The 127,575-nt window shown below is 45.9% G+C and overlaps 1 protein-coding gene, 1 long non-coding RNA gene and 1 pseudogene across 2 annotated transcripts; 1 reads left to right on the top strand and 2 right to left on the bottom strand.

The window, feature by feature from the left end:
• Positions 1 to 33,124: 33,124 nt before the first annotated feature.
• LOC138141655 (uncharacterized) lies at positions 33,125 to 38,891 on the bottom strand. The gene is made up of 2 exons (XR_011163229.1): positions 37,253 to 38,891; positions 33,125 to 35,638 (listed from the first exon to the last, which is right to left on the bottom strand). It is a non-coding gene; the product is annotated as an uncharacterized lncRNA (long non-coding RNA).
• Positions 38,892 to 40,109: 1,218 nt separating this feature from the next.
• PHKA1 (phosphorylase kinase regulatory subunit alpha 1) lies at positions 40,110 to 113,029 on the bottom strand. The gene is made up of 33 exons (XM_069062393.1): positions 112,652 to 113,029; positions 111,670 to 111,828; positions 109,269 to 109,316; positions 106,386 to 106,554; positions 103,079 to 103,161; positions 102,569 to 102,649; positions 100,056 to 100,154; positions 98,208 to 98,354; positions 97,144 to 97,197; positions 95,331 to 95,453; positions 92,871 to 92,966; positions 92,249 to 92,356; positions 80,575 to 80,653; positions 78,228 to 78,362; positions 70,225 to 70,334; positions 68,441 to 68,585; positions 66,370 to 66,448; positions 65,436 to 65,617; positions 64,146 to 64,322; positions 62,973 to 63,067; positions 62,383 to 62,522; positions 59,323 to 59,479; positions 58,524 to 58,603; positions 56,867 to 56,945; positions 56,612 to 56,741; positions 54,533 to 54,634; positions 52,749 to 52,864; positions 52,633 to 52,671; positions 47,937 to 47,987; positions 47,127 to 47,297; positions 45,020 to 45,073; positions 43,931 to 44,131; positions 40,110 to 41,501 (listed from the first exon to the last, which is right to left on the bottom strand). Exons 1-33 carry the CDS (start codon positions 112,727 to 112,729, stop codon positions 41,328 to 41,330), a joined length of 3,741 nt encoding a protein of 1,246 aa, XP_068918494.1. The 5' UTR covers positions 112,730 to 113,029; the 3' UTR covers positions 40,110 to 41,327.
• An 8,459-nt stretch (positions 113,030 to 121,488) lies between these two features.
• On the top strand, positions 121,489 to 121,974 carry LOC138177810 (large ribosomal subunit protein eL30 pseudogene; annotated as a pseudogene).
• The last annotated feature ends 5,601 nt before the right edge of the window (positions 121,975 to 127,575 follow it).

Raw genomic sequence — 127,575 nt, 5'->3', positions numbered from 1 at the left:
CTCCCTTCCTCTTTTCCTCCCTCTCTTCCTTCCTTCCTTTCATTCCCTCCCTTCCTCTTTTCCTCCCTCTCTTCCTTCCTTTCTCTCTCTCTCCTTCCTTCCTTCCTTTCATTCCCTCCCTTCCTCTTTTCCTCCCTCTCTTCCTTCCTTTCTCCCTCTCTCCTTCCTTCCTTCCTTTCACTCCCTCCCTTCCTCTTTTCCTCCCTCTCTTCCTTCCTTTCTCCCTCTCTCCTTCCTTCCTTCCTTTCATTCCCTCCCTTCCTCTTTTCATCCCTCTCTTCCTTCCTTTCTCCCTCTCTCCTTCCTTCCTTCCTTTCATTCCCTCCCTTCCTCTTTTCCTCCCTCTCTTCCTTCCTTTCTCCCTCTCTCCTTCCTTCCTTCCTTTCATTCCCTCCCTTCCTCTTTTCCTCCCTCCCTTCCTTCCTTTCTCCCTCTCTCCTTCCTTCCTTCCTTTCATTCCCTCCCTTCCTCTTTTCCTCCCTCTCTTCCTTCCTTTCTCCCTCTCTCCTTCCTTCCTTCCTTTCATTCCATCCCTTCCTCTTTTCCTCCCTCTCTTCCTTCCTTTCTCCCTCTCTCCTTCCTTCCTTCCTTTCATTCCCTCCCTTCCTCTTTTCCTCCCTCTCTTCCTTCCTTTCTCCCTCTCTCCTTCCTTCCTTCCTTTCATTCCCTCCCTTCCTCTTTTCCTCCCTCTCTTCCTTCCTTTCTCCCTCTCTCCTTCCTTCCTTCCTCTCATTCCCTCCCTTCCTCTTTTCCTCCCTCTCTTCCTTCCTTTCTCCCTCTCTCCTTCCTTCCTTCCTTTCATTCCCTCCCTTCCTCTTTTCCTCCCTCTCTTCCTTCCTTTCTCCCTCTCTCCTTCCTTCCTTCCTTCCATTCCCTCCCTTCCTCTTTTCCTCCCTCTCTTCCTTCCTTTCTCCCTCTCTCCTTCCTTCCTTCCTTTCATTCCCTCCCTTCCTCTTTTCCTCCCTCTCTTCCTTCCTTTCTCCCTCTCTCCTTCCTTCCTTCCTTTCATTCCCTCCCTTCCTCTTTTCCTCCCTCTCTTCCTTCCTTTCTCCCTTTCTCCTTCCTTCCTTCCTCCCACCCTTTCCATTTCTAAGCCTGAAATATACCCCCTCCACATCTTGACCTCATAGAAGTCTCCTTCCTCATCATATATACCAAGGGTCAATTTGTATTTGAACTCTTTTCTGCTAGTGCCCTTCCATACCAACTATTTTGCTTTTACTCGTTCCTGTTGATTCTGAGTCTGTTTATACATGACTTGAGGGCAAAGCCTTGCTCTGGCCTTTCTTTGTATCCCCAGGGCAGAGTACAGTGCCTGGCACAGCTTCGTAAATGCTTGTTGACTTGGCTTGTCTCTCATCAGAATAGAAGCTCCCTGAGAAGAGGTTTTGTTCCATTCTCCATATTTGTACCCACCCCACCCCAGTCAGCACAGTGTCCAGCATGGAGCAGGCAGGTAATCGTGCTTGTGGACTGATGTGTCTTCATTTCATACATGAGTAAAGTGAGACCTAGAAGGGTTAAGTATATGGTCACATAACCAGTAAGTGTTGGAGGAAGTTTTCAAAGTGACCTCTCTCAAAATCCAACCCTTTTCCCACGACCTATTCCAAATGCCCAGGTGGCAGTCTTGTGAGTCTATGACAGAGAGTGATGGGATAAAGTCATCTCTGCCTAACCTAAAGGGTTGATAGGTCAGAGAGCACACCTGTGGAAGTGAAAGTGGCCTCAGGAAGCCATCGAGTTTGGACTTCTCCTTTTAGAGAGGAGGCCAATGAGGTCATGTAGGGGGTAAATGGCAAAGGTGAGTCTATGAACCCAGGTGTAATATACTTCATCTAAGTGCAGCCCCCCTGCCCGCGGCACTGTCTCTCCCCCAATTCTCCATCTTAAACAACCTCCTCCTTTGTAAACTAGCTTATGTGACTGGTACCAATGATAGACCTTTCTCCCATTACAGAGAAAGTGCCTTGTGCTTGTTCCCAAAGGATTGGTGACCTATTGCTTGGGTCTCAGTTGATTTTTCTTGCCCCTGTTCCCCCATTCACAAATCAGTTCCTGCCTCTAAACCCTGAAGACCAAAAGAGGGCATTTTCCTTGCCGTCCCCTTGACCCACCACTTCTGGGGAGTTTCTGACACCCCCCCCCCCCCCCCCCCCCCCCACGTCTGCCTGTTCCTCCCCCCTGGTCATCGTAACTGTTTGGTAGTTGGTTTTCTGAGGATGCCAAATGCCTTCCTCTCACTGTCCCTTCTCTTTCCACGGCTGTACCCCTGGACAGTGCAATAAGCACCATGCTGAAGCCAGACTGGGGACCAGAACTGAATGCGGGGCAGGCTGAAGGCCGTGTAGGACAGTGAACTTCATCCCCAATGGGCTCTGCTCCTTATCATCATATGTGCAACCGGGGACCCCTAGTGATCAAAGCTGACCCTTCCAGTTCCTGGCACCTTTCCCTTCAGATCCTACACCTGCATCCCAGTGTCCAAAAGAGCGCCATCCAAGAGTTCTACCAAGTCTTAGAGTTCAGAAAGTGCTTGCTAAGCCCATGGGAAGAATCACTCGCCATCCTCCAAGTTCTAGGCTCAGAGAGACTCTCCAGCACCACACAGTAAGCGGCAAGTCCAGCCCAGATTAGAGAGACTGGTCTAAGTGGTTTTCAAAGCCCTTTATCGCCGGCTCTCTTCTCAATTTCCCAAGCCGCCTTCGTCAGTAGATTGGGAGCACTTAGCACAATGCCTGGCACACAGTAGGTACTTAGTAAATGCTAGCTGGCTGATTAACAAATACTGATGTCAAAGTCCAAAAAATCCCTCAGGACTGCTCTAGATCTACCCCTTGTCCTGACTAACGTTTTCTTCCTCTGCTTTCCTAGGAACTTTCATCCTCCATTCTTGTACAACCGGGGCTTCCCCTGGCCACTAGCATGGGAAACCCATCATATTCAGCAGTGAAAACATACCCTCACCCCAAAAATCCCATGACCTTTGGGCTGTCTTGAGGAGCTGTCCTGCTGTTGAGCTGATCAGACTCTAGCTGTCCTACACATTGAGTTGGTGAAATGCTACTGACCTTGGCCAAGATAAAGGAGCAAATTCTGAGGGCAGTCTCTCTGGGGGGTGATGAGTGGCCTCCCAACATCCTTCCTCTTTCTGCTATGTCTAGAAGGTTCTGTCTAGCTCCATAATTAGAGTCATTCACTTTTGCTTTGGCCACTCCTTGGGTAGGTTAGACATGACATAATGTTAGTGGAATAGTGTCCAGGTCCAGGGAAGTGAGTGTCCCACAGTACTCTGCCCTCATGAAATCACATCTGTAGCACTGCATTAAGTTCTGGGCACCACAGGTTTGGAAGGGCATTGGTGAGCACTAGTGAGCTTCCAAAGGAGGGCAGCCAGAATGGTGAAGAACCTGGGCAATTAGCTAAAGAGATTAGAGGGGGTGCTTGCCCTGGAGAAAAGAAGGCTTGGGTGGGATGGGGAGGGGGACACAAGCACTATCTTCAGCTAGTGGAATTATTATTGTTTGATGCATAACATGCTACCAACCCTGTCTTTCTGCTCCCTCTCCCATCCCCCTTCCCCCTCTCAGGCTTTACCCACAAAAATTATTGCCTGCACGACTTTGTTACTGCAGAGTCTCTCAATTGGATTTTCTAAAGTCTAATGCTTGGGGCTTTGTACTACTCTGTGCTTATGTGATTCCTACCACATGCAAGAGGTAGGCCTTAGACTTGGGATTATATTGTTTACATACAGGTCAGTTGCACAGAATCAGCCAGCATGGCGTGCCTGCATCAAGGAAGACACTGTGCTCTAGGAGCAATGTGTAATGGCAGTAGCTACAAAGAAATGTGAGATAAGCGAGTTCAGAGGCATATCCACCCCAAATGTTCCTAGGCACTGTTTGTTCCTGACCTGTGGTAGAACCTTCTGAGCTCATATCAATATGATCAGCCACAGTTGGATACACTGTACCTTGACCCCAACATTATGATGTTATTTCAGTCCCCTCTGAGAACAAATGACAACTTTCCTGAAAGAGTGGGCCTGCATTATGCTAAGTGTGAGAGACAAAGAGAAAGGCAAGAGACAGTCCCTGTTCTCATGGGTAAGGTGACACATGATAAAGAATAATAATCAGTAGAGGAAAGGCAATGGAATGAAGGGGGGTTGGGAAAAGCTTTCTGTAGAATGTGGAATTTTATTTGGGATTTGAAGGAAGACAGGGAAGGAAGGAGGCAGAGATGAGGAGGAAAAGCATTGCAGGCATAGAGGAGAGCCTGTAGTCATGAGATGGAACAACCAGGGGACCAGTGTCACTGGCTTGAAGAGAATGTGTCAGGGAATGAGATGGAAGACGGCTGGAGAGGGAGGAGGGGGCTAGCTTATGAAGGGCATTGAATGCCAAACAAAGCATCAGAATTTGACTCTGGAGGTGATACCAAGTCACTGGAGTTTATTGAGTGTGTGTGTGTGTGTGGGGGGGGGGGAGGTAAGGTTACATGGTTAGGCCTGCACTTTAGGTACAATCACTCTGATGGCTGGTTGTAGGCAGCTTGTGTTTACTAGAAGACCACTGTATCCACCACTCTTGGGCGAATTAGAATGGAAATCTGACTCTAGGAAACATTGCACATTATCTCATACTCCTTAGGCTAAGAGAAATGATAAAAAAGCATATTTTTCCCAACCCAACTGTTATCACTAAAGAAAGAAAGAAAACCCCCCAAACAATAAGGCACTCCCTGTAATGGTCAGTCATTTCATAAAGTCTTGTATTAATAAGGGAAAGTTGAGTGCCAGGAACATCCCTGAAGAACAGATACTTCTCAAAATCGACCTTTTCTTTTGGCGATGGGACATGAAAATATGCACATATTCTAGAGAGTTCTTTGTGTCAACAGGTGACCTCTTCCCACAGTGTCTGTAATTAGCTGAGAATTTAAAGTTGTTTGCTTTTGCAGGCCTCCGATTTTCAGAAACAAGAGTCTACTATGCTTCCAGGACAGTGCATTATTGTGATTATATTATATTGGGATTGGCATGTCTCTCAACAAAATGGTATTGAGCAGTGAAGACATGATTTTGATGAGGTGGAATGACTCAGCTCTTCCCATCAAAGAAGGGAGGGCCTGGCAGTCCTACATCATGATCTAGGATATCAGAAAATAGTGTTCTCCCTAGGATGACCCCAGTCAAGTATGTCCAGCACTGGGCTGTCCAAGCAAGGTTGGAGCCTCCTGCTTCCATTGAGAAGTGGCGATTTAGGAGGAAGTTAGAAAACATTAGGAGAAAGCAGAGAGTCAGGGTAAGAAAACTTTGATAGAAAGGAAAACCTCATGGTCCAACAAGGCATTCTCAAATCACATGGCACAGAAGTGAGATTATGAAAGCCAAAGTCTACAAAGATCTCCTGGGCTGTCATCTTGGAACATACAAGTCCACTTTCATTCAATCTCAGCACAGATCAGTGAAAAGTTAGATTGTCATCACCGAGATCTCCCAACATGAAGGCTTCTTAGCAGAAGATCAAAGGCACAATCTTTGTCCCCAGACTGCTGAAATATGATGGCATTTTGCATTTGCATAGTGCTCGGCAATTTTCAAAGTGTCTTCATGTATCTAGATGTACCCAAATTCTTAGTGTAATTTTAGACTTCAATAGCTTTAAACTTAATTGAGACTTTGGGAACATCCTGTACTATGGGATTTCACCCATATAACAACTCTGGAAAATTCAAGAAAGAAAACCTATCCCTTGGTACTGCCCCTTTCTTACCCCTGATGAAAGAAAGTTCCACTGTACTGGCTCTCTGGCCTCTCCTTGAGCATTCTCTAATTTCTCATATGAACTGTTGGGGTAGGGGCTCAGAAACTTATCACCTCTGGTGTCACTTCCATCATGCAAAACTGAGATTACTGCTTCACACTATCAGCCCATGTGCCAACAGGAAGGCCCCAAGCATCCACACGCACAGTCTCCAATTCCTTGGCAGCTGCTCCTCTCTTCTTCTCAGGCTCATTTTTTGCACCCTCATCTGAGAGCTGCTCTGTTGGGGGTCTGAACAAAATCCCTCCAGTTCCCAGTCTTACCTCAGTTTATACACAGTGCTGAGGTTCTTTGGGGCCACTTTCCCATGCTCCAGAATCCACTGTCTACAGACTCCCCTATAGGTGGTGGTCTCACTTTCTCCCCATAATACAGGGATATTACAGGGTATCTTTCATCTCATCCTCTGCACCCAGGCTATAGAGAAGGAATTCCTCAAACATAAGTGGGTCACAGTGAAAACAAGAGAGGCAGCCCTCACTAGGGTGTACTGAGGACCTTTCTACTGATGCCTTCTCTGAAAACTCAGGGCCAGTTCGATTACAGTGACATGTCCCATACCCCTAAAGGGGAAGCACTGGCATAGGCCAAAGCATGACCAATGGAAGGGACCCCAAGGGTCAACACATGGGTCAACAGTAAGGTCAGTCTGCCTACTTATACCGCTGCTGTCTGCCAAGGGGAAACATGGCCCTTACCACTGTACCCCAGGAGGTCTATAAACTGTACAGAGGCGAAGCAATAACCTGGAGATGTACTTTTTAAATAATAAAAAATAATGAAATATTTCAGGTCTTTTTGCAAACGTTTTTAGCCTAAACTCCCCACAAAGCATACTAAAACTTGTCAAAGTGACACGGGATAAATCAGACAAAACAATAGAAAATGACAACAATAAGAAAAACTGTTGTGTTGTATTTTGTACAGAAGGGGAAATGGATATTTCTGAAGGCCTTCATCATTAAAAGAGAGAAAGAACAGACAAAGAACTGGGCCTGCGTCTAAAAAAATCTGGAAGAGCAAAGTACTCTAGGAAAGGAGCATCCCAAAGACCCAAACAAGAGCCTGGGCATTGTGATCATCTCATATACACACAATGATTGGGGACCCAAAGGTTCACAAATCTCAAACTAGATTACAATAGTTACCCAGAAAACCTGCTGCCCACTTAAAAAGGAGAGACAGAGCATACACTGTGTGCTGTGGATGTTTAGTGAAATGGAAGGCCCTGGAACAAGATCTCAGGGCAGATGCTCAGCTTTTCCTCCAAAAAATGAAAAATGAAAAATTGGCCAATGGCTTTTTTTGAATAGTTTACCCCCTTTCAAATTCCCCACAAATCCAACAATACATTTCAAGGGGAGCTCACTTGACCATGCCTAGAATCAGTTTTGCGATTCCCACCAAAACAAGGGCCCTGGCTGATACCAAGCAGGTGTCCTTGAAGGCTTGGATCACATGACAGCCACAATAAAAGCCTTGTTTTCTCACCTTAACTCATGGGGAGCCACCAGCTAGAAAGGGCAGCAATCATCTACATTATGTTACTAAGTGCACCCCTGTGCCATGGAAGGCCTATCAACAGGACAACCTTCCATCAACCACTTGGACCTGTAAAAAGGAAGAAGAAATCCTTCCATTTATTTTCTAGAGTATCTCTAAGAAAGCCACCAAACCAGAGGCCTCAACAACTCACTTGTCCATTTTATCAGGCATTCGGAATGATGGAAGCCTGAGACAAACATAAAGGTCCGAGTAGTCAGCTTCTTAATACGCCACATTGCCAATAGACCTGGAAAGTCTAAATTGTAAAGTTCCTGGCTAACCAATGGTGACTGGAGCACATCTCACCTTTTTTTAAGCAATTGGGGTTAAGTAACTTGCGTAAGGTTACACGGCCAGGTGTTTCTGGGTGGGTGCTAAGTATCTGAGCCGGGATTTGATCCCCAGGTCATCCTGACTCTGGGGCTGGTGCTCTTACTTGTTGTGCTATTATTGGAAGGCTTTTGTTAGTATTATTAGCTTTTCTTCCAAAGCTCTCTCTAAAACCCCAGTAACAGAAAGGTCAGAGGGTAGAGAAGTTCATTTGTACAGTCACAGTTATGCTCAGTCTCTGGGTTTTCACCACAGCAGGAGCCCATGCAAAGTCCAAATGGGTAAATGCTAAGGACCAGCAACTTGAATGACAGGAGGCCAAGGAGATAGGGAGAGATAGAACAGGGTAAATGAGCTCATATAAAAGAGGCAAGAGAAAACTGTTACAATGGAGGGGAAGGGCAGGAAGGTGAAAGGGAATGGGACAACCTTACTATCACTGAATTCGGCTTAGGGAGGGAATGACATACACACTAAATTAGGGATCTTACCCTACAGAAAAGTACAGGGAAGGGGATAAAAGGGGGGATGACAGAAGGGAGGGCAGATTGGGGGAGAGGGTACTTAGAAGCACACACTTTTGAAAAGGGACAGGGTCAAAGTAGAAAATAGAATAAGTGGGGGGGGTGGGATAGGATGGAGGGAAATATAGTCAGTCTTTTTCAATATAGACACTATGGAAATGTTTTGCATAACTACATGTGTACAACCTATATCGAATTGCTTTTCTTCCCAGTAAGAGTGGGTGATGAGGGAAGAAGGGAAAGAATCTGGAATTCAAAAGTTTAAAATCAAATGTTAAAAATATATATATTATTATATTTTTTTACCTGCAACTGGGAAATAAGGTATACAGGCACTGGGGCATAGAGATCCACTGTGCCCTGCTGGAAAGTCAGAGGGGGAATGGGGGAGGATACAAGAGAGAGCAGATTTGATAGGACATTCAGCATAATCAATAGGATCAGTATTTTGGGGTGGGGGTAGGGAAAAGATGGGGAGAAAATTTGTAGCTCAAAATCTTGTGGAAATGAATGTTAAAAACTAAAAATAAACAAATTAAGCCAAAAAATAAAATTAGAATTGGGCAGGTGGAAACTAATGACTCCATGGGACATCAAGAATCAATCATACAAAATCAAAAAGATGAAAAAATAGAAGAAAATGTGAAATATCTCATTAGGAAAACAACTGATGTGGAAAACAGATCCAGGAGATATAATTTAAGAATTATCAGACTATTTGAAAGCTATAGTAAAAAAAAAAAAAAGGACCTGGACATCATACTTCAAGAATTTATCAAAGAGAACTGCCTGATATTCTAGAACCAGAGAGCAAAATAGGCATTGAAAGAATCCATGGATAATCTCCTGAAAGAGAACCTAAAATGAAAATTCCCAGGAACATTATAGCCAAATTCCGAATTCCTAGGTCAAGGAGAGAATACTGCAGTCAGCCAGAAAGAAACAATTCATATATCCTGTAGTCACAGTCAGGATTACATAGAATTTAATAAGTTCTACATTAAAGATTAGAGGGCTTGGAATATGATGATCTAGAAGATAAAGGAGCTACCATTACAACCAAGAATCATCTACCCAGGGGCGGCAGGTGGCTCAGTGAGGAAAGCGCTGGCCCTGGAGTCAGGAGGACCCAAGTTCGGTTCCAGTCTCAGACACTTAACACCCACACACAAAAAACTAGCTGTGTGACCTCGGGCAAGTTACTTAACCCCAATTGCCCTCCAAAAGGCAAAAAAAAAATCACCTACCCAGTGAAACTGAGCATAATCCTCCAGAGGGAAAATTGGTCATTCAATTAAATAGGGGACTTTTAAGCCATTCCTGATGAAAAAACCAGAGTTGAACAAAAAATCTGAATTTCAAATGCAAGATTCCAAAAAGGCATAAAACACTAAAAAGGAAAGAGAAGACAAAAGGGATTCAATAAGGCTAAACTGTTTGCATTCCTACATGGGAAGATGATACTTATAACTCTTAGGCACTATGTCACTATGTATCATAGTTAGAAGGTGCAGGTATAAGGTGACTTTGATGGGATGATATCCCCTAAAATTAAGGGGTGAGAAAGAGCAGAAGGAAGGTCGAGATAGAATGGGGTAAGTTATCCAACATGAAGAGGCATAAGCCTATTACAGTGGAGGGGAAGATGAGAGGTGGTGTGGGCATTGCTTGAACCTTACTCCCATCAGAACTGACTCAAAGAGGGAATAACATCCATACTCAGTTGGGTACAAAAATCTAGCTTACCCTATAGGGAAGTAGAATGAGGTGGTCAAGAAAAGGTGGGGGCAGACTGGGGGAGGCAAAATATTGGTGGGGAAGGACAGGGTGAAAGGAGAGAGAGAAGGATAAACAGGAGGCAAAATAGGATGGAGGGAAATATACAGTTAGTAAACAGAACTGTGAATGTGAATGGCATGTGCTTACCCATAAAAAGGAAGTGGATTAAAAACCAGAATCCTACAATATGTTGTTTACAAGAAACACACAGAGTAAAGGAAAGGAGCTGGGGCAGAATCTACTATGCTTCAGGTGAAGTAAAAAAAAAAAGGCGGGGGTAGCAATCCTGATCTCAGACAAAGCAAAAGCAAAAATAGACCTAATCAAAAGGGATAAGGTGGGCCGGCTAGATGGCACAGTGAATAGAGCACTGGCCCTGGAGTCAGGAGGACCTGAGTTCAAATTAGGCTTCAGACACTTGACACACTTACTAGCCATGTGACTTTGGGCAAGTCATTTAACCCCAATTGCCCTCCACTTCATCTTGCTAAAAAGGTTCCATAGGCAATGAAGTTATATCAATACTAAACATATATGCATGAAGTGGTGTAGCATCCAAACTCTTAAAGGAGAAGTTAAGTGAGTTAGAGGAGAAAATAGACAGTAAAACTATTCTGCTGGGAAACCTGGAAAACAGAATGGCAGAAACTAGGTATGGACCAACATCTTACACTATAAGGTCAAAATAGGTACATGATTTAGACATAAAGGATGATATCATAAGCAAGGAATAGTTCACCTGTCAGATCTATGGAGAACGGAAGAATTTATGACCAGACCAAAGATAGAGAGCATGATGGAATGGAAAATGGAGAATTTTGATTATATTAAATAATTTTTATACAAACAAAACCAATGTGACCAAGATTACAATGAAAACAGAAAGTTGGGAAACAATTTTTACAGCATGTGTCTTTGATAAAGGCCTCATTTCTCAAATATATAGAGAACTGAATCAAACATATAAGAATACAAGCCATTCTCCAATGGACAAATGGTCAAAGGATATGAACAAGCAGTTTTCAGATGAAGAAATAAAACTTATCTATAGTCAAATGAAAAAATGTTCTAAATCACTATTGATTAGAGAAATGCAAATTAAAACAGCTCTGAGGTACACACCTATCAGATTGGCTAATATGACAGAAAAGGAGAATGATAGATGTTGAAGGAGATGTGGGGAAATTGGGACACTAATGCACTGTTGGTTGAATAGTGAACTGATCCAACCATTCTGGAGAGCAATTTGGAACTATGCCCAAAGGGCAATCAAACTGTGCTTACCCTTTGATCCAGCAATACCACTCCTAGGTCTGTATCCCAAAGGATAAAAAAAGGAAAAAGACTTATTTGTACAAAAAATATTTCTAGCAGCCTTCTGTGGTGGCAGAGTTGGAAACTGAGGGGATGCCCATGAATTGGGGAATGACTGAAAAATCCGTGGTATATGATTGTGATGGAATACTGTAAAAATATACAAGAAATGCTATAAGAAATGCTGAGCAGATAGATTTTAGAAAATCCTGGAAATACTTAAACTGATGCAAAGTGAAGTAAGTAGAACCAGGAGAACATTGTGTATAGTAACAACAACATTATACGAGGATCAATTATGAATAACTTAGCTCTTCTCAGCCATACAATGACCCAAGACAATTCCAAAGTATTCATGAGGAAAAATGCTATGTACATCCAGAAAGAACTGACTGAGTCTGAATGTAGATCAAAGCATACTATTTACGCTTTCTTTTTAATGGTTTTTTTTTTCCTTTTGGAGGGCAGTTGGGGTTAAGTAACTTGCCCAAGGTTACACGGCTAGTTTTTTTGTGTGGGTGTTAAGTAATGTTTTTTCTTTTTGTCTGTTTCTTCTTTCACAACATGACTAACATGGAAATGTTTTACATGATCACACATATATAACTTACATTAAATTGCTTACCAATTAGGGACGGGGGAGGTGAAGGAGGGAGGGAGAAAATTCAGAACGCAAAATGAAAAAAAAATAAATGTTAAAATTTGTCTTTACATGTAATTGAAAAAAAAATCCTATTAAGGAAAAAAAGTCCAACGGCACTAAATCAGTTAAAATATGTGGCTCTTCATAATTAACATTTTAAAGGAAATAATGCATTGGCTTTTTCTTCCTCTTAAAAGTAAAAGATACTTTAGTAAGGCTATTAGTAAGAAAGAGTGACAACTGTAGACCATTAATGTCACAAGTTTCCACTTTTATACCATTGGAGTATAGCTGCCTCACACTAACTATAACAGAAATTCAGTGTTACTTAGATATCTAAAATTAACTAATTGGATAATTGAGAAAAATTAATCACAATTGAGATTCACTATATAGAATTCGAAAAGGCTTTAAGTAAATTAGAGTCAAATGAGTTTGAGGCTATAAAAGACAGCAGGAAGGGCTATAGTTTGCTTATTTTATTTTATTTTATTTTAAAGCAATCAGGGTTAAGTAACTTGCTCAAGTCTTTCTGACTCCAGGCCCTGTGCTGTATCCACTGAGCCAACTAGTTGTCCTTAATAAGCCTGGAGCCTTGTCATTAGCCTCTTGTCCCAACTGCTAATTAAGTTTCCTGGGATGCTGCCCCTCTTTCCATATTGGGTAACTCTGAAAATACCCTCATTTAAATGGTTTTGATTACCATACTACCCTTCATGTGGGACGACTGGGTAGTCTCTTACTGGCTTTTTGTCTTAATCATTATATAAATTTGAGCATAACAGGGCTTTGGGCTTTTCACTGGAGTGTGAATACCATTGTTATGTCCAAAGCTGCCCTACTATGTGCTGCCGATGGGCTGAGAGCAATCTCTATGTGGCGATGCTGCTCTTCATCTGAACCACTCCCTACTTCTTTGCACTGCAGTTAAGAAAAGGGAAACTCTACTTTACTTGCAGATCTCAGGTGTTTGATAATTTTTTTTCCTACCTCCAGTGAAAATTGTACACGAAAAATTATTAAAATAGTATCTGAAATATAAACTATCTTAAATAATTTTTCCAGTGACTTTTTTTTTAACAAAAACCAGTGTCCCATTAAAAATACACTTAAATGAATTAAACTAGAAGGTACTGCTTGCTTTCAGTTAAGCTATCTGTACCTCCTGAAATGGACAGGTCATTGCCCAAGATCCTGTGCTTGATAATTCTTGGCAATAAAATCACCTAGATGAGTCATAGCTAACCTAGGAGTTAATACAAAACATTCTTCTTAACATGGAATAATGTTAACACATTTAATTTGAAGTAAAAAATGCCCTAGAAATGATTTTAATTGATTGAACCATAGTCTGCCGGTACTTGGATGCCAGTAAGCCAAAGTTTACCCTTATAAAGTAGCATTCTTACCTTTACCCCACAGTGTTTCCACCATTAAGCTTCAGTTAGCTAGCATTAGAGTTTGGGTTTTCTTAGTTAAGCTTTAGTCTCATATTAAGTAGCTACCCTAATGAGCATAAGCAGTCTATAAGACTAAAAACAATTCTTTGTGGATCTTTTTTTTTGCAACATAGAATTGAATCACTCTCTAAAACTAAATTAGTTTTCATATAAGTAAAAATATAAAATCTAATTTAGTTTTTTATTTTTTAATCAAATACTTTATTAACTTCTAGTTTACATTATTCATTTCTGCAAGATTTTGAGTTACAAATTTTCTCCCTGTTTTTCCCCCTACCCACCACCCCAAAATAACAGTCCCACAGGATATCTCCTCCTCCAATCTGCTCTCTCCCATATCTTCTCCCATACCCCCTCCGACTTTCCAGTAGGGCATGGTGGATCTCTATGCCCCAGTGCCTGTATATCTCATTTCCCAGTTACATGTAAAATAATGTTAATAATAGTATATATATATATATATATGTATATATATTAAACATTTGATTTTAAAGCTTTGAATTCCAGATTCATTCCCTTCCTCCCTTGTCACCCACCCTTACTGGGAAGATAAGCAATTCAATATAGGTTGTACATATGTAGCTATGCAAAACATTTCCATAGTGGATATATTGTAAAAGACTGACTATATTTCCCTCCTTCCTATCCCACCTCCCACTTGTTCTATTCTCTACTTTGATCCCTTCCCTTTTCAAAAGTGGGTGCTTCCAACTTCCCTCCCCCCACCCAGCCTGCCCTCCCTTCCATCATCCCCCCTCTTATCCCCTTCCTCCCTACTCTCCTGTAGGGTGAGATACCCAATTTAGTGTGTATGTCATTCCCTCCCTAAGCAAAATTCAATGAGAATAAGGTTGACCCATTCCCTTTTGCCTTCCTGTTCTCCCCCTCCATTGTGACCATTTCCCTTTGCCTCTTCTATATGAGATAGTTTACCCCATTCTGTCTCCCCATCTCCTCTCATCATATTCCTCTCTCACCTCTTAATTTCACCTTTTAAGTATCATCCCTTCCTATTCAATTGGTCCTGTGCCCTCTATGTATACCTGTACACATATATACACACATTCACATATGTATTCATATGCCCATATACCCTCCTATATAGACATATATATATGTATATATACATTTCCATTCCCTTCAACTATTCTCATATTAAGAAAAGTTTCATAAGTTATAATTATAATTTTTCTATGTAGGAATGTAAACAGTTCAACTTTGATTAGTTCCTTATGATTTCTTTTCCCTGTTTATCTTCTCATGCTTCTCTTGCTTCTTGTATCTGAATGTCAAATTTTCTGTTCAATTCTCGTTTTTTCATCAAGAATGCTTGGAAGTCCTCTATTCCACTGAATGACCATATATTCCCCTGAAACATGATACTCAGTTTTGCTGGGTAGGTGACTCTTGGTTTTAATCCCAGCTCCTTTGACCTCTGGAATATCATATTCTAAGTCCTTCGATCCCTCAGTGTAGAAGCTTCCAGATCCTGGGTTATCCTGATTGTGTTTCCACAATATTAAAATTGTTTCTTCCTGGCTGCTTGTAATATTCTCTCCTTAATCTGGGAATTCTGGAACCTGGCTATAATATTCCTAGGAATTTTCTTTTTGGGATCTTTTTCAGGAGGTGATGGGTGGATTCTTTCAACCTCTATTTTGCCCTCTGGTTCTAAAACATCAGGGCAATTTTCTTTGACAACTTCCTGGAGGATGATTTCTAGGTTCTTACTTTGATCATGGCTTTCAGGTAATCCAATAATTTTTAAATTCTCTCCCCTACATCTATTTTGCAGGTCAGTGGCTTTCTCAATGAGATATTTCACATTGTCTTCTATTTTTTCATTTGTTTGGATCTGTTTAATAGTATCTTGTATTCTCATATAGTCACTAGCTTCCATTTACTCCAATCTAATTCTGAAGCAATGATTCTCTTCAGTGAGCTTTTGAGATTCTTTTTCCATCTGGAAAATTTGACTTTTTAAGGCATTCTTCTCCTCATTGCCTTTTTGAGCCTCTTTTGCCATTTGAGCTAGTCTATTTTTTAAGGTGTTATTTTATTCAGTCAGGTTGTTGACTCTCAATTTCATAGTTTTCTTGCATTGTTCTCATTTCTCTTCCCAATTTTTCATCCACTTCTCTTATTTGGTTTTCAAAATCCTTCTTAAGGTCCCCTATGGCCTGTAACCAGCTAGTATTTTCCTTGGAAGCTTTTGGTGCAGGAGTTCTGACTTTGCTGTCTTCCTCCTGCTCCATGCTTTGATCCTTTTTGTCCCCAAAATAGGAGTGTAAAGTTGGGTTGCTCTGTTTGCTTTGCTTCCTTTGCCTGCTCATGTTGCCACTGAATTACTTGACTTTTGGGCTTTTTTGCCACAGTTGGACTCTGCTACCAGACAGGGGAGCTTTGTCCCAAATGCTGGGGTTTTCTCAGCTGCCAGAGGTATTAGTTGGGTGCCCTCTCTGAAGCCTCCATACACTCTGGAAAGCTGGTCGCACACCCCAGGACCTCCACCCTAGACTGTAATCCAGATCCAAGAAGGTTAAAGCAAGAGCAATTACCCCACAGACTGGTTGCTTGGTTCCTCTACAATCTGTAGGCCAGGAACTGAAGCTGTCATGTGGCAGCGCCTCAGTGGCTTCTCGCCCCAGGGGCAAAGGCTGACCACACTCCCAAACTAGCGGATACCAAAGTCTACACTGCACTGACCTCTCACTTTGTCCTTATCATCTATGGGTTGATAATTCTGGAAACCACCACAGCTGCTGGTGATCTGAAGTCCCTGTAGCCGGCAGCTGGTAAGGCCCACTGTGAGGCTAAAACCTCCGGATCACTTGGGGCTGGGGTTGGCTCCCAGAGCACTGTGCTGGCCACTTCCTGCTGGCCTGCTAGGCTGTCCTCAGCGGGAGGTTAGCTTCTCTGTGTCTTTTTGTGGGTTCTGTAGCTCCAAAGTTTGTTCAGAGTCCCCTTTTACATGAATTGGAGGAGGTGAGAGCTGGAGCCCCTCGGAAGTCCTGTTTCTACTCCACTATCTTGACTCCACCCCCCCCCCCAGTTGCCCCTTTGTGGATCTTGAACTTATAAACTCATGGAAATCACTGTATCATGAAACAGTTTTATTTGAAGTCCTATGACTCATTCTGTCATAATAGCAGAAACTTGTTAACAAATATAATTCTTCTATAATAACACAAGCTCCAGTTGGGAGGCAGCATTTGTCTCTTCCATAGAAATGCTGGGTTGCTTTCTTGGCACCAACAGATCTGGAATTTGTTAAGGACTTGAGTTAACTGAAGAGTTAACAGTCCAAATGATCCCAGCTCCTACTAAAGGGTGGCTTTTTTTTGTCTTTATTAATTTGTTTACTTTTAGTTTACAAGATTCATTACCACAATTCCTTGAGTTTCAAATTTTCTCTCCCTCCCCCCTCACTCCCCCATGGCTGCATACAATCAAGTATAGTATCTGCAAATCTGCAAATCCTTTCACATTAGACATTAGTCAGGTTATAAAGAAGGATTGTAACAGATGGAATGAACAATGGGAAACAGGAAACAAAACCAAACAAGAAAAAGAAAAAGGGCAGGTAGTTTGCTTTAATCTGGATTCAAACTCAGTTCTTTCTCTGGATGTAGACATCTCTCTCCATCATGAGTCTTTTGGGATTGACTTATATCACTGCATTGCTGAGAAGAGTCCAGTCTATCAAACTTGGTCATCACACATACGTTGTGTCTGTAATTGTGTACAAATTTCTCCTGGCTCTACTCTTCTCACTCAGCATCAGTTCGTATAAGCCTCTCCAGGTAAATATGAAGTCCATAACATGCATATACTACAACTTGTTCAGCCATTCCCCAATTGATGGGCATCCCCTTAATTTCCAGTTCTTTGCCACCACAAAAAGAGCTGCTATAATCATTTTTGTACATATGGGTAAAGGGTGGCTTGTTTAAAAAATTGGGGGATTTTTTTTGCAACATAAAACACAAGCTTTTTATTGTTTATGCTTGACAAGGTTAGCAACTCTACTTCCAAAAGGACTCTTTCTAGTTACTCTTTTGTTTCTTAATTCCTAAAATTAAAGATAATACATCTCTGACATTATCAATTTCGGGTTTTATCTGTTATAGTCTAATGCAGCATTAGATGATTTGGATGTTTGTGAAGTTTGTAAATTGTGCTTCATTTTTTTTTGTTTTAATTCTCAGCCTTTACTACTAGGGAGGGAAAATGTTCACTGTATGCATGTTTAAAATCTCCTAATGATTTTGTAAAAATAAGGTATTTTTTTTATTGATATCTTCTGTTTCTTAAATTGCTATAGTATCCTTAAGTATTCTCTTCCCTCCCCCCTTCTAGGCAACCATCCCATATAACAAACAGTATTTCTTAGAGAGGAAAAAAATATCAGCATTACTGACTGATAAATTGAGAAAATCTGAAAACCTGTGTAGTGTGTAACACCTGTGGAGCTCTCCCAATCCTAAAAGGGGTTGGTTGTATATCAAACTGCTTTCCTGGCTCAGGGAAGAGGGAAAAGTGAGAGGGAGGGAGACAATTTGGAACTCAAAATTTTTTTTAAATGTTAAAAATTGTTTTTACATGCAATTGAGAAAAATATTACTATATCTATTTTTAAAATTCAAAAAGGGGGGGATAGGTTGGAGGCATTTTCTCATATCTTCATTCAAGTCATGCTTTATCTTTATAATTTTGTTACATTCCCTTTTGATTGTATTGGTGTAGAATTCTTTCCATTGTCGTTGTTGCAGTTTCTGTGTAGATTATTTTCTTGTCTTTGCCAACTTTCCTCTGCATCAGTTCATGTAGATCTTCCCAGGCTTCTCTGTATTCATCACATTGATCATTTCTTATAGCTCAGTAATATCCCATGACATTCTAGTACCACAATTTGTTTATCTATTCCCCAAATCATAGGCATCTACTTTGTTTCCAATTCTTAGCTCACCAAAAGTGCTGCTATAAATGTTTTGGAGTACATGGGGACTTTCTTCTTGTGGATGACTTCCTTGGGGGTACAAATGCGGTTAATGGAGTCTTTGTTTCAAAGGGTATGGATGTTTTAGTTACTTTATTTGAGTAATTCCAAATTTCTTTCCAAAATGGTTGTACTATTTCACAGCTCCAACAAGATATTAGTGTATTTATCGTTCCACAACCCCTCCAACATTGATTATTGCCATTTGGGGTAATTTTTGATGTGTGGTGAAACCTCAGGGTTGTTTTGATTTGTGTTTACCTTATTAGCGATGTGGAGCATTTTTTCATGTAATTGAAAATATTTTGTACTTATTTTGTTTGTTCATGTCCTTTGATGATTTACCTACTGGGAATAGCTATTAGTCATATATATTTTATATGTGTGTATGTATGAACTGTTTATATATCTTGGATACCAAACCCTTATAAGGGAATTATGATGCAAAATTGTTTTTTCCCCCATTTTTCCACTTCCCTTCTTATCCCAGATGCATTAATGTTGTCTGTGCTGGAGCTTTTCAGTTTCAAGGAATCTATTTCAGTTTCAAGTTTTCTATTTTCTCTTTGGTAATTGCCTCAGTCTCTTGTTTAGCTAAGACTACATCTCCTACCCATACACATGAGAGATATACCATCTGATTCTTTTTACATTTTTAATGGCATGATCTTTAATATTAAGGTTATCTATTTAGCATGTACTGTGGAATACAGTATAAAGTGTTGTAATACCTGCCAGACTGCTTTATTAAATAGCGAGTTTTCCCGTAGGTGATCTGTGTTCTCTACGTTATTAAACACTGGGCTAAGGAGTTCTATTATTTCTTCTTGTGCCTTCTCTAATCTGTTCCACTTCTTTATCTCTATTTTTAAACCAGATGATTTTAATGATTGCTTCTTTACAATATAGTCTGAGGTCCAGAAATGCTACTTCCTCTTTGTCCTTACTTCTTTTCATCATTTCCCTTGATATTCTAGATCTTTTGTTTTTCCAAATGAATTTTGTTATTATTTTATCAGGTTCCATAAAGTATCCTCTTGGTAATTTGGCATCACCTTGGTATAGCATTAAAAGTGTAAATTTAAAAATTTGGTTATATTGGAATGACCTAGCCACGAGTACTGAATCTATACGAGTCTTTTATGTACTCTGGTTGATTGATCCTCAGATGGTTAATGCATTTTGTAGTTATTTGGAATGAAATTTCCCTTTTGGATATTGATATATGTTCTATACATAGAAAAGGTGTTGATTTTTGAGGATTTATTTTGTAGCCTGCCACTTTACTGAAGCTACTGTCTCAATTAGTATCTTTGCTGATTCCCTTGAATTTTACAAGTAAACCATCATATCAAGTAGGGATAGTTTTATCAGTTACTTACCTATCTTTATGACTTTAATTTCTTTCTTTTGTTTTATTGCTGTTGCTAACATTCCCAGAACTATATCAAACAATAGTGGGAAGAGTGGGCATCCTTGCTTCCCTCCCATATTTATTGGAAAAGGTTCCAGTGTATGTCATTGCATAGGATGATTGATACAGAGAGAGATATCTATGTATACATATACACATATGCATTTAAAAGTCCCTCTATGCCTATGGTTTGTAGAGTGAATTGACTTGCAAATACCTGGCTTCTTGACAGGCTACTCTCCTTAGTAGGTTATCATAGAGTGTCCCACAGAGGCAGCAGGAAGGCACCACCTATGGTTTTCTTACAGTGATTCTGAAATGTTCTGACAAATTGAGCCATCTTCTGTCACCCAACAGCACCTAATGAAACAGCGCCATCTTCTGGTGAAAGGTGACAACAAAGCCCATCTCCCCCAAGACACTTCCTAGACAAGATTTTTAAAGGGTTGGTTTCAGATAAAGAAAACAACAAAAGCAAATGGAAATAGCAGCAGAGCTCCTGCATCTAGTCTAAGACCATTTAGGAGGAAGGCCAGAAACATGTAGCAGTTCTGCTCAGATACACAGCAGGAAAACCGAAGTGAGCTCAGTCTCTGGTAGATGGGGTCTGAAGCTAGTAAGATCTTAGCCCTGGCTTGAGGAGGCTGATATGGGTAGACAGGCAGTGACAGTGTGTTCCCCTCACGGACTCCAGGAGGCTTAAATCAAATGTAATCTTCAATGTGTTAGAATCACAGCAAGAGACCAAGCTAACTCTGGGTAGGCCACTGAGCAACTCATGCCAAGATAAGTCTAAAACCGGTGAGACCTTTTGAAGCTTAACAAAGACAAAATATGGGACAAAGTTACCTCCTATTTGGTGACTGAACAAGGAGATGGAGATGGAGAAAGGGTTGAGGTCAGTACCTGTGATGGGCAACCAGGAGATGGAGGGAAAGCTATGGACTGAGACAGTGGCACTTGGTTCTAGTTTCTTACTCACCAAGGCTACAGCAATCATGATTATGAGCGGGCCTCCATGGGTCATAGGGAGACAAAGGAATGTCACATACTATCAGCATGTCTCATTGATCTCTGTCTGAGAACTATATCTTTGAAACCTACTTTTATTTATTTCTCTTGCTTGTGTTGGATGAGTCATTTATCCTGCCCCGAGTTCACAACAGCTCCCAGAAAAAAATGATAAATTTAAAACTCTGAATACTCTATTACAGGAAATAATACAAGAAAACTACACAGATGCTTTGAAAACATATGATAAAGTACTGATTAGTAGCATCCACAGATCTCTGCCAGAAAAAAACCACTTCTTAAAACTTCAAGTCATGCAGTGTTTGAATTTCATAATTTCCATTAACAAGAAATGAATTTTACAGGTATCCACAAGGAAGGGAAGAAGGCTTCAACTATGGAGGAAATTTAACCTGAAAAGCTCAAAACTACTCTATTTAGCCGGTAATCAGAGATTTTGTAATTGGATATTCTAAAAGCAAATTAAGATTGAGATGTACCCTCCCCTAACAAAGTCGAGTCTAATAATCTGTGAAACTTATGGACCTTGAGCCAAAGACAAGAATTAGTAGGTACGTAATAAAAGTTTGTTGACTGATTCTTGCAAAAGAAAGCAGAGGTAATCAGGACATTCTACTCAAACTTGCTAGACAAGAGAAACATAAGGGAAGAAAAGTCATTTACCAAGAAAAGAATGAAATAAATTTATTTTCATCCTTCTCAGGCAAGACAAGGCTATTGTTTGCTTAAAATCTGGAGAAGGGTTAAAATAAAGGACAAAGGATCTAAAGGGCCAAAGATTTAGGAGGGACTTCAGGAGGCAAGGGAAGGGATGGAAGAAGACATATACTACTCTTAAGTAAGGAAAAACATAACCAGTAGTCACTCAAGAGGGGAGAGGGGGAGAAAAGACAGACAGAGAAAGGAGAGGAAAGCACAGGAACATCTTCATGCCATGCTCCCTCTGATGTCATGCAATTCACTTCAGCTATTTGGGCATCCACCCCAGCACCAACATCAGCAACTCTGAACCCAAGTGCCAGAAAAAAAATGACCAGTTCCTAGAATATGTAATACACTCAGCTCTGGTACTCTCACTCTGGCACTGGCTTTTTTTAATTGATGAGGTAAACTCAACTAAACACTCTCTATATAGCATGGTGATTGAGTGTATACACACATGCAACACACATATATAAAATCTACATATATGTATGGACATATGCACACATACAAACACATCCATATGTATATGGTCATAATTCATACTTTCAAGGAGTTTTGATCCTAGTAGGAAATAATAAGACATAGAAGCAAATATAGACATAGCCATATATAAACAGCTATGGCTGTTAGAAGAAGAAAACTTTGGATTGTGACTCAGAAGGACAGCCATCCAAGCCCACACTTCCCCATTTAAATAATAATTGAGTTTTTGTTTTCTTAGGAATAAAATGAGGATAATACAAACATACCTGTGTGAGAAAACTGTTAACACCAAATGAAATATTACTTGCCAAGTCCCTTCAATGGTCCTAGTGATGTCTAACTTTTAGTAATGCCTTAGATTCGTTCTCTTAAGATATTTACTCTGAATTAGGTTGAGTTGAACCATACCCTAAGTCCCATGCTGGGCTCTTATACTGCAAACAAAGTCAGTTTCCAAAGTAGCCGCCAATGTTCCGGCCCCCTTTCAGGGAGATTCATGGCATGAAGGGCAAAACTGGCAGAGTGAAGTGCTTTTCCTTGCTTGGATTGCTTACTGTGGCTAGCATCATGTGACCAGGTCTCACTACCTAATGTGATCTACTCTCCCTTTTCTCCTAAAAGTATAAGAACCTTTTTCATGGGTCTCCTGGTTGGGCAAATCCATTGAGCTCTGCACTCACGAAACACGACTGATGGTGGCAGGCTTGCTACCCTGTCATCTCGATTGAACATGTCTTATTCCTTCCTTCCCTTACATGTTTGATTTACTTCAGGACTTGACAGCTGCAAGCAAAGCTTTAGCAACTACACAGCTTCAGAAAAGTGAGAGCTACTGGACCAGATCCCTGATCCATCACTGAGGATCTGGGACCCTGTTACTATCTATAACACCAAGCTTACTATTCAATTAAACTGAGTAAACATTTACTAAGCCATGCATTATGCAGAGTGCTCAGTGATCATTGATTTCCCTTCCCTCCGAATAACACTTTATTTTATGATACATCGTCAATGCCACTTATGGCTTTCACGTTTACTTCCTGTGGGCCATTGGGCCATTGGCTTATACAGATCTGGAAATAACAGGCTTGGATTGGACGAACCCAGAGGTCTTCTCCAACTCTGGGGCTCTGATCATGTGTGCAGCTGTCTTGTGGAAGCTAGATTATGAGGCCCTTCCAGTCAGTGACCTTGCTTCCACTGGGCCGAGCACATAGCAGAGATTGAAAAAATCAGGTTAGAGCCAGAAAGGACCAGAGATATAATTGAGTGTAATCTCTCCATTTGAGGTCCAGAGAATGGTAGTGACATGCCTAAATGTACACATTGGGAGGTAGATCCAGGCCTTTTCCATTCCAAGGCCTGGCTCCTCACTATCCCCAGGCCAAGGACAGCTCGCTGATTTAACCCATTCCAGAGCTAGGATTCTGATTGGAGATGGACAGGTGGTGGGGAATGAGAGGAAAGCTGAGGACTCAGAGACAATTCTGGAAAGAAGGACTTGTTTCTTTTTGCCCCTGACTCTACTAATCGCTACCAATTTTTTTTCTTATATTAAAATGACGCTACTTACCATTTTAAGAAATCTGGAGGCACCTGAGCAGGACAAGAAAGACATGCAGGAATGGACTCCTCTAAATTTGGGAGAGGCCCCCAAAGTCCGGGAGAGGTGGGAGACGGGGGAGGGGATGGATACAATGTTATTTCATTCACCTGAGAAAGGTTATCTACTTTTGAGACAAGGAGTGGGGGGAAGTTGTGCTTATCTTTAGCGGGGCTAGATAACTGCATCCACTTCCTATAGGCTTTGAGCATTAGGAAGAAGTCTAGGCAGCTTTAGGCTCTGTTGAGCAGCTTTCCAAGGAAAGTCTAGGAAGATAGGTGAATATCTTGGTAACTGCTTGTTTGAAGCATTCAACACTTACTGACTTTCCTCCTCTCCTGTTCTCCTAGCTACTGCTTTCCCAAGTGATCTCTCTAGTGACTATCTCTTTCTCTCTGGTTTTATAAAATCTTATTTTCTTCAGAATAGGATCGATGAAAGGGGAAGGAAGGAGGGAATTGCTGATCTGTGCAAAAGGACCGTTTGGTAACAGAGGAAATGGCCTATGCAAGTGACAGGTTCCACCTTAAATGAAAAATCTAAGAAAGTCTAAAGACATGTACAATGGCCCTAGAAGTCTGAGCAAGGAAGAGGCAGAGAATAACTCCCAGCTAGATAATGGGCACACCCAGCCAAGGAAAATACCAGGCCAGGACCATGTCGTTTTAACTTTACTATTTGGGCACAAACATACATCAGAGTTACAGGAAAACATGACAGGAACAGAGGGGCAGCTAAGTGGCACAGTTCAGGTCAGACCTCAGACAATTCCTAGCTGGGTGACCCTCAGTGGGCCTTGGTGGGCACTGGAATTTGGCAGCTGGCAACGCTGCTGGTCAGACCCCTTCTCTAGTGACCACTAACTTCTCTATCTCCCTATCTTGCCCTGGATCAGAAACATTACTCCCCATGATTTTTCTCTTGGATTGTCTAATGAGGACTTAATCTGGCATTTTTTCAAGATCATTGTATTAAAGAACTCAGCTTTAATTCATCATGATACTCCATTTTGGTTTAGCCCACTTTATCTTTTAGTTGGGTCTTACGTACCCTGCGTTCAGGGAAACTGGGCAAAAACATCAAGGAAAAGGATTCATTGAAGAAGTGACACATGAGGTGATCCTAGAAGCAAAACAAGACTTAGAGGCTTGGTTGAGGGGGGAACAAGAAAAAAGGGAATAAATATACAATGCCTACTATGTGCAAGGCAATGTCCTAAGTGCTTTAGAAATATGATCTCATTGGATCCACACAACCACCTTTTTACATGGAAGAAAGTGACTTTGCCTAGGGTCACACAGTATCTGAGTATAGATGTGAACTCTGCACTTCCTGACTCCTGGAAGGGGCAGGATCCAATACAATGACTTCACCTTGAAACATGGGGAGGTGACACCTGGGGACACTCATGTTGTTCTGCCCTGTTCCTTCCAACACTCAACTAATAAAAAGTCTTGAAAAAGACTAAAGAAAACCCAGACTCAGCAAACATCAAGACCTGCAGTGTACAATATTGTGATCTTTTGTGGGAACCAGAGGTCTGCTAAAAGACCTCTTACTGAAAAATTAACCAGGGCAGCAATGAAGCTAGAGCTGATGCCGCGTAGTTACCTGGTGAAGGGACCATGGAGATTGGTCCTGGAACAATTTTTTTTAATGAAAAGGGACAGGGAAGCTGACTTCAATTATTTGGAAAAAACAATCATTCACTCTTTTCTTTAAAAAAATTTATATCTTATTTTTCCCCAATTACAAATTATTCATTCCTAAGAAAAGCAACTTCACTCTCTGCATTTTAAGTTCCTTACCCCTCTAGTAGCACACAAGGGGCAAATTTAGTCCTCAGACTAACAGGAACTATGGTTTCATATAGGTAAAGCTAATGTTAAGATAAACAAAAATACCTAGAGAGGGGCAAAGTGCCCTTTATTATTCATTTATCATATTATGCTAAAAGTTCAGGGGTTCAAGAGCCAGGGGCAGGCAGTGCTATCCATTTTTTCAAACTTTAATTTGGACAAATTGTTTCATTTTAAATTCTAAATAAATTTAGCTTATTTTTTTAAAAAGTGATACATTTATTCATTATTTTTTTAAGTGAACAAAAATATTGAGACCAAACATTTCTCTATTTTTCTACCCACATGTTTAAAATCTGTGCCTCCGATCACACCCAGCACAAGTGAACAAAAATCTGAAAAATATCCCATACCACCAAAGCCAAAGTAAAAACAAAACCAAAATGCCAGACCTTTCTGAACAAGGCCACAGGTCACATAGGCCAAGTCTGAAAAGTTACATACCTTCCTGAATTGTAGCAAAGTGGTACAGTTATGCTGTCTTTTGGTGATTGCCTTGTCCAACCTAAACATTACAAAAGGAACATGGAAGATGGTTGGACCATTTCTTCTCCTTTTTATTAAGCAAAGAATGATTCTGATGCCACAAGCTTGGTGGCTCAAGGTACTCAATGGTGCAGCTGCTACTACCTTTTTCCAGTCTTTCATGTGAACCAATAAACAGATTGGTCTATTTCTGGTTTTAAATGAAATAATAAGTATATCTTGCAAATACATAGATTTCTCACCACTTGGAGGCTAGGTGGCACAGTGAACAGAGCACCAGCCCTAGAGACAGGAGGACCTGAGTTCAAATCTGGACTCAGACACTTAACACTTATTAGCTGTGAGACCTTGGGCAAGTCACTTAACCCCAAATGCCCTGTCTTCTCCCCTCCAAAAAGAAAAAAAAACAAAACCCAAAACAAACAAACAAAAGATTTCTTAGCAGTCAAATAAATTCATTCATTTTTTCCAAAGCCATGCCTTTGGGTTTTTCGGTCCACATTTTTCATAATGGTGCTTCCTAGCACCTGCAGCACCATGGAAGAAAAACTGGAGACATCTCTACGTCAAAGGTTCAAATGGACTGTTTGGGGCTGGCCTGGGAAAAAGCCCTCAGAGTTTGGATGGAACAGCCGCTGATCAGCCAGTCAGACACACTCTACCTGACCCTGACATAGCGATGCCAATGGTGACCCTTCAGTCCTCTGTTCTTCGGGTTTGACTTTGCAAAACCTCAAGCGAAGGGTACAAAAATCTTTCTTTTTTTTTTCTAAAGGTAATTCCTGGGATTTTGTCAGGAATCATCTTTCATGCCAAGGAGTCAGTGGCCCACGGCTCTCAACACCAGGGGGTGTGAATCTGCCCCATTTGAAATCCTTTATTTAAGCCAATAAACAAATTTGTTTCTGATTTAAAAAAAATCATTATCAATCTGTCTTATAAACTGAAATTTATTCATTTATCTTTTCACTCTTTTTGTCAAAAAAGAAATCTTTTTTTTGTACAACTTTTACCAAATGATGCTGCCCAGCCAGCCCCATGGCACAGAATGCAGCAAAATACCCCCAAACATCCTGGTCAAACTTAAAGCCAGAGCACTATTATAAAGCAGCCCAGCCAAGAAATCACCCTTGTCACACTGTCCATGGCTAAAATCATATGATACCACATTTTAAACGAGTCACCTTCCTGATGGCAAGGAGCGAAGTTGTTCAAGATTCCGTTCTTTTGGCTCAAGGTGGTCAAAATTCTGACAGAGGCCACAAAAGTGGTAAAGCAAGATGAGGTGCCCTTTATGATCCCTGTGATTTCGCCCAGCAGGACTGGGCAGGTGGGCACAGCACCACAAGGGAAGACACTGCTACTGTTTAAACAATTTTTTATTTTTTTACCCAAAGGACCAACTAGCTTAAATCTAATTTTTAAATGGACATTTTCATTGATTTATGTTAACAAATTTATTCATTTTTTTCAGTGAATTTATTCCATTATTTTAACAAAGAAATTGATTTCCCTATTTTTTGACAAACTGTCAAAATGACGCTTTTAAAAACCTCCACCCCCATGAAACAAAAATTGGAAAACTTTCTAAAAATACATTAAAAAAAACCCTTGGAACCAAGCAGTCTGGGCAAGGAAATAGATTTGCCATATTGGCCATGTCACAAAACTCTATGGACTTCACTGCATTTTCAATGAATCTCAACCATGGCAGGAAACATATGGAAAAGTCTTAATTTTTTTTGGCTTGGCTCTCCAAAGCCTCAAAGTAAGGGACACTGAAATGCTTTATAATTTCTACGATTTGCCAAGAAGGATCCATGTCTCTCAGAGACACAAATTCAAGAACTCTACCATGATCACTGCTATACTTCAAAATCTTTCTTTTCACCAATAGCCTAACTTGCTTCTGATTTGAAATGAATACATTTAGACATTTATTTTAATAATTCAATACATTTATACAATTATTTCATTCAACAAATACATTCCCTTATTTTACATTTTTTAGAAAACTTGTTCAAAATGGTGATTTCCAGTAACCCCAACCACATGTAAGAAACGTTGGAAAAATGTCCAGAAATGCTCCCTGAGGAAAGGTCAAATCAAACCTGTATTTCAAAGCAGTGCAAGTAATTAAAAAAAAAAAAAACCCTTGCCATACTTTCCAAGCCAAAAATACGATGTAATTTGCTGCATTTTCAAATAAACTCCTTCTCAGCAGGCAAGTGGCAAGGTTACTCTCTAGTCTTCTATTCTTTTGGTTTGGTTTTGCCAAAGCTCAGATTAAAATATTAAAAAAAATACTAAAAGGGGGTGAAGTACCTATTAGAATTTCTATGACCTTGCCAAGAATCATGCATGTGCCAACAGGTTATAGACTTAAGACTCCTAACACTAGTTTCTACACTTTATTTAATCTTTTCTTTAAACAAATAAACTGTTGGTTTATTTCTGATTTGAAAAGAATAAATTTATCTAATTATTTTTTCAGAGGGGAAATTTTATTTTTCTCCCAATCACAAATTTTTTGTTCCTAAGAAAAGCAATTTCACTCTCTGCATTTTAAGCTTCTCACCTCTCTAGTAGCACTCAAGGGGCAAATTTAGTCCTCAGAATAACAGGGCTTATGGTTTCATAAGGTAAAGCTAATGTTAAGATAGATAAAAATACCTAGAGAGAGGGCAAAGTGTCCTTTGTTATTCTCCTTATCATGTGAATTAGTGTCTTTGTGCTAAAAGCTCAAAAAAAGGCCAGCAAAAGCCAGGGGCAGGCAGTCCTATCCATTTTTTCAAATTTTTATTTGAACAAATTGTTGCATTTTTAATTCTAAATAAATTTAGTTTAAGTGATACATTTATTCATTATTTTTTAAGTGAACAAATCAATTGAGACCATACATTTCTTTTTTTTTTTTTTCTAATCTGACAAATCCACTTCCCTATTTTTTGGACAACTTAGAGGAGATGGTGCTTCCCAGCAATGTAAATGCCATGGAAGAAAAACATAGGAACAATGTCCCACAATAGCCTCAACAAATGCTGAAGACAGGCAAGGAACATGTCATGTCATGATCACTGTGACCTTCTCAAGAACCAGCCTTTTGCTAAGGTGAACAAATGTGATGTTCACTTCTTATAGTAAATGAACAAATTGATCATTTTTTTTAAACTCATATTAAAAAAAAATTTTTTTTTTTAAGCAATCAGGATTAAGTAACTTGCTCAAGGTTACACGGCCAGTTATTTCTGGGTGTGGTGCTGAGTGTCTGAGCCCGGGATTCAATCTCCAGGTCGTCCCAACACTGGAGCCGGTGCTCTTACTCGCTGAGCCACCTGGCCGCCCCTAAGCAATTGGGGTTAAGTAACTTGCTCAAGGTTACACGGCCAGGTGTACAAATTGATCATTTTAATAAATATATTCATTTTATTCAGCAAAAAAAATTCTTCCTTTATTTTGACCAAGATTAGCTTTTTTGGGTGGATCTTTTTACCCTATCAGACTCCTACACCCTCTTAAAGTTCTTAAAAAGGAATACAGAACCCCAATATATCTTTCTACTTAAAATGTGTATCATTGCATAAACCAAACAAATGTGTGTATGCCTTACTCCAAAGGTGAATAGGCCAAGGAAGGCACATCTTGATCTAATTCACTATTCTAATTGGGGAGGAAAACCTTCCAAATAGTAGTCTATGTTAGCTGTGAGAACAAACCCCCGAACCTGAAATACTTTTTATCAAGAGTTTTATTAGGTAATTTGGAAAATGACAGAGCTGAAAAAAGGTGTGTGCAGCTCCCTCCCAAACCTTTGTGAAGCCAGACAAGGGCATAAGGGTAAGCTCTGCAGAGAAGGGCGCTTTGAGATGTGTATCAGTAATGAAGTATAAACATTGAAGCTTGGGGAACCCAACACAAAGCTTCGGGTGGCCCCAAAAGGAGCTTTGGATGGGATTTAAGTATTCCCTGCAATCACCCTGTTTCCCCAGAGCATCACGGAAACCAACCTGACCTCTAAGCTAAACTACTGGGTTCAAACAACAGTGATAAGGATGAACAATTAACTAGTTTCCTCATTATTTCTCTCTATTGGAGCCTTTGAAAGCTCAGCGTTGTCATGAGCAGAGAGCTGGGGGAAATTCTCAAAGGAAGTTCACTAAAATAACCCTACTCATCAGAGACAGCCTCCTCACTACCTATCTTATGTAGAGCTTGATGGAATTCCTTCTAGGAGGGGTAGGAACCAGACTGGCAGCAAACTTTTCCCAACCTCTCATAGTCAGAAGAATCAATTTGAATAGATCTCAGGAGCTGTAAATTAGGGGACTTAAATTTACACCAGGAAACAAACGCACTGTGGCCATGCATATCACAAAAAAACATAAACCCATGCTTCCTTCAATGTCTTAAAAGCTGAACAAATTTGAGTCATAATCTCACAATTCCTTAAGGAGATCTATCTCATTAAACAGACTCTATAGGTAAACTAAGGCAGATTACAGATTAAATTACATTTAGAGGGGTCACAATGGACTGATTGAGAAGGGAGATTTAAGTATTGACAAGAAAATACCTTGTCAGGGAAACTCTCCCATACACACTTAGTTAGGGGAATAACTAAATCACTTTGGGAAATTCAAACTTCCCTTTGGCTTCTATCTGAACAATTCAAAAAACCAGTTAACAGCAGGATTCCATAATTCAGGTTTGGGTTAGGTGAGGTTAATATGAACACAAGCCAGGCTTGCAGTTGCCCCAAAGTTGCAAGAGGCTGTAATCTCTGAACAAGAAAAGGAAACTGGGCATACCTCCCCTGCAAGCGAACACAAACATCCAGAGACAGTGAAATCAAAGCCATTCAATAACAAAGTCTCCTTGGTTCTGGTAATCTGCTCCAAATGGCCATTCACTCATCACATTCCTCTGAGGAGCAGCTGTCTGGCACAGCCGTGTGATCCCCAGAAACATCTTCCTTTGCACATTCTCCTGACAGCTCTGGGGGGCTCCTCCTGGCAGACTCACTTTGCTGCTTCTGTGTCACAGAAGCACAGGTTCCTTTTTCAATGTCGCTAAAATCTGCCAGTAACAAGGACGCAATACAAGTTAGTGCACCCTCTTAAATTGGGTTTTCCAGAAACTACTTTGTGTGGTACAAACCAGCCCGAACCTTATGCAGGTGACCCTATGTGTGACAGAAGCGTAAGAACATCAAATTAGGAACCTTTCATTCACCTGGAAGTTCAGAAAGAGAAGAAAAAGCACAATTACAATGGGTTTTTTATGGAAGTTTTTCCTGCCAATCTCTCCAAGAACATCATGAGAGAAGTGCGTCTGTCTGTTCACCATCTGTCAGTGGGTATAAACTAAGGACTAGGCAAGCTGCTCAATTTCACTGGACTTGAGTTCAAACCTCACTGCCAGCTTAGTAAGGGATATCACTGACCTCTAGGTGTGCCATGGAAACTTGGTAAAGATCTGCAAACTTTGTAAATATCCCCTTGAACCCATTTCTCTAATTCAAAATCCAATGAGGGGGGCAGCTAGGTGGCACAGTGAATAGAGCACCGGCCCTGGAGTCAGGAGGACCCGAGTTCAAATTCTGCCTCAGACACTTAACACTTACTGTGTGACCTTGAGCAAGTCACTTAGCTACAATTGCCCTGCTTTCCCCCCTCCAAAAAGACAAAAAAAATCCAATGACAGGGCAGTTTTTCCTCATATCTCCCCATAAACCCCCATGAACATGGAGGGTTTCAAGGTTATTTGATTACAGTTAGGCATCTATCTATCTATCCTCAATAGTTTCAGTCTCTTGGTTTCCATTAAAGAAAAAAACAAAAAACAAAAGCAAACACATTTCTCTAGTTTGCTCCAAAGAAGGTTATGCCTAAGACTGGGTAACATGATCAACTTCAGTGGTGTCAAGACCAAACTCTCCAACCCAGATTTTCTACATCATACCTTGTGGATATATTGCCACCCCCCGCCCCAGGCAGCAGTCATCCCAAGTGCCTGCTGCCAGGCTAACAAGGGTACCACTGCACTTGACATATACCATATTCAAGTCATCATCTGCACAGCTTTCAAATAATCCCCCGGAGCTATGCCAATTGTAAAAAAATGCAGTATGTCTAGTTTTCCTCCAAACATCTCCACAAAGCCCATGAATGCTTTCAAAGTGACTTTCAGGATGTGTCCATTTGTCTCTCCATCATATTTTCATCATATCATTCACCATCCTTTCCATTAACATTTTTAAAAAGAAAATCTAGACTGGCCACAAACAGGTATAAATTTAGGACTGAATCTTAAAGAATAAAGTTAAAACCTAACCTTTCTTCCTCATATTTCCAGGGCACAAGCCACGACCCGGCCCCTGTTCTCCACACTGCTGGCTGCCAGCTCAGCATGTGCCCTTGTGAAGTTTGTCATGTACAAAGCTTGCAGAGAACACCTTGGATCAAAGCTGCTTTTTCAAAGTTCAAGCTAGTCGATATATTGAAGGATATTTTTTGTCCCAATCTTTCTACATCTCTCTGATTTGGGGAGAGGCATGCATTTGGCCATCCACAGTCTTCCCACCAAATGTTTCAAAGATAGGGCCTCTTTATTTTTTCTACTGTGCTCCCAGATTGAAACGTATGGAGAATTTGCCTGTACCTCTTGGTTGCACAGTCCTTCACATTGCCCAAGGAAGCTCCCACAACTGAAAAAGTTTCAAAAAACGAGCTGAAGCTTTTCCCACTTTACTATATTCCAATGAAAAGAAATAATTTTGCTTTCTTTTTTTTCCAGGACTTTTTCATCCCAACCTTTCCACTCCCCACAGTATCCCTTTTCACAGCCATAACTGCCAAGGAACCTCATTTGTACAAGAACAGTTTTCTCAGTTTCTTGGTTCCCTTGAAACTGTGGCTCCTAATAGCTCCCAATGGGTGGGCCTTCAAGCCAGGAACCTGGATCTTCACCCACATTGGTTCAGCTGAGGCCTACTTTCTCTAATCCACAGTTTTCCATCCTGCCAACCACAGTCACATATATGGCCACTTGCAGCTGTTGTTCCTGTTTTCAAGAGTTAAAATCAAGCTCCTGAGACATAACAGGACAGCTAAGCCAATTATAATTTGATAGGAGTGTTTATTAACCGGCCGGGACTGCCTCTCAGACCGAAAGACAGCATCGAGCTTTCTGTTAGACATAATTTTATAGACAATGTGATTGCTGGCAACAGAATATGTTTCTAAGGGGTTAGCATTGTTTCCATTGAAGCGGAGCTTTCTCAGCATTATTCTTATCAAAGCAAAATATTCTCAGTATTATTCTTATTGGAACAAAGCCTTAGTATTATTTCTACTGAAGCGAAACAGACCTGAATCCGTGGGAATCTGGGGCATGTTTTAGCAACACAGGCGAAACATTTCTTTACTATTGGAGGTGGTTTCCAAGGAACCCAGTAGGGGTTCCCTCTAGCAGATTTAAGGGGGCTCTAGTGTATAATTTCTGGTGGGCACTTCATTCCCCCCTTTTTACTGGTTCATAGATGTATCTCGGATTCAACTGAGTCCAGGGGAATATAGGGGATATAGGCAGTGTGGAGGGCAAACAGCTTAACAGCTTGAATCCTTTGTCTAACATAGGTAGTTAGGCAGTTAATAAGGCAGGGAGTCAACAGCAACCCCAGTGACAACAAAGCAAATGGAAGTTACAAGGGAAGTTACAAGTGAGGTGAGCCAGGGGGACCAATTAAAAAGGGATTGGTACCAAGACATGGATTGTTGATGATGAGCCTCTCTGTCAGCCAAACATTGACGTACAGTAGCCAGAGATTCCTGAAGCACCCTGGAGTGGTTGACATAAAAACAGCAGGTTTCTCCAACGGCCATACAAAGGCCACTTTGCTTGAGAAACAGGAGGTCTAAACCTGGCGGTTTGGGAGAACCACTTCGGCCAGGGAATCTAGGGTGGTCTCCAAGTAGGAGATTTGGCTCTCCAAGTCTCGGATATCTGTATAGACTTGGGAGGTGAGGGCTTCAAAATGACCATTTCCTTGTACTAGGGCCGTGGTTCCCACTGCTGCTGAACCTGCTATGCCTAGATCAACTAAGATAGGGACTAAAATGGGGACTGTTCTTTTATAGTGGGCTTGTAGCCCAAAATGTTCACAAGCCCCTTCTCCTGAATAAATGTATATCTGTGGAAGGACATGAACTAAAATGCAGAATTTGGGGGAGTTACCAGCAAGGAGGCGTTCCTGTACACAAGCAATTAAGCCTAAGGTATAGGCAAACCAAGCATTTTGAGGGGCTAAGAAAACATTTGGTGAAAATTCCTGTTTGGGAAAAACCTCGACCACCGAAGCACAAAGGTTTTTATAAGGTGACTGCTGGAGGGTGTAGCCCTTAGATTTAATATACCAGGCTTGTCCCTGCACATCTCCTAACGTAAGCTTGGGGGAGCCAAGGTTACAGCAGGCAGGGAGATTGATGCCGGTGAGTGTGGGCTTTCAATACTGAATTTCATGATCAGTTGAACCCTTTGATGAATTTAAACCTAGCCCAACAAAATAAAGGGAGGCAGGGCTCAAGCAAAACCAGCAGTCAGAAGTTAGGCTGGGATCCAAGGAATTTAGGAAAGAGGAAACAGTATCAAGAACATGAAAAGTATAAGAGTGGGCATGTAGCCTGGGGTTTGCCAAAGTAATCCCTGGACCTGCAGGGGTAATGGTAGAGTGTGGGTTAAGGGGCCCATGCGGAGTTTGATCAGTGTCCAGGGGAGGGTTGAGGACTGGGTTGGGACCGGTGGGAGTAAGATCCCTTGGCACCAGAGTGCACTGAATAGTGAACAAGGCTCCGGGATCCCTTCCTACAACATAAAATCTAATTCCCCAGATCCTCCCCATTTTCCAAGTTTGTTTAGTCCAATTTAAAATCCTGATGACAACCGGGTTACATGATTTAGGGTGTTAAAATGAAATGAAATGTGGTGGTCATGGTTGCCACCGGAGACCCACTCAGAAATGGTGACACAATCCCAATTGACAGAGTGATATTTCCCGGTCCCCCCACAATCGGGAGACCCATCCTCAGGGTAGACATACGGCTGCGTTGACCAAAGGCTGCTTTTCTGCTCCACCAGCAGCACCATCAGCAAAATACATGCCTGTGTAGGGAAACAACATAAATCTGGGGCTAAGCAGGGTACAGAGATCAAAGAAAAGGGTGGGCTGGCCATGAGTCACATTTTTGAAATTAGAGTCCCATCAGTTGTCCTAGTAAGAGTCCAAGAGTCCAAAGTGGGAGTGTAGGGGTTAGGACCAGCAAAAGGCAAGAGCGCTAGAAGCAGGAACATCACAACAGGCTCTTGGTTTTCAGTTGTAAGTCACTGGTGGGTTCTGCCACTCACAGGTCTGGAGAGCTGGGAGGAGTCGTCACTTTAACAGCAGATGGGGTAGTCAGTATAACCTAGTATGGGCCAGTCCAACGGGGCCCAAGTGAGGAGTCTGGGGTAGTTTGCGGGTGGGCCCTCAATCTCCGATATTCACTTAGTGTGCAGGATCTTAGGGTGGCGAATGAGGAGGGGCCTGGTGCACTGCCCGAACCATGTTTTGGATGTCTCAAGGAGCCTGGAGGGACTTGAGAAGTAAATCATTAACAGTCATACATAACAGCATTCAACACCCGAAATACATTAGGAGGTGGGGTGCTGAACAGAATCTCAAAAAGAGAAGTGAATTTTACACATATGTATTCAGTTACAAATATTAACACTTGCTTAGATGATAGAATAACTACAAATTCAGATTAAAACAGCAAGTTCTTTTCTGCTTTACAATTTGTTACATCAGGGTCTCTTAGAATCACACTAGAGATTTTAAAAATTCCTTCTAAAGGTATTTTCCTTCTCCAAAACAGTTTCAATGATTACTAAACCTTTGTGAAGTAAGTTAATTGATAACTTTTAAAGGATCTTAAGCAGTTTGCATAAACTTTCTATACATATTCTAATTCTAGATGAAAAAAAATTTGACTTTCCAATATGCTAACATAACAAAGCTCACATCTTTTACTTGTTCTGAGCATAGAAACCTGTTACAGAAGGAAAAAGGCAGGGACATGTGACATTCCAAATATGCCAGGAGAAAACGTCCTTGGCTCTGTGTAAATTCAGGTACAGTTACAGATATTCCATCTCATGCAGTATCTGTTCCACCTCATAGCTAGACTCAGGAATAGGTGGGAAACATTCCTTTTCAAAGGAGCCTCATGGGTAAAGTGAGCTAGGAGGGATCCCATCCCAGACAGAGGCTAAGATTGTCCCTTCGGCCATTACCAAATGTAGACTTCCACCTGTTGACAGCACAGGATCACATTCCTCTGAGTAGCTAGTGGCATTTCCTCTGAGACGCTGATTTAATGCAGACAACTATACCCAAATTCAGACTCAAAATAAAATTTAGTTATGGTCCCTCCCAAGTGCTTTTTACCTTAAACAACAAGCCTCACCAATCACAGTTCAAAGCCAGTTATCATTACTTCTATTCTCATGGGGCTGTGATAAACAATAAAAAATGTATCAGATCTTATAATGTAAGGAATTCCTTTTCCTTCTAAAATATAAAAGCCAATTTATAAAAATCCTTTTTGATCTTTGCAACTTCTTAGCAAGTTAGGTTCATTTAAAACTTCCTTTCTCAGACTGAATGACCTTGCCTGGAAATAATTTCTAGAGGATTTAACAGTTTTACTACATAAGGAAAATTTATATGAATTATAAGCAGGAGAGACTGCTCTGAATGGGCAGAACTAGTCAAACAAATTTTCATACAATAATCAATAAACAATTTTAGGTTTTAACATTAAAACATTAGTCCCAAATAGCTTAGTTAACAGTTTTACAAGTTTTTCTGAATAGCAGATATACATATTTAAAGTAACACTACTGGGGCGGCCAGGTGGCTCAGCGAGTAAGAGCACTGGCTCCAGTGTCAGGATGACCTGGATCAAATCCGGGCTCAGATACTCAGCACCACACCCAGAAATAACTGGCCATGTAATCTTGAGTCAGTTACTTAACCCCGATTGCTTAAAAAAAATAAAAAAATAAAGTAACACTAGTGGTCTTACACAATTTTTTCCTCACTCAGGTTTTACAATATACAGTGTAGAAATACAACAATAATATAAACTACAAGATGACATTACATTAATTGCCTTTTGAAATTACATATAAGAATGATTGATCTTACCAAGTGAAGAGGCTAGTTGACTTCTGACCTCATTTTCTCCTCTCTTTTTCTCATCTCCCCACTTTATAGACGAATTAAGACTCAGGGTTAAATTCTAGGTCACACAACCAGTCAGTGCAGGGTTCAGAACACACTGTTTCTCACTGACAAGCTTTTTCTCACTTTTCTGAGCTTTCTCTGTGGTTTTTCCTTTTTGCTCTATATTCTGGGGTGTTTTCTCCCTGTTCCATTGTTTTCCAGGAGTCCTTAGCAACCTTCTGTAATTCCTTGGCACTGGAACAAGCAAAGTGATTATTTGCAGCAAGGGAGAAACCTCTTAGATGGTACTGAAGTTGGAGCTTCATGGTGCAGAGTGAACTCTGTATTTCAGGGGGAAACCCTCCATTTTCCAAACTCATCACACTCAAAGCCAAGGTGCTAGGAGGCTGGCCTGGCACTGAGGCTCCCCTTCATGGACCCTCCCCCTGGGCTGAACCCGGGAAGCCCTGCCCCACCAGCCTGACCACAGTTCTTCATGCGCCTCCTGTCCCCCCCAGCCCCGCCTAGCAGGAGGCCAACTTAAGGGCTCTCACCCAACCTGCGCTTCATCTGCCTCTTCGGATCTGTTCTCCCCCTGCTCCTGCCCCTGCCCCTGCCCCCCAGGAGGCAGCCTGTGCAGAGGAGGCCCAGGTATGCCGGGACTTGTAGTTTCCTACCAGTCCCTGGCTGGTGTATGCAGGGGTGCGCACAAAAACACCAGATACATGTACACACGCACACCTCACGTCCGCCTCCCAGGGTCAGTATCATTACCACCAGGGACAACTCCACCAGCACAGGAGCCAGGCACCCTAGGGTGGGGAAGACGGCCTAACACCCTGAGCCCTTGTGCCCTAGCCATCCTCCTGAGGCCCCAGTGACACCTTCCTGCTTTGCTAAGACCAAGAACCAGGGGGCTTTTTTTCTGACTTGCAGCTGAAACTTATCCCTCATTAGACTAGGAGCTTCCTAAGAGCAGGCTCTCTTAACTCTCTATTTGTATAGAGGTGTTTTCCACATAGTGAGCCCTTAATAAATGCTTCCTTCAAAATTTGCAGGGGGTGGCTAGGGGCACAGTGGCTAGAACTCTGGGCCTGGAGTCAGGAAGTCCTGAGTTCCAATCCAGCTCAGACAGTTAACTGTGCTAGCCGGGCCAAGTCAGTTAGTCTTAGATTTCTCAACTATAAAAAGTAGGAATAAGGATTAAATGTGAAAAAAAAACACTCCCAGCCCAAACCAGATTCAAAAATGTAACTGAGAAATATTTAACAAAATAAAATATAATAAAACACAGATAACACCTTTGGAAACTGTCGCTATAGAGCCCATACTACTCCTTAGGTATGGATTAGTGCCCCCCCCCCCGCCACTGTTTCAGTTTTATGGTGTGTTGTGGCAGCACAATCTCAAAACAATTCAGAATCAGATCAACTCTAACCCAAGTATAGGCATTTATTGGGATTGACACCCATCAGAAGCAGGCTAGGTTCCAAGAGGAACCAGTTACTTCAGAAAAAGCATGATGGATTTTCATTCGGTAAAGATGCAATTAAAAATTCACACGGCCAGGAGGCACAGTGAATAGAGCACCGGCCCTAACGTCAGAAGGACCCGAGTTCAAAGCCGACCTCAGACACTTAACGCACACACACACACACACAAACCTAGCTGTGTGACCTTGGGCAAGTCACTTAACCCCAACTGCCCCTCTAATAAACAAAAAAAAGATGCAATTACATAACAAAAATTATGAATATGAAAAAGGAAGGAGGGATTTATTAAGGGGTTAGGTAATGTGGAAGGGGCCCTTCTATGGTTTGGTGGTCAAACATCCTGGTCATACTGTTTTCTTATTGGCTAGCTATTGTGGTCCTGTCTGGTCAAGATGGATAGTTGTGTATTATGGTCCTGTCTTGGGCTAAATGGATGATGCGACTCTGGTTGAGTACAAGAACACACATGTTCAGATATAGGAATTGGATCTGGGGACAGTGGCATGCTAGGGGCATTGGCTGTATGGAGTCTGGGGCCCTATGGTGTGGTTAAAGCCAGATTATGTAGTTAAATCAGGACATGCCTGCTATTCAGTGGGGCCCATAAGGAAGTGAGAATATTGGGGCTGGACGCAGCTTTATTAGGATTCTATCACCACCACTGGCTAAGAAGACAAGTGTTTTGAAGAACCCTCAAAAACTCGATGTGCCATTTTCTGTTAAATTAAAATCAGTCTCATCTATCTATCCAAACAAGTCCCCTAAGGACTTCAACAAAGCAGTGTGAATTAACATACTTGGTCAACTGAGTCTGAAAATGTATGTACTGGAAAATAACAAGACTATATTTCTTTTTTTTTTTTTGCTTTTTGAAGAGCAACTGGAGTTCAGTGACTTGCCCAAGGTCACATGGCTAGTTTTTGTGTTAAGTATCTGAGGCTGGATTTGAACTCAGGTCCTCCTGACTCCAGGGCTGGTGCTCTATTCACTGTACCACCTAGCCACCCCAAGACTATATTTCTTGAAAAAATCTAATTCTAACTGCCAATCCACCCCCTCAAACTTGAGCCCCCACTGGTGGAACAGGAGTTTAAATGTTAAGTAGCAAGTCAGTAGGCCCTCAGAGGCCGTCTCAGCCAGCCAGTCCCTAAGCAGCAATCTTCATGTTCACATAGCCCATAAGTGGCCGAAGCCAAGCCCCTTCCTGACGAGGACACCTGTCATTGTTGGGTGAATGTCTGTCCTAAAATGTGATGCCCAGAACTGAACACAAGGCAGTAGACTGCAATCATTGAAAAAAGTGACAGTCTGACATGCTGGCGACAAAGACACAGATAAACACCGCGCACGTTTCACTTTTATTCCGTAAACTTCCAAAACATCCTCAGCGTCAAGTGCATCCAGCAGACTGTTGACATTAAGTCAGACAGTGAAATGCCACAGTGTGCGGGAGTGCCAGCAAGGATGCAGCTGGGAAACCCTGAAGTCCTACTGCTGGGCAGTGCTAGGCACATGCCAGACTGTGCTAGGCCAAATGGCAGGCCCAGGAACCAGCCACCCCTTGCCCTTGAACGGACAGTGTAGCTAATAAATTTCTCACTGAGCTGGGCATGAAGGTTCTCTTGGTAGAAAGGACTTTGGCTCAGAGTTCTTTTCAAAGCCGGAACTGATTGCTGGGGGAAGGGAGGGGAGAGGCAGCAAATGCCAGGAGAGTAGGGAAGTAAGATTTTGGTCTTCCAATCAAAAAGAAAAGTTGGGCAAGCCTTCTACAGATCAGATGAGCCACATAAAAGACCAAACTTAGGGAAGGGGCTCATGAGAAGGCCCCCCATTCAGGTGCATGTGCTCAACTGGAGCCAGATGGGTCCCACACCTCTCTAGATGCCTATGGGGAAAGTGGTGATGCCTGATGGCTGGAGGATTGGAAGACAGCGAGATGGAGCAGGACAGCTCAGAACCCTCCTTGGAGAAGAAGGATAGAGTCTGCCCCTTGACCCATCACTTTTGGATGCTGGCTTTGAGTCCAGGACAAACAAGCTAGTGAAGGGGATCAGTTGCTTCCCCAGCCTCCTTTGAAATGTCCAAGGCCCAAATTCTAGGGCAGGTGAACACTGGAAGCCGTATCGGGCTGTGAGCCCCCAGCCTTGAGCTCATTCAGTGAGTGGATGGACACAAGGAAGGGGGGGGGATGGCCATTCATGTGGTTGCCATGCAGTTCCCAGGAAGACCATGAGGCGGCTGGGAGAAAACGCTTAGACCCCACTCCACCCCCAAAAAGCTTTCAAAGTGAAACAATGGAAGACATGATCGAGGAACCCCCCTTGCACACCACAATAAAGCAACCAGAGAAGAGAGGAATAAGTTAGGATGAAAACAGGAAAAGTGAGTCAGGAACAGACTTAACAAGCCACCCTAGTGCACCTGGAGGCCACCCTGGGAAACAGTTGTTGAGGAGTGCTCTAAGCGGAGCCTCTAGAGACAGCTGGATTCTGCCCAAGCTACTGTACTAGGTGAGTTTGTCCCCCTTCTAAGCTACGGAGAAAAGGGCAGGGAGGCCAGGCATGTCACTGCATGGCACAGACACTGTGAGGCAGAAACTCCTGGACATAGGTAGCCGCAGCTTTGGAGAGGTAGGTCATAGTGCCAAACCTGCCGCTGGGGGCGCTGTCGTAGAGGAGGGTGCAGATACCAGAGGAAGGATCCTTTGCCAGCATGCTGTCGTCTGCTCCAAGGGCTTTCTGGTTTGATGGGAGAAGAAAAAATGACTACTCAGCTCCTGGTTTTGCAAAAGTGGCTCACTACCCCCCAACCTCCCACTGCCCGTCCAGATCTTGGGCTGTTACAGGATCTGAGCCCCGAGGGAGTGAGGGTAGGAACACATGTATATGTGAGAAAGACTAGGAATTTAGTGTCTAGAAGTAGATCTGTGTGATCAGGGAAGAGTAACTTCAGCTCACAGAGACTCAGTTTCCCCCTCTGTAAAATGGGGATAATGAAGCCCTTTGAGGTCCTTGTTCTCAATCAAAAGCCTGGTAGCTGTTGTCTGCAGATCCCTAGATCACTCCCCTTCCTTCCTCAATAAGTTCGGTACCTGGCTCACAAACCTTTCTCTCCTCCCCACCTCTTGCCCATATCCTAGAGGACTTCAACATGCCTAGTGACTCTCCTTCAAAACACCCTAACCACTCAGCTCTTCAGCCTTCCCATGATCCCCTCCTCCACCCCACTGTAGCCACACACAAAGATGGTCATACCCTGGGTCTTGCCATCATCCAACCATAATTAACTAGCTTTCCATCGCTTCCTCTGCCATGACCTCCAGTTGACCCCTCAATTCTCTCCCAGGCCATCTTCTTTTCCCCATCTTAAGCCCTTGGTGAGCCAATCCAACACTCCACTGATCTCTCCTGAATCCCTGGCCCCAAATCACAGCCCTGGATCACTCCCACCATTTACCAACTTCTTTTCTACATAGCATGTCAATATGTGTGATGTTGAACAAAGGTGGAGAAAATCACACAGCCACTCTAACTGGATCCATTACAAATTTCTGTACACAACATCACCAGGCCCTCACTGCTGCTAGGCAATCTTACTCTACCTCCCTTATCAGCTCACTCTCACACTCTCCATAAAAGCTCTTCTAAACTTTCCTCCCTCCTTAAACTTCCCCCCTTTATTTCAGCTAAAAACTCTGCCTCCTACTTTACAGAAAAAAATGGAGGCCATTCACCGTGAGCTGCCTCTCCTCTCCTCTCCTCTTCCTCATCTCCTATCACTCAGGTGACTTCCGCCACTGTCTCCTCCTTCACCCCATCTCATATGAAGAAGTGGCCCTACTCCTGGCCAAGGCCAATCCGTCCAGCTGCACAAGACATTCTCCTCCAGCAGATCATCCCCTCCCTCACTTATCTGTACCCCTCTCTGGCTCCTGGCTCCTTCCCTACCTCCTGCAAACATGCCCATGTCTCCTCCTATCCTGAAAACTGTCACTTGGTCCTTCCATTACCACTACCCATGGTCCTATAAATATCTCTTCAATATCTTGCTCAACTCCTCACAAAGGCTGTCTACAATAGTTGCCTTCACTTCCTCTCCTCACACATACACTCTCTCTCCTTTTTTGGCTCATTTAATCATTTGTTTATTTTTAAGTTTCCCCCCAGTTAGTTACATATAAAAACAATTTTTAACATTCATTTTTAAAACTTTGAGTTCCAAATTCTGTCCCTTCCTCTGTCACTGAGAAGATAAGCAGTTTGATATAGGTTATACATGTGTATGTATCCATAACAGTCATATTCTCACACTCTCTTCTTAAACCTTTACAATCCAGCTTCCAGCCTCATCACTGCACCAAAATTGTTCTTCCCCAAGTCATCAACAATCTCTTGCCTATGAGGCTTCCCTGTTCTTCCATATTTTCTCCTCCAACAGCCGGGCTGAGGCAAGTCACATCCCATTCATTATAATCACTTGGCCCACACCCAATCTATAAAAGGGCTAACTAGTATCATGCGAACTTAGCCAAATTCTGTTCCCTCTGACTGTAAAATGAGGAAGTTGGACCACAGACCTTTCAATCCCACATCCCATAATCCTAGGAACACTTATCAAGACCACTTAGGAAACTCCACCCTCTTTTACTAATTCAATGCAATTCAAATAGAAAAATGATATCCTAATAAGCCAGTATGATTATAAATGACCCTGTGCTGTGTCTGCTAAGCAATCTGAATGAACACTATAGACCACCAAATGTCTCCAGGGACCAGGAAGCACTCTGTCCCAAGACCAGAGCAGCCGAGCTTAGAGGAGCAGAGCAGGCTACTTAGCTGTTTGCAAGAAGCTGGATGGTGATGCCCTCTGCACCCAAACCCTTTGGCCAATATGACAGCTCAGCTCTGCAGACAGAACAATGGAAAAGGCAATGAGAAAGTGAGCTCCATCACCCAAAACAGTTATGAATTAAAGAAGCTCATTGTCAAAGCTCGGTTTTGGAAGAGGATGGGGGACACAGAACGTAGCCCCAAAAGTGAGACAGAAACTGACATCCACAGCACAATGAAGCCAACATGAGCCAGCACCCAAACTCTGGCCCAACAGCACAGGCCCAGCTGGAACTAGCCTGCCTCAATGGGTCATGGATTACCCAGACTGCACAGACCTGTTCTTGAAGGAACAGCTCGTTGGCAATGTGCACAATTTTCTCCACAGCAATGATACCACCAACACTCTGGATTTCAATGTCTGCCAGCATTGTCAGGACGAGGATGGCTTCGACCAGCAGCTGGCGGTATTCTGGCTGAGGGACGCGATTCAGGACAGACTCCACATGAACTGAGAACTTAATCTCCCCTGGAGTCATCTAAGAGAAGGAAAAAAGCACCATTCTCAAGGTACCCACCATCTGAGAGAGATGAATCATGGATTTTTTTTTTGCTTTTTGGAGGGGGGAGGGCAGGGCAATTGGGGTTAAGTGACTTGCCAAGGTCACATGGGTAGTAAGTGTTAAGTGTCCAAGGCCAGATTTGAACTCAGGTCCTCCTGACTCCAGTACTGGTGCTCTATTCACGGCACCACCTAGTCACCCTGAATCATGGATTTGTAAAGGCAGCAAAACCACTAGAGCCAGGAGCAATGTTCTGGCCCTTCAGAAAGTAACTGAGTCACTACTTGGATCTGCCTGCTGCCTGCCACTAGCACTGTACCCCACTTCGGCCTGGCCTCCATGTAGACAAGCCAAGGAAGAGGAAGGGAATAAGCATTTCTATAGTACGTACTATGTGCCAGGTACTGTGCTAAGCACGATTTTTTAAAAACAAATATCCCTCCAAATGGAGGACATGGAGAATGTTCTCTTGGGAAGAAGAGCAAAGCCCAGAATAATCACCTGGAACTCTGGTCCTCTTCAGCATACAAGAGTCTGCAATGAGTACAGTGAGATCTCCACTATTCCTCGGCCCCATTAATGATCCTGAAGCATGCGCCATTCCCACATCTCTATCATTTCTGTCTTCTCAACACTAGCAACCCTGGTAGATGGCAGGCAGAGAGGCTGTCCTGCTGGTAAGCTATGCCCAACCTGGGGCTAGCAGGCTTCCAATTGCTCAAGGACACATTTTTCCTTTTTCTCAATGTAAACCCCAGGTAAGTAGCTTAGAAACACTCTTCCCTATGTTCAAGACTTTGCCAAGTGATCAGAGCATGCATCACTCTCCATTGTCCCAGGACCAGGGAGCACCCAGACTCTTACCTCTCGAGTCGTTGAAGAAGGAAGAACGAAGCCTTCCACAGACAGGCCATGGCACTGCACAAGAGGAAAGCCAGGTGATTGGCCAGAAATGCAGATTTCATTACTCTGCCAGGCTACACTAACAACCACATGGTCTTTAGGAGACACTGAACACTGCAACACCAGGTACATAATCAAGGATCACAGGGCAGAGAAGTAGAAGCTTCTGGAAGGCCAGGGCTGGTCTCATGCTTGTCATTCTCTCTCTAGCACCTGGACCATAGGAGGCACTTGGGAAAACCTGGCTGAACTGGGAAGAAGCCCAAAAGCCCAAATACCCATGGTCCAGGAATAGAACTTTATACCCAGAAGCCACTTTGGCATCAGGACTAAGGGCACTTCTTCTGCTCTGTGTGTGGGAACCCTAACCCTAAATGCAGGGGCCAGTCTAAGCCCACAGATTAAGGGAATACGTGGTAGACTGAGCAGTTTTAGATGTCACCCATAGGGGTTGCAGGCTTTAAAGCAAGCCAGATTTTGCTCCAAACTCCCCCAATCCTTAGGGCTAAGTAGAGACTCCTGGAGTTCATCCAGGTCACTGAGGAGCATCTGAAGGTCACTGGCCCAACTCCCTCCCATATTCTGCCTCTATCCTATGGGCCTCCAGCAGGACAAAGTCAGGCCCTATGCCCACATTATGCAAAAATGTCATGCTAGGTTAAAAGCCAACATGGTCCCCCTGAAAAGGAGCTTTAGAGATCTTTGTAGACCTCAGGAGAAACCCTAGTGAGAGAGCAGCTGCCTCATAAGGGCACCCCTGCTATTGATGACAGCACAACCTTTGTTCTTCCAGCCTCCCTGGCTCAAGAATTCAAAAGCAGGGGGAAGCAGCCACCTGGTTACTAGAACAAAGCTCACTACTCCGTGCCCTATGATGGCAGAAGAAGGTTGGAATCCATTCTCTCCCACACACTCAGTGATGTTCTTTGGGGTAGCATTCAAGAGGCCCACCGAGGTTGCCAGCTGGAAATCCATGCCTTTTTAGTAAGTGTTGGCTGCCAAGCCCAATCTCCATTTGGGCTACAGAGCTGAAAGTGTTAGGGTCTGTCAAATGGTCCTGAACCAATATATTGCCAGAAACATCACTAATCTTGCACTAAAAGAACTGTTAATGAGAGGCCCATGCTTGGCTGCCTCTCCATAATGAACTGCTCTGTACTTCCTCCATAGCATAGAAGCAGCAAGGCCAGGGAACCCAGTAATTGCTGAGTCTGCTTCCATAGCCAGAACCAAGGTCTGGTTATTATTAACCATCATTAACCACCTGAAAGGGGCATCAGAGACTAGGCCTCAGCTTGCCTATCATTGGGATGGGCCTAGTGTCACTCATCAAGGTACTGTAATGCAAACACTGAAGGGCACACAGACAGCCTGGGGATCACAGGCTCCAACTGGGGTACCTGAAGCACCAGGCAAGTGCCCCCACCAGGACTTAGAAGCCTGGGAAGATGAGCATTCATGTTTTCACGATATAGGGAAGGGAACATGGAGTTGAGTCAGAGGGGCAAAGTAACTGGTGTGCAGTCCCACAGACAGTGGTAGAGCAGGGCCCTCTCCTCATTCTGCCTCTTGTGTTCCTGTTGTTGTACCATACTAAGGCCCTACTTACCTCTAGAGCCTTCTGTTTAGCATCCCCCCTCCCATCACACTTGTGTTCACCCCCAGGGCAATCTCTTGTGTCTAGGGAAGGAGGGTCATCACCCTTCAAGGAGAATGAATCAACTCCCCCAATGGACCAGGCACCTCAGGGATACAGGAGCTCCCAACTGTGAGGACTGATCAGCCTATGAGGTTCTCATTCAGGTCCTCTCAGCAGTTAGCCAGAAGCAGTCCATGTGATGTAGCATTAGAAAACAAGTGCCACATATGGAAGTTGGCTAGAGGGAAAGCCAGTACTGAGGGAGGGCCATCTGACCTGAGGGAAGACTGCCAATGTTGTTGGACGGAAAAGTCCACTTGCCCTTAGGTAGAAAAGGTAGCAGGAAAAAGCCACGCCTCTGCCTACCACAAGGACCAATGCAGGTCTGGCAGAGGGCTCAGAGGGGAAAGCCACAGCATAGATTCAAACCTTCTGCAGAACCTTCCACACTTTCTGATAAAACCCAATGGGGACCCTATTCAGTGCTCCATCGAGCCGGCGCCGGCGCTGCCACTGGCCCTGGCGAGTGTCTTTCCAGGACTGCTCTTCATGGGTACTTGCGAAGGAGCCCCCGTTCGGGCTTAATGAAGGTCCAGGTGACTGAAGAGAAAAAAGGAAAATACAGTGGAGCCAAAGGCAAAAAAAGTGGGACATATAACACAATCAAGCCCGCTGTACCAACTGGCCCGATGGTAGAAATGCACCCACTCTATTAGACCCCCAGGGGATTGGAGCCTGGCACACGCTGACTTCAGAAATGTTTGTGGGAAGTCATTGGATTAGAAAAAAGGAACTTGGAAGCTAAAAAATGAAGTGGATTGAGTTCCTGGGAATGCAAGTAACACAGCAAACAGGAGGGAAGCAGCAGTGAGTGCTGCCTCTAAGCCCAACCATGCCATCTGTCCCCTTGGAGCACTTCTTACCCTGAACAGGTCACAATTCGGCAAAATCTGTTGTGGTTTTTGGTTACACTGGCGCCCATGCTTAAGTGATTAATAATGACTTAAGTTGAATTACGTTCTTAAACTTGAAAGTAGGCAGTTAGAACTGTATGTGCTCCCACCTCTCTTAGAAGTCGTTCTAGCTTGAAATCTATAATCCTAGGATTCCCCCAAAGCTCAGCTTCTTTAGTCTGGTTGGGCCCTCAACACTGACAGGCTCGCCCATAGCTCCTCGGCCAGTGGCATACAGACACAAGAGGCTTTTGGGAGGGAAGAAAGGGAAGATGACAACAGTTACCAGAAAAGGCGGGGTCATCAGCTCAGCACTCAGCATGTGGCCACCATTGGACTAGGAAAGAAAATCAGAGAATAGCAATTTAAAATGAATGGAACACTTTAAAAAATAAAACGATTAATAAAAGCAAAGTTACTGATTCTTCAAAGAATAGGCCAGCATATTATCATTGAAAAGCCAAAAATAATAGTAGTCTAAGAGAAACCACAGAGAAGGCAGCCAGCCCACAAACATATCCAACAACTCTTTTATTAGAACAGATGTCTCTACTAAAGTCCTTGGAGGATCAGCGGCAGAAAAGCAGAAGGAATGTAGCACTGTGGGATGAGGCAGAATATGGTGGAAGAGACTGGCCCGAGTGTAAGGAGACCCAAGCACAGGGGGCAGCTTCTGTTTGCATCGGGGCTTCATTTCACAGGAGAAAAGCTGAGTGCTCTAAATAGTCTCCTGATACCTCCAGGGCGGCCAACGTGCCACGTCTGAAGGTCTTTGTTGTTCTGCATGTCCCTGCTGTGTGACACTGGACCACACTCATTCCCATCACTCTTCTCTCCTGGCTGTCTTCCTGCCTACTCAGTCATTCCTTCTCAGTCTCCTTTGCTGACTTGCCATCTACATCCTCCCCAATTCTGGCCATCTCCCAAGGATATGTCTTAGGTTCTCTCTTCTTCTCCCTCTGTACCCTCTTGAAGTAACATCATCAGCTCTCACTGCTTGAATTAGTGTCTTTGCAGACGGCCCATGAGCCTCAATCCTCTCAGCAATGGTGTGCTGGGTACTTCAAATTCACCATGTCCCCAAATGAACTCCTCATTCCCTCTAACCCTTCCATGATTTCCCTCCAAGGAGGCTGTGCCACCATCCCTCTGCTCATTGCTCTCCCTCACCACACATATCCAGTCATTTGCACCTCCCTGACATCTCCTCTCCATTCCTTAGTTCAGGCCTCCCAACTGACCTCTCTGCCTTTAGGCTCTCCCCCATCCAGTCCATTTTCCACATTGCTGCCAATGGACCTTTCCCCAAGTGCAGAGATCGGCACGTGATTCCACTACTCAGGCCATTCCAGTGGTTCTCTCTATCACCTCTAGGAGAAAGCATAAGCTGACCTGTTTAGTTTCTAAAACCCTACACAAGCTTGCCACAAGCCTATACAGCCTTCCTCAGCTCATTGAACATCACTCCCTTTCCTGCACTCTACAATCCAGCCAAAGTGGCCTTCTCTTCTTCCTTCACACACAACACTCCATCTGCCACATCCATGTCTTTAGAATTACTGTTTCCCAGTCAAGATGGAAAATGAGAAAATCAAAATACCAGGACAAGTTCTTAAAAATCCCCCAGAGAGCACCTGAAATACCCTACAAGTCTAACAGTAAACAGGTGCTTGAGTCTTGAAACCCAAGTAACAGCCACTATTTAGATAATTGTTAGCCAATTCCTCTCAATCAATACAAATTATTTCTTGCCCCACTGGTAAATGTGGCCCATCCCCATTTAAAATTGCACTCTCTCCTGATACCAGTTTTCTCCCATTTTCTTTTTCTTTTCTTTTTTTTTTAATGAGCAATCGGGGTTAAGTAACCCGCTCAAGGCTACACAGCCAAGTGTTTCTGGGTGGGTGCTAAGTGTCTGAGCCCGGATTTGATCCCCAGGTCATCCCAACACTGGGGTCGATGCTCTCACTTGCTGAGCCACCTGGCTGCCATCTCCCATTTTCTAGGATAAAGTCACTTGAGTCGTAATGAATGAGTCTATCCCCATCTCTCCTTTTCTTCCTCAATTTACTTTCTCCTCCTTCTACCACTGGATGTATGACAATTTTCTTTCAGAACTATTTGAATTCTCCCTATCCTAGAAGAAGCATCTATCTCAGCAGGCGGTTAGGAGTAAAGCATTTATCAGCAGTAAAGACTTGAGAAGAAGTGTGGTATAATGGTTGGAGCATTGACCTTCAAGTCAGGAAGACATGGGAACTAACCCTCCCTTTGACACACACCAGGTGTGTGACCTTAGGCAAGCCACCTAACTGCAGGATGTCTGCCTTCCTGAACACCCTCATTACTGTGCATGGTTCAGTACAAATCCATACTAATAAAGGCATATACTTAGGTGTATATATTTGTTGGTCTGGACCTGTGATTTCATCAGTATGGGGAAGTCCCTAAGGGGGAAACTCCTTTTACCCATACAGACTGGCAACCTATTACTTTGGGTCTTAGAAAGCTGCCTGGTGTTCTAAGGCACCTTCTCCAGCAGATTCCTCCCTGCCAGCTGTCTACTGGCTGCTTCCCTGCTGATGACAAACATGCCCACATCTGCCCTCACTCAGTCCGTCCATCCCCACTTCCTGCCATCCCATAGCTCTCCTCCCTTTGGGTCTAAATTCCTAGAGAAAGTTGCCCATAATTGGTGTCTCCACTCCTCCTCTAAGGCACTCCCAGATCAGCATGATGCCTTCTTATGCGCATAATCATTGTTTATTGATTTACTGACTGACTTCTAAATCCTCTGCCACCTGGCTCCTGACCTCAGCACCTCAAACTGTAATGCTTTTGACCTTCAGATTCAACTGAGACAGCTCTCTCCCGATTTCCCAGTGATGTCTTAGCGCCCGCACCAGTGGCCTTTCTCCGTCCTTATCCTTCTTGCCATCTCCTCGGTCTTGGACACTGTCCAGCATCCTCTTCTCCCTGGTTCTCCTCCAACTTTCCAGTCTCCTTTGCTGGATTCAATCCCAAGTCGCACCTGCGAACTGCAGGAGGCCCCCAAGGCTCTGTCCAGGACCCTCTTCTCTTTCCCCTTTGTCCCATTTTCACTTGGTGATCTCATTCATTTCTATGAGTTCTATGATGTCCATGGAAGTGATTCTCAGGTCTATCTGTCCAGCCCAAACTCTCTGCTAACCTCCAATCTTGCATATCCAAATGCCTATTCGTCTTATCAAACTGGGGGCCCTACAGACATCTTAAACTCAACACATCCAAAACTCAACTCATCTTCTTTTCTGGCCAGCCCTCCACTCTTCCACATTTGCCTACTCCAGTTGAGGGCACCACCATCCTCTTGGTCACTCAAGCTCAAAACCATGGGGTCACCTCCAACTCCACTCTATGTCTGAGCTGGAGCCGCATTCTCTCATTGCTCCTCGACAACATCTCCTCTCCCCTATATCTCCTTGTCTCCTGTCACCTCATGCCTGGACTAGTGGAAGAGCGACTGGCTGGTCTACCTGCCTCAAGTTTGCACCTCTGCTTGGCTACCAAAGGTCTGACCGGGTCACCCCACTGCTCAATATACTCCAGTGGCTACCTATTATCTCAAAGATCCAATGGAGGCCTTCTCTGTTCAGCTTTGAAGTCTTTTCTGACCTGGTCCTTTTCTACCCCATAGTCCCCTCTACGATCCATCCACACCTCCACGCTGGTCATCTTGCTGGTCATCCACACAGCACTCCATCTCTGCACTCCATGCCTCTGTCTTGGCTGTACCCCATGCCTGGAATGCTCCCCCTCCTCAACTCTGCTTTGATTTTTTTCAATACAGAATTCAAATCCCACTTTCTGAAAGAAACCTTCCCTGGCTCCCCCCACCCCAATACACACACATACACACACACACACACACACGCACACTCCTAGTACCTTCCTGAGATTACCTCTCACTTACATTGTCTGTCTGGTAGGACTTGGTTTATGTTCTTCCCTGTTTCCCCAATGCTTTGCACAGTGCCGGGCCCACAAGTCCTTGCTAAATGATTGTTGACTGACTGAAATTAGGTGATTCTAGGGTACTTTGCTATTGAATTAGAAAGCTGATCAAGTGGTCACTCATTTCTGAAACAACATTTTATGGAGAAGTTGAAATTGCATTTAGATGTCGATCTTCTATTGTCTATGATTGAACTCAGTGTTCAAATTTACATATGAAAAGAATATGTCAATCTGTACTTCCCCACCTGGGAAATTTGAAAAATGAGTACAAATTTGGCATTGATACAGCTGGAAAGTTTTATCTGAACCATGTCTTTGTTTTCACCAGACAACTCATCCCTTCCCTGCTCTATATCCATGGGTGAGTAGGCCATTGTCTAGACCTACTGGCCATCCACAATTATTCTTGAGTTAGATCTCAAGTTGTGCAGAATACAGGCTTGGGAAAGCCTGGATTTCACTGGTGCCTATTGATTGAGAGGGCAGGCCTTCCCTGTAACTTGAGCAGATGTGGCCTAAAAAATTTCCTGCATCCCTCTGGGTCAAGATCAGGGACTCTGCTCAAAGAGAGACACATCTGAACAGACCTCTTTTGGTATCTAGAGCTCTTTCTATTGCTCCCTCCTACAGGGCAGCCAAGACCTTCCCTAATGTCATCTCATGTTGAAATGACACTCCCACTCTAGCAAGAATGACTTAAGTTTGTGTCAACTTTTCCTGCCTGGAAGAGACACCATCCAATGATGGACAAGATGGCGGCCGAGATGTTTTCCCCAGCTGCTCTGAGAGCACCAGTATTTAACTTGTAGCTCTCCCTGATTTACTCATTTGTGGGCATGTTGTGTTCTCCCCAGAAGAATGGCAGCTCCTTGGGAGCAGGGCCTGTCTCCCTTGAGAATGTTCAGCTGGCGGGGGGGTCAAGAGCACATTTAACTGGGGGGGGGTGCCCCCATGGCAGAAGCTGTTCAATAGCTTAGTCACTTCACCTGACTCTCAATGGAGACAGACAGCCGGCGTAATTCCACCTGGAAAATAAATGAATCTGAGTGAGCTCCAATATGGACGGAAGGCCCTAACCAGCTTCCTCATGATGCTTCTTTACCTGCTTTATGTCGCTTTTTAGCTGCATGATTCCTGCCCGTTCAGTTCTCGTCACCCCAGTAGCGCCAATTTCATGAATGGAAATAGCGGGGCTGACATTGGAATCAGCAGGACGCACTATGGGTAAGAGTAAGAGAATGAGAATGACAGCAGAAGGAGGATGGAGGGAGCAAGGCTTGAATGGACAGATGGACAGAGGGAAGGAGGGAGGGATGGACAGATGGCAGGAACAGAGGGAGAGAGGAGAGTAGGAGAAAGAGGGAGAAGGAAGAAAGGAGGGAGGGAGGGAGAGGAGGTGAGGGAGGGGGTAGGGGAGAGGGAGACAGACACACAAAGAGAGGGAGAAAGAGGGAAGGAGCAAGAAACAGAGACCCTCAGAGGGAAAGCATGGGGCCCAGAAAGCCAGGGACCATTTGGCTTCTGCCAGTGGGTGCTTTCAGCTAACCAATCCACCCTCACTCACTTCACCAGCTCTGGGGACTTCCTCTGAGCCCCTCACTGAGAAAAGCCCAGGGGCAGCTCAAACACAACATGTGCCAAACCATCTGTCTGTGGCACCCCCTCCCATTCAGACCTCCAAGGTGGTAACCTTGACATTATCTCCACCAAGTCTCACCTGATCAGTTACCAAGTTCTAGCAACTGGACCTGTGACATTGCCTGCATACATTTCCTCCTTTCCACTCACTGGACTCCTGCCTTAGGACAGACCCTCAGCTCCATCATCCTGGCCCATGGCCTCCTCAAAGGGAGCACTAATTGTTGGGGGATTGGCAAGGCATTATATACCACGTGGTGGCTGACCTGAGGCCCAAGGGCAGCTCTGGAGGAAGCCCCGCTAAGAGAAGGGAAGGAAAAGGGTCAAGAAGGGAAGATCGAGGAGAGTTCAAGCACTGTTGGTACTGAGAGCCAACCATGAAAGCCACGTGATAACTCAGTAAGAGCATTATGGGCACACAAGGATGTTTTCCAGGACAAGGGGATTTTTACAAAATAGGATAGAAATGTGCCAATGAAAGGCAATGAGCCAACTTACAAAATAAAAAATGGACAGAATCTCCACTGGGCTCAGATCCACTAAGGAATCTGCATGCCCACTGGCATTCACTGGTGCCCGCCAGCCTCCATACTCTTGTACACACTGTTCCCCATACATGGAATGCCATCCTTTCCAACTCACTGCTTGAATTCATGCCCATCCTTAAAGGTCTAGGCAAACATCACCTCCACTGAGGAACACTGCCAGGAGGGAATCCCTGCCCACCCTCAAAACCTCACACAGCCTGTTCATCTGCAGCTCTCTGGTGCCATGTGTGCTGGTTCTGCTGCTAGACAGGAAGCTAGGGATAGCGTGTCCCCACCCAAGGATGCTTTTTGGTACACTGCCCGGCACATAGGGGCCACTTAAGAAGCACCTGCCGTCATAGAGTGTGGCTGACTGGACTGGACTGTCTTCTCTCATTCCCCCCCCCCACCTGGCACCATGGCAAAGCTGAGTAAATATTATGTTCTAATGGCCTGGAATGAGCTGCTGCCATCTTGGCTACTGCCAAAACCACAGGCACAGATGGAGAATTTGTTAAAGCCTTGAAGTCCAGGGCAAAGGTGAGAAGGCCTGCCAGCGGAGAGCCCAGAACCACTCAGTACTTGGGCCTTCTGGGGGCAGAGGTGCAGAAACACCCATCCCCCCAACTTCCTACTGTGACAGCCACAAAATAGGTCCCCAAAGCCCCACCCCAAATCCACTCTGGCCAAACTGGCCCAGACTGAAGTGCTTAAAGCTCACCGCTTCTTTCCACGCCAAACTCTTTGCCACTGAGAATGTGGTGTAAGAGATTCTTCATGGCTGAAGGACTGAGATTCATCAGACTCTCTGTGGCTTCTTCAGCTGCACGTGAGAAAACCAAAGATGGAGTGGGGGGCAGAGATCATTGAGGCTTATGGCCCCTGCTCCCTCCCCCTCTTCCCCACTTTCCTTCAGGACCCATTTCCATTTTCATGATCCACTGTATGGGAAGAATACATTCCTTGCACCACATCAATCGTTCCAGAAGCATTGTTAAAGGCGGCTGAAGAGCTGCCTCTGGTCTTCGAGTCAGAAAGAGCCAAACTCAAGCCCTGCTTCTGACACCTCCTGGCTATGTGACCCTCCATAGGACCTTAGCTTCTCAAGGATCTGGGTAGCTCTCTGAGACTCAACATTGAGGGGAAGGGCACTGACCTACATGGGATGAGGGAATTCTCATGAGCAGGGAATCATAGGCTTGGTCTTACACTCTGTGCCAGGTACCGGGGACACAGGTACCAAAAAAAACCTGTCACACATATATGAGACTCCATAAAACAGATACTGCTCTTTGGTATATGCGAATATCAGGCCCAGCTGACTCAAAGGCTTGTCATCCAGTCTGGGCATTAGATTCTTTTGCCTTTTCTCCTTAGCTACTAAATGGCCCCATTACTGCTTGTTCTTGACTTCATGGAACCAGAGATGGTGCAGAGAAGGACAAAGGAATCAATGGGATCAAGGTATCCTAGGCTTTAGGGCTGGAAGGAACCTTCGGTCACTTGTTTCAGTCATTTCCAACTCTTTGTGACCCCATCTGGGGTTTTCTTGGCAAAGATACTGGAGTGGTTTGCCATTTCCTTCTCCAGCTTATTTTACAGATGAGGAAACTGAGATAAACAGGGTGAAGTGACTTGCCTAGGGTCACACAGCTAGTAAATGTTTGAGGCGAGATTTGAACTCAGGTCTTCCTGACTCCAGGCCTGGCACTCTATCTACTGTGCCACCTAGCTCCATGAAAGGGGCCTAGACATTACCTACCGTGTTTCCCCGATAATAAGACACTGTCTTATTAATTTTTTTGGACAGAAAAACACCAGAGGGCTTATTTTCAGGGGAGGGCTTATTTTAATGAACATTGACAGCAATTTTAATAAACAGGTAAATGTGAACAAAAAAAAATGTACCTTTATTCAATAAGCAAATCACTGGGGAAGAACAGGATGACGCGCTCACTGCTGCAGCTCTGATTGGATGCAGCTCGGAGCGTGGCATGCATTTCACCCGGTGGAGGCGGGGGGGGACGGTGCATACAGAGGGTACTGTAATGTAGCGTGTAGTGCAGGGGATCACCTTCACTACAGTAGCAATCTCAATAGGGCTTATTTTTGGGGGGAGGGCTTATTTTAGAGAAATCTTACACAGTAAGGGGAGGGCTTATTTTCGGGATAGGTCTTATTATCGGGGAAACACGGTAGTACATGGACCTAGAATTTCAAGGGTCTAAAGCAGGTCTGTGACTCTTGACATCAGGAAGGACGGGCAAAGAGACCATGGCCTCCACTATCCAAACCTGCAAACTCTACAGTCAGAGCTTGGTTTTGATCTTGTAGATAGCTGGGAGCCAGGCTTTGGCTGCCCCCTTAACCTCGTCTTTCTTCCCTTTCACTTGATGGATGGAAGTTCCCAACGTTCTGTCCTTGGCCTTCTTGTCCCTCACCAGGATGTCTGACTAAGCGCCCCCGTGCCGAATTCATCCACTGCCCCTCAAAACCTTCTTCTCCCCTTTAGGTCTCTACTTTTGCTGATGAAATCACTACCTCACTAGTCATCCAGGCTCAAACCCTCCAAGTGATTGTGGAAGCCCCTCTTCCTTCACACCTTATGCCCAACCAGTCCTTTGCCAGTGTCTGACAAAGTGGTAACCAGCTGGCCTAGGAGCAAGCTTGCTGGGGCAATTTGGGAGTTGGCAGTATGGGCAGCACATGTGCCAGGCTGCTTTGTCTTCTTCTGGAAGCAAGAGGCTAAAAAACAAAAGTAAAAGCAAGTCCCTTGGGAGAGTGCTGCTCAATGAGATACCTGAGCAGTGTAGAGACTGTACCAGCTCTGTTGCCATGACCTGGATAATGAGACCAATCCGGAGCCGGAACATCTCAGCAAAAAGGCTGGGCTGAGTTCGCATGTACATGGCCAGGTACACCAGGATTTCCTGGACACGGAAGGGGAGACAAGAGCAGGGAAGTCAGGGGACTCTGGGGCTCTCAGCAACCAACAAGGAAGTCACCTCACCCTTGAAGGCGCTCGGCACCAGGCCAGGCCTGGTCACTTGCTTACCTGGGTGAGGATGGAGATGTTGACATCGTTCTCGCTGGCTTCATCGATCAGCTTGGTGAGCTCCTCGTAGGGTAGAGGACTAAGGGACAAAAGCTTCCATCATTGCAAAGCATGTTAGCCCCATCCCTGGAATTCAGCACATTCAATCTGTAGGCTCAGAAAGCGGCCCATTCTCCAAGGCTGTCTGGTCTGCCGCCAGCCATCATATCGCTTATCCCGTGTTCTCAGAATCACCTTTCACATTACAACAGCTCTTCCCCTGTCTCCTCCCCTCCCCCCAAGGGAAGGCGCTGTGCTGTCATGGAAAGATCTGTCTCTGCTACTTATTCTCTGAGTTGTGGCCTTGAGCAAGTGACAATTTCCAAGATCCCTTCAGACCCGTTAACTGTCATCCAGTCTGGGCATTAGATTCTTTTGTCTTTTCTCCTTAGCTACTAAATGGCCCCATTACTGCTTGTTCTTGACTTCATGGAACTCAGAGATGGTGCAGAGAAGGACAAAGAAATCAAAGGGCTGGAAGGAACCTTTGGTCACTTGTTTCAGTCATTTCCAACTCTTTGTGACCCCAACTGTGACTCTCAGAGAAGGCAGCCTGGCTTCAAAGCCTAGTTGTGTGCTCTTAGGCACTTCCTCTCTGTAGGTTTCAGAGCAACCCATGGGCACCAGCTGCCAGTTCAGTTTTCTCTGGCTTCACTTCATCCCACAACAGAAACCAGCCATAGTCTTCCTTCCACGAACTGTACAATGGCTCCCGACTAGAGCTTGCCCCAAGTTCCAAGTGGGAGCTTGAACACGGGGCCCCTGCCATTCTACCTCATTTTGGATACCCCTCCTCTCCTGCTGCCCCTCGTCCTCTGCGTTCCTGCTCCAGGGAGCCAGGTCAGAAGCACCATGGGGACCAGGACCCTTCTTCCCTCATACAGCAGCGCCCACTTCTTCTGTGCTCCCCAAAGCAACACTCCTGTTCTTTGGTCTTCCCACCCGCTAACATTTGGCACTACTGTCTAGCCAAGGCACGGTGAGGCGGGCTTCACGGGCGACCTGGATGGCCCTCGTCACCTTAGCTCTGTATCAGTTAATGATGACGCACCATAGGCTAGAGACAGTTCTTAGTCTGGAATTAGGAAAACTGGGTTCCAATCTTGCCTCTGCACTGTTAGGTGACCCTGGGACTTGACCTTTATGGGCCTTAGGCAATTCTACCAAATTTCAGACAGACCATGACCCTCCCCATAGTGCCACATACACGTATTGATGCCCAGGCACATATACATTTGGTTGTTGATCAGTCGTTTTCATTTGTGTTCAACTCTCCATGATCCCATTTGGGGTTTTCTTGGCAGAGATAGAGTGGTTTGCCATTTCCTTCTGTAGCTCATTTTACATATGAGGAAACTGAGGCAGACAGGCTTAAGTGACTTGCTCAGGGTCACATAGCTAGTATCTGAGGCCAGATTTGAACTCAGGGAGATGAGACAATATATATGTATGCAGGGATACAGGATAGTGACCCCAGAAAATGCCTCTGCTTTTGCATAACTAGGCTGGGCTTGCCTCATGCGCATGCACGTGCACACACACACACACACACACACACACACAAACACAAACACACAGACCCTAAGCCAGCTCTAATAAAGCAAACCAGCTGACTCACGCAGAGATAGTTTTCTCCCGAGGCTCTGGAGGGAATCCCACTGTCAAGTGCTTCTGGTGAGACAGTAGATCTGTGCAGGCCTAAAAGACAGTCAAATATGCCAGGATTTCAATGGCTACCTCCCTGGTGGGAGACAGAGGGAGGGCTAGTGAGAGCTGGCCTGGACGCCCCTCCCTCAGCCCTTCCTGAAGCATCCAGCTGCCTTCCCTGACCACAGCAGCTCTGGAAGTCAGTCTAATGCAGGCGACAGCTGCAAACCTCAAGGGAATCCACTTGTTCAGGCCCTTGTGTGAAATGGACGTAGCTCCCTAATGGAAAACTATCTTTTTGAAAAAGCCTTCACATCATTTACTTTGTTATTGTCAAAAAACGTTCCAAATTCAAAGCCACCGTCCAAAAGTTATTTAAGTGATTCTGTCCAATGAGAAGCGGGGTAGTGTCAAAATAGGCAAGCCCTGGGTTCAGATCCTGCCTCTGTCACACACTGGCTATGGGACCATGGACAGTTTTCCAAGATGATGAGTTTGAGGCAAATTGCCAATGTTCATCAGGAAAAGGAGTTCCACACTGGAAGGCCCCTACACCAATGAAGTCGCAGATCCAGACCCTCCGGTCCCCCAACAGACATCCAAAAATGAAAAGAGACATCAAGTCAGAAAGTATTTGGGAGTGATATTAGCACTGTGCCAGGCATTGTGGGCAGAATGAAGCCTAAGAGGTGGCTATTTAAACTCTGTGAGGCCACCAGAGCCTTTCCTGTGGTTTCTTTCCCACATCCCTTGTAAACAAGGGGTTCTACCTCATCCAAGGCTTCCACTTTCTTCTTTAGAATGCCAGAGATGTAGCGGATCAGGCCCCAGTGATGTGCTTCCCCAGCTTTGCCATACAGGGTGATGAGGAGCTCCCGGACCGTCCCACCCTCGTCATCAGGCATGGCAGTATTCCAGTCAGGACCCCTAAGTTGGGAGAAACAGGAGGAGAGACTGTCCAGAGCTTGCAATAAGCTGTCCCAACACAAAAATCTGTCTTTTAAAGAACAGGATCTCTCAATCGTGCCTGGCTCCAAATTATAGAACATCTTCGTTTCTGGAGAATCCAAACTGTGGGTGACCCAAAGGGCAGAGGAGAGAGATGCACCTGGTGGGAAGATGGAGGCACAGCATTCAAGGCATACATGATGCCACTGCCAGAAGGCTGCAGGCTGTACTGGGACTTGGGGCAGGCCGTGAGGATTTAGCCACAAATTACTTAGGACAAGAAGGTACCGAGGTATTGGGGTGTGCAGGGACTCCCACAGAAGAGCCAGTAGAAACCTACTGCATGCCCAGACTGGGCTAAACCATGGGACCAAACTGTCTCTGCACTCTAGCACTTTATATTCTTTCGACAGGAGAAATAAGACACTCACTTTTCCCTCTAGGGGAGGAATCTGCTGTCTGATCACCCAAAGCTCTACTCCCAGACTTCTGCCCTCTGCAGCAATGGCCCTGCCCCAGACCGCCTCCCATCCCTCCTTTCCCTACCCCCTCCTCAGGGAAAACGCCCATTCCCTTGTGGGCTAGCAGGCAGAGCAAGGAGCGACCAGATCTGAAAGGGGCACCATCCCAGAAGATCCGGAATTTGAAAACGTGATACTTTTTAACTCAAAGAAGTGAAATCCATATAAATGTAGCTTCAGAGAGCATGAAGAGTCAGCTCTGCCCTTAATGACTGCTAACCCCATCACAAGCCATTAAGCCTTCCCTGCCTGATCCAACCTACCCTCCCAGCCTCCATGGCCATTGCTCCCCCTCCCACGCACCATAATCCAGCCAAAGTGGCCTTCTCTCTGTCCATCTCTCATGGCCCGGCCTTCCCCTCAGAGAGCCGTCTCCTCCTTTAGCCACCACCTTGCGCATGAAGGCCTTTGGGTTCACAAACACAAGTCCAGCTCTCATATTATTGATACTCTCTCAAAAGCCCTCACCTGCCAGTGTCTTAATTTACTCATTTCTCATGAGCAACTTTTCCACCTGACCTCAGCTACACACATAGATTATCATCCTCTTGACCCTGCCATGACCCCTATGTGCTCCACTTCCAAGTACGTGACCTCCCCAAGTCCTCTTACCTAATCATCATCTTCAATCATTCCTTCTTTCCCTCTGTCTCATGAACCCCAACCCTGTTCTCTGTTCTCATTGTGAGCTCCAGGCTACCCCCACCCCCATCCCACCCCTCAGTTCTTTCCCAGGCCATCATGCTATAAAGGTTCCACTCCCCTTCCTTCCTCATCTTGTCCCTTTGGCGAATATGTATTATCCCCTACACTTGAGATCCTGGTACCCTTATCCTGTGGCGAATCTTACCCTGCCAAGCCCCAACCTTGGATCACTCCCAACATCCACTGCCTTGGCTCCTACTCATAAGCTGCTCAGTGGAGTTGTACAAAGTGACAACATGAATTTATGTTACACAATCTCAGCTGGGCTCTTACTTCAGCAAAGCAATCGTTTTAAACACTCCCTACTACATTCACTAACCAAGTCATCACAGTGGCTATTCCTAACCTTTTCATCCTGTCTCAAACCTCTCATGGCTCCCTTCTTTCCATCTTCTCAGGCAAGGATTTTGTTTCATACTTCCCTGAAAAAAAAAATTGGTGCTCATTCACCAAGAGCTCTAATCCCTCTTCATCTTCCTTCCCTCAAATGCCTTCTACCAGTCTCTTCTCCTTCCCTCCTGTCTCACCAGAAGGGGGGGTCCTTCTCCATGCCAGGGCAAAAACATGTAGTCTTGATTCCCTCCCATTCTTTCTAGCAGACTGCCCCTTCTGTCATCCTTACTCTGTCTCTTATCTTCAATCGCTCCCTGACTACAGGATGCTTCCCTAATGCCTGCAAACACGCACGTGTCTCCTGTGAGCCATCATCAATCTCTCCTCTCCTTCCTGGCCAAACTTCTTGACAAAGCTGGCCAGTCATTGCCTCAATTTCCTTTCCTTTCATTACCTTCGAAACTCTCAGCAATACAGCTTCTGATTTCATCATTCAGCCAAAGCAATTCTCTGCAAGGTTTCCAGTAATTTCTTAATTGCCAAATCTCACTCCTCATCCTTCTGACCTTGGCAGCCTTTGACACGAGCCCTTCTCCTGGATTCTCTCTCCTCTCTAGACTTCTCATTCTCTCCTGGTTCTCCTCATACCTGTCTGGCCATGCTGAATCTTCTTCCAGATCACACCCACTAATTCAGGTTGGAGCCTGGCCTGGGATCTCTTCCCTTCTCCCTCCATGGTATCTATATTAACCCTCAGTTGGTGATCTCATCATTTCCCATAGATTTAATGCAGTCAACTATGAGAGAAATCCATACTCAGCCCTACTGGCTCTGCTGGCCTTCAGGTCCATATCTCCAACTGCACACCCCATACGCATCTCAAACTCAAAATGTCCAAACAGAATCCATAATGTTTTCCCCCAAATTCCTATTCCTTTTCACAGCCATCCAGGTCATGACCCTGGTGTCATCTCAACTCTTTACTTGCATTCATTCCACAGAGCCAATCTTTGGCCAAATTTTGCCATTTCTACCTTCACAAAACCATTTCCACTCATTTTTCACTCAGTCCCCCCATCTCTCTGTCTCTCCCTAAGATCCATGGGTATTTATCTCAGCCATGACCACTCTAACTCTGCCTCCCTCCCACGCTGCTCTGCCCAAGTAAAGAATGAAACCAACAAGAAGGCCATTGGATTTTACACCTTACTCATGGGTAATCGAGCCCTCCCCACACTCATACGTTTCAATGTGTCATCTACAGAGTTAAACACCCAACAGGGACTTCTTAAGCTTCAAAATAACCTAGTCAGGGCTACATACTTCATGGTGTAAAGCACATAGAGGATGTCGGCTTGGTCCTGTAAGCTTTGGCACTCATGCAACTGGGCCACCAGGGCTTGGAAGTCTATTTCCCCAGATTCATCCCGGGGAAGGTGCATCTCCACATGGACAGAAGGAGCCTGTAACAACGTAATGGAGCAGGGAAGGAGAAGGAGAAGGCGAAGGAGGAAGGGAAAGGGAAGAAGGAGGGGACAGGGAAGGAGGGGAAGGGAAGGAGGGGACAGGGAAGGAGGGGAAGGGTACCCAAATGTTTTTCAGTCAATCAGGCAGAGCCCTCAGACCCAATCAATCTTTTCCCTCCAATCCCCATGTCTATCAGAGGGCTGTAGCTCTGATGGGAGTGTCAGCATCTGAGGAAAATACAAAGCCAGAAGCAGCTGGTGCCTCAGGCCTCTCATCTGCAACCAAACCAGAGAGAATACAACTAGTTGCCGTCAAATAAAAGGAAACTGGTGTTTTCCTGGCCCACTAGTTGTACAGAGGAAGCCCCAGCAGTGGCCACTCACTCGGATGCATCAGTGCCCATTTTCCAGAGGGGTACCAGTGGCTGGGGGTGCTCTGTCGGTTACCTGCTCAGCTTGGGGAGGGAGAGGCGTGGTGTCCAGGAAGCTGAATGAAGTCCGGGAGGCTGGCAGTAACTTTGTGGGAAGGTATATGTGAGCATCTGGAAGAAGTTAACGTTGGAGGATTGGAGGCATTGGGAGACAGAAAAAGCTACCCTGGGCCTCTGAAAGTGATTGGTCCCTGCTTCAGGAAGCCTGGTTCCCACTTACTGCATAGTTCTGAGGAGCACCCAAGAGAAACCAGCCCTTTGGGGTGAACAACTCCAAGGGAAGCTTCGAGTTTCGATTCAGAGGGGGAAGGAACCCCCTCATTTTACAGGTGAATAAACTGAGGATCCAAGAGGTTAATTGACTATCTCGAGGTCACACAGATTTGAACCTAGGGCCTCTGCCACCAAAGCCAGGATTTTTTTCTACCAGGTCATGTGACTCAGGTTAGCTCAGGACATACAAGACAGCCAAGGTGGCCTGGCTTACAAAGCTATCTGGTGCTTCTAGGTGAGGGCATCCCCTCTCTGTGCCCATCCTAGACCCATGAAATGGATAGGAGGCCCAGGGAGAAGGATGAAAGAAGGAAGGTGAAACAATTGCCCAAGCAGGGGGCAGCAGAGCGGGGAACCCCACTCCTCATCTGAAGGCTAATGGGTGTACTCTCCCTCTGGCTACAGGTACTGTGCTGCCTGCTTTCAGTGATGCCAATGGCAAATTCCACTGCGCCTCTGGGTGGGGAGGGGTCAATGGCTTATAGATGGCAAGGCCACACATGCTAAGTTTGCCCAGCTTGCACTCCCAGCCATGGAGCACTGCTCTCCTTGGAGCTCAGAAGACTGACAACAAGCTCCATGACAGGCCCTGCTGAAGGATGGGAGGCTGGGCGAGGCTCTAGGCACACCCTCTAGGTTCTGTTTCCCTCAGTCTTTTGTGGCTCTTGGCAATATCATGTTCCATTTCTCCTCCACTCACAAAACTATCTCTAAGGGAGCAAAAGAAAGGTCTCTCCCCTTCCCCCAGGGGCCTCCTCTCTCCCCTTCCCCCAGGGGCCTCCTCTTTCCCCCTCCCCCAGGGGCCTCCTCTCTCCCTAGATCATAGGTGGCTCCCCCTCCTCACTTCTAGGCCTTTATCTCCCTCCTCTCCCTCCTCTCCTTCTCCTCTTCCTCCAGGGAGCCATGGGCTACTCACTCTGTACATGCAGGTCCTTAGCCTTGGTCACCAAGGACACGAAGTCACAGGTTGTTTGCACCGCCGTTCGGAAACGACAGAGTCCTCCCTGCTGGGCACTAGGAGACTGTGTGGGCTTGGGTGCAGTGTGCTTCAAAAGGTGGTCCAAGTACCACAATACTTCATCACTACCACGGACTTCAGGGTTAGTGCAGGAGCAGGAAGAAAAGGGCACAGCTTAGTTCATTCCTTTACAACCCACCCCAGACAAATCAAAGACTGAGCTTGGGCTCAGCCAGCTCACCACACACAGGGGGCCACAATAGAAATTCACAGGAAGAAAATGATCGTGGAGCCACTTGGCAAACCCCAACCTTTAGATTCGTTCATTCAGGAATCATTGACCAACCACTGACCCCTTACTGATGTGCACCCACCTTGCTGGGGGAATCCAAATGAGAGATAGTCTCTGCTCTTGGTTTGTTATAATCTAGTCAGGGAGATCATTATAACATGGGGTAGGAAGGGAACCTTTTTCCTCACAGCATACATGGAAAATGCAAGAGGGACCCAGCTGCAGAGATGGGAGAGCCCTGAGAAGCAGTCTGGGTTGACCAACTCTCTCATTTGATAAAGGAGAAAACTGAGGCCCAGACAGACCAAGTCACACAGGTCATGACAAACAGAACTGGAACCTGAATGCTCTGACTCAAACAGAAGCGCTTTTCTGTCCAGAGCAATCATCAGTGGTGTCATGATGGGGGTGGCATTGAAGCTTGGGCTTAAAGCACAGCTGGGGTCTCAAGAGGGTGAGATGGATGTGGGCTGGGGGAATTCAAGGGGAGGGAACAGAAGACATATGCAAGAAAAGGGTACAGGATCATGGGCACAAGTGGCAAGGTCAGCCTCAGAAAGAGGGGAGGATACCCACATGTTGATATTCTCACCTCTTCTTCCTCGTCCTCCTCTATGGGCTCAGGGAGCCTCCTTTCGTTTTATTCTTCTGAGAGGTGACATTGCCCCCTGACCCTCCCCTTGACCCTTTGCACTCTCCGAAGATGAGAAGATAAAGGCCCTCTTCTCTACCTTAGAGTTTCTGGCCCCTTCCACCCAGCTTCTTCCTCTTCCTGTCTCCCTACAACATGCTGCCAAAGCGCCTGTCTGTCCCCAGGCCCCAGGGCCAAGGGATATGTCCAGCTGCCCAGGACGTTCACCCAGAAGCAGACCACAAGAAAGGGCAGCAATTGCAGCAGATTCAGTCAGGGTGAAGACAGGGAAGGGAGAGTGCTAGCAGCAGCGGCCGTGGCCTACCGTGTTCGGGGGAAGGGGAGTCATCCAGCCAGCTGTCTAAGGACAAGTCATCATCAGCATAGTCATCTTCATCATCGTCATTACCCCCACCGTACAGCTTCCCCTCCTGGCCGGGGTCCATGAAGCTCAGCTGTGTACAGCATGACGTTGTCAGGAACTCCGACAGTTTGCCTGCTTGGACCCTGAGAGGAGAGGGGCAAGTGGGCTGTGATGCCTCTGGAACTCCATGTTCTTCAGGGGAAGTCTGCAGATTTAGACTGGGGACCTCTGTTAGGGGCTCCCTCGGGCTATGGCAGAGCAGTATCACATCATGCCTGTGCTGATTCTGAAACTGCGCCAACAAGGCCAAGGGAAATGTCAGTAACCAAGAGGCAGCAAATACATGCTAAGCTGGCACCGTGCTGACATCCCCAAATGGAGTAACTGCTTTGTTCCAACCCCAGCCAGGCATCCAGCAAACCCATGTCTGTGGCCACAAAGGGAACCAGAAGAGAGAACAAGTCTAGGAGCATGAGCCCCAAAGAACCCCAAAGCCATCCATGCTTTGGGAGGTGACAGTCCAGAGGAATGGAAAGTGGTTCAGCTGGAGTCAGCGGGCTCCTCTCTGCCTCAGTGCCCTATAGCATATGTTTCTGTTTGTAAGCTAGAGTAGGAGTAAATAGGATCCTCTTGGACCCCCAAGGTCAGGACTCAAACTCCAGAGCTCTGCCTTTCAGTTGGGGCTGTTCTCAAAAGCATCTCGCCATCTGGTCTCTGACACTGAAGCAGTGAGAACAGCCCCCCTCATCACAGAACACCCAGATCCTTGGCCTGATCCATGAGGCAGCCAGTACCCAGCACCAAAATGGGATCCAGCTGGGGATGAAGGGATCTGTGGGCTCTCCTGAGCTGGCCAACAGTTCTGTCCCATGGGCCAGCGGGAGAGGTCACTTACCTGGCCCCACCAAAATAGCCATCCTGCATTTTTCTGAGCACAGCCAGGACAGATGCATTTATAGTGGTTCCAGATTCATCTTAATATAGAGAGAAGAAAGAAATATTGAATGCCAGAACTCTGAGGTTGTAAAAAAAAGTAGCAAGTGTTTTCAATTGCCCCATCAAAGACGATGGAGCCAATGAACTGTTTTCCCTCCCAGCCCTGAGTGGGGAGGGGGCTGTGTGGCATTTTGGAAGGGCAGCCATTAAAGATACTGACTGAAGCTTGGCATGGGAGTGCCCAAAACCACACCTCTACACCCTCAATAAGATACGGATACACTCATGGAACCTCCATGGAGTCCAGCCTTGGCCCAGAGCAGACCCCTTGGATGGACTCTGGGACTCACCCCTAGATAAGGCCAGATACCTGGAGAACAGGATGGATTCTAAGCTAGCCTTCCAGGCATTTTGGGCTATTCCAAGAGAGCCCTGACCAGGGACCTCCCTAACATATCATCCCCCAAAGCAAAGATCCCAACAAGCATTCTAAAGAGCTCTAAGTATCCTCAGGCCAGCCATGGTGGACCTGAACTTTTTCAGGGCTTACCCCCCATCTCTTCCTCCCAGCTGGAGTGCTGGGTCCAGCCCTACCTCAGATACACATGAGATGTCAGAGGTAGGTTGTGGTCTCTGTGGGGGAGAGGGGAAGGCCCCCCCCCAAAAAAAAAGCCCAGGGCCTCAGTTCCTCCTTGCTCTCCATTCTCCACCCACTCCTGACTGCTCCTGTGACATGAATCCCTACCTGCTGACACCTCCCCACTGCAAGGCCCCACTGCTCCACAGCTGCATTATGGGAATAGCTCCCAAACGGCCAATCTTGCTGCTGCTGGCCTGCCTGATCTGGCCACCATATTCCTTCCAGCATTGCCCTCCCAGCTCCCTGTGTCATAATGCATTAACGGTCAATTCTGCTAGGCCTCAAGGCACTTTAGGACCCCAGCTCCATCTTCCCAATCTCCCCTTCATTTCCCCTCCTGCTCTGGATTCTCCCCAGAACCTGCTCATTCCTGCCCCTGAGTTTTAGCCATCTGGAGCCCTGAGAAACATTTTCAAGACTACAAAGTGCTTTCCTCACAACAATCCTGGCAGGGAAGAAGGACAGGCATGAGAACCACCATGTTCCAGGTGAGGAAACCAAAGTCTGAAGTGGGTAAATGACTGGATTGGGGCCCAGAGCCAGTGACCTGGGCCTCCTCCTGGTAAGCCGAATTGCCCCCAGGAGATGCTCAGGCATTTTCTTTACAATGACTGAGGCAGAGAGAGGCAGCTGGCAAGTGTCAGGGAGTGGGAGACCCAGGCTGGAGTATGGGCTCTGCCACCAACTCACCATGTGACCTTGGGCAAGACATTGCCCTCCAGCCTCTTCTACAAGTCTGAGTGCTCAGTCCAGCCCTCCCTCCATCACTAAGCCGGCACTCTCCTCTTGGGCCATGTTACAACCTGGAGAGCCTGGCTCACTGAACGTGGCATTTATAAATTCCATTACACATTGCCTTACATTGTTTTATGGGAGTCTACCTGCTCTCCAATGACATTTTAGACTTCTCAATGGCAGGGCTTGGCACAGTCAATACTCAGTAAGGTCAAGAGGAGTATGAACGTGCTGACTGATGCTGATGCTGGCAGGCCTTCCATGCATGACCTCACCTGAGGCAGGGAGGCGGGCACCAGAGATATTGGCACCTTCACTTGTGCAATGAGAAAATGTCAAGCCAGGTTGCCTAGAGGACCACAGAGCTTAACTGGAACCAAAGGGAACCAACCTAGTGCCCTAGCCTTCACCCTGGCGGGTCACAAATGCGGCACAAGCTAGGTTGGGGCTGCCATTCTTCTTGGCCCTCCAAGAGAACTCAGATTCAAAGTACTCTGGATGTGGCGCTCCCTCGACTGGGTGGGCTTGTGTTACCAGAGAACTTTGGTTCAGCTGAATTCCACTGACCAAGCGGCTTGTCAGTGAGACCAGGAGCTGGGGGGGGCAGCATTTCCTGAGCCTTCTAGAAATCCAGGTGGCCTCCCACAACTCTTACCAAGCATGGTGTGCAGGATGGGGAAGGTGATGGTGGGGCGGCCCGGCATTCTCCAGCGGCTACACAGGTAGGAGAGGTCTGTCCGCAGCATCTCCACTATCATCTTGTTGTCAAGGGCCAAATAGAACTGTTGCTGATCTATGAACTGGTGAAAAAAGGCAGAAGACAGAGGAAATTGCCATCACTAGCATTCAATCCTGTTGAGGAAATGCCCATACACCCACAGCTACACCATGTCCCACAAAGTCACTGCTTCAAAGCTGCCAAGGTGGAGGCACCTACTGATGGGTATGGAGATGCATGTCATGGGCAAGGATGGAAGACTATTCCCCTCACCCCCTGCTCCAGCATTGGGAAACTGTGCCCCATCCCTGCCCGAGACTCAGTCAGTCAGTGAGCATTTATGGCACAGCCTCTGAGGCTTCAGTCAAATGCCTGGGGCTTGGCAGGACAAGATAAATATCAAATTGATAAAAAGAGCAAAATTGGGGGCTTAACATGTGCATTTAGGAAAAATGCTACTCTCTCCAAAGTTACCAATGGTCTCTTAGTTGCCAGATCCAATGGCCTCTTCTCAGTCTTTATTCTCCTTGACCCCTCAGCAGTCACCCTCTCACCCTTGATCCTCTCTTCCCTCTAGGTTTTCAGGACAACACCCTGCCCCTCCCCAGTTCTCCTCCTCCCTCTCCGACTACTCCTTCCCTCTCCTTTGCTGGATCCTCTTCCAGATCAAGCCCACTAACCATAGGTGACCCTCAGGGCTCTGTTTGGGGCCCTTTTTTTTCTTCTCCCTCTAGACTACTTTACTTGGTGACCTCATCAGCTCCCATGGATTTAATGACCATTTCTATGCTAATGATTCTCAGATCTACCTATCCTGTCCCAAACTCTTATCTCCCACCAACTGTCAGACATCTTGAACTGGATGGCCAGTAGACACCTTAAACTCCACATGTCCAAAACCGAGCTCCTTCTCTTTCCCCCTAAACCCTGCCCCCAACCTTCCCCATTCGACTAAGAGCAATACCCTCCTCCCAACCCCTCAGCCTCTCCCCCTAGAAGACATCCTGGATTCCTCATTCTCTTCCCCCTCCCCCCATATCCAATATGGTACCAAGGCCTGTCCGGTGAACCTGTGCTACATTTCCCAGATAGGCACCCTTCTCTCCTCTGACATTACCCCCATCCTGGTGTAGCCCCTCATCACCTCACCCCTGAACCATGGCAATAGCCTGGTGGGAGGCTCTGCCTGCGTCAGGGCTTTCCTCACTCCAGTACATTCTCTACTCAGCTATCAAAGTGATCTCCTTAAAACATAGGTCCAACCATGCCACCCCACTCCCACTCAATAAACTCCAGTGGCTCCCTATCACCTCCAGAAGCAAAGCCCTTCACAACCTAGTCCCTTCCCTTTACAGTCTTCTTATACCTTGCTTTCTGATTTTATACCTTTTATACCTTATACCTTTTCTTTGATTCAGTAACATTGGCCTCCGGGCTCTTCTACCAACAAGACACTCCATCCCTTGGCTCCAGGCATTCTCTCTGGCTGTCCCCCAGGCCAGAAACGCTTTCCCTCCTGTCTTCTGCCTTCCCTAGCTTCCTTTAAGTCCTGCTCAAATCTCACCTTCTATAGGAAGTCTTTCTTCCAGCCCTTCTTAATTCTAGTGCCTTCCTTCTGTTAATTATTGCCTATTCATCCTGGGTGTAACATATGGGACAACAAAAAGCTCATGCCTTCCTGACCAGTGAGTTCCATTCCTTCACCAGCCCATTCTACCTACCTGTGGTGTGAAAGCGAAGATGGTTTTGCGAATGTCATAGAGCTTAGACGTTCCTAGGACTCCCATGTGTCGGTATGGTCTGCCACTGAGTTTCATTCGGCTGTTGCGGCCTAAGACAGGATTGAGAAATTGTCACCATGTTGTTATTAGGCTGGAAACTTGTTTTGAGTGTCCAGTGGAGGTGGGTTACTCTGCTAGGCACCACAGTGGGACAGAAAGGAAGTCAGAAGCATAACTCTTCCCTGTTTTCAAGCTGCTTACACTCTAATTAGGAAGCCAAGATGAACATCCCAGAAAGTTACAAGATGACAAAGACACTATCTAGAAATGAATGACTTTATGAAGCACTAGCTATAAAAGCTTCAGGAAAATCCCAAAGATCTGTCTCAAGGTAGCCAACTGAATTTGAAACATGACCTTGGGGTGTTATCTTTTTTTTTTTTAATCAGCATACTGATTTTAGTCAACATTAGCCAACACCTTTGAAAAGGAATTTTGCCCTAATACATCACTGTTAGAGTTGAAAATCAGCAGAACACTTCAGGAAAGCCATTTGGAAATGTGCAAAGAAAGTAGCTAAAATACTCTTGGACCCAGTGGTTCCACTGCTAGACATATACCCCAAGGAGGCCAATGATTAAAAACAAAGGACAGGCTACATCTAAAACAAAATATTTATAATAACAATTTTTTTTGTGGCAGCAAAGCACAGGAAACAAAGCAGATGCCCACTGATTAAGGAATGGCTAAACAAACTGTGGTACATGAATATAATGTAACATTATTGTTCTAGAAGAATCAACCAATGCTGAATACAGAGAAACATGGAAAGAATTGGAAGAATTCATGCCAAGTGTTTTCCTTATATTAAACCAAACTTGCAATCTTGGTATAAATCAAACCTGATCATACAGTATAATATTTTTAAGATGTTTAAAAAAAATTTAGGGGGCAGAGCAAAGATGACGGTGTAAAACCAGGAAAATTCTGTGAGCTCCCCCCATAACCACCTCAAATACCTATAAAATACGACTCTAAACAAACTTTAAAGCTATAGAACCCACAAAGTGACAGAGAAACAAATCTCCCACTGAAAGCAGCCCACCAGGTGGACAGGAAGGGTTCATTGCAGGATGCTGGGAGCCCAGCCTAGCCCTGCGTGAGCCCCCGGTTTTAGCCCCAGGGTGGCCCTGACCAGCAGCCATTGGAGCAGACCTTGGAAGAGTGGATCACTAGCAGCTGTGGTGGTTTCCAGAAATATCAACCCATAAATGCCAAAGACAAAGTAAAAGGTCAGTGTAGAACTCTGTTAGAACTGGGGAGGATGGAGGAATGGATCTGGCCCCTACCCCCAGAGCTAGAAGTGGCAGAGGCACAGCAGCCCTGCTGCTGCCTCCACGTGGCAGCTTCAGCTCCTGGCCTGCAGATCGTAGGGGGGCCAAGCAAAAATTCAGAGGGTAATCACTCTTGCTTTAACCTGCCTGGATCTGGATCGTGGTCTTGGGTGGTGATCCTGAGGTATGTGACCTGTGAGTCAGAGTTTGTGGGGGCTGCAGGGACAGAGCTCCTAATAGCTCCAGCAACTGCAAAAATCCCAGTGATTTGGGACAAGGCTCTCCTCTCTGGAAGCAGAGTTCTACTGTGGCAAAGAGCTCAAAACTCAAGTAATTGAGTGGCAACATGAGCAAGCAGAGGAAGCAAAGCAAGCACAGCAATCTGGCTTTGGATTCCTTTTTTGGGGACAAAAAGGATCAAAGTATGGAATGGGAGGAAGACAATGAAGTCAGAACTCCTGCACCAAAAGATTCCAAGAAAAATATGAACTGTTTATAGGCCATAGAGGTGCTTAAGAAGGATTTTGAAAATCAAATAAGAGAAGTGGAGGAAAAACTGGTAAAAGAAATGAGAATGATGTAAGAAAATCATGAAAAGAGAGTCAACAACCTGACTGAAGAAAATAACACCTTAAAAAATAGATTAACTGAAATGGCAAAAGAGGCCCAAGAAGCCAATGAGGAGAAGAATGCCTTAAAAAGCCGAATTTGCCAGATGTAAAAAGAATTTCAAAAGCTCACTGAAGAGCATCATTCCTTCAGAATTAGATTGGAGCAAATGGAAGCTATTTACTTTATGGGAAATCAAGATACTATTAAACAGATCCAAACAAATAAAAAAATGGAAGGCAATGTGAAATATCTCATTGGGAAAACCACTGCCCTGGAAAATAGATCCACAAGAGATAATTTAAAAATTATTGGACCACCTGAAAGCCATGATCAAGAAAAGAACCTAGAAATCATGCTTCAAGAAATTCTCAAGGAAAATTGCCCAGATATTTTAGAACCAGAGGGCAAAGTAGGAATGAAAAGAATTTACCCATCACCTCTTGAAAAATATCCCAAAAAGAAAATTCCTAGGAATATTATAGCCAGATTGCAGAGTTCCCAGATCAAGGAGAAAATATTACAAGCAGCCAGGAAGAAATAATTTGAATACTGTGGAAACACAATCAGGATAACCCAGGATCTGGCAGCTTCTACACTGAGGGATCAAAGGGCTTGGAATATGATATTCTGGAGGGCAAAGGAGCTGGGATTAAAACCAAGAATCACCTACCCAGCAAAGCTGAGTATCATGTTTCAGAGGAAAATATGGTCATTCAATGAAACAGAAGACTTTCAAGCATTCTTGATGAAAAAACCAGAGTAGAATAGAAAATTTGACATTCAGATACAAGAAGCAAGAGAAGCATGAGAAGGTAAACAGGGAAAAGAAATCATAAGGAACTTATCAAAGTTGAACTATTTACATTCCTACATGGAAAAACAATAATTGTCACATGAAACTTTTCTCAGTATGAAAATAGTTGAAGGGAATATAAATGTACATATATGTATACATACACATATATGTCTATATAGGAGGGTATATGTGCATATGAATACATATGTGTGTATATATGTGTACAGGTATACATAGAGGGAACAGGATCAATTGAATAGGAAGGGACGATACTTAAAAGGTGAAATTAAGAGGTGAGAGAGGAATATAATGAGAGGAGATGGGGAGAGACAGAATGGGGTAAACTATCTCATATAGAAGAGGCAAGGGGAAATGGTTACAATGGAGGGGAAGAATAGGAAGGCAAAAGGGAATGGGTCCACCTTATTCCCATTGAATTTGGCTTGAGGAGGGAATGACATACACACTAAATTGGGTATCTTGCCTTATAGGAGAGTAGGGGGGAAGGGGATGAGAGGGGGGATGATAGAGAGAAGGGCAGATTGGGGGGAAGGGAAGTTAGAAGCACACACTTTTGAAAAGGGATGGGATCAAAGTAGAGAATAGAACAAGGGGTGGGGTGGGATAGGATGGAGGGAAATATAGTCAGTCTTTCACAATGTATCCACTATGGAAATGTTTTTCGTAACTACACATGCACAACCTATATTGAATTGCTTATCTTTCCAGTAAGGGTGGGTGATGACAGAGGAAGGGAAAGAATCTGGAATTCAAAGTTGTAAAATCAAATGTTTAAAAATTGTTGTTGTTGTTGTTGTTATTATTATTATTTATTATTATTTTACATGTGACTGAGAAATAAGATATATAGGCACTGGGCTATGGAGATCCATCTTGCCCTACCAGAAAGTCAGAGAGGGGATGGGGGAGGATATAGGAGAGAGCAGATTGGGGGAGGTGGTATACAATAGGATCGTTGTTTTGGGGTGGTGGGTAGGGGAAAAACGGGGAGAAAATTTGTAACTCAAAATCTTGTGGAAATGAATGATGTAAACTGAAAATAAATATAAAATTTAATTTAAAAAATTAGAAAAACAAAAAAAGATGTTATTTTAATCTATTTGCTAATATCTAATTTAATGTTTTTATGTCAATCTTTGGGTAATATACTGGTTTACCGTCTTCTTTCCCTACGTTGTCTCTTCCTACCTTTGGTATGAAGACCATATATGCATCATCAAAAGAGTTTGGAAGGGTCCTTTGTTTTTCTATTTTTGCAAACAGTTTATGAAATTTTGGAATTTATTATTCTTTAAATGTCTGATAGAATTAATTTATGAATCCTTCTGGTACAGAAGCTGTTTTCTTTGAGACTTCATTTATGTTTTATAAAATTTCTTTTTCTGATATAGAGTTGTTTATATAAGCTATTTCTTCTGTTAACCTAGGATTTTATTTTAATTTCTTAATTAAGTTATATTTTTAATCAATGAAAATCTGCCTTCTCTCTTCTATTTGAGAAAACAAGAAAACCAAAACCCCTGCTACAAACATGGATACTCAAACAAAAGAAATTCCTGCATTATCCTATTTTATTTCTGTAACATTCCATTTTATCTAAATTATTGGCGTTTTTTTTTTTTGGTATATAATATGACAAAATACTATCAAATGACCTCCTTTAAAATTTGACTTGAAAATATAAGACTTAAGAGAAGCATAAAAAGGTAAACAGGAAAAGAAAATCATAAGGGACTTAACAAGGTTAAAGTGTTTACATTCCTACATGGAAAGATGATATCTGTAACTCAGAAGACCGTTCTCATTACTGGGGCAATTCGGAGAATACAGATAGACAGAGGGCACAGGTGTGAGTTGAATATGAAGGGATGATATCTAAAAAAATAAAATTAAGGTGTGAGAGAGGAATGTATTGGGGGAAAGGGAAAGGGAGGGGGTAGAATGGGGTAAATTATCTAACATAAAAGAGACAAGAAAAAGCTTTTACACTGGAGGAGAAGATGGGGGAGTGAGTGAACCTTACTCTCACCAGAATTGGCTCAAAGAGGGAATAATGTACATACTCAATTGGGTATAGAATTCTACCTTACCTTAGAAGAAAGTAGGAGGGGAAGGGGAGAAGAGAAGAGGGTGCGGTGATAGAAGGGAGAGCAGATTGGGAGAGGGGGTAGTCAGAAGGAAAACACTTTTGAGGAGGGACAGGGTGAAAGGAGAGAAAGAATAGAATAAACTGGGGGGGGAATAGGATAGAGGGAAATATAGTTAGTAATAACAACTGAAAAAAATATTGAAGCAAGTTTTTGTGATAAAGGCCTTATTTCTCAAATATATAGAGAAGTGAGTCAAATTTATAAAAATAGGAGACTTTTCTCAATTGATAATGATCAAGAAATAGGAATAGTTTTCATATGAAGTAAGCAAAGCTATCTATAGTCATAATGATGGGGTGCTTGGGATCTATGTTTGTAATATCAATTTGTAAAAGCAGCCTGTAAAATCACATTCTTCCCCCCCCCCCCCCAGCCTCAGAGCATTAACTCTGCCCCTCCCCCCTGCCAGCACTCTGCCCAGCAACAATTCATGAACTGTGTATTTCTGCTTGGAACAATAACAAGCTACACCTATGAATCCTTCACTAAACCATCTATAAACATTTTATCTTAGGCAAATGTTATCTCCCCCTAGTATGGTGACCATCAGACTCCTTCAGTGTACAATCTGTAGGTTAACTCCTCAGCCAATTATACACATACTGAGTCTCCATTAGCCTTGGTTCCCAACATCCATCTTGTCAAACATGACACTGATGGGTGGCAGACTAGGCACTTCTCAGTCAGCCCTGACCGCTAGCTGGCTTAGTGATCTTTCAGACCTAAAACCACACCTCCAGGTAGCCCCGCCTTGGGCTATTTCCCACTGAATTATGGGTAATACACCTTCAAAGTTGACATTAAAAGTGCATGTTCCTTTAGGCACTGACCACTCCTTAACACCTCCCTAATCCCACCCTTACTCACCTAGTTAGCATAATTGACATCTGATTTACGGTCCTGACTCCTTAAAAACTATACCTATGACTTCTTTAAGTTTGCAGGTTTCCTAAGAACCCCTGCCCACTGTAAAGCGTAACAATAAACTTTTACAATCCTGACTCCAAAGATTGCTTGGGCCTAGTGAATTCCTTCCAGACTGATCACCCAGGGACTCTGGTCATTGATCGGAGTCCCTGTATAACCTATTACCCCCCTCATCAATATGAGAAGGTGCTCTAAATCGCTATTGATTGGAGGAACGCAAATTGAAACAATTCTGAGGTACGACCTCATACCTATTAGATTGGCTAGTAGGACAGAAAAGGAGAATGCCAAATATTGGAGGGGATGTGGGAAAAATGAGACATTAATGCACTGCTGGTGGAGTTGTAAACTGATTCAACCATTTTTAGAGCAATTTGGACCTATGCCCAAAGGGCTATAAAACCATGCATACACTTTGACCTAGCAATACCACTACTAGGTCTGTATCCAAAAAGAGATTAAAAACAAAAGGAGAAAGGACCTGTATGTAAAAAAAAATGTCTAGCAGCTCTTTTCTTGTGGCAGGGACTTGGAAATTAGGGGGATGCCCATCAATTGGGAAATGAACAAACACATTTTGTTGTGTGATTGTGATGGAATACTATTGTACTATAAGAGATGATGAGCAGGATGCTCTCAGAAAAACCTGGAAAGACTTACATGAGCTGATGCAAAGTAAAATGTACTGTGTATACAGTAATAGCAATATTGTCCAATGATCGACTGTGAATGAGTTAGCTCTTCTCAGCAATACAATGATCCAAGACAACTCTGAAGGACTTAGGATGAAAAATGTTATCTGTCCCCAGAGAAGGAACTGATAGAATCTGAATACAGATTGAAGCAGACTTTTTTAACTTTATTTTTCTTGAGATTTTTTTTTGGTCTGTGTTTTCTTTGACAACATGACTAACATGGAAATGACCACACATGCATAACCTCTATTGAACTGCTAAGGGCTGTAATGGGAATGTAAATTTTAAAGATCTTCCCTGCCCCTAGGCTAAAGTGCACCTGGAGCCTGGGGTGGGAGGCTTGTTTTTCAGTAGATACTTTTTGATTGCCCAGTGGGTCCAAAAGGTTGTTACATTCTCTGAGCCAGGAGAAGGCTATATAAGCCCTGATGTGTAGCTTTGTTTTGGGGGCTCACTTTGAGAAGTGTTTTGTGATTTGATCTGGATTCTGGGAAGCCGTTGTCCAGAGCCCCCCTGGCTTTGAAAAACCCAGATGTTGAAAGCCAGATGTTGATTTGGTATGGATGTAATGGTTGGACAGTTTGAAATCTGTCTACTAGATCTGTTTCTGTCTTGATAATTCTGTCTTTGTACTTTGAAGTTCGGGGTGCTGACCTTTTCCCCTGAACAAGGTAAACGATATATGTCTGACTGATTAAAATAAGCTTGTTAACCCATTTTGAGTTGCTTTCCTTTATCAAAGCAGATCCAAGAACCTGTATTGGCAGCAAACCCTGAGGACGCTTGGGGTGCTTGCTGCTACAAGGGCAGCCTCAGATATTCATCTCAAACACAAATTCAAGCCAAGATGGATCAGGAAGCAGTCATTTTTTTGGAGGTTCACACAGCCCCCCTACCCAAATCTCCAATCAATAAGTAACAACAGTAAAAGCTGCCATTTACATAGCACTTTAAAATTTGCAAACATTTGATCCTCACAATAACTGTGAAATAGATGCTATTATCATTCCCCATTTTACAATTGAGGCTGAAAGCAATTAAGTGACTTGTTTGAGGATCAAGTGTCTAAGGTGCCCAGGTCTTGCTGACTCCAGTTCCAGTACTCTATCCATTGCGCCAGCCACATAGCTGCCTATGCAAGTAAGGCATATTAATTAATTTCACTGTTGTCATTTCACTTTTTGAGCATGACTTCCAAGGATGGGTGGGGCCAATACTTTCATTAAGGAGGCTCTTGGGACAGCCACCCAACCTTGCTGGTCTCCAGTGATGCCCTGCAGCATTTGTTTACTGGAGGCACAGGAGATACTCCCCACAAGCAATGAGCTGTTTTTTGTGAAAGAGGTCTTAGGGAGAAGGCCTTCTCCCTAAGGCTATGTAGGAGGTAGAAGGGAGCTGAAGGAAGCTAAAATTCTACAGCCCCTAAATTCCAGTTCAAGGTCAGTTCTGGCCTGGCAGAGCTCCTTACCTAGGCTGGCATAGATGTGACTGAGGATTCGGGCTGGCTGTACTCTGATGGGGTACACTTCAGCAATGGTCTCCACATCAATTCCATTGTTCCTTAAGATGGCCTTGATGTCTTCTGTCTCAGCTAGAAAGGACACTATAGGGAGAGAAAATACAGACAAGAGTCTTTTCTATGTCACTGTCACTTCCCAACACCTCACAGGCCTATCCTCCCACAACTGGCATTTTCCTTGTCTGTTTGATGGGTATGAGGAGGAACCTCAGAGATGCTTGAATTTATATTTTTCTTATTGTTAGTGAGCTGGAGCACTTTTTCATATGGCTGTTGATAGCTTGTATTTCTTCTCTTGAAAACTGCCCCATTTGATCATTTATCTATTGGGGAAAGGTTCTAATTTGTCACCAGCAAAAACTGAAAAGCTCTGTATCTACATAAAGTTCTACTACTTTTGAATGATTTCCTATAAAGGGAACAAGTTCTAGTATCTACTAGGCTCTGCTTTTGGTTCAGTTGCTGAGGGCTTATGGGTAAATTACCCTGTTTACCTGAGAGCTAATTTCTAAAAGAGACGAAATCCTTTGCAGAACAATTGGCAGCTTCTATAAGAAGAGTAAAGTGGAAGAAAATATTTGTGTCAAAGATCACCAATAAAAGTCAATATCCAAAATATAAAGGGAGTTGACACAATTATCTAACACCATGAACCATTCTGTTAGAAACCAAGAAAGATGAATAGTTTTCAAAAGAAGAAATGCAAACTCTAAATGACTCATGAAAACGTAGTCTGAATCTTGAAGAATAAGAGAAATAAGAGAGATGCATGTGCAAACAAGCTGGGGGCTCTGCTCCATGCCTTGTATCAAATGTGAAAAGAGTTACTGGTAGAAGGGCTATGGGAAGACACACACGCTTGCTGTATTTCTCTTAGAGTCAGGAAGCTATCTGATCATTCTGGAAAGCAACGGGAAGTTCTTTAAGAAAAGCAAGCAAACTCTGCTCTCTGACCCAGTGATCCCATTACTGAGTGGGCTTATTCCTGAAGGAAGTCAAAGGTAGAAACACACACACAAACACGCACACACACGAGTGGGCGCACCCACGCAAACACGCACACACGCACATGCGCACACACAAACATGCACACGCACGCACACAAGCGCACACACAAACACGTACACACAAACGCACGCACACACACAAACATGCGCACACATGTATACATGCGTGTGTACACACACACACACACACACATACTCTCCCTTTGGGCAGCAGCACTCTTTGTCAAATAGAGCCAACAGTCATTCTTAGGCACTTACTGTGTGCTGGGTACTGAGCTAAGCCCTGGCTATACAAAGAAAGGTAAGAGCCTGTTCGTGCCCAGAAGGAGCTTCGAATCCAATGGAGGAGGTAAGATGCCAATGACTCTGTACCAACATGCTCTAAACAGGATTAGGTAGAAAGGATCAATAGAGGGAATACCCCAGAATAAGGAGGAATATGAAAAGGCTTTTCTGGAAGCTGGGGCTTAAGCTGGCACATGGAGGGAGGCAGGAGGCAGAGATGAGGACGGAGTGCATTCCAGGCCTTGGGGGACAGTCAGAGAAAATGCCCTAAGTTGGGAGGAGAAGGGTCCTGTTCATGAAACAGCCAGGGGGCCAGTGTCTCTGGATCAAAGAGGATACATCAGGGAGTAAGGAGAAAGAAGACTAGAAAGGGAGGAGGGAGCAGGGTATGAAGGGCTTCCGAAGCCCCAAAGAGGATTTTCTATTTGATTCTAGAGGCAATAGGGAAGCACTGGAATTTACTGATTGCAGGGGGAGGGTGGGAAGTGTTTTAGGAAGGTCATTTTGACAGCTGAGTGGAAAATGGAAGGGAATGGGGAGAGGCTTAAGGCAAGCAGAGCCGTGCCCCCCAGCAGCTACTGCAACAGTTCAGGTGTGAGGAGATGAGGACCTGTACCAGGGGGTGACAATGTCATAGGAAAGAAGGCGGTGCATCTGAGAGATGCTGTTATAAGGGTAAAGTCAATGGGTCTTGGCAACAAATGGCATATGGGGGGGATAGGAGTCCAAGACGACAGAGAGGTTGTGAGCCTAGGGGCACTGGGAGGATAGTGATGTCCTTGACAGTAATGGGACAGCAATAGGAGGGAGGAAAGAGGACTGGATGATCACCTTGGACTCTTCCCAATTGTTTTGCCTTGCTCAGCCTCCATTTCCTCATCTGTAAAATGGGAGTAATGACACAAAACAATTGGAAAACCTTGACATGCAATAGCGATATATGCTATTACTGCTACACACAACCATTCAGAAGGTCGTTAAATACACAGAAAAGACACACCTACCTTGAACTACAACATCTGGCTTGGGGACAGTTGAAAATCTACGGTTCAAAGGATCAACTTCCCCAGGTGCTAAAAAGCCCTAAGAAAAAAGCAGAAATAAACCAATTACAAAGTCTCCCCCTGCCACCGGCTGGTACCCTGCTACGAGAATACCATGTTTGTAACTGGGGAGGGAGAGCCCCTGTTCGGTGTGGCAAGTTACAACCTCCCTGTGCCTCAGTTTCTTCAGCTGGACCAGATGATTGCCAAGCTCCTATGGTGGGAGCAATATCCTCATACCCTCTTACCCTCTCCCTTCCCAGGTAAGTCAGGTTTGTTTTTCCTTAAAGATACAGAAACTTAATTAGCTTAAAGGCCTAACTCAGGTCATTGAAATCACTCCCAGAAAGTCTGCTTGGAAGGTCATAATAGGCAATTATAATGGGAGGGGATAATGGGAGAGGAACTTAATTGATATCCTTGTTGAATACCCTTCCCCAGCTAAGGTGCCATAAAGCTCCTTTAATTAGATCCCCAGGGACCTCAGATTATTTCATTTTGTCTTCATATGAAATACTACCAACTAGGGCCCTGGCCTGAGTCAGGCCCAGCCCAGAGCAGCTCCCTTCTAACTCAAAACCTATGATCTCATGACTTTGGGCCAAGTTCTTTTCTCCAGAGCTTAGTTTTGTTTCAGACTCCAGCCTTCCCTGGACAAGTCCTATCTGGTTGCAAAGCTCCCAGCGCCAACCTCCATAATTCAGCCCTTCTGTCGTGCTGATTTCTCATTTGTCTCTCTCTAGGCCGTGTCGCCTGCTCAGCAAGTCACCTTGGGTTTAGCGGTTGTGGCAACACACGTGGTGCGCTGAACTTAATCTCCCCTGAAGAACTGTGTTACTCAAAAGTTCTAGGATGTTAAGAGAAAATAACAAAAATCAAATGACAATTGAAAAAGGGAGGAATGGAGGGGGAATAACATTTCCAGACCTCAAACTAGATTCCAAAGCAGCAGTCATCCAAACCATCTGCTATTAGTTTAAAACAGAGAAGTAGATCGATGGAACAGACTAGACAAGGGAGAATTAGAAATCGCGGAAGTCAATAACCCAGAGTTTGATACTTTGGAAAGAACGCCCTATTTAATAAGAACTGTTTGGAAAACTGGAAAGCAGCGGCCAATCTCTTACACCATATTCCACAATAAATCCAAAATGGATACATGACCTGAATATTTGAGACCAAACCATTTAAAAAAGGAGAAGAGGAGCAGATCATACACTACCCACAGCAAACAAAGGCGAGAGGCCATTAGAAAAGATAAAAGAGATCAGGCCATGCTGCACAAACAAGTTAGGACATCCAGGATAAGAGCGAAGTCAATGGCAAAGAAAAAGAATACAAAGCCTTTGCATCGAATGTCTCCAACAAAGATGTGGAATCCAAAACATAGAGAAAAGGAACAGACGAAAAGTGAAGAATATGAATTAATGGGTCTTAAAAGAAGAAATGCAAAGTATTAACAACCATGGTAAAGAATGCCCCAAGTCACTTGGCAGCCAGCAAACTGGCAAAGATGACAAAAGGTGAGACCGGTCAATGTTGATGGGCTTGTGGAAAGCCATGTGGACCAATGCCCTATTGGTGAAGCCATCGGAAATTATGCTGAAAAAATGGCCCATCCCCTTTGACCCTGAGCTTCCACTGCAAGGCACATACCCCAAGGAGGTACATGACAAAAAGAAAGGTCCCCAACACACCAAAATATTTCGAGTGGCCCTTTTTTTGTGGTAGCAAAGAACTCAAAACAGACATGCCTGTCGAGTGGGGAATGGCACATGGATATAATTGAATATGTCTGTGCTATAAGAGATGATGAATGTGATGAACATGTGACCTGAGGTGCAGGGAAAAAAGCAGAGCCGAGAAGGCAACAAACACACCATGACTCCATTGCCCCTCCCCCCCACTAGGCAGAAGGCAGATGAGGATGACACGCTACATTCGATGTCTGATTTTTCAATGGAGTGATTGGTTTTGCTGACTGTCTTTTTCTCTTATTCCTCTTTAAAAAAAGAATTCTTTGTTAAACAGGATGGCTCTCTGCAGAAAGCCACGGGGAAGATTACAGGAAGAAATTTAGGTGATATAAAAACAAAAACTATCAAGGAGAATAAACTTTTTAAAAAATGTTTATATATACAAAGAAGGAAAATGAATGTCATGAAATGACAAAGAGCAGCCACTTTGCTGCCACTGCTCTGCAGAGGAGGCCCACCAGCGTGTAAACATGCACACAGGGCCAGAGATCTGCTGAATTTCTCCCTCTGCTTCCTCTTGTTTTTTACTCTTAAATTCTTTGTTATAAGGGATGACTTTCTGGGAGAGGACTGGATACAATGAAAAGATAGAAAGAAAAATCTAACTTAAAAAAGAAATGTATTCCTCCTTCCTCTTTATGTTCTGCTTGGTCCCATCTCTTTGCTCACCTGGTCCCAAAACTTGGGGTGCTGGGGCACACAGTACATGGAGGTCCTCTTAAACTATTCTGCACAGCCTTGTTGGTACATCCAAAGGAAAGGCTGAGTGAGCAAACCCCAAGCTTGATAGTTTCCTCCACCTTTAGATTGGGGGTACAGTGATAGAGTCTTGAAGGTCTGGGGAAATGCAGGGGCAGGGGCACAGCTTGGTTTTCAGTTGAATAAAAAGGCATCAGGATACAGAGAAACACGAGAAGACTTGGTAAACTAATGTAGTGAAGTAAGCAGAACCAGGAAACCAATATACTCGATGCCTACAATACTGGAGATGGGAAATGAACAACAACAAAATCAATGCTACAGAATAGATGACCTCATTTGGCCTGGCACATAGAGGGTCCTTGTTTCCTTCTCCCCTTCCAAGAAGAGCCATGAGAATGCAAAAGTGGGGGACTGAGCATGTGAAGCCCACATTCCATTAATGTGTTGCTTAGTGTGGCCAAATTGCTCTCACTATCTCTGTCTCTGTCTCACTCCCTCCCTCTCCCTTTCCTTCTCTCTTCCTCTCTCTCTCTCTTTCTTTCTCTCTCTCCCTCTCCCTCTCTCCCTCCCCCCTCGTCTGTAAACCATTAGTTCTAGGAGAAGGCTCTCTGGGTGGAGAATGCAGGGTTAGTGAAGGAGTTCCCAACCTGGAGCCCATGACCTTGTTTTGGTGAACATTTCAATAGCTATATTATCTAATATTCGATAGCTACCATGTTTCCCCGATAATAAGACACTGTCTTATTAAATTTTTTGGACAGAAAAACACCAGAGGGCTTATTTTCAGGGGAGGGCTTATTTTAATGAACACTGACAGCAATTTTAATAAACAGGTAAATGTGAACAAAAAAATGTACCTTTATTCAATAAGCAAATCACTGGGGAAGAACAGGATGACGTGCTCACTGCTGCAGCTGTGATTGGATGCAGCTCAGAGCGCGGCGTGCGTTTCGGGGGGGGAGGGGGGACGGTGCATACAGAGGGTACCGTAATGTAGCGTGTAGCGCAGGGGATCAGGGGATCACCTTCACTACAGTAGCAATTTCAATAGGGCTTATTTTCGGGGGAGGGCTTATTTTAGAGGAATCTTACACAGTAAGGGGAGGGCTTATTTTTGGGATAGGTCTTATTATCAGGGAAACACGGTATATATATCAACAGATCTGGTTTCCTTTTCATTTTTTGCTTCACTTCAACACCTTATTCTGCAGAGTTCTCAGGCTTCCCCAGGCTGCCAAAGGGGCCCAGGACACAGAGAAGGTGAAGAAGCCTCATTTTAGCAGAAAATGAAGCTGATGGGGAGTAGAAGCAGGACCTCCCCGCGGCTCCATCTTCCACCATCCCCAATTCATGTAAAAGGGGACTCTGAACAAACTCTGGAGCTACAGAACCCACAAAATGACACAGAGAAGCTAACCTCCCACTGAGGACAGCCCAGCAGGCAGGCTGGCTGGGCTCAGCCAGCACTGAGGCTTTAGCCCCAGGGTGGGCCTAACCAGCCACTGGCTAGAGAGACTCCACATCACCAGCAGCTGTGGCCATTTCCAGAATTATCAACACATAGATACTAAGGATAAAGTGAGAGGTCAATGCAGTGTGGACCGTGGGACCCAGTAGCTGGGAGTGTCAGCTTCTGCCCCTGGGGCGAGAAGCCACTAAGGGCTTCAGCTCCTGGCCTGCAGACTGTAGGGAGACCAAGCAACAAGTCTGAGGGGTAATCACTCTAGCTTTAACCTGCTTGGATCTGTATTGCAGTCTTGGGTGGAGGTCCTGGGGTGTGTGACCAGCTTGTCAGAGAGTGTGGAGGCTTCAGAGAGGGCACCCAACTAATACCTCTGGCAGCTGAGAAAACCCCAGCATTTGGGACAAAGCTCCCCTGTCTGGTAGCAGAGTCCAACTGTGGCAAAAAAGCCCAAAAGTCAAGTAATTCAGTGGCAACATGAGCAGACAAAGGAAGTAAACCAAGCAAAGCAATCCAACATTAGACTTCTATATTGGGGACAAAAAGGATCAAAGCATGGAACAGGAGGAAGACAGTGAAGTCAGAATTCCTGCACCAAAAGCTTCCAGGAGAGATAATTTAAAAATTATTGGACTACATGAAAGCCATGATCAAACAAAGAACCTAGAAATCATCTTCCAAGAAATTCTCAAGGAAAACTGCCCTGATACTTTAGAACCAGAGGGCAAAACAGAGGTTGAAAGAATCCACTGATCGCCTCCTGAAAAAGATCCCAAAAAGAAAACTCCTAGGAATATTATAGCCAGGTCCTGGAATTCACAGATTAAGGAGAGAATATTACTAGCAGCCAGGAAGAAACAATTAGAATATTGTGGAAACGCAATCAGGGTAACCCAGGATCTGGCAGCTTCTACACTGAGGGGTTGCAGGGCTTGGAATATGATATTCTGGAGGTCAAAGGAGCTGGGATTAAAACCAAGAATCACCTACCCAGCAAAATTGAGGATCATGTTTCAGGGGAAAATATGGTCATTCAGTAGAATAGAGGACTTTCAAGCATTCTTGATGAAAAAACCAGAGTTGAATAGAAAATTTGACATTCAGATACAAGAAGCAAGAGAAGCATGAGAAGGTAAACAGGGAAAAGAAATCATAAGGAACTTATCAAAGTTGAACTATTAACATTCCTACATGGAAAAACAATAATTGTAACTGATGAAAGTTTTCTCTGTATGAAAATAGTTGAAGGGAATAGAAATATATACATATATATATTTATCTATATCGGAGGGTATACGGGTATATGAATACATATATGAATGTGTGTATATGTGTTTACAGGTATACATAGATAGAGGGCACAGGACCAGACCAATTTAATGGGAAGGGATGATACTTAAAAGGTGAAATGAAGAGGTGAGAGAGGAATATAATGAGAGGAGATGGGGAGAGACAGAATGGGGTAAACTATCTCATATAGAAGAGGCAAAGGAAAACTGTTACAATGGAGGGGAAGAATAGGAAGGCAAAAGGGAATGGGTCAACCTTATTCCCATTGAATTTGGCCTGAGGAGGGAATGAAATTCACACTAAATAGGGTATCTCGCCCTCCAGGAGAGTAGGGGGAAGGGAATGAAAGGGGGGATGATGGAAGGGAGGGCAGGCTGGGGGGAGGGAAGTTGGAAGCACCCACTTTTGAAAAGGGACAGGATCAAAGTAGAGAATAGAACAAGTGGGAGGTGGGATAAGAGGGAGGGAAATTTAGTCAGTCTTTTACAATATATCTACTGTGTTAATGTTTTGCATTAGCTACACATGTACAACTTATACTGAACTTATCTTCTCAGTAAGGGTGGGTGACAAGGGAGGAAGGGAATGAATCTGGAATTCAAAGTTTTAAAATCAAATGTTTAAAAAAAATATATATATATATATACTATTATTAATACCATTTTACATGTAATTGGGAAATAAGACATACAGGCACTGGGGCATAGAGATCCACCATGCCCTACTGGAAAAGTCGAAGGGGTATGGGAGAAGATATGGGAGAGAGCAGATTGAAGGAGGGGATAATCCTGTGCAATTGCTATTTTGGGGCAATGGGTAGGGAAAAACGGGGAGAAAATTTGTAACTCAAAATCTGGCGGAAATGAATGATGTAAATCAGAAGTTAATAAAGCATTTGAAAAATGAATAAAAAAAAAGAAAATGAAGCTGATGAACAAAAGCCATCAGCAATGTTTCTAAGTCATCAAATGGGCCAGGATCCTTGACATTTTTGCTTGGGGCAATTTCAATCTTTTTTTGGTTTGCAAAGTAAGAAAAGACAAACCCTGCCTTTTAACTGGGCCTTAAAGCCTGAAGGCCAGAGATAGAGAGTACCCTCTTCCTCAGAGGACAGCAGCTTTCCCTGAAAGACCAGCCTTCTGGAGCCCTTAGCAGAAAACATCCCCAGTTGGACCATTTGCTTTTTTTCCCTTTACTTGCCATTACTGCTATTTGCTCTAGCCTAAGTACAAGGAGAAATGAAGTCAAATCTTGGGGTTCAAAGGTAAGGGATTAGGGCCATGGCACATGTCAGCATATGAATCCAGCTCTCAACTGAGATCCATCCACCATTTGTCAGGCAGCAATGCCTCAGAGATGAGCCTACAGGCCAAGCATTGTTCCCATGGCTGGACTCAAAGGGCCAGCTGGTTTTAGGGTTGGGAATGAGCAGCTCTCTAGTGTCCAGTGACTGTCCTGCAGGCTCACAGACTGCCTCATGGTGTCTGTTACAGTTGGGAGGCAGCAAGGCTGAGTGGAAAGCATAGGGCAAAGGCCACCTCTGACACTCATATTATCTCTCTGAGCCTCAGTTTCCTCATCTATAAAGCAGGCATGATGATTATAATAAGAGTTACAGCAATAATAACTAACATTTATATCACACTTTAAGATTTGCACATCACCTCACACATCCAGGGTGCCCCAAGCTTAAGAGCACATTAAGACTTTTGGGACACCCTGTATTATCAAACTGGATTTTCCCAACAACCTTATGGGGTAGGTGCCCATACTATCCCCATTTTCCAGATCAGAAAATTGAGACTGAGAGATTTTAAGTGACTTTTAAGTTCCTTGAGAGAGGGACTGTGTTTCACTCTTTTTTTGTATCCCCAGTGTAGAGCAGTGTCTGGCACACAGCAGGAGCTTAATAAATGCTTGACTGATTGTCTAGTTTGCTGGGAGTCACACAGCTAATAAGAGTCTGAGATATTCCAGATCAGGTCTTCCTAAATCCAAGAGCAGGGCTTGAGCAGGTGCGCCACCTAGCGCCCTTCACCAGTGCAAGAAGAGGCTGTCTGCAGAACCTTGATGCCCTCAGTCACTTGGTAGAAGGGACAGCGACAACCAGAGGCCTGTATGGTGAGAGGATGCCAACCCAATCAGCCACAGAATATGGGAGGCCCGTGAGCTGCATGTGGGCCCATGTGAACAGGTCTGTGCATTGGGGGAAGACCGAGAATGTGAGTTGGGGGCACAACTGAAGACAATTCGGAAGCAATATACGAGCAAAGTCGAGGTTGGGAGAGGTTGATCTGGAGGCCCCTGAGCATTCTGAGAGGACTGTCTGGGAATAGTCACTGTTTCCATGTAAGCATTAGGTGAGTGGTTTTTATTCATTCACTCGATAAAACCTTCATTAAGCACCTACTGTATGCCAGGCACTGTGCTCACCACTGAACACATATAAAAACCAAAATCCAACAATCCCTAATCTCAAGGAGCTTACATTCAACTGGAGGGAAACAAAACAAACAGTTAACTAAATATAAAACATTTAAAGTAATTTGGGGGGACTCAGAGGTAATACATGAGCATGAGGTCTTGAGGCCATCAAAGTCATGTAATGGTACTGGAGCCACCCCAAAGACTGCAATGCAGCATGCATGAGTGAGGCTTCTATTGTGTACAAGGCCCTGGGCTTTACTTCTTTAAGGTTCACTAGCATTCCTTTGGGCCTGCCTCCCCTCCTGCCCTCTCATGATTCTCTCAGCCAGCAGTCTCCCACTGCCACTCCTCCCCCACGGCCTTCATTCCTTCCAAACTCACATGGAAGGTTCACTTGCTTTAGGAAGGCCTGCCGAAGTAACCACCATGAGCACCTGGTGACTACAAGCCTTCCCGAGACACCTGGGAACTTGTCTCCACATTCATGATAGCTCCGAGGGCACCACCGCCAAGTTCATGACAAACATAAAGGGGCCAGTTCCAAAATGCCTCAGGTCCCCAAAAGCCTACGGCCAGGCTCACCTCCCTCACACTATAAGCAGTCCTCTCTAGAAGCCTTCAAGAAACAGCAGGTCGGGGGTGGAGCCAAGATGGTGGAGCAGAAGCAGGACCTCTGCTGGGCTCTGGCTTCGCCCTTCCCCAATTCATGTAAAAAGGGGACTCTAAACAAACTTTGGAGCTGCAGAACCCACAAAATGACACAGAGAAGCTAACCTCCTGCTGAGGACAGCCCAGCAGGCCAGCAGGAATAGGTCAGCGCAGTGCTCTGGGAGCCAAGCCCAGCCCCACTCCCAGGCTTTAGCCCCAGGGTGGTCCTGACCAGCCTCGGGGAGGGACTCCAGATCAGCAGCAGCTGTAGCAGTTTCCAGATTTATCAACACATAGATGTGAAGGACAACATGAGAGGTCAGTGCAGTCTGGACTTTGGGACCCAGTAAGTGGGAGTGCGTAGCTTTCACCCCTGGGGCGAGAAGCCGCTGAGACGCTGGCTCAGCCAGCCAGGGCCCGTGGCAGCTTCAGCTCCTGGCCTGCAGAGTGTAGGGAGACCAAGCACCAGTCTGAGGGGTAATCACTCTTGCTTTAACCTGCTTGGATCTGGATTGCAGTCTTGGGTGGAGGTCCTGGGGTGTGTGTCCAGCTTGCCAGAGCCTGTGGAGACCTCAGAGAGGGCACCCATCTAATACCTCCGGCAGCTGAGAAAACCCCAGCGTTTGGGACGAAAGCTCCCCTGTCTGGTGGCAGAGTCCTACTGTGGCAAAAAGCCCAGGGATCAAGTGACTGAGGGGCGACATGACCAGGCAGAGGAAACAAAGCAGACAGAAGATTCCAACATTAGACTCCTCTTTTGGGGACAAAAAGGAGCAAAGCATGGAACAGGAGGAAGACAGTGAAGTCAGAACTCCTGCACCAAAAGCTTCAAAGGAAAATATGAGCTGGTTACAGGTCATAGAGGACCTTAAGAAGCAGATAAGAGAAGCGGAGGAAAAGTTGGGGAAAAAAATGAGAACAATGCAAGAAAATTACGAAATGAGAGTCAACAGCCTGACTGAGTAAAATTACACTTTAAAAAATAGACTGACTCAAATGGCAAAAGAGGCTCAAAAAAGGCAATGAGGAGAAGAATGCCTTAAAAAGCCGAATTTGCCAGATGGAAAAAGAAACTCAAAGGCTCACTGAGGAGAATCATTGCTTCAGAATTAGATTGGAGCAAATGGAAGCTAATGACTTTATGAGAAATCAAGATGCTGTTAAACAGATCCAAAAAAATGAAAGAATAGAAGGCAATGTAAAATATCTCATGGGAAAAACCACTGACCTGGAAAATAGATCCAGGAGAGAGAATTTAAAAATTGTTGGACTACCTGAAAGCCATGATCAAAGTAAGAACCTAGAAATCATCCTCCAGGAAGTTCTGAAAGAAAACTGCCCTGATGTTTTAGAACCAGAGGGCAAAATAGAGGTTGAAAGAATCCACCGATCACCTCCTGAAAAAGATCCCAAAAGCAAAACTCCTAGGAATATTATAGCCAGGTTCTGGAATTCCCAGATTAAAGAGAGAATATTACAAGCATCCAGGAAGAAACAATTTTAATATTGTGGAAACACAATCAGGATAACCCAGGATCTGGAAGCTTCTACACTGAGGGATCGAAGGTATTGATATTCCGGAGGTCAAAGGAGCTGGGATTAAAACCCAGAGTCACCTACCCAGAAAAACTGAGTATCATGTTTCAGGGGAAAATATGGTCATTCAGTGGAATAGAGGACTTTCAAGAATTCTTGCTGAAAGTACCAGAGTTGAATAGAAAATTTGACATTCAGATCCAAGAAGCAAGAGAAGCATGAGAAGGTAAACAGGGAAAAGAAATCATAAGGAACTTATCAAAGTTGAACTATTAACATTCCTACATGGAAAAACAATAATTGTAACTGATGAAAGTTTTCTCTGTATGAAAACAGTTGAAGGGAATAGAAATATATACATATATATATATATATATATATATCGGAGGGTATATGGGCATATGAACACATATGTGAATGTGTATATATATGTTTACAGGTATACATAGATAGAGGGCACAGGACCAATTTAACAGGAAGGGATGATACTTAAAAGGTGAAATTACGAGTTGAAAGAGGAATATAATGAGAGGAGATGGGGAGAGACAGAATGGGGTAAACTACCCGGTATCTCATACAGAAGAGGCAAGGGGAAATGGTTATACTGGAGCGGAAGAATAGGAAGGCAAAAGGAAATGGGTCAACCTTATTCTCATTGAATTTGGCTTGAGGAGGGAATGAAATACACACTAAATAGGGGATCTTGCCCTCCAGGAGAGTAAGGGGGGGAAGAGGATGAGAGGGGGGATGATGGAAGGTAGGGCAGACTGGGGGGGAAGAAAGTTGGGAGCACCCACTTTTGAAAAGGGACAGGATCAAAGTAGAGAATAGAACAAGTGGGAGGTGGGATGGGGGGAGGAAAATATAGTCAGTCTTTTACAATATATCTACTATGTTAATGTTTTGCATTAGCCACCCATGTACATCCTATACTGAACTGCTTATCTTCCCAGTAAGGGTGGGAGACAAGGGAAGAAGGGAATTAATATGGAATTCAGTTTTAATATCAAATACTCAAATATATATATATATACATACATATACTATTATTAATACTATTTTCCATGTAATTGGGAGATAAGATATACAGGCACTGGGGCATAGAGATCCACTGGAAAAGTCGAAGGGGTATGGGAGAAGATATGTTAGAGAGCAGATTGGAGGAGGGGATATCCTGTGGGACTGCTATTATGGAGCAGTGGGTAGGGGAAAAACGGGGAGAAAATTTGTAACTCAAAATCTGGTGGAAATGAATGATATAAATCAGAAGTTAATAAAGCATTAAAAAAAAAGAAACAGCAGGTCACCCGCCCCCTCAGCTCAAGAATGGAGATGAGAGTAGGACCTGCCCCACAGGCTGGCTGTGAAACTCAGGGGGGAAAAGAGCTCTGGAAAGAGTTCTACAAATTCCCAGAACTATTAACATAATTATTGTGACCATTATTCCTAAGAATCATGATAGTAACTTTCCCAAGAAAGGGCCTCACTCCGAGAGCCTCAAACTAAAGCCCTGGAAAGGCAAATACCAGCATCTCTCAGCATCACAGCATTAGCAAGGGGAAGGGGCCGCCCTTCCCACTCGGGGACGAGAGTGAGAGCCCTCGTTCTGCTCCTTCAGTCTGCCCTCTGTGGCGAAGCATGACAAAGCTAATCCTTCCTTCACGAAGCTGCATACGGGCCACACATGGGTCCCTCCTCCCCCACTCCTCCTCAGGCATCTGCCCGGCTTTGCTTGTTCCACCACACACACAGTGCCCGCCTCAGACATGGCGCACCTGGGCATGAAAAGTCCTGAGAGGGGGCGGGCTCTTACCTCTGCCATCAGGTTGCCCAGGATGTACAGGGACTGGCCCCACATGTGAGGCAGCTTGCCCATGGGCACTCGGTCCACAGTGTGAGGATGCTGGTACTCTTCATCAACCTAAAAGAAGCCACATGAGCAGCAATTTCGAACGTTAGAGACAGGAGACAATCCCAGAGTTCTGGGACTCAGGGAGGCTAGCCTGGAGCTCCTTCCATACACCTCTAGGGAAATTCAAGAATGTCTCCTGAGGACTTCGAGTGCTTCAGCTGGGTTCTGTAGACAAAGGGGCCCCAGGCGTCATCTGTGTAGAACATGGATGAGTTCTCAGATAGCCCGGGCCTAGGCCACCAACCTCTGGTATAAGAGGTGGCCATCAAATATGGCAGCTTCTCAGGCCCATCATCCCAGCCCTGCCTCACTATGGATGCCCACCCCTAAAATTCAGGTCCTGAGACAGAGTCTCTGTGGCTGCCCTTAAAACCTGCGAACGATAAAAACACAGGCTCATTCCTGGGCCCTTGAAAATCAAGGCCATGCCTGCCTGAGTCCTGAGAGATCCAGGCATCCTGAGGAAGGTCAATACTGTGACATGGGGGAGGGGGGGCTTCTTCTCCTGCTGCACTCTGCTCACCTTCTCAGGGGGGACACTGTAGAGCTCAGGCAGAAGGCGAACCCCGTTCTTGCCCTTGATGAGGACCCCTTCCAGAGCTTCCCGGTACTCTTGGACCTGCAAAGGAGAGAAAGGCAGGGGGACACCTTAAGGTCCTTCCCTGGGAGGGCATGGGGCCACTGCCAAGGAGCTTTATCCTGGACTGTGGGCAGCAAGGTGAGTGGAATCAAAGGACCGGGGAGAGCCTTCTGGGGCTACGCCATGAACAAGGGAGAGCAGATGGCCTACTGACTTATGCTGGGTGGACCATCACCTAAAGCGCTCAAAGCACTGCAGTCAAAGCCCAGACCAAGGGCTGGGGAGCCAAGCACTGAGAGCAGAGTCTGTGCAGCTAGAAGGGCAGTGGGAGCATCATGGGGAAGTGGAAGGAAAGGGAGCCTGCTAGGGGCCAGCAGGAGGACAAGGAAGCAGGCACCTGGCCCACCTGGGCACTTGGAGCTTTAGGCTCCTGGCCCAAAGGAGACCACATGCCTGATTTCACACACATGGTGTAAGGACTCACGGCTGTTTGCCAAGAATGTCTGGAACTCCGACAGCACTAATTACTAGCATCAGGGAATGATCCCAGTGAGTGTTGGTGGGAAATAATCATTATTATCTCCAAATATCTGCCAAGTGTCCTCCCCTGAGCTCTGCAAGCCTTTCCTCTCCTCCAGGGCTGGACAGAGGGCACTGGGCACAGGACCTGTGGAGGTAGCTCTCCAGAGCTGAGGCAATTAGTGTGCCAGGCACAGGAAACCAGAGACACAGGAAACGGCCCTGCCCTCAAGATGCTCATGTCCAATCAGAAATGGTAATAATCCCCGCTAGCATTTAGGGAGCACTTGGAGATTTGTAGAGAATTCACATCTGCTTCTCACAACAAGCCTGGAAAGCCACTGCCCCACCTGGAGGCCGAAGACAAAGTCCCCCACACATAAATGTGGACAAAATAGGTGATTGCACAGGCAGGGCTCAAGAAGTGGTGCTTGAACTGAGCCTTGAAGGAAAATAGGAATGCGGAGAGACAGAAGTGAGAAGAGGTGATGGCATGCCAGGCATGAGGGACAGCAAGTGCAAAGGCTCCAAGGCAGGAGATAGGCACACAGTGTGGACCATGCCCCCATAGGAAGACCTGGAAAACTTAGAAGGAGCAGGGTTAGGAAAGCCTTTCAATGCCTGATCCTGAAGATAAGAGGGAGCCAGGGGAGTTGACTGAGTGTGTGGAGAAGGGAGAAGATGGAGGTTGATGAGCTCAGTCCTCCACTATCCAAGAATTGCCATGCTTTCTGAGTAGAGGATGGTTTGAAAGGAGGACAAGCTTGAGGCAGAGGGTCAACAGGCCAGGAGAGGAGTGAAGGGGGAGGATTCCAGGTATGTTGTGAAGACAGAAGTGCCAAGATTTTAACAAGAGACCGGGTATGAGGGAAGAGAGTGACAAAGCTAGTGTGACACCCAGCTTGGGAGCCAGGAGAGCTGGCACAGTGGTGGGGCCTTCGTCAGTTACAGAAAAGCTGCCAAGAGGAGAGGGCAAAACCCGTGGAGTCTGGGATTGCTACGTGACACCCAGTTTGAGAGACCCGAGAGACCCATATTGGAGATATTGGAGAGAGCAGGCCCAGCTGGATGCAGGGGTTCAAAGTGAGCGAGTGAACGATCGCAGCTTAGAACAGTATGAGTGGGGGACGGGACAAGGGGACGAGTAAGCTTTTCTTTGTAGTTCCACCACTGAGCACAGTGTTTGGCACATAGTAGGCAGTTAATATATGTTTACTGACTGACTGATGCAAGAGCAGGAGATTGTGTACAGTGGAGCTGGTGTACTAACAGGCAGAGACTAAGAGGAGAGTGTAGTCAGTGCAAGGGTGGTGGTGATGGAGGGACTGCAGGTCATGGTTGAGGATGAACTACAGGGTCAGGGATCGTGAGGCAGAGGGAGAGACTGAATGATACAAGGTTCAGACCTGATAAAAGAATTTCAGGGTTCTTGGTTGTGGGAGCAGAACACTGGGGGGTGATGAGATCAAGGCTGTGATTACCCCGGGTGTGGCCAAGGTGGAGAGGATGAGGAGGAGGTCTTGAGGTTGAAGAGCTTGTGGAGCTTAGGGTGTGGAGTTAGGGTGTCTCAGGGAACATCAGTCCCCTAGTATGAGGGCAGGGATTGGGGTGGCAAGGAAGGCAGAGCCAGGCATGCAACTCCTTCAAATCCCAAGGCCAAACAGACAGATGGACAAACACTGTCTTTGTGTTTCTGGTCTCTCAAGATTCCGTCCAGCAGGGATTGTTGGGGCCTCTGATTGCTCCCCAGACAGGTCAGTCACATCCCTGAGAACCTCCCATTGGGACAGAGACTCAGTTCAGTCACTGGCTGAAGAGGAAAGTAAGATCTCAGGACTATCTTGGAGAAGACTTCTAGCCACTTCCAACTGCAGGCTACCATACCTGTTCCATGTTGCCACTGAAGACACCATCCAGGATGAAGTAGGTCCAGAACAAAGGCCATTCACACTCAATGTTCTCAAACAGCTTCAGCTCAGCTGGCTCATAGTACAGACGATTGGGATCCTGAAAAAACCAAGGCCTGGCCTGTGTCACCACAATCAGAGGCAGCCACTGCCAACAGCCCACAGGAGGGCAGTAGCCTTTGTCCCATTCTAAGACTGCCCGGTGGCAAGCAAAAGGAGACAAAGCAAGGAGAAGGCAGCCCTCTGGGCCACCCACCACCAGATAGAAGCAGGTAGAGCCTTTTGTGGCAAGGAGTCATGTAACCGCCCCTGTGTGGTACATGTGTTCCGGGCCAAGCCCTGGGCCCTGGATTCTCCTGTTCACAGCTGCAGGTCTTAGGCACAGCATCTACCAAAGGGTTGGCTTCTGGGGGCTGCATTAGCAACTCAGGGCCATCTGTGCCCTTGCCAATACCTTCTGAGCATCTTTCTATTCCCTAGAGCACACTGGGAGCAGAGGTCATGGAATGCTGCCAATCAGTCCCCTGATCACAACAGCTTGGCCCTCACTCGGACACCAGAACTTCAGCTAAAAAAAGGGTCCTGGACACAGCCTCTGACACTCATGAGCCACTTCACCTCTCAGTTTCTCCATTTGTAAAATGGGCCTAATGTACCGCCTACCCTAGGGATCATGTCGCCTTCTGGGCCAGTCATGGATAAGAGCATGGAGGTCAAGCCACCTGTTCATGTCCCTCCTTGAAGTCTTCTAGCCCCAGGCTTGCTACCCAGGGAGTGGCAATCCTAAAGGGGTCACTGAGAATGAGCAGAAATATGGGGAGGGAAGTGAGTGTAGGTGGAATCCAAGATATGCAAGTGAAAGGCAGGACTGGAGATTGAGATTCAGTTGGAACAGCCGGTACAGAGACTAGCTGTATCGAATGACTGTGAACATTAAGGGGAGGATTCTGGGTCAGGAAAGGAGGAAGGGCTAGTACAAGAGCCAAGCAAAGGTCTCGCTGGCATGTTGGTTGGCAGAGTAAATGAGTGCAGGCTCAAAGAGTGAGGGGTAGGGGGTGGGGGATTAACTGCACAAAATGGTACATAAAGATCCCAGATGCAGAGGTGAAAGGGCCTGATGAGGAACTAAGGGTCAGAGCTGCTGACTTGCCCAGGGTCATCAAGCTAGTGGGTATCTGGGGGTGGGAGAAGCCTCAGGAAGGGCACTGAATCTGGTGATGGAGACAAGCCGGAAGGCAGCTGGCAAGGACACAGAAAAGAATGGGAATTGAGGTCGTAGAGGCAGCAGGGGGACGGCACACATTTCTAAAGAATTTGGGCCATGTCTCCAAGCCCTCTCTGACTTAAAAAAGTCAGCAGAGCTATGAGTTTGAAGACATTTGGCACTGTCAGAAAGCATGCCCTGAGCCAGCCCCTCAATGCCCTCAGCCCTTCATAAAGGGTCCCAGCTTCTCCCTAGGACTCTGCTTCAAGGCAAATGGAATAGAAATCCAGAGCCTTCATCCACAGCCAGCTGCCAGATGGCAAAGAAGAAAGCTGGCATAGCAGAGGGTTGCCTGTATCTGCCTCTTCTAGACTCCAGCCACCAATCCAGGCGGCCCTGCCACTGTTGGCAGCCAAATTCTAGAAAGGCCATAAGCAACCAAGTTTTCAGTCCTTATGAGCTCTGGAAAAAAAAAGTCCCAGGATTATCTGTAACCTAGGGGAGATAGCTCAGCTGAAACCGGTGCCCCAAGTCCTTGGCACTGAATAAACCCTGCTGGCCTCAGGACAAGCGGAAAGAAACTCACCTCTTTGGGGGTTTTATACCCATCTCGGAGGAAGCGGCAGCAGCCGTAACGACCCTGGGGGTGGGAACGAGAGGAAAAGACAGCATGAGAATCCTAGGAGGGCAGAAGAATGTGCCACGCAAGCACTGGGGAAAGCTCAAGCCACAGAAACACAGAGCTCTGAGCGTTTGCTCTGTCACTGAGCTGCTGATTTCAGGATGGCAAAGGAATGGATCATGTCTCTGAGCAGAGAACTGAAGGGGCCTGTTTTGGGCCAGAGCCCCTGCCCCTTCACCTTCTCTGTGGCTTTCAGGGCCTTCCTTCTTTTTTTTTTTGCCTTTTGGAGGGCAATTGGGGTTAAGTAACTTGCCCAAGGTTACACAGCTAGTTTTTTTGTGTTAAGTGTCTGAGGCCGGAACCAAACTCAGGTCCTCCTGACTCCAGGGCCGGCGCTTTACTCACTGTGCCACCTAGCTACCCCAAGGGCCCTTCTTCTTTGCCCATCCTGTTCAGGCTATACTCATGGAGAACAATCGGTCTCCATCCAGTCTCATCCCTAAGCCTTCAGGGTCCAGTGGTACAGACTGGTAAGCTTCATAGGACATGCATTTATTAAACACCTACTATGTACCAGGCACTGTGCTAAGTGCTTTGCAAATCTGATCTCATTTGATCCTCACAACAACCCTGGGAGGTAAGGGCAAATGGGGAAACTGAGGCAGGCAGCAGTGAAATGACTTGCCCAGGGTCCCACAACTAATCAGTGAGTCTGAAGGTGGATTTGAACTCAGATCTTCATACACTGTGCTCCTTAGCTGCCTCTCTGGGACTCTTTGAGATTCAGTCTCTTCTTCTGCTGGAGCAGATGAGCTAAATCCCTTCTGGGATTTCAGCCCATAATGCAATTGGTTGGGTTTTTTTTTCCCAGTTTTCTTGATTCCTTTTGGTTTTTATCTCTGCAGAGGCAAGCACGTCTCCTCGCTGGTCCCATTCTATAAACGAGCGGTTTATAGCATTCGCTGAATCTGAAGCAGACCAATATGAAGCCAGCCCTGAGTGAGAGGAGGGCCCAGACAGCCACTCACCTGAAGCTTGGTGACTATTTCCTGCTTTGTAATCTCCACCAACTGGCTGTCCTCTACTGCAAATGCTGGGAAGGAAATCACGGAAAGGACACTGGCATCCACCTCTTTGGACATGGAGGCCCGGGGCAGCATCGAGTGGAGGATAGACTAAGAGAGGGGAAAGGAAGGGCCCCTATCAGGCAAGTGTTTAGGACACATACAACAAGCCCCTTTGCTTTGGAAGATTCATTCTTGCAAGGCCCTCTGGGGAGACAAGCAGACAGCCAACTGAGAGCCAAGGCTTGCCTGCACTGTCTCGTCTGGTCAGACGCAGCAAACCCCGCTCCCAAACACGGAGTGTGGTCTACCCTGGGGGGTATATGGCAGACCCAAGTCTGACGACTTCAGCATGGAGGGAGAGATTTGGAGCTACACTCACTACAGAAGGTCCCCTTTGTACTCCCAGAGCTGCCCTCGCCTACTGCTAACCGGTACAGATCCCTTAAGCCTCATTAGCCCATGAGCGACTATTCAAACAGCTGGGAACACACTTAGACAAGGGAAACTGTAGCTGCTGCCAGCATCTCACATGGGCCTTTTTTTGACAATTATTTTTTTTTAATTATTTTTTACTTTCACATTATACATTAGTCAGGTTATAAAGATGGATTGAATCAGATGGAATGAAAAATGGTAAGGAGGACATAACACCAAATGAGAGAAGGAAAAAAATCAGGTATTTTGCTTCCACCTGGATATAAACTCAGTTCTTTCTAGTTCTTTCTCTGGATGCACATATTTCTCTCCATCATGAGTCTTTTGGGATTGACTTATATCACTGCATTGCTGAGAAGAGTCCAGTCTATCAAAGTTGGTCATCACACATACTTTGAGTCTGTAATTGTGTACAGATTTCTCCTGGTTCTACTCTTCTCACTCAGCATCAGTTTGTATAAGCCTCTCCAGGTAAATATGAAGACCGTCTGCTCCTCGTTTCTTATAGCACAATAGTATTCCATACCATGCATATACCACAACTTGTTCAGCCATTCCCCAATTGATGGGCACCCCCTTAATTTCCAATTCTTTGCTACCACAAAAAGAGCTGCTATAAACATTTTTGTACATATGGGTCTTTCTCCCACTTCTATGATCTCTTTGGGATATAACCTTAGGAGTGGTATTGCTGGATCAGAGGGTATAAAAGTATTTATAGCCTTTTGGGCATAATTCCAGATTGCTCTCCAGAAAGGCTGGATCAGATCACAACTCCACCAACAATACATTAGTGTTCTAATTTTTCCACATCCTCTCCAGCATTTATCATTTTCCTGTTTTGTCATCTTAGCCAATCTGACTGGTGAGATGTGGTACCTCAGAGTTGTTTTGATTTGCATTTCTTTAATCAATAGTGAATTAGAGCATTTCTTCATCACATGGGCCTTTTTTAAAATAACTTCCAAGGCCATGTATATGCCATGAGCTGCTGACTTAACCCCCAAAGCCATGTTCCACATCATGCTCTGAGGTTCTCATTAGGTGCTATCCCAAAAGTCCAAATTCCCTGTCCCAGCAGAGAGGACCCTGAAAGCTCCAAGCCCTACATTAATTCTAGCCTGACCCCAACACTTTGCCAGGATGGTCTCCTGTGACTTTGGGGAGACCACCAAAGGCAGCTCTACGAATCTAGAAAAGGAAACGCTTTGAGAGTGCCGTTCCCAGTTAGCCCAGGAGTTGAATCCCCCCTTAAAATGGTGGCAGGCACTCTGCAGGGGAACTCTGCCATAGCCCATCTCCAAGGCTCACTGGTGCAAGCACACAGCATGATTCAACTCCGGGCTGAGCAAATCGGAGCTTCTCTTCTCTTACCTGGCAGTGCTGGACCTCATCTGACAAGACATGGATTACGGACTGGGGCCCACCCTTCACACCAAACAGGTCCAACTCATCCAAAGCTTCCAGGGCTGCCTGTGGGCAGCAAGCAAAAAGACAAACACCTGAATGCCCACAGATCTGTCTCCTCCCTGCCCCAGCACACGGACAGGCACAGTGGCATCTCCAGAAGCCTCTGACCATTCTCTGTGGCTCATGCTCAGGCTGGCACCCTGCACCACGGAAGGCATTTAATGAATGGCTGCTGAATGAGTGAGCAGCACTATTAGTGTTCAGCCCTTTAAAAAGAGCAAAGGAGGATTACTGCACCAGAGCCCAGAGAATGGTCCAGATGGAGACGGAATAAGATGGAGGAGGCCCCTCTTCCTGGCAAGGTGGCATGGTCTTTGGGGGCTCTGCTGCCTGGCTGGCTTTCCCGTGTGGCTGTGCCTGTGGCTGTGGAGGAGTCTTATGGGCTAGGCTGTGCTGCAAACTGTCTGAGGTCTCTTTGTCACCATGGCAGTGACAGATGTGTCCTTGATGACACTTCTGGTGCCCTTCCCTCGGGCATGCACATGGAGGAAAGCTCAAAGAAGAGGGCTTTGGGAAGTCTCTAGAAATATACAACTCAATAAATCAATCAATCGACAAGCATTCATTAAGTGCTTACTATGTGCCAGGATGAGTGATACAAAGTGGTGTAGCCCTGCCCTCAAGGAGTTTACATTCGAATGGGAGAACATATACACTGATGAGTAAGCAGAAAATACGTGCAATGTGTAAAACCAACATCAGATTGCTTGCCATCTTGGGAAGGGGGAAAGAAAAATCTGGAACTCCAAATCTGATAAAAAAAAAATGAACGCTGAAAGCTATCTTTACATGTAATTGGAAAAAACAAAATACTATTTCCCCCAAAAAGAAAAAAAATCTATGCCAAATGAATGCACGGCACTTCTAGGAAGGAGGCCTAGCAGCTGGGGACAATGAAAATGGCTCCTGAAGAAAGTGATCCCAAGCCTTGGGGGTGAGGAGGGAGAGCATTCCAGGAAGAGGGGTCAGCCAGTGTAAAAGCTTGGAGTCAGGAAAGTGGGACATTGTATGTGAGGAACAGCAAAGAGGTCTGTGTGGCTGGAACCCAGTGTATGAGCAGGAAAGAAAGACAGGCAGGAACCAGGTTGCAAAGAGCTTTCAATGTCAAACAGATGAGGCAATATGTGATCCTGAAGGTAACTCACCGAATAATGGGGAGAAGGGTCACATGGTCATACCTGCACTTCAGGAAAATGACTTTAGCAGCTGAGTGCTGGCTGACCTGGAGGGGCCTGGAGGCCAAGCAGAGGCTACTACAGTATTCCAGACCCAAGTAGAGTGAGAGCATGAAAGGAAAGGAAGGGCAAGACACGTGGTAAGTGTGAGGAAAGAGGCAGAGGATGAGACCACAATGGAGAGCTGAAGAGGCAAGAGGTTGGCAGAAGAGTTCTGCTTTGGATGCGGCGCCCCCAGCTGGAAATGTTTAACAGGCGACCGGTGATGTGGGCCTAGAGAAAGGCTCCATGTCTATGTATATGAAGGTTGACGTGGCCAAAAGGCAGCTGGCAATTGGAGGCTAGAGCTCAGAAGAGACCAGGGAACCATTCACACAGAGATGGCAACTGAAGTCACCCCAATGGTGTGTGCATCTCCCCACCCTATGTCCATTCCCATCTGTGTGTGCCCAGGTGTCTCCTTTTCTGGGTCACCCATCTATCTCTGCTGGCCCCGCATACACCTGTGTGTCCCCACATCTGTCTGGGCAGCCCCATGCGCTTCTTCACATCTGGCCAGCTCTCCTCCTGCCACGGTGTGTGCATCCCCTCCCTCTCTCTGTAGCCACATCTGTCTGGCTCTGTGTGCCCTCTGCTTCAATGTGTTTGCTTCTCTATCTCCCTGTCCATCTACGTGGTGACTTCTCCATCTGTCTCCCTGACAATCGATGTGTCCGTCTATGTGGCCTTCTATCCATCTGGACCTACTCACTGTCTGTACATGCCCACGTGGGTCTGTTCCTGCTCCTCAGTATGGATTTGTCCCTCACACTGTCTGTGACACATCGGGGTAAGTTTGAAGACCCAAGAGGTGCTGCCACATGGGAAACCTTTAATGCCCCTTTCAGTTTGAGGTCCTATGAGGGACTTTCTATCAATTGGGGCTGCCTAGCAATGGACCAGAATCAGTGTTAGGAGGTAGCAAATTCAGAGGGTCACAGATTGAGAGCTCTGAAACCATCGAATCCAACTCCCTCATTTGACAGAGGAAGAAACTGAGGCCCAAGTGCGCTGCCTCCAAATTCAAGCAGAAGTTAGCTGCCCCTTGCCACGGATGCCACAGAGGGGCTTCTTGCTCAGTTGTGGGTCTACAGACTGTCCACCTGGGTCAGGCCACCACTCCTGGTGCACACGGTGGGCCAACAGGGCTCAGCTCCAAGGAGGACAGACTTTGTATTTTTAATTACAATTAAAGAGAATTACCTTTGCCATTCCAACAGAGCTTGCATTCAGCTCAGAGATGCCTTGGTTGGTCTTATCACCACGTTCCCATATGCCAAAATCCTGCCAGGAAAACAACAGCCTGGTCAGCAGAACCCCATTGAAGCCCCCATGATACCACCCTGGCAGCTATTAGGTGCCCAGCATAGCAAAGGAAAGAACATGTCACAGCAATACCTGCCACCAAGACTGCAATATGACCTTGCCCCAGGGGCCCCTGGCAGCCTAGAAGACATTCATGGTTGCAAAGGGCTTAGCTGCACTTGGCCAAAAGAACTGAGCTGTTTTCTGGGCTGCCATGGGAGGTGGCCATGCTATTAGCGGTGAATCTCTCAGACCCAGGCCTGAAAGCTTGCCAGTGTGGCAGGAACAGCCCTTGAGAACCCAGGGGCCCCCCTTCCTACAGCAGGTCAGCATCAAGGCAGGGAAAAGGCCACACAGGACGAAGGCCCATTACTAGGTCAAGGAACCAGCTCCCAGAGAAATACTTACAGCTGTTTTATAAGCAGATTCAATATAAAACACAAGATTCTGTATGAAATTGACCTCATCTAGGCTGTGGATGATATGGAGCCCTGAGAACAGAACAGAATATACAGGCTGGCTTAAACACTGAGCACAAACCCCTCCTCATTCCCAAGTCCCGGGCCCATGACAGACCCAGAGCTGGGAGGGACAGCAAGGCCACCGTCCCCCCCCCCTCCATCTGACAGATGAGGAGACAAAGAAAAGTCAAGTGATTTATCCGAGGTCAGAGAATGCAAATGTCCAGGACAGGATTGGAAGCCAGGTTTCCCTGACTCCAAGGACAATGCTCTACCCACTGCACCACCTACCCCCCTCGATCAATGCACATGAACTCTGGCTTTGGCCTGAGAAATGCTGAAAGACAAAGCATGGCAGCGGGGATCCACTGAGATTGTCGGCCCTATTGGATAGCCCTGTACACAGAAGGTGGCTACGTAGGGCTTTGTGTGCAAGGGTCCTTTTAGCTCTCTGCTCGGCTCGTGGCGATCTCAGCCATCAGAAACGTGGCCATCAACCAAGCCCAGGGGAGATCTATGGATGAGGACAAAAAGTGCTATCTGTCCCAAAGCCACATGCTTATGCTGCAGGCAAGATGAGACAAGTCAAAAGCCCCCAATTTCAAACTGTTCCAGACTCAACAAGCTGAAGGAGGGTTACTGCCCTCCCTGAGTCACTCAAGGGGGATGGCACATCAGGAAGAGCTTAGACATGGGGAAGGGCAAGGGGACGGAGGCTAGAGCAAACACTCTTCACTAGCCACAGGGGCCTGACCTAGAGGAACAGCAGAGACACAATGACAGAAATCCCTCCCTCAGGGGAGACAACACATACATATGGAGGTATATGCAGTAGAAATAGCAAAAGAATAAAGACCAATATCTGCCCAGTAGTTAAATAGAAGGGAAGGAGGGAGGAAGAGAGGCTGGAAAGAAGGCAAGAGGGAGTCACTGGAGTTGATGGAGTAGGGAAATCAAATGTTCACAAGGTCAAATGTGCATGTAAAGAAAATCACTGTGGCAGCAGGGAGGCCAATTAGGAGTCCGGGGCAAGGGTTCAGACCAGACGTGTTGCATGAGGGAAAAGAAGGGATCATACAGGAGACATGTGGAGGAGGAAGGAAGGGCAAGATTTAACAACTAATTATATGAAGTGAGGAGGTGAGGCTAAGGCCAAGTTGGAGATCAGCAGGATGGTGGTGCCTTGGATAGAAACTGGAAAGCTTGGGGTGGCCAGGTGGCACAGTGAATAGAGCACTAGCCCTGGAGTCAGGAGGACCTGAACTCAAATCTGGCCCCAGACACTTAACACAAAAAACTAGCCGTGTGACCTTGGGCAAGTCACTTAATCCCAATTGCCCTACCTTCCCTCCTCCAAAAAGCAAAGAAAAAAAAAAAGAAATGCGAAATCTTTAAAGGGCGTTGGGGAAACATGAGTTCAGACACGGTGAGTGTGAGATGCCCTCTGGACACCCAACCAATCTGAAATGTCCAAAATAAGTTTGTAACGTGGAACAGGGGTTCAGAAGAGAGCATGGCACTGGGGAGACAGATCTGGGAGCCATCTACAGAGAAATGCTCATTAAATACAGCATAATGATGAAATGTTATATAAGTAGTAGCACAATACAATAATTGAGGTTCATAATGCCAACCAAGAGTCATTAAGAAAAGGCCTAATCACAGACAGAAAGTCAGAGGTCCCCAGTCCAACCCCAACCTGGCACAGAATCCCAAGTGGGTCCCTAGCACCTTCAGGGAGGGGAGCCGCCACAGCTCTCACTATTAGGAAGCTGTTCCAATCCAAATGCAGTTGGCACCTCTTGCCCCGTGCCCCCACATCATTTTTGATTCTGACACCTCTTCCAAATAACAGCCCTTCGTGAAGTGCACCCTCATGTTCCTGCTCCTAAGCCTTCTCTTCCCTAGACTAATATGGACCACAAATCTCTCCCCATCCTGGCTGTCATCCTGTGCATGGATCTACATCCTTTCTGAAACGTGGTGCCCAGAACTCAAGCCTGACCAGGACAGAAGACAGTCACTTGCCTAATCTGGCCGCAAGGCCATTCCACACAGCCTACAACAGTTGCATGCTGCTAACTCATCTCCAGTTGGAGCAAGCCACCCAAACCCTCACATCATTTTCACATGAATTGTTCCCTAACCCTGCTTCACCGCATGATGCACTTAAACCCAAGTACAGAACCTTCCATTTCTCCCTGTTAAATTGCCTTCGCTTAGGCTTGGCCCGCCACTCAGCCTGTTAAGATCCCTTTGAATTCTCACTTGACCGTCTGATGTACTAGCTGCCGCATAAGCATTATATCATGTGCAGATCTCCATGCAGTCTGAGTACAGATTAAAGCAGACCATTTCCATTTGTTCTTTTTTCTTTCTCATGGCTTTTCCCTTTTGTTCTGATTCTTCTTTCACAACATGACAAATGTGGAAATAGGTTTAACACGATTACACCTGTATAATCTGTATCAGACTGCTCGCTGTCTTGGGGAGGGGGGAGTGAAGAAAAGGAGGGAGGGAGAAAAATGTGGTATTCAACATTTTACAAAAATGATGTGGAAAACTATCTTTACATGTAATTGGAAAAAATAAAATACTGTTATTATCCTATTAAGAAAAGAAAACAAAAGGATTTAAAATGAGTTCTAGATTTAATATGTGTAAAAGCTGTACCTTATATTGGACATAAGCATGACTAACTATTCAAAAAAAAGAAAAAAGAAAGAGTTCATCTCTTGTGCTCTAGTAATCCTACATGAGTCTATGGTGAATAAAGAATTTCGAATTCCATTTTCTGGCATGGGACCAGTCGAATCTGACAAAACACTCTACAACTCTCCTTTAAAATCCAGAGGGTCCATACCTCCACAGGAAGCCAGGATAGCAGAAGGCACACAGAAAAGGAATTTTAGCCCCTAGTCATAAAGCTAGGCAAAGCTGACATGAAAGTAGAAGAAGCCACTTTTCTGAATTTTCTTGACTAGTAATTCCTTTCCAATCCCCACTGACAGGCGGTCACTACAGCTTATTACTGGCCAGTGGCTGGCCCTCAGCACTGGGGGAGTGAAGGTTCTCTGATGTATTTACACCACAGAGCTCTCTGCACTCCCCCCCATACCCTGGGAGGCCAATCCCTCTTGCTGGGCCCAACCTAAACAGTGTAGCTTTTACAAGTGGAAGGCCATCTCATCTCTCTGGCCCTGGGTGAGAAAGCCTGACCAAGTGTTCTAGATGTGCCCATCCTCCTGACTCACCTGAGGCCGTCATCTGGGCCAGGAAGAGCAGGAAAACAGAGGTGGCATCCAACTGCAAGTGGCCCCACTGATCATCTCCTACCACGGTGGCACAGGTGTTGGTGTTGTACTTGGCATGGAGACTGTCCTTGGTGCTCTGACTGTATTTGAAGGACTCAACTTTGTCCACCTGGAATGGAACAAGTAGAACTAGAAAGAGCTCTAGAATCGGAGCCTTGCAGCCCCCTTTCCTCCCGCTGCCATTGATGATGGAAGAGTTTAGAAAGACCGGCATCTCCTTTCTCTTTTTCTGAGTCCCATCGACATTTACTAAGAACTGCTAAGTATCAGGCACTGTGCTAGGCACGGGGGGAGGAGGTTGGACACATGCAGATCTAGCTGTAGGTGTGGGTATATATGTGTGCCTACCTCGTATTTTATATCTGATAAATACCCAAGTTTCCGAAAAGGTGGTGAGTTCCAAGAGGGCAGGGATTTCCTCTCCACTTCTCCCTGCCCCCCCCCCCCCCACCACCTTTTCGGAAACTTGGGTATTTATCAGATATAAAATACGAGGTAGGCACACATATATACCCACACCTACAGCTAGATCTGCATGTGTCCAACCTCCTCCCACATCTGTCCACCTCAATTTGTCTCCTCAATGCCAGGCTCACATGGCCAACAGCCTTTGGCCCCCAGACGGCCTGTCATCACCTCAGACTGAGCCTCTGCACGGCCCTCCTTCAGACTTCCCTAATCTGTCCTCCCAGTGTCTCTTATCAGCTCCCACACCCAAACCTTGCCCTTTTTATGTCCTCTGTCTCTACTCATAGCTACCACCTTCAAGCAGGCCCTTGGCACGTCTCACCCGCACTCCTGCAGCAGTCTCCCAATTGATTTCCAAAGGCTTCCAGTCTCTTCCCTCTCCAATTAGTTAAGTCCAGGACCTGGAGTCAGGAAGACTCATCTTCCTGAGTTCAAGTCACTGAACCCAGTTTGCCTCAGTTTCCTCATCTGTAAAATGAGCTGGAGAAGGAAATAGCACACCACTCCAGTATCCTTGCCAAGAAAACCCCACAGTCAGCATCGGCATGCTGTGTCCACAAGGTTACCAAAAGTCAGACCCGCCTGAACAACAACAATTGAATTATCTCCAAGTACTGCCCCACCCCCCAAAGCCTTCCAAGGCGCCAGCACAGTCACGCCATCTGCTCTCTGTACGGCTGCCTCCTTCAAGCTGGCCTTGACTCCCCCAACTCCCTGTCCTCTCTTCACTACCCTGATTTAGTATCAAAGTGGGCAGGGTCCCTTTGGGTGCTGTACCTCTGTGCCCAGCCCGGCATCCCAAAGCCTGGCCCACATGACCCTAAAACAATTCTCCCAGCCCAAAATGTCACAACAATAATAAGGGAAAAGTTGGTCCAAGACATTTTTCAGCTGTTACATCGACACGTGCAGAGATGTTCAGAGTTCAGAGACAGCAGGTGCCCATCAAATGCCATTTGTTCTTGAGACTTGAGAATGTGGAGGGAGGGAAAGAAAGCTGGCAGAGTACATGCCAGGTTGACAGGCACATACATGGCTGGCCCAGAGGGAGCTTGGGGTGGATGGGAGTGATGGGACAAGCTCCAGCCTCCTGGGATCTCACCTTTGCAACCCAGCACTGACAGCCAACACCAGAGAGGATGCGGGGAGGGGGCCCTTTAACAGATTTGGAAAGTTCTGGAAGGGAAACAAGCATCTCTACTTCCTAATGCTTATATGGGACACCAAGTGGCAAGGCCAGAGCACAGGAAGACAGCAGTGGTGGATGGCCCACCCAGCATGAGGGATGCTGGTGGACAGTGAAGGGCCTTAAATACCTGCATCCCTGAATGCCAGAGGTAAAAGAGGTCTCAGGGCCAGCCCCTATTCCTTTCAATTTAGAGCCTGACCTCACCAAGCTGGGTCATGGCTTCTCCTCTTAGAGGGTGGGAAGGGGGCACCGCCTTCCTCAAAAAACACAAGGGACCCCGGCACTGAGGCCAGACTGACTCATTATAAGATGGTCAGAGGTCCCAGGAGGGGGCAAACAGGAGGAATCTGTTCATTTTCTGCCCATTTGTCTCTCCTCCTCTTCTGTCTCTGACTTTCCCTCCCACTCTCTCTTTCTGTGTCTGCCTCTCTCCCTGTCTCCCCTCTTTTTTCTGTCTCTGTAGGTCTATTTCTATCTCTCTCCACAGTCCCTGCTCCCTGTCTCTCTGCGTCTGTTTCTCTGTCTGTCTCTCTCCCCTTCTCTGTCCCTGTCTCTCCTATCTCTCCCTCTGGTTTCTGTCTGTGTGTTTTCCTCTCCTCTTTATCTCTTCCTGTGTGTTTCTGTCTCTCCCTGTCCTCTCTGTCCTTCTGTCTTTCTGTGTGTGTCCCTGTCTATTTTTCTCCATCTCTCTACCTCTCTCCTCCCTCTCTGCCCCTGTCCCTGCCTCAATCTCTCTCTCCCCCTCCTTCTCTCTTTTGCAGCCCTGACATTTGCAGCATCACATGTTGCTTCCACTCCTATTACCAACAGTAATTCCTTAATCTGCCTGTGAGGAAAGAAGTCCAAGAAACAGGGTGCCATATGGTAGAGGGTAGAGTGGACAGTAGGTAACCCGTGGGTGGGATTTCCTCCATTCTGAGTTGGGAGGCATCTCATTTGACAGAGGAGGAAAGTAAGGCCTTAAGAGGGGATGTGGTTTGCCTGAGGCCGCACAGGGGGTAGGAGACAGAGCTGGGATTTGCACCCAGTCATGCTAAGGAGCCACAGCAAACAGAGGGCTCTTCAGGCATCGTCTTCAGGGCCGGAGAGAAGAGGGAGTCCTTAGCTTTCAGGTGAACCCTGCGTTCTATGGCAGAGAAGCTGTGGGATAGCCCATGATGGCATACCTGTCTGATCATACACTGCAGCAGCCCCCTCATCAGCTTCACGACGCTCTGCAGGAAGGGTCAGAAAATCAGCCTGTTAGTCTCATGTTCCAGGACAGGAGCACCCTGAGTCAGCTAGCACAGCTGGGCCCCGACCTTTGCAAAGCATGTAACTCTATCCCCACTGAAGACTGACATGGCATTTGCTTCATGAGCACACGGGGTGCTGGGAGTATGGTGGAAAACTACTTGCCGCCTATATCTAGGCAGGCCAAAGCCTGAGCAGGCCATTCAGCCGCAGGGCGGAGGGCGCCTACTCCTTGCCCCTCTCTTCTCCCAGAGCCAGGAGTGGTAGAAAGAGCACAAAAACACCCAGCTGGATCTTTTCCAAGGAACAGGGAGCTTCAGTTCAGAGACAAGTGCAAAGGCACCAAGCCCAAAGTGAACCCCCACCCAGCCCTCCTGCCAGACACACTGAGATCTGGCTTTCCCAGCCCCCACTGGGGCCTGATTCTAGACTCTTCATGCCTGAGGATCCCCAACACTGGCTCTCTAACACCCAGGTCCCAAGTTGGGACTGCTCATACGGCACAAACCACGTGGTCCAAGCTTGGAGTCTGGCCCTACTTTGTAAGCAGCTTTTGTCCCATACTGCCAATGGAGCACAGCCAGGCAAAGAGTGCAATGAGGGCTTGGGGGGAACCAAGGACATCTGGTGTGCTACAGATGGCGTGGGGTGGGGGGCTCTCCCAAGTCCATGATTTCAAGACGCTTCCCCCTAAAAGACAGCCACCTCCCCCAAAGCAATGCCCCCCCTAAGAAGGGAAAGGGAGGAGCTAGGACTATAAAGTTGTGGGATTTGATTTCGAGTTCCGCCCTCTCTCTCCCACAAAGAACAAGAGGGGCCAACTTTTGAGTGGTCCTGTTTTACAAGGCACGTCATACAGCATTGCTCAAGTGCTCGGGGGGACTGGGAAGAGCTGGGAAAAGTCGGGGTTACCCCTATTCTGTGAGAAGCCAGATGTAATTCTGTAGCCCCACCATGGCCCACCCCATGCCCACTGCCTTAGTGGTCATGTCTACTGGCTCCTTTCTCCTCTACCCGAGCAAGTCAAATACACTGAAGCTATTGTTACACACACACACACACACACACACACACACACACACACACACACACACAGGGCTGTGTTCAAAGGAACCTATAGGCCTAAACATTCTGGATGACATCTGACCCCTCTGCTTGCTCCCCTGCCCACCTCCCCACACCCATCTCTACCACCTTAACTATACCCTCTTACCCTTTGCCAGTCAGGCCTGAATCCTACTAGCTAGGTCGTTAATGGCACAGCCAGGGAACTTCATGGCCCATGGAGGAAACCTTCCATTCCCACAGGCTCCAACCCATTTCCATGTCCTAGTCCTAACCCTGAGGTCACATTGGAGATGGCAACTGGAAGGGTCTCCTGAGCCCCCACAGGGGCTGCACTTACCTTCAATCAGCAGATGGACACAAACTAATATGTACTCTGGCAGGCCCAGGCTCCAGGAGGCAGCACTGCTTTGAGGGAAGAATGCAGGCTCTTGGGAGACCCAAAGCCTGGTTTGCAGTCCTGGCTTTCAGGACTACATGCCCTTGGTCAAGTCATGAGAACAAAGATTTCAAGCTTGTCTGGGTCATAGAAGTCACGTAATTCAAGGTCTTATTATAGAGAGGAGGTAAAGGAAGCCTGAGGAGGAGGTGTGACTTTGCCACAGTCCCAAAAGGAATAAGGGGCAGTGCTGGGTAGAATCTGCACCTGAGTCTCTGACCTCTGGATATGTGAACAGTGACCATACACCCAGAATGGGAAGTAAATGCATTTGGGGGCAGGGTGGCAGCTCATCTATCTGCTACCTCTACAGGAAGATCTCTGAGCAAACCAACAAGGCCTGCAAAGAGCGGCTAGAGCTATGAAGTCAAAACACGGTTTTTCCTTGTGTCCAGCTGCAAGGGCTGTTGGTCCTAGGCAAACACTGTCCATCAAACATGAGGCACAACGTGATGGACTTGCCCCAGTGAGTATTCTTAGAACAAATATGCCGGGCACAGTGAGACACAATTATTTACAAGGAGGAATCTGAGCTTTAGGAACCTCTCTTACTCCCCCAGGCAACTGTACAGCCCGGCTTGGGAGTAGGAGTGACTGCCCTAGCCAGGCAAGCTTACAGAAAGCAGGCTCTGAATGTCCCAGGAGTCAAAGGGAGAGAAGAGAGGAAAGAGGAGACACAAAGCAAAGTTTTCTTTGCTCCCTTCTGCCAGGGAAGTGCCAGCTGCCTCTTTTCCTCCTTCCTGTCCATCTCCTTTCAGTCCTTTGGAATGCAGTGTCCTTGAGTGGGTGTCCCCACGTGGCTGCCCCAGTACCCCAAAGGATTTGTTTACCTGCTCCAATTCATAGGCTTTTGCCTTGTCCTCATCTCGGTCTGCATTCTTGCGGTAAGCCAGGCCCAGGCCCCACACTGCCAATATGCTGTAGACATTATCCCGGACCCAAGCATCTTTCTGATCACAGCTGGCTGGAAGTAAGCCAGTCACAGGATTCTGCAGAGCCAAAAATGGAAGTCAGAAGAGGTCCAAAGACTGGAAGGGTGGGGTGACAGAAGCTACCTGGAAGGTCCCTGAGTTCCCAGGGAGCTAGAAGAAACCTAATCCAGGAAATGGGCTCATCATTCCCTTCTTTGGCTTTGCCACTTCAGCTGTGACTCTCCTCTGAAACTGCAAACCTCGCTATTATAAGGCTAGAGTCTGGCCTTTAAGTTTGAATTGCTGACACTGAACAGAACCATAGCTTGAGAACAAGTCTGGGAAGAAAGAATTATGAACGCCAACTGTGCAATAATGCCCTGAGCTGAGGGGAAGAAGCCTTCCCCTCTTTGGGCCTCAGTTTCCCTCCTGTAACATGAGAGGGCTGGGCTTAGTGCTCTCCAAGGTCATTTCTGTCTGGGTTATTCTGTGATCCTGAGTTCCATGGGCTCTAAGGGCCTTCGTTTCCCTCCCTGGAACACCAAGAGACTGCAATGTGGGCTTCCAAAGTCCCTCTCGGCTCTGACAAAGTAGGGCTAGACAAGAACGAGCAGCCTGGGAGAGCAGAGGATCCTGACACGGCTGGGTGCGCTGGTTTTCTTGGGGCAGATCAGGGCGTCTCGGGCCACGGTAACGGGCACCAGGCTCTCCCGGGGGGGCCCTAAGGCTCGGGCCCCAGGTCAGCCTGCAGCCCCCCTGCACGGGCTGGGAACCTCGGGCCAAAGTCAGCAGATCCCGAGCTTCAGCGGAGCTTAGACACCGATGCCCACGGGCGGAGAAACTGAGGCTGGCCGCCCAAGGTCAAGGCTGGCTGCCGGACAGGCCCCTCCCCCGCGCTCACCTGGTGACATAGGATGGTCTGCTGCACCAGGCGGGCATAGCCATCGAGCCTGACGCCAGAGTTGCTCCTGCTCCTCATCTCGCCTCGGTCTGAGCGGCGGCCGCGGCCGCGCGGGTGGGTTGGGGCTGCCGGAGGCGGGGCGAGGGGAGGAGCCTAGTGCTGGGCTGGGGGGGGCGCTCGCACTCACGCGCACACACCAAGCCCCCACCCTCAGCCCGGGCCACTAAGGGGCCCCCTTCCCTTCCTCCGCCCTGGGAGAAGGCCCTGGAGCGTTTTGGGAGGTGCCCGCCTCCGAAAGTTCCAAGGGACCCACAGTCATTTCCCGACTTAGAGCCAAAGCGCCAGGTGGCTTCTTAGCGTTCGCTTTAAATCTCGCGCAGGCCCAGAGTTGCGAGCTCAGCCTAGTTCCTCCCCTATCTCCCCCCCCTGCCCCCCGCCGCCGACCTCCGGGACGGAGTTGGGAGACGATCGGGGGCGGGGGAGGGCGGGGCGAGCCGCAGCGGGGGGGAGGGGGGGGCGGAGAGGGGCAGCCTGGCCGCTCCTGGGGCCACCGCTGACTGGAGGCCGCCCTGGCCCGAGTCGGCGGTCTGCGCAGGAAGCTCCCCGGCATCTCTGAGCCCCTTCTCTCTGCTTCCTTCATTTTACTAATGAGGAAACTGAGGCTAGAGCCACGGACACCACAGAGCCTCTCTTCCCCCGTCCCGCAAGAACTTTTTCTGAAGCCCCAGGGGTGGGGTCCGCTTAGCCCAGTGCCCCGAACTCGGCCGGCACCGAGGGCGGGCTGGAAAGTGGATGGACTGGTAGCACCCACTGCACCAGGTCCTGGCGTTGTTCCTCGGCCGCCATTGGCCACCTCATCTGCGCCCCTCCTCCCAGCTAGGAAGGTCAAAGGTCATCCAGGCCGGTGCCTCTGGGGACGCTCTTTAGCACGATTCTGTTATCGCTGTCGGACCGCGACCGTATAGCCCAACGGGCCCTGGAGGGCCCGCTTCCACTCGGGCTGGCCAGATTGGCCTCTGGCTGCCAGCTGCCCAAGATGGGTCCAGGAGAACAAGTCCATCCTTCCCCCGCCTGAATTCTTGTTTGCCAGTGCTACCGTTTGTGTTCATAGAATCCGAGGCCACAAACATGTAAAGGGGAAAGGAAGCTGGGAGGCCACTGGTAGAAACGCCTCATTCGCCAGATGGGAAAACTGAGAACATGCAGAGGTTCTATGACTTAATCAGAGTCACATGAGGAATAAATAGCAGAGTTGAAATTTAAACTCGGAGAGGTTGTCAGCCCACCTGAGAATATAAGAGTTCTAGGCTTCTTGGAGAACTTAAATGTAAAGGGTGCTGTGTTATTCAAACTAATACTACATAAAAAATACTACACAAGGTGAACAAATTCAGAGGCAGAAATTACACACATCACCAACGAATTCTGGGCTCAGACCAACTCCCAGAATGAAAATTCCCCAACGTGGAGCTGGGAGCTGGCCAATGTTAGCCAGCTGCTTGGGTGATGGGGCAGACACCTGTGCAGCCTCTCTGAGGTTTTGTCATCTACGTCATTTACAGCTGCTCCAGTGCAGCCTTAAAGTCTGCACCAACAACCAAACCAGAAAGCAAAGCCCCGACTTGTGGATGTTCTGGGCGGCAATACTTACCCCGAGCTTTTCTCAATCCCCCTCCAGGCCAGAGCAAAGTGAGCCCTACCATCAGCTTCACATGGGGCCACAGAGCAGCTCTTTCCAAGCCTTCCAAAGACAAGTCAGATTTATACAATAGAAATTATTTCTAACTAGAGATAGAGGGTCTATGTAGTGGCTACGGGGCTAGACCCTGAGATCTGAGTTCAAATTCTCCTTCTGATACTTAATAGTTGTATGATTCTGGAGAAGCCACTCTCTGAGCCTCAACTTCCTCCTCTGTAAAATGTGGTAATAATAGCACCTACCCCAGGGACTATCCTGATAATCAAATAAAAATCTGTATAAAGCAATTTGTAAACCCTTAAAAAACTGTACCAATGTTAGCTATGGACAGAAGGGCTTCATCTGTTCAATTAACTAGAGAAGAAAATGGCAAACCACTCCAGTGATTCTGCCAAGAAAACTCCAAACCAGGTCCTGAAGAGTCAGAGACAACTGAAAAATAATTCAGCAGCAACTACAATTGGCTACCCTGAATGGAGGCCTCAGTTTTCTCATCTGTAAAGTGAACGGAATAGACTAGCTCAGTGGTATCACACTCAAATAGAAATGGGACTATGGATCCCTGCAGGCTGTTTTTCTTTTCGTAATTAATATGTCAAGACATTCCAGAACTACATTTTAACCTAGTTCAAATCACAGCCCAGAGTGTTGCAGGCCATGTATTTGACAGCTCTGTCCAGAGGGCCTCTGAGGTTCCTTCTGGCTCTGGAGTTAGGAGTCTATTAACCTTTTCCACATAAAGTCACCAGAGTGATGTTTTCAAAAGCACAGGTCAGACCATGTTGCTTCCCTGCTTAATAACTTCCCGTGCCTCCCAATTACCTCTAAGACCAAATATAGAATCCTATGCTTTGCATTTCAAGCACTTACCCTGGTCACCTTTTGAGCTTTATTGGACTTCACTCCCCTCATGTGCTTTATGGTCCAGCCATCCTGGTCCTCTTTGCTGTTTCTCACACACAACATTCCATATCCCCCCCCCTCCCCTCATGCCTTTGCACAGGCTATCTTCCATTTCTGGAATGTCCTTCTACCTCTAGAAACTGGAATCTCTAGTTTCCTCCAAAGTACAGAAAATAAGGACACCGAGCTACATTCAGACAATTCATTTAGCAGAAATCAACTGGGTCCAAGCCTCTTGGTCAGAACAAGGACCCAGAGGTTCACAGAGCTTTAGCTTTTACATGATTTTTCATATAGCACTAGACAGGAACAAGTATGCATCAGCCTAGCTGTGATTAGATCAGGGTGTGTGCAGATGTCTGGTGAGTGGGGAGTTGTACAGAAAACATTTGAAGGCCAGGAAACTCCAAAGTCAGTGAAATGGACTCACAAAATGGAGCCCCTTTGGCCTAACAAGCACCGCCTTCTAATGGAAGTCTCTCCCCTCTTCCAATTGCCTTGGGCTTTTTCTCTTATTTCTCCTAATAAAATAAAAGGTTCTTGTCTTTGTGTCACCAGGACAGCTCCTGACACACAGCAGCTACCTCATAAGTGCCTACTGATGGATTGCCTTGCCCAGGATTGGGTATCAGAAATGACAGCTGAACCCAGGACTCTTGTGACCGTGCTGCCCTGCCTCAATATCATTCAAATGAGAAAATAAAAACCAAAAGAGATACAGAAAAATTTTTTCAACAAAATACATCTAGCAACAATCTCTCCCTCTCTCTCTCTGTCTCTGTCTCTCTCTTTCCCTCCCTCTCTGTCTCTGTCTGTCTGTCTCTCTCTGTCTCTGTCTCTCTTTGTGTCTGTCTCTCTGTCTCTATCTCTCCCTGTCTCTCTCTCTGTCTCTGTCTCTCTCTGTCTCTGTCTCTCTCTCTGTTTCTGTCTCTCTGTCTCTGTCTCTCTCTGTGTCTGTTTCTCTGTCTCTGTCTCTCTCTCTGTCTCTCTCTGTCTCTCTCTCTCTCTCTCTCTGTCTCTCTCTCTGTCTCTGTCTCTCTGTCTCTCTCTCTCTGTCTCTGTCTCTCTGTCTCTCTCTGTCTCTGTCTCTCTCTCCCTCTCTCTCTGTCTCTCTCTCCCTTTCCCTCCCTCTCTGTCTCTGTCTGTCTGTCTCTGTCTGTCTCTGTCTCTCTGTTTCTGTCTCTCTGTCTCTCTCTGTCTGTCTCTCTGTCTCTGTCTCTCTGTCTGTCTCTCTCTGTGTCTGTCTCTCTGTCTCTCTCTGTCTGTCTCTCTCTCTCTCTCTTCCTCATGTGCACATAAAATAATACACAGTTTTAAGAAGTATCTATTGGAAACCCAGAATCACAACCATTATACACAATGGAGAAACATTTGGAACATTCCTATTCAAAACAGAAATAGAACTCGGGTTCAGTGTTATCCCTCATGAATCGTTAGAAATGTGAAGAATTGCATGAAGGAGGAAATCAAAGGGAATTGGAAGGATTTGCAGAGGAAATCTGAAGGTCAAGATGCCAGGATGTGCTGATGACATGAATATTCACTTAGAAAAGCTGCCTGTCTCCATGAACAAAAGCCTGGAAGGCAATAAATGAGGGGACCAGTCCCTGGGCTTCTGCTGCTCTGCTCCTCTAGCAACAGTAATAGCTGGGCTTGCTGTGGCTGACTCTTGTTCAGGTCTGGGTTGAACTAGAGGGCTGATGAGACTCTTTCCAGCTTGGAGATTCTGGGTTTCTGTGAAGGCCCTTGGTATCCACAACCTCATCAGAGTCTCACAAGCAACTCACAACAGTCAGGTACTATTATTATTCTTACTTTATAGGTGAGGAAACTGAGACCAAGAGAGGAGAAGTCACTTGCAGATTCCACCAAACCAGATTCTAACTCCTCTCTGCCTTGGTAGATAGTCCTGAAAGGTTTTCATGCCCCCCATCCCTGGGAAACCAGTGTTCGAAACCTGGATTACATGGATGTCAGGGGCAGTGTGTGACAGGGCCTGACTGAGAGCCAGGACTGGGAACAGAACACAGCGAAATGGCCTTGAATAATGCTTTGGGGATGCAGAAAAACCAAGTCAAGCATATTCTAAATTTGTTGCGTCTGCATGTCACGTGACCATGCTTCTGAAGATGCTATTAGAGATGAGGAGAATTAGGGGTAGTGAATCTCAAAATGGAGGGTGACGTCACGTTGCAGTGAGCATGCACAGGTGTCAGCTCAAATGAATCCAGTAGAGTGAGGTTGAGTAGCTGGCACTTCAAGGGAAATCTACCCAGTTTCCAGAGTTGTGAGTGACCTGCAGAGTAGGCCCAGGGCTGTGTGGGAAGCCCCTGTGCAAATGGTTCAGAAACTTCTGCCAAAATATGGACCAAAGATACAAGGTCTGGGAATACAGAAATTAAAACTCACAAGAAGGTTTCCAAAGGAGAATACCAGGAACAGTACTGATCTCCTTGCAAAAGTCTTGGACCCAGGGATTCCCTGGGCTCCCCCTAACAAACTGACATTCATATATCATCATCTGGAGAAGGCCAAGGAGGCAGACTTGGTTTTAGTTATACCAGTGTGAGGGAATGGCCCCACACAGAATAAATGCACTCGAGAAGAACAGGGTTAGAAATGGAATTAAGGTTGGGGCCAGGGAAGGAGGTCACTGTCCCAGTACAAGAAACAACATGGGGTTGAGGAAAGATAATTTGTGGGTCTTCCATTATTATTCTTTCTATGTTCATTTGCCTTTGTTTGATGGTCATGCCTGTGACGCTATGAAGTGTGCACATGATATATCCTTCATGCTGGTTCACTGATTGATTAAATGTTGTTCCAAAATGACATCACTGTGTTGAGATCAAGGTACAGTGTGTCCAACTGTGGCTCATTAGAGCAACGTGACCTTGGAAAGCCCTACCACAGATCAGGCACAAATAGTCTATATGAATATTTGGAGTGGAGATGTCTCCAAATTTGCACATCTCACATTTCTTTTGAGCTATTGCAACTGTACTTTACTTATATAGTGCCTTCTTTGATGAGGGCATGTCATGCTGGACAGTTCTGCACCAGTGTCTCGCATGTCACACAATAGATACCAAAGTTCTTCAGAGAGAACTTGAGAGTGTCCTTTTATCACTTCTTCTGACCACCATGTGTGTAAGTTCTCCATAAAATAGTCTTTTAGGTGAACATACTTCATTCAAACAACGTCGTCTGCCCATTGGAGCTGTATTGAATACTTAGCAGTTCAACTTGAGAAAAGACCTCAGTGTCCAGTACCTTGTTCTGCCAGGTGAGCTTCAGAATTTTCCTAAGACAATCCAAATGGAAGCCATGTAATTTCCAGGCTTAGCACTGGGAGACTGTCCATGTTTCATGGGCATACAACAATGAGGTCAGCACAATGGTTCTATAGACCTTCAGTTTGGTAGTCCGTCTAATACCTCTTTTCTTCCACACTTTCCTTTAGAGCCTCCCAAACACTAAACTAGCTCTGGCAGTGTGTGCATCAACCTCATCATCTATGTGGACATCCCTGGAAAGTATACTGCCAAGGGAATTGAACTTATTCACAGCATTCAATATTTCTCCATTTGCTGTAACCAATGGTTTTACATATGGATGGTGTGGTGCTGGCTGGTAGGGAAGTATTTTCTTGGTGTTAATTGTTTGGCCAAAATTAGAACAAGCAGCTAATTGATTCATACTTTGTTACATCTCAGCTTCAAAGGCTTCACTGAGTTCACAATTCTGCATGTAATTTAGCCCTGAAGCAACCTGGCAAGTGATGGCCTATGTCATACAAAGTCTGTTTGCTCTATAGGGCATTCTGAGGTGACTTCCTGGGCTGTTAATGAACTCTGTTGTATACTAATATGTATTGGGTGATATATTGTATGAGTATAGGAGCCACGTTTGTCCCAGTTGATTTTGCAAGGCACTTTAAAATTCCCAACCCCGGGGAGAAAAATAACAGCAAAGCCCCTGAGAGTTATGTGTATTTTAAGCTCAGGAAAAGTTGGCAAAGCACTTTATATATATTATCTCATTTGATCCTTACAACAACACTGTATGCTAGCTACTATGATTATCCCTGTTTTATAGATGAGGAAACAGGCTGAGATCATTTCAGTGACTTTCTGAAGGTCATAGAGCTAGTAAGTACCTGAGGTGGGATTTGAACCTAGGTCTTCATGACTCCAGGTCCAGCACTTTATCTCCTGTACCACCTAGAGAGGAAGCTAATGGAAGATGAGGACTAGAGAGCAGGGTTTGTCCTTCCCCCATCCAGCAAGAGTTTTGAGGCAAAGAAGGTGGCACAGGAACACTGGGAATTGGTGCTGATGTCCTGTCTGCTTCTGCCTTCTTCCAAATGAAGCCTCCACTGGAGACAAATGGAAAAAGTATAGGCCTGGGTTTGCTTTGGATTTGGGGGGTTTGAATCATGGCTGGAGCAGTGAGAGAAAAAACAAACATGGAAGATGGGCAGTTCTTAACACCCTACCCATCCTGCTTCACCTCAGGTGGGTGCAATGGGCACCTATTTCTAATTGGGCCCTTCTAAAAATTTTGGTTAAAGACTGTATCTCGGGGTGGCTAGGTAGCGCAGTGAATAGAGCACTGGCTTTGGAGTACCTGAGTTCAAATACAACCTGACACTTAACACAAAAACTAGCCATGTGACCTTGGACAAGTCATGTAACCCCAATTGCCCTGCCTTCCCCCCTCCAAAACAGCAAACAAACAAACAAAAAGACTGTCTGACAAGTCGAATCAAATTTCTCATAAACTCTTGGGGTTGGCCTTGTTGGGTACATTTCCTGGCATCTCTTTGTAATATGAGGACAAGACAGCTCTGCAGGGCCGGGATCGGGGCTGCTCCTTCTCCCCTCCACCCCCACCCCATTGTTAGAGAGGTTTTGTTCTCTGACTCAGGGACATTTCATCACTATACTCCCAAGGGCAGATTAAGCACGACCTTGGACCATTTTAAAATCTGCCAATCTGTCTTATAGGATACTTTATTTCTGGTTCACCCTCTGTAAAGTGAAGGGAGTAGAGGAGGTGACCTCCCACATCTTTCTCAGCTCTTAATCTCCAAGCCTCTGACCTCCTTGGGAGTATTGCTTTGTTTAGTAAACTCTCTTGATCCACATTGGTCCATTTCAGCCTAGCACATGACAAATGATCACAAATAATCCCAAGGTATCAAAGCTGAGATTCCTGGAGATTCAGACATCTGATGTTCCCAGCTGCAGTCTGTGGTCTGCTCTTCCCCGATGGATGGGGAAGAGAAAGAGAGGCAGAGCAGGGGAGGCCCAGCTGCCTGGAAACGCTTCCTTGTTCCACCTGAACACACAATTGCTCTCACCTAGCTGAACCACCCAGCATTCACTGTGCACATTAGCCACCCACATTCTGGCCTGCATCTCTCAAGCCCAGTTTGGAACACCCTAGTGAAGCCGCCTGAGGCTGCTTTGAGTTTGGTTGGCCACCAGGTGGCAGTGGAGCCCAAGTAAAGCTAACTCTGTGGTTATCGGCTGCCCCACCCATTTCCCCTCTACCCCCACGGTTTTTTACAAGCTTGCTAAGCCATCTTCAGGCACACGGGGGCAGGGCCGAGCTTTTGTACAAGAATAGTACCACTCCCTTTAAGAAGTCCAGCCCCTGACCTTCAGGCTCACTCAGGCCCTTGCCTGGGATTTAAGGAGGCTTTGGGAGAACTGGGTTCCCCCTGAGTCTCCATTTTCTTCCCATCCCATCCTAATGCCTTTATCCAGGCTCTGCCCCTTCCCTGTCTCATTTAAGGCTTATCTGGCTCCTTGGGAAGCTCCCAGGATGTGGTTAAGTCAGGGAAGGTTTACACTGCATCCCCTTCTAGGGCCTGGGCCCTTATCAGGAGACTTCATGGCTTTAGAGGTTCACTGTGCAGTAGTGTATGTGGAGCCCGCACGAATAAGTCCAGCGAAGGCTCTAGAGGCATGTAGCCAGTGGGAAGGGATAATCAGTCATTTCTTTCTCATGTCCACGTTGTGTGCCAGTGCTGTACTTGGGAAAGGCCATCAAGGGGCTCTGGTGTCTGGATCTTGCCTGTTCTGAGGTCAGGTTAAGCATGTTCTGGAGCAAGGGTTCAGGCGAGAAACCAAGTCATCTAATCTGGGGAACCCCAATATCCCACCTTTCCAATGACAAAGGCTGCTTGGAGTAGACTGTCATATACTCCCAGATTTAGAACTGGACAGGGCTTTAAAAGTGATCAAGTCGCTTTCTCGTTTCCCGGCCATCTTGGTGGCAGGTCTCTGGCTGAGGGTCCTCCCGCACCGCAGGCAGGAAGATGGTGGCCGCAATGAAGACGAAAAAGTCACTGGAGTCCATCAACTCAAGGCTCCAGCTGGTCATGAAAAGCGGCAAATACGTGCTAGGCTACAAACAGACCCTGAAAATGATCAGACAAGGCAAAGCCAAATTGGTCATCTTAGCCAACAACTGCCCAGCCTTAAGGAAATCAGAGATCGAATATTACGCCATGTTGGCCAAAACTGGCGTACATCACTACAGTGGCAATAACATTGAATTGGGTACAGCATGTGGGAAGTATTACAGAGTATGTACACTGGCTATCATTGATCCAGGTGATTCTGATATCATTAGAAGTATGCCAGAACAGACCAGTGAAAAGTAAACTGTATAAAAGTATACTTTAATAAACCGGGCCAAAACTTGTTTTTTTTTTTTTAAAAAGAAGTGATCAAGTCCAATCTCACAACTACACAGAAGAAACCAAAGTCCCCAGAGGGGAAGGGACTTGCCCAGGGCAATACAGCTGGCCAGTGTCTGAAGTGGGATTTGTAGTTAGGTCCTACCAACTTGAAGCCCAGTGCCCCCATTCACTCTATCAGGATGCCTCTAGTACTTGGGCTTCCTAACCTGGGGTCCCCAGATCCCCAAGGGGGTGTGTGAATAGATTTCAGGAGGTTCTTCATGAACCATCTTGAACCCCATGGAAGGATGACATCTTCCCTTTTGCTAACCTCTAAATGAAATTTAACATTTCCTTCTATTCTGAATGTAGGCACATTCTGAGTATGATTCCAAGAAGGGGTCCATAAGCTTCACCAGACTGACCACCAAAGGGCTCCATAGCAGCAAAAGGGTACAGAAGAGTTCTACTCAGCTACAAGGCTGGACCTTCAAGCCATGTCACTCTGGCCAAGAACAGCCAACATGTCCAGAAGTGGCATGCTTGCCAAATTTGCAGATAATCCCAAACTAGGAAGAACAGCGAAGTGGCTGGAGGACACCATCTGCATCCAAGAAGATTTGGACAGATTAGACATTGGGCCAAAGCTAAGATGAAATCCAGTAGGGAGGTCCACCACATCACCTCCCCAGTGCAAGCAGGGGAATGAGAAAAGCTGGGGGGCTTTTGTATGCTTCCAGTTCAAGATGAGCCAACAGCAGGAGACAGCAGCCAGAAGGGCTAACAGGCCATTGGGAAGCATCGAGAGACTTCCAGAGCAAGCATTCTCTCTTATCAGGCCACATCAGCAGTATTGTGTTTTGGGGCTTCGGGATTGGGTGGAGGCAGGAAGTTGCTTGTTTCACCTTTGGGTCTTTCATGACACAAAGGGCTACTTGTGTATTCCCTGTGCACTCAGGGGATTTTTCTCTCTCTTGGCCCATAGCCCCTACTCCCAAAACCTGGTAGAAATGTTCACCTATGAGTGCCAAAAACCAAGACCGCCTTGCAAGCATTCTCTTCACATTCTAGATGAAAGTGTGCTGTAGCCAAGACCCACGAATGAGCAGCCATTATTCCCAAAGATAGATGTCGCTCCCCAGAGTCACTTGTGGTCCTGAGGGCTAGGGCCTGTTAGACAAAAGCTTTCCCCAAAGTCCTCCCCCGACCTAACTGCAGCCTTCTAGTAGAAGAGAAATGGGCTCTTTCTCACTTTGTCTTCCTCGGATTTCCTAGGCCCCTGCTTGGTGCCCTCCAGCTCTGCAGAATGCCCAGCTGGCCTGCCAGTTTTTCCAGTGAAATAAAGACAATTTGAACATTCCCTAGTCTTTCTGTGCTATCTCCCCAGGCAAAACAAGGAGACCTCCCAGCCAGAGTCCTCCTGTTCTCCTCTTCCGGTCACTGCTTCCCCTGTAGGCTTTTCCTCTTCCTCCCTTTGCTCTCCTTTCTCCTAGTTGCTAGCTCCATCCATCACTCTGAATCCCTGGGGGCAGACACAAGTGGTTTCCCCCCAATCATTCAGCCCTCAATGGGCTGGGGCAGGGGCACTTCTAAACTTGTCAGGGAACTGTCTTCATGTGAAGGCTGAGGTCCTCATCATCTCTGGGTACATACAGAGGGGAAAGGAAGGTGGCAGGTAACCTTGAGGTTGCCATTAAGGCAAGGTAATAGGGGGCCAAATCAAAGTTAATGGTTTCCAGGGCTGCAAATTTTTTGAGACTGGGAGGAGACAGGGTGCCAGAGATTGGGGTAGGGGAGAGATTTAAGCCATGAGCTCCAAGGTAGTTGGGTCCGTGGAATTTAGCAAGACAAAGAGGGGGCTGTATAGCTAAGAGATCGATGGGGAGAACAGAGGTAGGGTTGGAGTTCTGCCAAAGAGACCAGAAGTCAGGCAGAGAGAGAGCCAGGAAGCTGTAGCTGATGGAGCTAGGAACTCCAGTTGTCCGGCCTGGGGGAGCCAGAGTGGTAATTAGGGTATCTTTGTGTCCTGGGAAGGAAAAAGGTGAGATCCATATAATGAGGGGCTTGGACTCAGTCTCTAAGGGCTGTGACCATGACTTGCTTCTGCAAGGGGGTGAGGGGGAAGAAGTGGAAAATCACCTCCTGGTGGGGGGGACAGAGCCCCTGAGACACTGGTGCAAAGTTGATGGGGGAGAGGAAGTGGGTGAAATGAGGTGGACCAGGGAACAGAATCCCCTCCATCTGAAATGCACTCCCTCCTCCCCCTGCCCCCCAGGGACCCTGTCTTCCTCTAAGACTTCTTCTCCAACACCATCTTGTGCATGAAGCCCCCTGTCCAGATGCCCCCAATTGCTAGGGGCCTCTCTGCTAAACTGTCTTCTACTTAACTGCTCTGCATAGACTTACTGGTTTGATATTCTATAACTTTAGCCATTCTTGTGTGTCTCTCCTCTCAGAGTGTAAGCTCTTTCCCTTGGTTCATTGCTTGGCACCTAGTTACCATGGCCTCATTGATCTTCCTGGGGGTCCAAGATCCACTGGGAGGTTTAGTTTGTTAGGTGAGCAAGAGCCCTGTGGGCATATGGTTAGGGAAAGCTCTGCTCCTAAGAAAGGGGGACAATCCGATCCTTCCTTGACTACGATGCTTGAGGCTGCTCCCCATTCCTTATTGTCAACATGCATGTTATACCAAGCCAGAGGAGCTAATTCTGCCACTTCCTCTTTGGCTGACCTTCCCCCTCTGGGCGTCAGTTTCCTCCTGAATGGGACAAAGGCTTTCAACTCTTTTCTGGTTCTAAGTCTGTGATCCTCTAAGGAAGAAAGGGGTCTACATTTCAACTAAGCTACATTTATGGGGGTCTTATAATCATATGAAAATTAGATGCAGAGTTGAATGGAAGATAGTCTTCTGTACAAGCTTTGGGCACCTTGATCACATAAAATCAAGACCTGGAAGGGGCCTCAGAGGTCCTCTCACCCAGGCTCCTTACTTATGAAGGCCAACAAGGGTCATCAAAGAGAAAATGGACTGAAAAGCGTTTTGAATAAATCAGCTCATGTCCTCCTTTGGGGCTCAGAACCTCAGGGCCATCTGGACCAGTCTCCTTACTTAACCAGGTTGCCAGAGAAGCCAAGGGAAGTGACTTGGCCAAGGTCACACAGGTAGGCAGCAGCAAGTCCCAAGCAAGCCTTCAGAGTCCCTTTCCATTGGAGCCCACATCCTCTTTTGGGGCTCGGACCCTCTGCCTCCTGGAGGAACCCAGACTGTTGGGAGCCATTCTGGGGCAGTTTTCCCATGATTCCTTTCCTTCCCCGTGGGGGGTCATGGGAATAGCCTGGAAGAGGCACCTGGAGCCGCCACCCCCAGGACACCAGCCAGTGTGTGGGCCCAGACGAGCCGAGTCCAGTCATTTAGCTTCCTGAGCATGTTCTGGCAAGAAGGACAGCCTGGAAAAATGGTAGTGTTCACAGAGCTGTTTACTTGTCCTTCTCCTAAGCAATGACCCCAACGTCCCAGGGAGTCATGAGTGTGGTGGCATCTCAGCCTCTGGGGAAGGAAGGGGGTCTGGCAGGCTGGTGAGTGCCTTATTCGAGGCCTGATGGCGAGGCCAACCTGGGGAAAAGAGGTGACCAGAGGGGCCCATGGGACCCTGGGAGAGAGACTCCTCTCAGGAGAGCCCACCCAGGGGAGCAAGTTCACCTCCTCAGTTTACAGAGAGGGCAAGGGTTTTACCTGAAGTCTCAGAAGGAGTGAGTCCCTTTGCTGCCTTCAGGCCCTGGCTTTGTTTGGTGGCCAACTTCCTCGATCCAGGCTCTCGTGTGTCCTTCTTAGTGTGGCTCCTCTGCCACCTGCCTCACCACACGCCCGTCGGCAGTCTTCTCCCTCCCTGCCCTGTTTTGGTTTCAAAGCCTTTTGTTAAGATTTGTCAGACCATTCACCAGCATTTTCATTAACCCCAGGAGGTCTCCTGCATCTCTGGCTAATGAACATCTAAGTAACAATAGTAAGACCTAACATTTATAAAGCACCTACTATGTTCCAGGCCCCCTGATAAGTGCTTTACAACCATTATATCATTTGAGCCTCACGATAATCCAGGGAGATAGTTACTATTATCATCGCCATTTTAGAGATGATGAAACTGAGCCCAAAGTGGCACACGGCTAGTAAGTGTCTGAGGCATGATTTGAACTCTCTCCACTGTACCTCCTGGGCACCTTACAAAAGCATTGATACAGCACTTAGGATGGACAAGCCCCGCCCCCGAATGTAGATCCCCGGCGACGTCCCAGCAGATCCTTCCTTGTGACCTTGTGACCATCTTCCACCAGCCCATGTTGCTGGTACTTTGGTGGGATCCCCTGAGGGGGAAGCGCCCAGTCAGGTGCAGCCTTCCCATACTTCGAGGAATCTTGTCACCTATGTTGGGGCTGAAGGAAACAAATATATCCAAGTCCTATGGCGTCTCCTTGGGTTGGTCTGATCTCTACTGGCTCTTTAAACTGGGGTTCTCTCACTCTGGTTGGACAATTACATTTCTTTGGGGCCAAGACAAGAAGGAGCTTTTCAGGTCTTGAAGATGTTTCTGAGCATTATGATGCCTCAATTGTAGAGAAGGGGGCATCAGCGGTAACCGTGGTGGCAGCCCTTATGGCCAGACCTGCTAAGGAAAAGGAGGACCAAAGGCTAGATGCCAACATCCGCCTGAACATGGCTAAGTGCCCCACAAAGGAGGCAACACAACTCCGTTCAATTCGATTCCATAAACATTCACCCAGTAGCTACACTGTGCCAAGTCCTGGGGTGACAACAAAAAGCAAAGCAATCCCTGCCCTCAAGGAGCTTATACTCTACTGGGACATTTACAACCTCCCACAGAGACCTCCTTTTCCCCTCTTTAATCCCTCAGAGTCAACTAACTATTGGAAAGTTTCAGAACCAAGGAATTGCCCCTCTAACCCTACCAGGTGTTAATCATGGAGGACAGCTTACTATGGCTGCCTCTGACACATACTGTGTGACCGTAGGCAAGTGCCTTCCTCTCTCTGGGTCTCCTTTTCCTTGTTTCTGATTGGACTAGATCAGAGATATACACAGCCACAGCACCGCATGCCAGCCTGAATCAAAGCAAAATAAATGAAAATACAGCAGAATATAAATAACATTAACATGAGGCTTCCAAGTCAAGATGCTGCCCACAGGGAGCCTTGGGTAAGGTTTAGTGCTCCTGTCTGTATTGGGTTTGGTGACCTGAAAGGCCTCTCTTGCTCTAGACCTAGGGTTCTATGACCATAAAGTGCTGGAAATGGCGGGGCACTCTGAGAAAATAGAAACCTTAAATAGCAGCTGGTATTTCCATGCCTGGAAGGGAGGGAGAGAGAGAGAGACAGAGAGAGAGAGAGACAGAGAGAGAGAGAGAGAGAGAGAGAGAGAGAGAGAGAGAGAGAGAGAGAGAGAGAGAGAGAGAGAGAGAGCGAGAGAGAGAGAGAGAGAGAGAGAGAGAGAGAGAGAGAGAGAGAGAGAGAGAGAGAGAGAGAGAGAGAGAGAGAGAGAGAGAGAGAGAGAGAGAGAGAGAGAGAGAGAGAGAGAGAGAGAGAGAGAGAGAGAGACAGAGAGAGACAGAGAGA

Source organism: Petaurus breviceps, unplaced genomic scaffold (assembly GCF_028583685.1).
Source record: "Petaurus breviceps papuanus isolate PSGF00001 unplaced genomic scaffold, PetGlider_PUasm1.0 90451, whole genome shotgun sequence".
In the NCBI taxonomy this organism is placed as follows: domain Eukaryota; kingdom Metazoa; phylum Chordata; class Mammalia; order Diprotodontia; family Petauridae; genus Petaurus; species Petaurus breviceps.
This window is presented reverse-complemented; position numbering and strand designations above follow the sequence as displayed.

Coding starts and splice junctions, on each gene's coding strand:
- PHKA1 (XM_069062393.1), bottom strand. CDS start 112,729: ATGAGGAGCAGGAGCAACTCTGGCGTCAGGCTCGATGGCTATGCCCGC. Junction 109,317..111,669: donor AAGCCTATGAATTGGAGCAG/GTAAACAAATCC, acceptor CCCTTCCTGCAG/AGCGTCGTGAAGCTGATGAG. Junction 95,454..97,143: donor GGTATAAAACCCCCAAAGAG/GTGAGTTTCTTT, acceptor TGGTTTTTTCAG/GATCCCAATCGTCTGTACTA.